The sequence below is a fragment of the Carcharhinus amblyrhynchos genome, chromosome 3 (assembly GCF_965287045.1).
Source record: "Carcharhinus amblyrhynchos chromosome 3, sCarAmb.v2.hapA, whole genome shotgun sequence".
Lineage (NCBI taxonomy): Eukaryota > Metazoa > Chordata > Chondrichthyes > Carcharhiniformes > Carcharhinidae > Carcharhinus > Carcharhinus amblyrhynchos.
In genome coordinates this window covers 104,989,981-105,134,159 of record NC_137326.1, presented here as the reverse complement: position 1 = coordinate 105,134,159, position 144,179 = coordinate 104,989,981, and the positions used below count along the sequence as shown (strand labels likewise).

General features: G+C 40.7%; 1 protein-coding gene across 4 annotated transcripts; it reads right to left on the bottom strand.

Annotated features, from left to right (window-relative positions):
- Positions 1 to 34,614: 34,614 nt before the first annotated feature.
- Positions 34,615 to 140,392, bottom strand: ephb3b (eph receptor B3b). Of its 4 annotated transcripts, none has more exons than XM_080185637.1 (16): positions 140,253 to 140,392; positions 111,395 to 111,459; positions 106,629 to 107,301; positions 65,726 to 65,881; positions 61,079 to 61,414; positions 55,485 to 55,609; positions 54,923 to 55,085; positions 53,821 to 53,929; positions 53,627 to 53,691; positions 52,308 to 52,442; positions 51,968 to 52,215; positions 50,912 to 51,127; positions 49,131 to 49,280; positions 44,579 to 44,772; positions 37,636 to 37,791; positions 34,615 to 36,688 (listed from the first exon to the last, which is right to left on the bottom strand). In XM_080185637.1, exons 1-16 carry the CDS (start codon positions 140,305 to 140,307, stop codon positions 36,580 to 36,582), a joined length of 2,955 nt encoding a protein of 984 aa, XP_080041763.1. In that variant the 5' UTR covers positions 140,308 to 140,392; the 3' UTR covers positions 34,615 to 36,579. The 4 variants fall into 4 exon arrangements, with proteins under 4 accessions (XP_080041763.1, XP_080041764.1, XP_080041765.1 ...); XM_080185638.1 differs by having other exon boundaries at positions 52,320 to 52,442; XM_080185639.1 differs by lacking the exon at positions 37,636 to 37,791.
- Between the last annotated feature and the right edge of the window lie 3,787 nt (positions 140,393 to 144,179).

Here is a 144,179-nt window from a genome sequence, read left to right as displayed (position 1 = left end):
CGTCTGCAGTTCGTCGGAAATGAACAGAACATAGGAATGTGTCTTTGTCACCACTTTTAATTTAAACCCTTTTTTCAGAGTGGATTAACATGTGGGAGGGGACCAGACAGCAGCTACATGTCAAATGTAGAGGTCTAAAAGCATAAGCAGTTCTAAAATAATACTCTGAGGATCCAATTCTTTGAGGATGCATGATTCACTAATGTCCTTTCAGGAAGGAAACCTGCCATCCTTACCTGGTCTGGCCAACATGTGACTCCAGGGCCACAGCAATATGGATGACCTTCAGCTGCCCTCGGGCAACTAGGGATGGGCAATAAATGCTGGCCAGCCACTGTGTTTACACCAGTCCAACGCCGGCATACCCACATCATCAGCCAATGATGCCCATGTCCCACAAAAAGTATTTAAAAAATGGTTTTGAATTTGAATTTTGTCAAATGTTTTCTTGGAAGATTTTTGAAAATGTAAAATACCATTTTTTTAATGTCTTGTATTGACGCTTCCAAGTAATGAGGAACACAAGGTTATTGCCTAACACAAAACTAGGGCTGGACCTGTGTTGCTGCCAATGGCTCAGTCCAACAGCAGATGACATGGACAATGATTTTGTCAGCAGTTTAAGTCAAACAAAGTAAAGGCTGACAGCTGCTCATCTACGAAGCAGCATACTGCAAAAATAACTGCAAATAGAAAGAGCGCTGTTAGGCAAGATTGTAGGATATTTATAATCATGCTTGAAGCCTATTCAGGAGAAACCAAAGCTGCGGCAAAGGTAGATCGTGAGGCCAGAAGGTAAATTCAGAAGATGGATCAGTGGTTTGCAGTCATCTGCAAGAATGAACAATTATGGGCAAGAGGGTTCTTCTAGTTCGATGCCACTTAGTGAGCTTGTCAATTCACAAGATGTGGGGACGCCAGTGTTGGACTGGCATGGGCACAGTAAGAAGTCTCACAACACTAGATTAAAGTCCAACAGGTTTATTTGGAATCACGAGCTTTCGGAGCACTGCTCCTTCATTAGGTGAGTATTTTGAATGGAGAAAGTGGACTCCACTCTGCAGAGCCCAGTTAATCATAGCACAGCAAGTGTGACCAGCATTCGTACTGATATTTTTTACAGTTGCTACACTCTCCACTCACCTAATGAAGGAGCAGTGCTCCAAAAGCTCATGATTCCAAATAAACCTGGTGCACTTTAACCTGGTGTTGTAAGATTTCTTACTGTACTCAATTCACAAGGGCACCCTTGAGGTCTAGTGAGCGAGGGTGCAGCAAGGATCTATCTGTGTGCGTTGTGATGCACAGATTACAAACCTTGATGACTATTTTGAATGGAGAAAGTGGAGTCCACAATGCAGAGAGCCCAGTTAATCATTGCACAGTAAGTGTGAACAGCATTCATGCTGACGTTTTTTACAGCTGCTGCAAGCAAGTGGGTGTGAATTTCTCAGCTTGTACTGGAACCTCTTAAACATGATGAGGATTTCTGCATGTGCCTGAACCTGACTGATTAAAAGGAATAACATTGACCTGAGGTCATGTTAAACATTTCAGATTTGCATAGATATTTTTAAAGTTAATGGCATTGTTCAGTACCATAAGCAGACTCTGTATTCTGTGTTCTGGAGTTAACTCACGTTGCACAATATTTATTTATTCGATAGTAAAATCTAGGGTGTTTGACAAAATATCTGCCTTGGCATAAGAACTAGAAACCGTATCCTCCCGCATGCCTTTCATCAATCGTCTAGGAGGTGGAACTGATACACACGAGTGAAATGAGGTCAATATAAAATACAGAAACTGGTTTATTTTTTAGAACTGAGCAAGATATAATTTCAGAAGTTTTTAAAAACTTCTTGGGGGCAAAATTCGATAGCTGCTAAAAAATGGGCACATGGTACACGAAGTACAATTAACCCACTCCCTTTTCCAATGCAGGCAACACGCAATCTTTCCAAGAGGTTAGCTCAAGTTCAAGCTAGCCTGCACTACTTAAAAGGAAAAGGTGTATTCTGACTGGAAAGGTGCTGCAAGTTATTGCGGCATGAGTTGACCTTGGAAAGAGACGGGAATGGTACAACATGATAGACAGCATGCTCTAAAGTTCTTTGAAGTATTATTTGGGTGTTTGGTGCAGAAGGCTAAGAGGTAGGTAAAAGGAGAGAGACCCACCAACCAAAGGGACCAGGAGGTCTACCAGGCATACATGGAGAAGACAGTGGGGAGCAATGAGTGTCACAAAATGTAGTCCCAAGGACTTAGATGCAGTGTTCCAAAAATTGCGAAGACCTTGCACTGGTGGTCAAGGTAAGTGAATTCACCTTCAAATGCCACATCTTGCAAACTGCTCTACTAGCCCTTTACACTGCTGAATCCATCAAACCCTCATTGCTTGCCCACCAACCACAAGTAATACTTCACATGCATAGTTTCACCTCACCCTCCTCGGGGAATGAAATGATGACTCATGACATGTGTGTGAACCTCAGAGTGTCTCTGAAGGGAGATACAATGCATCTTATAGCTCAACATTCAAGCAGATCATTGGCATCCTGAAGATGCGCTTCGATATTTCAAACACTGAGGTGGGGCTCTGCACTATTTTCCACAAAGGGTATCCCACATTATCATGGTCAATTGTCCTTCACAACCTAGCACTTCCAGGGGGCATCTTTTGCCAGTGGGAGACATGGAGGAGACTGAGAGCTCTGGGGATGATGAGAAGTAGGAAGGGCAGGGAGGTGAAGAGGGAGATGAGGGTTAGCTTCCACATGAGGAAGCCATTGAAAAAGAATGATGTGCAAAATTGATAGTCACAAGATTCCAGAGGGATTAAGGTGCAGGCACTGGGACATGGCCAGCCATATTCCTTCTGTCCCTCAGTACCATATCAGTGAACTGAAAGAATTTTACAACCAATAATATTAAGAACAAGTTCAACATTCGGACTTGCAACTTCAACTCTTATGATTCACCAGACTCTAATCTCTGGAAAGGTCAGTGGACATCCATGTATCCGTGCACTCTGGGAAATGAAAGTTGTCACAACAGCACAAACGCTCAGACAACTTGATGAGTATTGACACTTCAATGAGAAAGTTTCAGCAGATATTGCGATGCCCTCACCATGGCCTCAGAGCTAGTGTTTTGGCAGAGTCACAGTGAGGTTATGATGGAGCTGTATGAAACACTCAAGAGGTGTTCTGGTTGCCACACTATAGGAAGGATGTGATTGTACTAGAAAAGGTGCAAAGGAGTTTCACCAGGATGTTACCTGGGCTGGAGCATTTCAGCCATAAAGAAAGTCTAGTTAAGTTGGGGTTGTTTCCCTTAGAGCAGAGAAGGCTGATGGGAGGCCTAATCGAAGTGTACAAAATTATGAGGGCCAGGTAGGGTAGAAAGGAAGAAACTTTTCCCCTTAGTAGAAGGATAAATAACCAGGGCATGGATTTAAGGTGAGGGGCATTAGAGGGGACATGTGGAAAAACCTTTTCACCAGAGGATGGTAGAAATCTGGAACTCACTGCCTGAAAGCGTGATAGAGGCTGGAACCGTCACAACATTTAAAAAGCATTTAGATGAGCACTTGAAATGCCATAGCATACAAGGCTATGAGAAAAGTGCTGGGAAATTGGATTAGGATAGATAAAAGCAAATCACTACAGATGCTGAATCTAAAACAAAAACAGAAAATGCTGGAAAATCTCAGCAGGTCTGACAGCATCTGTGGAGAGAGAACAGAGATGATGTTTCAAGTCTGAATGACTCTGCATCAAAGGATGGATAGGCGCTTGATGGCCAGTGCAGATACGATTAGCTGATGGGCCTCTTTTTTTGTGCTGTAAAAACTCTATGGGCAGAATTTTCCTGTCCCGCCCCCATGGGAAACGTAGCAGCTAGAGGGTGGGGGAGGTGCCATACAAAGGTCCATTGATCTTGGGCAGGATTTTCCAGTATTGGGGCGCGTGCAGTTGAAAATCCTGTCCTGTGAGCCTATGATGGTAATTGGCACTACCAATGTAGACAGCCACCTCAGTCTGCAAAACAATTACAACTAAACCTCCAAGGCAATGAGTACACCTAACTCTATTCGGATCCCGGACCAGAACCCCAAGATACATTAGGACACCAGACTAGACCACATTAAATTTTCAGTTTTGACAGAAATGTGAGGAAAAGATATTTCCTTGATTCTACTGACAAAGTATGAAGCTTTATAATGAAACAAACGTTATTTAATAACACAGTTTAAATATAAACTCTAACAAAGGAAGCAACTTCAGTATTAACAGTTGAACAATATTTACAAATGTGAAGGAAACAAACTTTCATTTCTACCTTATCACTTTTTCAATTCTAAATGAGCAACATTTGCCTTACAGGCTTAAATGCCACTTTAAATGCAGTGAGCAATTATAAGTATACTTGCGCCTCAGAGTTCCAGAAGCCTGTAAAATTGTTATAACTTCAACCAGACTTTAGCTGCAAAAAAAACCTGCCTAATGCAAAAGCTTTTTCTCTTTGTGCATAAACCACATCATCACCTGACCCTGTCAATCACTATAATTTGAAAGCTTAGTGAACAAAAGTCCATTAACTCTGCTTAACACAATCACTTGCAAGGGTAAAATGAGTAATTATCCTGCTCTTCCCAAATTTGAGCTGCATTCCCGCCAAACATACCAACTGCTTATAGAATAAAAGTAATAAACAAAGAACAAAGAACAACACAGCACGGGAAACAGGCCCTTCGGTCCAACAAGCCCACGCTGCCATTTTAACATTATGAGTCCCCCCTCCATCCATGACCCTTGTCTATGCTTATGGCATTCCACATTGAGGGTAGACTAATTTACTCCCTAATTTAGGGACTCCAGCAGGGTTTAGAGTAACTCTCAACTTTCGGGGAACTAGTGGGAGACCCCACTGGACTTAAGGGGGGCAATCAGGGTCCCCAGTAGGTCAGGCAGTGCGGGCATGGTGCCCCTTGGGCATGGGCACCTTGGCAGTGCCAGCCTGTGCCCCCAGAACAGCCCAAGGGGTAAAGTGCCTCTGCCCAGGGTGCACCTTGGGACTGCCCACCAGGCATTGGATAATGCCAAAAGGACATTGTTGGGGACAGGTCTTGGAGTGGGGTCTAGGTGCCATCAGTGGGCGTGGGGGGTTCCCACTGCCACTCTTCTATATGGATCAATCAGAGGCCAACAATCGGGGTGAGCTGGATGGGGAGACTGCCTCCCATGAGGTGGTCGGCTGGGGTGCATGGGTCTGCCTTCCTTGGGGGTGGGGCGAGGTATCTGCCAGTAGTTGGGGGTCTGTCGGGGGGAATCGTCTCAGTTGGGGGGGGGAGGCTGAAGATTGGGGTACTCTTGAATGGGAGGGGTCAGGGCTGACCAGGGAATGGTTGTGGGGTCTGTGGGTATATCCTGGGCTGACCAGTGATTAAGCTGGCTAGCAAACTGCAGGCTGACTGTTCGGGGGCCACTACGCATGTGCAGAGACCCAGAATTGTCAGACTGGTGTGAATAGGCCCCGTCTCCCAAGCTTTTAATAATATTCACAATTGTGACCTCCACATTGTACAGAGTGTGGGGGATTCAAGTCTGAAATCTCACTGAAAAAACAATCATGATTTACACTGGATTTCCCACAAATTCAGCACTTTGAACTTTGTTGGGAGAATTGCCCCTTATATTGTTATCTCTGGGAAGCAGATGCACACCTGCAAGACATGCTTTCAGTGAATGTATGCCAATAGGCAGATGGATAAGTCAGTCAATTCAATAAGCATCCAAAATATCCATGATCATTAGATAATCATTGGAATCCAGAGTCTTAAATACCTTTACAGCAATATACTCCCAAATATAGCATTCAATCCAGTTAAACTTACTCGTTTGTTTGGACCATGAATCTGCGTGCCTGGAGATAGTATTAAAATCTTAGCTTAAAAAAAATCCTGTTATTTTTAAGAAATAATTATCTGACCTGAAGAAATATTACATATTGAATTAATAATGCATGCAGTATTTTCTCTCAAATTTGCTGAACATTTGAGTTTTGCCAGAATGTAGTGTCAGGGGAACAAAACTAGGTTTAAAAATGTGACTTGTTTCAACTTAGCTTTCAGTTTGTAAGTATTACAAAGGTTATTAGCCAACATCACAGAGCTACATAAAATCCAACAACTGCTTTTCAAAAACAACCAATTATACATAAAGAAGCCTAAAATTTCATAGTGGTTGTTGCTGTAATTTTACTGGGAGAACTGCAGAAGCTCTATGTAGATAATATCAAAGTCTTTTTTGGCCAATCTCAACAAAACACAGTAAAATCCAAAAACTAAACAAATCAGTAACAACTGAAGAAAATAAACGTCTTAGGAGAGAATATTGAAATAGAAAGTTATTGCTGGAGCATTATGTTAGAAGTTGATGGTCATCCCACATAATTCAAGCTGGGCGCTGGGGCAAGTGTTTCAGTGCTATCATTGGGAACAAAACCAATAAAACCTTGAACATTCTACTCAGATCCAGATGGAACAAGGTACCAGCAAAAAGTAGAAACTCTACCACCACCCAAGTGGAAGATGTCCCAATTGAATGATCAGAGAGTGGAGTCCATCCTTAAGTCAAAACTAGATCAGAGAGATTGGTCAAGACACCACAGAGACTAACGCTGTGAAATAAAAGATGTTTTGAGAGAGACGTAGGACTATTTACCAAGTTGTGATAGAGACTTGAGGGGAGATGTAGAGCACCTGGTACTGAATAACTGCTGAGGTAACCATGATGTAACATTACATAACTAAGAGACTGCAAAGTGATGGGAAGCAGAAGTATAACCTTGTGTAGAGCACTGAGATGTACATAGATCATTGAACAATTTGTTTTTCAAATAACAGCCTTTGGTAGTATTCTGAGGGTAGAGCCTGTCTCGACAAAATAGTTACAGAACAATAGGAGCCCATTTGCCCTTTATGTTTGTGCTGACACTCCAAGGAAGCAACTCACCTAATGCCACTCCCCTATGTTCTCCCCATAGCCCACACAATTTTTTTTTGGGTAACAATCCAATTCCAATCATCAAATTCCATATTGAATGGAATTTGACTGGATCTGTGACAGAATGCATTTCTGACCTCACCACTCACTGTGTGAAAAGACTTTTTATCATGTTGTCATTGTTTCTTTTGCCAATCACTTTAAATCTTTCGGCAAATGGGAAAAATCTTTCTGCATCAACCCTGTCCAGATCCTTCATGATTTTTACTAACTCGATCAAATTTCCTCTCAATCTTGAATTCTCCAAGTGAAACAGTCCCAACTTCTCCAACCTATCTACGTAATTGAAGCTCTTCACTACAACCATTCTCGTGAATCTTTTCTGCAATCTCTCTAATGCCTTTTCTTCTTTCCTGAAGTGTATTGCCCAGAACTGGATGCAATACTCCAGCTGAGGCTGAACCAGTGTTCTGTAAAAGATAAGCTTCCCTTCTTTTGTACTCTCCACCCCTATTAATAAAGCCTCAGGTACTGTATGCTTTATTAACTGAGCTCTCAACCTGACCTGTCAGCTGCACTGATTAATGTGCTTACACCACCAAAGTCCCTCTGCTCCTGCACCCCTATTAAAATTGTATTCTTTAGTTTACATTGTGTCTTTCTATCAAAATGAATCACTTAACACTTTTCAGCATTAAATATGATCTAATCTTTGTCCGTCCAGTTAATAAATCCATCTATCATTTTGAATCTCTACACAAACCTCCTCACAGTTCACAATATTTCAAAGGTTATATAATTTGCCAATTTTGAAACTGTACCCTGTACTCCAAAGTGTTCGTCATCAATATATATCAAGAAGAGTCGGAGTCCTAACACAGAGCTCCACTATAAATCTTCCTCAAGAGCAAGCAATCATCCAGCAACCACTCCTGTATTCTAGTCCCTTGGTGAATTTTATATTCATGTTGCTACTGTCTCTTTTATTCCACTAGATTTAGATTTGCTCACAAATCTATTGTGTGGCACTCGGACCCCCAACACTGTGAGTCCACAGTGCTAATCACTCTGCCACCATGCTGCCCAGATGTCTTTCTGGAAATCCCATATACACTACTCCAACATCATTACCCTCATCAACTCTCTCTGTTACCTCTTCAAGAAAACTCCAGTATGTTAGTTAAATCCAATTTACCCTCAACAAATCTGTGCTAGTTTTCCTTATCAAACCTGCCTTTCTCCAAGTGACTATAAATTTTTTCCTGAATTATCATTTCTAAAGGTTTCCCCATCACTAAAGTTAAACTGACCAGCTTGTGGTTGCTGGGCTTACCTTTACACCCTTTTTTTAACCTACAGTGTAATACTTGTGATTCTCCAGTCCTCTTGCACCACCCTCCAGTATAAGGAAGATTGAAAATTATGGCTCCACAATTTCCACTTCCACTGCCCTCAGTATCCTTGGATGCATTTGATCCAATCCTGCATGGTGCATGTCTCATTAACTTTAGATACAGGGAGTCTACCCAATATCTCCTTTTTATCAGTTTTAATCCTTGTCTGAATAACCTCCCCTTCCACCATGATCTGTGCAACCTTTCCTTCATTGGTAAAGACAGGTGTTGCTCCTGGCATGTTCTCCTACATTCTTCATTGAAGTAGACGATAGTTTGCGGTGGATTACAATTTTCTATTGGACCACAGATCTCATTAAGATGTTAAGATGACAAAGTGGTTGCACTGCTGCCTCAAAGCGCCAGGGACCAAGCTTCAACTCCAGCCTTAGGTGATGGTGTGGAGTTTGCACATTCTCCCTGTGTCAGCATGGGATTCCTCCAGGTGCTGCAGTTTCCTCCCACAGTCCAAAGATGTGCAGATTAGGTGGACTGGCCTTGCTAAATTGCCTCATAGTGTATAAAATTGTGTAGATTGGATGGATTAGTCATAGTAAATACATGGGGTTACTGGAAGAGGGCAGGGGATAGGATCTGGATAAGATCCCCTATCAGAGAGTTGGTGCGGAAGTGATGGGCCAAATGAACTCCTTCAGCACAATAGGGGTTCGATGGATTTTGCCTGTCTTCAGAGGTGTATTTGTAATTGTCCTCGTGGCTGCAAATTCTTCCCTGTCTGAACCTGTATCCTGACATCAAATTAACAGATTAGTCACCAATTAACTGTTTTATTGATCTATCGCCTCTCAACTTGAAGAATGCTGAAGTCCCTCTTCCACTTTGCTGCAGCACATACAATCAATAATAACACAAGCCCCTTATGCCTGCAGGTTAATAAGTTTAAAAGGCCCCCGTTCTGCGTTATTAAAGGGACCTATTTTATATTTCTCAGTACTCTATTCCTAAGCAAAAATGACAGAATAGATACCAAATGTCCTTCATGTAAATTTAGCATAACATAACCAGCAAAGAATCAGATTGTATTCGCACCCAAGTCACAAATTGTTTAGAAAAGTGCAAGAGATTAATGAAGAAAGGCATTGAAGGAAAAATTACTGTTCATTAGCATCATACCACAAGATGTGTCTTTGAAAAATTGTCTTGAAGCATATACCCCAATTTTCTATTCTGATTGCCCAATAAAGTCTGGTATTGTATTTCACACTCCATTTGCAGAAGCAAGTAACTCCAATGGCATTGTGTTCATCAGAACACGGCCTTCTATGTAAATCAGCATTTGAGAACAATCATGGTCTTAGAGTGCTCATTAATTGTTCAGAGAGAATATTGACTAAGTGCTTCTTTGTTACAAACTTTATCCAGAGCCCTCCAAGCTGGAAAGCATCCAGACTGGTCCTGCATTCCAATTATCAGCCTGATGAAAGATTCTGGCAGTAGTTCATCTCCCTAGGGAGTTTAATATTAAAAGTTATAGCACCATTGACAAAGTAATAGATTTTATGCTAGTTTTTAAATCACTTCTCCTGCACAATCATTTTAGTAAGGCAAGTAACTTCAAATCCATTCTCTTATAACTATATTGATATTAAATCAATGAGCCAACTAAAAAGTATTAGTTACACCACTGTTTAATTTGTACTTCAAGTTCACAGGCCATCAAACCCATTATTGAAGTTCGGGTACTACAATTGACTTTATGATAATTTTTCCAGGAAAGGCTTCAGGTGTGATTGCTTTGTTTGTTGCAGTAGTTTCTACTGTCTGAAAAGTTGTTATCCTGCAAAATGCACCCAATTGATGCAGTAGAATAAAGATTCTGTCCCAGTTGGTTTAATTTGGAAAATGAAGCTCCTGTTTATTTCAAGAACGGCCTGTTTGAAATGGAGTCTGAATAAAGCTAGATTCAAATGAGTTTTTAGTGGATGATGCTTTGTCGGAAGTACAATTCAGCTGTTTCCATTTTTCAATTACTTAAGCACACATATCATGTCAGCGATATGCAAAATTTCAAGCACACTAGGTATCGTCATGACAATGGTTTTGCACTGATAACTGGTTAAAACTGTTTTGTTCAGTTTATACGAGCTATTTATCAGAATGGCTAAGTTCTGTACTATAGGGATTTTATGAATGTTTCCATGAATATTTCTGTTTAATCTCTACCATGATTTTGCTAATTATTTTTAACCAAGGATAATTGAGTGCCAACCAATTTCTGACAGAAAATAAAGCTGTTTTGATTAAATTTTGAAACTGTTGAGGCTAAGGATACTATCAACAGTGTGTGTGTGTGCTAAAGCACTGCCCAGGCCATGTGTAATTTTGTGTAGAATCTGAACATTGTGATTTCCTGATTTTAAGGAAAGCACAGAACAGAAATAAAATTTGAAGCGGGAAGGTAAAATTAAAAATTGGTCTATGTCAGTGTCCCTATAGAATCCCTATAGAAGGCAGCTACTTAGCCCATCCATTCTGTACTCAGTCTCTGAAGGAATAACCACCGGTCAATAAATTGAAGACGAAAGGCCACAAATTCAGGGTGGGAAATGGAAACATAAGGAAGAGATTACAAGGGTTGTTTATGTAGTCACCAAAATGCAAAGTACTTGGCTATCACTGGTGATTGATCCTAACTTAGTTACAAATGTGGCATCAAAGGACTCCCACCGTGCCCCCCCCACCCACCTCCCAGTAAAACTGAAGTAAATAGGGTTCAGGGAAAGTAGACCAGCGACTGAGGACATTACTAGCACATAGGAAGAGAGCTATGGAGACAAATCAGCTAAGCCCAAGGACATCATTATCAGAATTGTTCAGGCAGGCGGCATCTTAGCCCCAACTATCTTCACTGCTGCGTCAGCAATCTTCAAACTTTATACTTGCATTGCATTTAGGGTCATAAATTTTCTGGCAGAATGCAAAATATACATCATTGAGCAAATTATTGATAAGCAAACAATGCTTGATTGCACGACTGATGACTCCTTCAATCACTCTTCTGGTGGTTGAGACTTGGTAAATAGGAAAGTAATTGATCAGGTTTTATTTGCCTTGCTTTTTGGTGGACATGGATTAGTAGGACGATTTTTCATATTGTTGTGTAAATGACAGTGTTCCAGTTATGCTGGAACAGCTTAAATAAAGACGCCCCCAAAATCCATACGACTTCAACCGCAGTATTGCTAGGGCTTGTAGCTTTTGCTGTATGTAGTGCACTCGGCCATTTCTTAATATCACATTGATTAAATCGAACTGAGATGAAGACCGCAACAGAAGGCCAAGAAGCATCATCCACTTGGCTACTCTGGCCAAAGATGGTTGTGAACTTTTCAGCCTTATCTTTGTGGTGACAGCATTCAAGGTGGGGATAGTCATGGAGCCTCCACCTGCATTGCTTTATTTATTTTTATTCATTCATTGGATATGGGCATCTTTGGCAAGACCAGCATTTATTGTGATTTCCATTTCTCCTTGAAAAGGTGGTGGTGAATTGCTGTCTTGAAACACTGCTGGTGCAGCAAGCAATCAAAAAGGTAAATGGTCTGTTGGACTTCCTTCATAGTGAGACGATTCGAGTACAGGAGCTGGGATGTTTTGTTACATGCAAAGAGGGCCTTATTGAGGCCACATCTGGAATATTGTGTGCAGTTTTGGTCTCCTTACCTGAGGGAGGATGTTCCTGTTCTAGAGGGAATGCAGAGAAGGTTTACCACACTGATTCCCTGAGATGGCAGGACTGACACATGAGGAGAAAGTGAGTTGGTTAGGATTGTACTCGCTGGAGTTCAGCAGAATGAGGGGAGATCTCATAGAAACCTATAAAATTCTAACAGGTGTAGATGCAAGAAAGATATTTCTGATGGTTGGGGTATCCAGAAACAGAGATCACAGTCTGAGGATACAGGGTAGACAATTTAGGATAGAGATGAGGAGAAATTTCTCTACCTAGAGAGTGGTCAGACTGTGGAATTCATTACCACAGAAAGTAGATGAGGCCAAATCATTGAATGTTTTCAAGAGACAGTTAAATATGGCACCTGCGGTGAAGGGAATCAAAGAATAAGGGGGGAAGGTGAGATCAGGCTATTGAGTTGGATGATCAGCCATGACCATGATGAATTATGGACCAGGCTCAAAGACTGAATGGCCTCCTCCTGCACTTATTTTCTATGTTTCTATGTTTCCAATCCATATGACATAGATACACCCACAGTACTGTTGAGGAAGGAGTTCCAGAATTTTGACCCAATGACAATGAAGGAACAGCAATATATTTTCAAGTCAGGGTGATGAGTAGCTTGGAGGGAACTTTCAGGTGGTGGTGTTCCCATGCACTGTTGTCTTGTTCTCCTAGATGGTCATGGGTTTGGGAGATGCTTTCTACGGAGGCCTTTTGCATTGCATTCGGTGTCGGGAAGGCCAGATGATGCACAATCTGTTCTTGCGTCAGGGCACCATATTGAAAAGACATCAACTTCACTGGCACGGTATTGAAGAAAGAAGATGGATCTCCTGAAAATGAAGCTTGATCCCCGGGAACATTAAAGACCTCCCCCTGTAAGTGCTTCCCCTGCTGCTGTGGTATTCTGGGGTCGAGAGTTCCTCATGGCGTCCATTCCAAGCTCCAAAGGTAGCCCCAGGCATTGTTCAGGTGAGTCACAGAGTTATAGCGTCATAGAGGTTTACAGCATGGAAACAGGCGCTTCAGCCAAACTTATATTTGCTGCCTTTTTGTTTAAAACCCTTAAGCTAATCCCTATTGCCTGCATTTGGCCCATATCCCTCTATACCCATCTTACCCATGTAACTGTCTAAAAGCTTTTTAAAAGACAAAATTGAATGTTTCTACTATTACTTCTGACAGCTTGTTCCAGACACACACCACCCTCTACGTGAAAAAATTGCCCCTCTGGAAATTTTTGTATCTCTCCCCTCTCACCTTAAACCTATGCCCTCTAGTTTTAGACTCCCCTAACTTTGGGAAAAGATATTGACTATCTAGCTGATCTGTGCCCCTCATTATTTTATAGACCTCTATAAAATCACCCCTCAGCCACCTACACTCCAGAGAAAATAGTTCCACTCTATCCAGCCTCTCCTTATAGCTCAAACGATCAAGTCCTGGTATCATCCTAGTAAATCTTTTCTGCACTCTTTCTAGTTTAATGATATCCTTTCTATAATAGGGTGACCAGAACTATACACAATATTCCAAGTGTGGCCTTACCAATGTCTTGTACAACTTCAATGAGACGTCCCAACTCCTGTATTCAATGAATCACAGACATCTGCATGTCACATTGTTCCAGACATGTTTTCCAGCTTGCTTTGTGGAGAATCGGGTATGGGTGAAAGATTCCAATTGGGTCTCCATCTGCATCCAAGTAGTGGGATTCAAATCAGTTTCACTCTGGCCTCCAGCAGGATTCCCAATCTGCCATGGCAGGCACCAGCAGAAGGTGCCCCAAATTTACGCCAGTTTTTGCACTGCCACCAAATGTTCCCTTTCACCACCAGGCAAGGCACGGGAGAATTCAGCCAATTGTCTCTATAGTGTATAAATATGAGTAGATTTATTTTGAAAAACCTAGGCTATGGTCTTCCAGATTAAAGTTAAAGTTTGAAAGAAACTATAGGCATATTTCTATTATTGACTTTGACATGAACTGATCTTACCTGCTCTAACTATGTTCTACATGAATGACCTTGAGTTGAATGGCTCACTTGTTGCATTTATTTGAGTAAAAGGTGAAAATAAATTAAGGAAAACAGTTATAAGTATCCCAGAGCCATGAAACAGATGTCAGAATAGAGTCTATGAGCTCTATATTGTAGTTATGAATCTAGTAATTTAAAAAAATTGTCTCTGCTTGGAATACTGAACAGTTATTTTGGAAATTAATTGCAATCCCATGATGTCCTAAGACTTGTCATCGTTGGTTTGCTGGATGAATTCAATTTAGTTACTCTCATTTTGGATATAAAGGGAGGAATTCTGAATGTGATAGCATCTGTTTATTCTAGAAACTAACACTGACTTCAGTCTCATGGGACTTTTTTAATGCCTTTTATGTTCGCATTAACAGTCAAAGACAGTGAAAAGCAAATGTAGCAGAAGGGGAAAACATTTTTCATTCTTAAGAAGTTTATAGGAAGTATTATAGTTTCTGAGATACATGGTGGGATTTTTTAGCTGTGCACACCCCAAGACTGGGAATTTCTGCCCAAGGTCAATGGACCTCTAAATCATAGAATCCCTACAGTGCAGAAGCGGGCCACTTGGCCCATCGAGTCTGCACCCACCACAATCCCACCCAGGCTCTATTCCTGTAACCCTGCGTACTTACCCTGCTAATCCCCACCACCCTACACTAAATTCAACATGGCCAATCAACCAAACTCACACATCTTTGGACTGTGGGAGGAAACCAGAACACCCAGAGGAAACTCATGCAGACACAGGGAGAAACTCCACACAGTGACCCAAGGTTGGGATTAAACCCAGGTATCTGGGGCTGTGATGCAGCAGTGCTAACCACTGGGCCACTGTGCTGCCCACAAATGGTCTGCCAGATTTTCTGTCCTGCCTACTATGATTTCCATGGTGGGCAGGATGGAAAATTCCACCCATTGAAAATGATTTTTACACCATTGGAACCAAAACCTTAAAGAAAAGGCTTAGAACACAAAAAGTTTCAAATAATTATGAATTAATTCATTTATTATTTCTGTTCAACAGTCTTTGTCACCCCTAAACATGCAACGGTAAGAATTTTATCTTCCTACCCCTTTTTCAAGTAAATCTCTAACTGAGTTACTTAACTTGGCTTTTGAGATCTTCCTCACTGAAACATGTATTTAAATAATGTATTGCATTTATTAACATTTCTTGTCCAAGGTCAGATTTATTACAAACAGAATTGAGTCTCTCTTTGCATAAACATACCCTTTATTCAAAATTAATTTAAACAACACTTGAATTTAACAGAAGCCAATTAACGATTTACACTTAGCTGGAATTAATGATTTTGCTACATTTTGAAGTGCTTAATTTATCTTCTGCATGGAAGGTGCTTCAAAAAATACAACATTACTTTGCAAATGTTTATCCTGCAAACTCTGTTCTTGGTTCTTGCTGGCTGTCACAACGAACCTTGTGAACTAAGTGTGGAATTTTTCCTTTTGGGACTAAGTCCCATGGCAGGGGCAGGAATGGGAAGAGTTTCCTGCCGATGAGGCCATCGGGTATTCGTATGAGTGCAGAAGGGCATGCCAGGAACAGCACTTATTGTGCATACCTATTGAGTCTCTAATCTATCACCTCTGAGTAATCTGATTTTAAATAATTGAAAATGAGTTTTTAATTGAAAATGCAGAGCAATTTACTCATTTCTTTGGTGTATACTTTGTCAGTTTCTCAGTAAATTAAATATATTTTAATATTTTAAAGTATTTTAAAAGGTGCCTATTAATGTCTTTGCACGAGAAACCTTATTTTGTGATCTCAGACTTTCGCATCCTTTTCCCAACGGAGAGAGGTAGAAGAGACTATATCAGAGGTGCGTGGGGTTCTGCATTACGCTGGCTGCTTTACCAAAGTAAAGGGAAGTGTATATGGAGTCAATAGATGGGAAGCTGGTTTGGGTGATGGACTGCGTTATGTTGACAACATAAAAACATAAGAGCTAGGAGCAGGAGTAGGTCATCTGGCCCCTTAGTCTGCCCTGCCATTTAATAAGATCATGGCTGATCTTTTCATGGACTCAGCTCCACTTACCCGCCCGTTCACCATAACCCTTGTCCTTTACTGTTCAAAAATTTATTTATCCTGCCTTAAAAACATTCAATGAGGTAGACTCAACTGCTTCACTGGGCAGGGAATTCCATAGATTCACAACCCTTTGTGTGAAGAAGTTCCTCCTCAACTCAGTCCTAAATTTGCTCCCCCTTATTTTGAGGCCATGCCCCCTAGTTCTAGTTCTACAACCTGTTATAGTTTCTTGCGGTCTTGATCAGAGCAGGAGCCGCACTAAGCTGTGAACATCTGGAAAGGATGGTTTCTATGGTGCATCTGTAAAAATTAATGAGAGCCATAGCAGATATGCCAAATTTCCTTAGCCTCCTGAGAAAGTAAAGGCGTTGGAGGGCTTCCAACGCAATATAGTTTTAAACTAGTGGAAAAGGTCATCAAAATTTAATTTGCACCAGAAGTAATTTGTGCTTGAATTCCTCAATCTTCTGTGTTGATTTAGCTCATTTTTACCAAATCCAGCACAACCAAATGGAAAACGTGCCCTAATGTTCTAGCAGGGCAATGAAGATAAAAACCATCTTCCACTACACCACAATATTGTATTATCAGAACTTAAAGCAAGTTACTACAACCTGCAAAAACATCAAGCACATCCGAGAAAATACTTTTGGAGAGGAAATTCAGTTCAAGGTTGTTTCCCCTCCGAGTCCGCCTTCAGAAATGTTTATTGGGCTCTCTCATGTTTTAACCTTTGTGCAATTCCCCTTGACAAGAATAACCACTGGTCTATTTTGCGTATGTCGAAATCTGAATTCTTGTCACAACATATCCTAGGTTTATGCTTATAATGCATATTGTAGCAACAAACTGACATTTATTCGACACAGTAGCTGTCAAGATCACCTGATAGAGGGGAGTGACACAGTTCCTGACACAGGAGAGCTGGAGATTTTGAATACAGATTTCTGCAGCTCTGAACACATTCTTCCTTGGGTGTATTTTTAACTTGTTGCTTGGATTTAAAATACCACTGCACATCAGCTGTCCATTACTGAAAGTCTCCAATTGCTGCATTGAAATTCTACCTTGTCAACATGGTCATATTTCCTTCTCTCTTTCAAATAATGGTACATTCTCTCAGCTAGACATATTAGCAAATGACAACACATCAAATTACTACATAGTTATTGTAGCTATGACAGTACAAGTTTATTGAGACAAGTCATTGAATCATTGAGGTTTACAGCATGGAAACAGGACCCTCAGCCAAACTTGTCCATGCCTCCCATTTTTTAGCCACCTAAGCTTGTCCCAATTCACTGCATTTGGCCCATATCCCTCTACACCCATCTTACCCATGTAACTGTTCAAACATTTTTTAAAAGACAGAATTGGACCCACCTCCACGACTACTTCTGCCAGCTTGTTCCAGACACTCACCACCCTCCATGTGAAGAAATTGCCCCTCTGGACCTTTTCGTATCTCTCCCCTCTCACCTTAAACCTATGCCCTCTAGTTTTAGACTCCCATACCTTTGGGAAAAGATATTGACTATCTAGTTGATCTATGCCCTTCATTATTTTATAAACCTCTATAAGATCACTCCTAAGCTTCCTATGCTCCAGAGAAAAATGTCCCAGTCTATCCAACCTCTCCTTATAACTCAAACCACCAAGCCCCGCAGCATTTTAGTAAATCTTTTTTGCATTCTTTCTAATTTAGTAATATCCTTTACAATAGGGTAACCAGAACTGGTCACAGCTCACAGAGATTCTGCCCTGGGTCCTAAATCTCAGGAAGACCCACCACTGGGTACTTAAGTGCCTGATGGATGCTTAATTTTAGTGGGCCTGGGACAGCAGAGCAGGTGAAAGCCCTAATTTAAAACAAGCACAAGGCAATAGATTTTCTTCTGAAGATGAGGTCTGTAACATTCTGCACCCTCTCCTTTCCTTCTGTACGAATAGTATGCTTTGTCTGTGTAGCACAAGAAACTATACTTTTCACTGTATCCCAATACATGTGACAATAATAAATCAAATCAAATCAGAACATCTTTAGATATAATTCAAGATTCTCTGACCTTCCTTCAATGTTTCTCTTAGCGGCGGAAAGCTCTGATCCTCTGGTCCAGTCACTGTCAATGGGAATTCTCACTGAAGCCATTCCATGCCGTTGGAAAACCTGTTCGAGGGAGTGAGCCATTGGCAAAACTAAAGAATCCAGAGAATTCCTGCCATAGGTTGCAGAAAGTTTTATTCTGCATGTGTCTTGTGCTTGAGTGCTCTTGATTGCCTCAGTGAAATTTTCCCCATTCCTTAGCACTGATCTGCCTAACCTTTGAGTTTGCAAAATTAATCAATGCAACTTTGTGAACAGAACAAGTAATTACCTGCTCAAGAATCTTCTGTATTGGATATTTTCTTCACCTCCCATAGTGTTGTAACCACCGTGAAACAGCTGTTTTTGTTTTATTTGTCTTCACCTCCTTTATTTTTGTGTCACCTACGATATTAAAAATAAATGAAAAGAGCATTACATCAGCAAAATAAAACCTTGGGAAAGCTTACACAATAACAATACACAGATTAGTAAGTGCTTTTGAATTGCATCTATTATTTTATATTAATTCCTAAAATCAGTGTTCTGCAATATTTCTGCTAAGCACTGTAATTGCATCACCATAATTGCACAATCATCCGCAGTCATTTGTTCTCTACAAATGTTCTTTTGCAGAAATTTTGAAGAAAAATGCTTTGGAATCCATAAACACATTGTAAAAGGAAGGAAAGTAATCTGACTTGTTGTCCCAAACTCAATGACCTAGAAATTTACAATCATTGTGAAAAGGTGAGTTTAATAGGAATTAAACCATGTTCAGACAATGTTAAGAATTTCCCTTGAAGGTTCTATCCGCACCCTTCATTGTCTGTTAAGTTTGTTAGTTTGAGAGCAAACCTTATTTCACTGTTCTTCCCAAAATGTACAACTTTGTGAGGGGTGTGTTTCAAATAGCAGCGTACCCGCCATAATAGCCCGGAGCTGCTGATGTGAGACATGTGTCATGTTCAGGTGTATACCTCATTTCCATAATGGTAAGGGTAAGCTGCAAGTGCTAATTGTGCTTGTAATTGGCAGTTCGCCAACTGGAGGGTGGGAAATAGTCCCAGCTCCCATGATTGAAAGAAAGCCTGCACATTTTAAAGGGGAGGTGGCTATGATCAATGATAAATGCCAGAGCTGCTATTACATGCAAAATGTTTGTGAGTAGTGCTCCAATTCAACTTGGCCCCCATCCCACTCGTTTTTTTCTGATAGTATCCTGAAGATTGGATGGAAGAGATGACCTGGATGAAGGAAGGAATTGTTTACCACAGATAAATATAGAGAGCCCCTGCCAGATGTTAGAATGATAATATTGGATTTGTCATAGTGTGACCAATGGTAACAAGCTTTAAGGGTCAGCTGACCCAGTAAATTATGTAACCAATGACAAAATGATGTTACAATCAGCTGACCAGCTGACTCAGTATAAATAAGAACCTGTTGGGAATTGTTGGGGAGTTGGGAATGGCTCAGGGTGAAGCCACAAGTGTTGGAGTAATGAAGTTTCTTTATTAAACCTTTATCTTTGATTTATCTGTTGGAGTAAGTTTTCTTTCATTTTATTGCCTATAACTGAAAAGTACCTTCTGCTGGATGAACACCAGAGAGCATTACAACAGTGGGCACAGGTATTAGGACATGGCATTGCCTGGAATCTGATGTTGTAGACACAGCAGCAACATGGGAAGAAATTTAATAACTTGACCAGAGCTCTTGAGCTAAGACTCCCATTCATAACTTTCTCATCATCTGTGCAGCCATGTCCCAATATCCTCCCTACCTGTACATACACAACTTGCCACTCTGGTTTCCTGTCCTCCAGTAACAGGAACAAACAAATATTCCTCCTTGTGCTTCCTCTAGTGCACTCAAATCTAATTGAATAGTGGAACAGGCTCCGGGGGGGGCCAAATGGACTAATCCTAAAATTTTTTAGCTTTGGCATCATTTCTGTGAGACCCATTTCCAAATCACTTATGCAAACAGAAGAGATTTCAACATAGATTGACGAGAAACACCAGTGCCCTAATTCATATTAAAATAAAATTTCAGTTCTTCTTTGGCTTTTCAATCTTCAGATTATTAATGCCTGTCCTACAGATGAGATATATCAAATCCTCTTGGATTGTTTCATGATTCCGTTATGCTTTCATTAACTCCACTAAATTATATTTCTTTGTTTGTGTGAATCATACTTCACATATCTCAACATGGCTACATTTTTTAAAAAATGTAGATGAAGTATGTCAAGCGGCAGGTGAAATGTGGCAGTTATGCCACAGTGAAAACAATTTGGCACAGATTTGGCTTTTTAAGAACCAGACTGACTTTTTTTTTCTGGCAGTATAACTATAAAATAACTCAAAGAGTGTTTCTCATTATAGATTTTTTTTGCATCAAATAAACATCAATTTATTAAAAAGTTCCTTCGTACGGACTTTGTACCTTAGGATATAAAAAAAAACTGGCCATTCTTCTTACTTTGGCATAACATTAGATTATTTCCAGAACAGTCATTTGGATTCCTTTTTTAATGCAGCTCTTTGTAAAGGAAAAGCAGACTTTGTAAATCTTAATGAACAACCTTGTTTTCACGCACTAAAACCCCACACAGATGGTATTCATAAGCCATTTCCTCTGGGTTTACCTGTAAATGTCGGCACTGGACTGCATCCCAGTGCTCCATTGGAGGCCAGCCCAGAAGAAAGCACAGTAAATTGTGAATAAACTGTCAATGTAATTTGTGATTAAATTTCAACAACACTGCATTCGAATCTGTGATCAAATGGAGTTGATCTCTGGAGACAGAGGGCTGAGATGAATCACAGCTTACCATATTCAGTATTTGTCTCTTTTAAAACATCATACTATAATCAAAGTATAAGGCACCTGGTGACTGTTAGTCTTTCATTTCACCCACTTTATTGTGCAAAATGTTATTTCAATGATAAGTTTAAGCTTGTCAGTTGTGTACCAGACAATAAAGCAAGCTCTACACTGATTGAATACTGAGAGTGTAGGCAGAGACATTTAATTAAAGTACAAGAATTGTTTATTGCTGAGGTACTCCAGACAAACTGAATTCACCAGCATTACACCAGTTTTAGTAAACACATAAAAACATTTTTAAGTTGCATTTCATGAACCAACATCTGCCACAATTTTTTGGATTAGTTCTCTGTTGTTTAGAGAACTTTAAATCATTTGTTAAGACCTAAACCGAATTGGAGGTTAATTATTAATATGTGTAATTATTTCGTCCTCAAAGAGTTTTGTTTCTTGCATTATTTGAATTTTGCTCTTTTGTTTGTTTCACATTCCTGCTGGTTGCGAATGGAATAATGCTGACTGCATTAACAGTCAACTCTTCTCTCTTCATTAACTCTTTGACATAAAATCCCAGGCTGGCAAAGGAATTTGCATCAACTCTCATCCCCCTGATAACAAAGGCATTGTACAACACAAATAATTCACTGAACATGAAGGACATATTGTTAAGTGTGGTAAGACAGTTTTCTGCAATATTAAAAGATCAGGATAAGGGTCTGAATGGTCAAGCATGGTAGGAATCATTGCTCCAGCTGCTTGCTTCCCTAGTTCAGATCATTCAAGACTTAACAGGGGCAATTATACACATTCTAACGTATCCTATGAACCTCTTGGCCTGCAAGACATACTCACAGATCTCCTGTTGGCTCCATCAATGCAGCCCACTCCAGTGGCAGAAGAAGAGGAAGTTTCTTGACTAAATCTAGCAATTTTGGCATGACAACAGAAGCAGGTCCTGTCAGAAACTTGGCATCACTGAGAAAGTGCCATCCAAATACTTGAGAGCTCTATTGATACTGTACCAACCACAAACCTCACAGCATCTTGACACTAAGGGAGAGCCATTAGAGCCACTAAAGTTGTCACAAAGTTGGTAGTGATCAACTCAGAGCAAGACTAATGAAAGATTATTTTCTGTTATGCACTCGGAGGGTATCTCCTTACTGGAAGATGCTGGCAATAATGTCCAACTCACTGTATACTGCTGGTGTCTGTCATGCTACCTCTCTTCTTGCCTTTACATACTCATCCTGTTTAAGAGATTAGTTATATCCAGCTTCTTGCTCCTCCTCCTCAACAGACAGAATGCCCAATCCCTTTGTCATGGACAAATTAAGATACAGCAGCAAAGAACTACAATTGTTCAAATCCTTGTTGAATTTTATTTGCAATCTCCCACCATCCCTCCTAACACCCACCCTCACCCCCGCCAACTGATGCACCCAAAAGCAATGGGAGAATATCAATAGCCTGTTCAACTATTATTTACACAGCTCTCGGGCATTTTACTGGGCTTGTTTTTGGTTTCTCTCCTCAGGCAGAGGAGTAGAGTCATTGGTCATACCAGGCAAGTGTCCTTGGCCTCAATTTCACCATCCTTTCACATTGCTTTGGCTAAACTGTGCAGGAATCCTGGACCCATGCAGAGTATAATCATGGCAAAGTTATGTGCATTGTGCATGGACATATATAGTTACGCACATTCAGCAAATGAAAATGACTAGTTGATAGCTATTTATAGCACTTTAAGAGAAGGCCGATGTGGCCATATGGGTGGCATCAATTGTATGTTGCATCTGGGGGAATTCAGCCACTTGAAAGAATTTGATTGCTCTCTCTCACTCTTTCCCATCCCCCACCCCACTGCTCTTTTGTTTAATCAATCCAATTAATGAAATGTGTACAGGAACAGTGCAACTGTACCTTAAGTGTGTTAAAACACTGCATTGTTGAATGACTGGCATCACTCATGTTACCAGAGATCACAAGGCAACAACAGGACTCAGAAATATTTAGTACTATTTCACCTTTATATGTAGTGAAAAGACAATGCTTCTGGTGGAAGTGACTGCAAGCTAGGCTCTAACTACTGCCACACTTGACACTGAAAAATACATCCTTCTTAGACTTGGCTAATAGAAATAATTCAGCTAACAGCTCAAACTGTGGACTGTAGATTATAGATACTCCAGATTCATCATCATCATTCCCCTGGCTTCCATCTCCTCCTCTTCTTCTTAGAGCATAAGAGCACTGGAATCCCAAAAGGGATTTCTTTTAAACAAAACTCTTTTAGAATTCAGCAAATGCAATTCCATACCTAATTCCGCTTATTGGTTACCAAAACTCTCATCCACACCTTTAACGCCTCTAGTCTTAATCATTCCAGTGTAGTTGTGGTGGGCCTCCCACATTCCACCCTGGAAAAATGTGAGGCTATCCAAAACGTTGCTCACAGCAAGCCCCAATCACCCGTTCATCACCCTTGTGTCCACTGACCTACATTGGCTCCCAGTCAAGAAATCCTTCATTTTAAAATTTGCATTCTTGGAATTCCTGTTTGAATTCCTCAACCAACCAGAATATCCAAACTCCGTCAGTTGTGGTCCTTTAAGAATTTTGATTTTAATTGCTCCAACATTGGTAGCCATGCTTTTAGCTACATAAGTCTTAAACTTTCTGATTTTCTATCTTAGTTTCCTCCTTTAAGTTATTGCTTAAAACCTACCTCTCTGACCAAACTATGGACCATCTGCCCAAACATGACCCATGTGGCTCAGTGACAAATTTTGCTTTATAATTCCCCTGGGGTGCACCTTGGGATGTCTTATTACATTAAGGTTGCCATATAAATACAAGTTATTTGTTGTTGTTTTGCATTGGGCTAGCATTGTGAAATATTAATTGTCCAGGTAACCAAAACAAACAATGAACAGTAAAATAAATTAAAGACAGTGGTTAGCACTGCTGCCTCACAGCACCAGGGACCCAGGTTCGATTTCTGGCTTGGATTACTGTCTGTGTGGAGTTCGCATGTTCCCCCTGTGTCAGTGTGGGATCCCCCTGGGCGTTCTGGTTTCCTCCCACAGTACAAAGATGCGTGGGTTAGGTGGATTGGCCATGCTAAATTGCCTCTTAGTGTCAGGGGGACTAGCTAGGGTAAATGCATGGGGTTCCAGGAATAGAGCCTGGGTGGGATTGTAGTCGGTGCAGACTCGATGGGCCAAATGGCCTCCTTCAGCACTGTAGGATTCTATGATTGTATGACATTCTTTTTTACCTGAAGCTCCTTTTACTTCAAGTTGAACTTGAATGTGATGTCAAACCAACTTTAAAAGTTTAATAGTTCAAGGTTTTGTTTTGTCCCTATTGAGCACAGTTTAATTATTTAGAAGAGGACTTGGAAATCAATGCTGTCAGTATCATTTTTTTAGATATAAGATTGGAGTGAAAATATGAGCCATCACAGTAGCTTGGCACATATGAAATTCAGGCCAAGCTATTCAACTGAATCAGATTCCATTGTGTGATTATCAACATATATTCAAGAATCATTGATCTTACGACCTCCATTTTATTTCTATATCATGTAATAATATTGTGGGCCATTTCAGATTTCTTAAATAGTGCTGAGTTGGTCAAGGTCATGGCATCTATTTTTGATTCAGTTCTGGTACCAGACAACATAAAGGTTGCATCAGATTATGAGTTGGGCCCTGGTATATTTAATTCCCTTATCAGCCTCACAATAAATTGGAAATTACTAATATTGAAAACCTTGATTACATGAGCATTGAGAATTCACTTAATACATTTCCTGAAAATTGTGGCATTTTCTTTCTGTACATGCTGAAAAATAACATGGTATTTATAAATGAGCATCGCCAGCATCTGCAGACAAAGGTGAGCACACCAGCTGGACAGATAATTCATGCACACGGTAATTTTCTTCCTAATGGAATGTGGGTAGCAGAACAATGGCATCACCAAGATATGTGAATGGTTAATTAACAGTGAGGTGAGATACTTCCTCAGAATCACCTCAGTTGCACTGTGTATCCACTTTCAATGGCACTACAAAAACAAAGACATGCCCAGGCTGATCAACATCGAGCAAAATTATACTCCCAAGACACCACTCATTGATCCTCAGGCATTATAGTACTGAGTGATAACCACCAAATTTTGGGGGCAATCCTCCCAAAAACATTCTAAGTGTCAAATTCGCATCAAAACTGGAGTAAATCCCACTGTTTATTTTTTCAGCATGATTTTCAGAAAGGTTCTCCCACGTTCTGTGCATCACAGAGTGCCCTAGCGTGATTCACACGAAAAATCAGGGGGCAGGACCTATGCCGGCAGCATAACACTGAACGGGCCACTGTGTATGCACCTATGTGTCAGTGCCGAGATCGGTCCATGCGCAATAGCCCACACTGTCAGCCTCCTGATTGCTGGCCAGCCTCACTGCCTGATCGCTGACCACCCCACAGCCCAATTGCTGGCCAGCCCTATGACCCTGCGTCACTGCTCCTCCCATGTAATACCCCAAAGCCCAGTCGCTGGCTCCCCCAGACATGTCTGGGCCTGGCTTGCAGCCCCCCAACCACCATGCCCAGCTTGATCTCTCTCTGCCCCAGCAGTCCTGATCTCCCAATCGCCACTCCCACTGGGCAGGACTGATGCCCAATGGGCAGTGCCAAGGTGCCCTTTAGGCATTGCTACCTTGCCCCTGGTGATGTGCCAGAGGGCCAGGCTGGCACTGCCAAGTTGGCAATGGCCAGGAGCATCCCCCTAACCCTCAAAAGGCCCCTTCATTCCAGTGGGGTCAGACTGCCAGCTCCCCCCAGCTGGGAGCTATTATGAGCCCCGCTGGAGTGACACACTCCTGGTGGGGTGGGGGTTGGAGAGAAGGATGGCAGAGGCTCTAGCGGGACCGGAAATTTCAGTCCCAGGCTCACTAATGGGATTCAAGTTGTACTCAAATAGGTATTTGAATAATTTATACAATTTATAATTTCTGGCATGGAGCTGACAATGCCGGAAATATGGTGCCTGGAGTCAGGAAGCCCACTAAATGGCCTCTGCTTGAGTCTCATGGCCCAGTGCGCTGGTTGGGAGGATTATTCTCGTTATCTTCCTAGGTCCACCACATGTAAAGTTGTGCCATCTATTGCTAGGGCATCTACAACTACCTTAAGTACAGTGCTGACAGCCATTGACAGTCCCAGTCACTTGCAGAATAATGGCTACTTTCTTACAGGCATCTTACAATGTTGGCCTTTGGAGATGTTGCCATGAGGTTGACAATTCTGGCATTCATCACATGGAGCCTCATCTCGCTCTAGTTCAGTTGTCACCCAGCAGAAGATTATGTTCGAAGATGTAACATCAGGCCTGCATAGAGAATTTCATTCCCTATAGCCTTGATTGTTTCTTAGTGCTCGTTATTTAACAAGAGTAAAAGATGTGCAAAGATGTGCAGATAGTCCAAAGATGTGTGGGTTAGGTTGATCGGCCATGCTAAGAAATTGCCCCTTAGTGCCCAAGGATGTGTAGGTTAGAGGGATTAGTGGGTATAATATGTAAGGGTATGAGGCTAGGGCCTGGGTAGGATTGTGTTCGGTGGAGGCTCAATGGGCCGAAGGGCCTCTTTCTGCACTGTAGGGTTCTATGATCTATGATCTAAGAGCAGCTGCAGCATAGAATTGCCTGTGGAGCCTTTCGAAAAGCTTTTCTATTTTTGTCCCTCTACCTTGCCACGTCCCTTTAATTTCCCACATCCCTTTAAATTACACTTGTGTCGGCTTTGCCACTTCCAACAGAAATGTGCTTGATGCACCCTCAGCAATCCAAATCTGTACCTGGTGCTATACTAATGAGATGAGCTCAAAGCAGCAGTACCCCTCCACTTGGGACCATCTCAAACCTTCTCCTAGCCACTCAGATTTCAATCAGGTCAGAAAATAGAGCTGAATCTATTATCAAGGCCAAGAGTGCTATCATTCCACATGATGTGAGTGTTATGACAGTAAAAATTCTTCATGACTTTCTGTCAACATTAAAGTAATGCCCATCAGAAAATCTAGGTTGGACTACCCAAGCTCATTTCAGCTGGGTTCTTTTCAATCTATTGAATATTGCTTGAATCAATATTACTTGAACAGCTCAAGGTTTTGCTGAGGTAGTAAGCTACAACAATTCCATCACAGGAGAGCTGCTTGGTAAGAGACCATTAGACTCCACATAAACAGTGTAAAGCCCAATTGTTAAACAGACTCCATTCTTACGAGAATGGAATCAGTCACTATGCCTGGAGAAATAAGCAGCCAGATTTAGTAACACAAGTCTGTATAAACACCACGCAATTGATTATTAAGAATAATCTTAAAAATGTGTACAGAAAATTGTCTTTCAAAATTCAACATTTTTCGTGACAGCAAATAAATTGGAGTAAGACAAGATTGAAAGGATGTTGAATGGGCGTAGCGCCCCAAAAATAGTTTTGCTTTGCAATTATGTTCAAGAATACTTTGGACAACCTGTCCAAGATTTATGAGGAGAAACAAGATGACAGCTTTACATTCTCTGCATAAGAAATTTCCTTCTATGACTGCGGCATAGTGGAACTAACCATTTATAGAGAATCGGAGGCACGTACAAACATCCAGCAGACATTACTGTAGTTCATCAAGGGATGATTATACGTATTTTACTCTTAACAGAGCCCAAAATAATATGCCCACTGACTATTGAGACTGACAGCATTCTGCACATGTTCCAGAAGCTGTTACAATGCTTTAATTATACCTTTCAGTTGTCAGTGTTTTGTTCTAAAGCTAGTGTGAAGGCTGATGTTTCTTGTTGACTTATTCATTGAGTTAAGAAGGTTCATTTTCACCAAACAAGTCATCTGAAACAAAAAGCGAGTTACTGAAAATATGGGTTGAGTTATCATTTTGCTGCTCAATTGCATGAAAACAACAGCTTCTTGAGTGTCTCAGCAATAGCACACATGGCTCACAAAGCCTATTTTATGGAAGTTATGATAAGAATAAATAATAGAGAGATTTTAAATGTTGCTTCAATATCTCTTGCTAGATTTATGGTGGAACAAAGCCTGCTGTGGAAACAAGATTAGATTTTATTCTATTTGACCTGGGTCCCCAAGAGGCTGCAAATCTGGGAGAGCTGCTTCACGCAATCCAAAATCAAAATACTGCAGATGCTAGAAACATGAAAGAAATAGAAAATGTTAGAAGTAAGGTCAAACAGTATCTGTGGAGAGAAACGGAGCTACCAGGTGGAATTAAATACTCTCATTCGAGGTCAGATTGGAGGTGGGAGTAGCATTAAATCATGCGGGAGGATGGTGCAATGACCTCAGTGAAGCCGAGGAGGTTAGCCTCTTGGAGCATGAGCTCCCTGATTGAGGTAATGTTTGCCTGCCCACAGTCTCACCTGTGTATAATATGAGGAGTGTCAGGTCTACTGAAACTCAGGATTCTGTCTTTGTACCTGAAGCACATTTTGGAGTGAAAAGTTTGTAAATAATGGGAATATGGTGGAGGGATACCAAGTTCTGAGGAGTTATTTCAGGTGGCAGCTTGAGACTTCGCAGACTTTCCATCTCCACCCTGAATAAATCTGGGTCAGGAAGGCTTGGGGAGGGCCTTCCTGTCCTGGCATCTTCTGCCCTAACACATTCTACCCTTCCCCTCAAGCATTCCCCCATCTGCTCCTCTGTGGCCCTACCCCTCCCCCCCAGCTCTGTGACTCCCCATTCTACCACTGTAGGGTGTGGCTTGGGTCCCTCAGCAATGCTGGGTCTCATGTGGACGTATTCCCAGAAACTACCACCATTCCCCCAGTGGTGCTGCCAAACAGTGCATCGCTGCCAGCTGCTCTTGGGGTAGCAGTTATGCCTCTGAGATTCTTTATCTTGAGAAGGCCAGTCGCTGCCCAGTTAAGTGACTGATTTGCCTTTAATTTGGTGGACCTTCCTGGAAGGGCTGGGATTTTAGTTGGCACGGTGAGATCCCCACCACCTCCATTAAACCTTGCTCAAAATTTCAGGTGAATGGCCCTTCAGCACAACATCAGAATTTGATAAAGGGTCAGGCACCTGAAATGTTAAAACTTTTTCTCTCAGCAGATGCTGCCTGATCAGGATTTCCAACATATTCTGGTCTTATTGCTTTATACAATGCTAGGCCTGTAAAGCAGTAGTAATGTAAAGCAAGTAGCTCTTGTATTGGGCCACTGGACTGTGATATGTTGGAAAGAAGTTAAATTGGTGTGCATGAATCATGCACCAGCTCATTATGGCCATTTCCAACCTTACAGATGACATCATAGTGCATAGGGTGGCACAGTCACACAATGGTTAGCACTGCTGTTTCACAGCACCAGGCACCATGGTTAAATTCTGGCCTCAGGTGACTGCCTGTATGGAGTTTGCATATTCTTCCCTGTGCCTATGTGGATTTGCTCCAGATGCTCCAGTTTCCTCCCGTACTCCAGATGGATTGGCCAGGCTAATTTGCCCCTTAGTGTCCAAAGATATATAGGTTGGGTAGATTAGCTATGATAAGTGTGTGGGCCCACAGGGATGGGGGAGGGAGAAGGCCTGGCTAGTATACTCTGTCAGAGAATTGGTGCAGACTTGATATGCCTAAAGGCCTCTTCTGCATTGCAGGGATTCTGTAATTCTCTGTGTGAAATTAAAGTGTATGGGATTGGGGGTAGTGTATTGATATGCATAGAAAACTGGTTGGCAGACAGAAAACAGAGTCTTTTTCCAAATGGCAGGCAGTGACTATTGGGGTACTACAGGGACCAATGCTGGAACCCCATATATTCAGTACATATATTAATGATTTAGATGCGGGAACTAAATGTAATAGGTGGGATTTTATGGCCTAGTTCCTCCCAAAACTATAAAATTCCATCCGAGGTCAACAGACATTTCCAGTGTCTGTCCCTCACCCACTCGAATTCCATGGCAGATGGGACAGTATAATTCCAGCCAATATCTCCAGACTTGCAGGTGACACAAAACTGGGTGGGAGGGTGAGCTGTAAGGAGGATACAGAGATCCTTCAGTGTGATTTGATCAGAGATGAAGAGAAATTTCTTCGTCCAGAGAGTGATAAGGCTATGGAATTTGTTACCACAGAAAGTAGTTGAGGCCAAAACTTTGTGTATTTTCAAGAAGCAGTTAGATATAACACTTGGGGCAAAGGGGATCAAAGGATATGGGGGAAGGTGAGATCAGGTTATTAAGTTGGATGATCAGCCATGATCATAATGAATAGTAGAGCAGGCTTGAAGGACCAAATGGCCTGCTCCTATTTTCTATGAGAGAGAAATTAGTTGAGACTAATAGCTGGTTAGGAACTGAGCAACTTGCCCAATCCCATGTTGCAACATCCATGTAGCACTCATGACTTATTTGATTAAAATTGACAAGCTGACATGCCACTCATTCTGTTCCATGGCAGCTTCTTGAATAATAGCACCAGAAAAACCAGACTTCACTGACACAGTTTCAATGCAGACTGGACCTTTCAATGGGGAGGTACACTGTGCCCGCAGTCAGCTGAATTGCAGTTGCTCTAAAAGTGTTGGTGAAGGAGGGGCAATTGGGTCTTGAGGCAAGTTTCCAGGCACAAACTGAGAGATTTGCCAGTGCTGGCCAAAACTAGAATTGTTGCAGCCAAGGCTGCATGCAAAGGCGAATGCAGATTAATGAGCTAACAAAGGTTCCTAAACTAAGACTTCAAACACATATCTCTCACTATGCTCTGCTTAGCTCTTCATTACCTGCAGCTAGTACTCAAAAACACTGCTTCTGATTATCTACCCGTGTCAACTACCTGCAGAGGATTATCAAGAGCCTTTCACCTCCCTTACCATAACCATTGTGGAATCACATCATAGAAGCACTGGAATAAAAAGTTAGCACAGAAGCCAGACACTAGAGGTTTGTACAAGAGTGATTTTTAGTTCTCTGGGTTTAATGTAAGGAATTATCAAATGAAAGACACTGAAATATGTTGGTGTGTGGAAATTCACTATGGGTTACTGATAAAGTAAGTGCACACAGTAAGGTGTACCATAATGCCCTCATGATGTATGTAACTCATCACTTGACCTCTCCTGTTGAAGGACCACAGCCTTTAATCTAGTACCTTATCTGAAAGTGGCTTCTGAACACCTTCATTATCCTCCTGTCTATGAATTTTTATTGTATTTCTTAGAAGTCCAAGAGCAAGGGACCGATCAATTTTGAAATTGTGAAACATGCAACACACCAGTGTTAATCCGCCAACATTCTCTGTGATATTCAATATTGACTCTCTTGCAGCACACAACTATTTTAGACATTGGTTGGGAGTTTCTGGCCCAACATTGATGGGCACTGCTGCAGGGGGATGGAAAAATTCTGGCGCAAGATCCCACTGCACTGAGATCAGCAGAACAGGCATGCCAGAGCTGACCACCACTGCACCTGGTCTCAAAATGGGAGATTTCCATCCGATGGCTTTCTAATTTTTCCTGTCCCACAATGCCCACTGATGTTGGAACTGAAAAATCCCACCCTTACTTTTAGGGTACCAACAATCTACTCATTGAGACGCTCTGGTTGGGACTTCCCAGCCACATATGCCTGAAATTCCCACCCAAGCTCAACGGATCTTTAAACAGTCCGCCAAATTTTCTGTCCCAGCTGTTACAGGTGGGATAGGAGATTTCTGTCCTCCGTAAATAGCCAAAGCTGCTTTGTTTACCTGTTCGGATGTGTTTGTGAGGATTTTTACAGAAGGTTAATCCAGTCCCTGAATCCAGTTTTTAAATGACCCTCCTGGAAAAGGTTGAGGCAGAAACATATCTACAAGTTTCCAAGGAAGAATGCAGTTTGGTGTGTGAATTTGGGGTGCACTCTTAGAGCACTTCCACATTTGCAGAGTGGAATATCTTTTTGTTCTTTAATGTGCTGGTCTTCCAATAAAGGCATTGGATTTTAAATGCTGAAGAAGGCATAACAGTCATTAAATTGAACTGATGATTTGGGGTAGGTTGTTAGAGGGTGGTGCAATATTCGAAGTAGGTATTGAGAAATCATCTTGAAGTAAAATGAACAACATTCTGGCTCATGTCCAAGATCCAAATGCATAAAATCTCTGTTCAATTATTGCTTAACTCAGCCGATGGCTCGCCTCTGAATCAGGGTTACTAAAGATCACAAGCACATAAATCTTGGCTCACCCCTGATGTGCAGTAGTGAGACCAAGTTGTTTGTTGGAGAACTGTTTCCTTCAGACGCAATGTTAAACCAAGGACCTGTTTCTTAAAAAGAAATTGCTCCAGTCGACCATGTCACACCAAGGCTTCTATGTCTTACACCTTCTTGTCAGTTGAATTGCCGATTGCTAACTAACCATTTAATGATCCATTTAAAATCCAGCTCTGTAACAAGGATTTAATAAAGATCAATTCTGGAGTGGAAAAAGAAACCAGCTTCCATAAAAGTGACATGAGCAATGAAGATGAAATATGTGCCGTGGTATTAAGCCATAAAAAATTTATGAACTACAGCTGCCTCTGAATTTCCTTGAGCATAAGAACATGAACTGTCTTCGCCTCACTCTACGTTTCCAGGGTCAGAACTCTTAAATGCAACATCAAACATTCCAGAGTATTATATTCAGTTTCCTGTCAGCAAAGTTGAAAAGAACCAAATGAAATACGTTTTCCCCTGAAGACGAAGACCAGAACTTACCTAAACATTTGACTATTTGGGGTAACTTCTGCCACGGCTTAAATGCAACCAGCTATTCCATCTTAAATCAGTCTCTCTCCATTAGCTGGAGTGAGGGGGTATGAATGAATTAAGAAAGTGTGTGCTGCTTACTAGTGAAAACGCCCCCTTTGGGAAATGAGTTCAAATGCACTGTTAGTTTGTTACTTTGGTTGGACTGAGTTTGAAAACTGCAGCACTAAATTAGTACCAGAAACTGTCGTATTGAAAAATAGCTCATGGGGATAAACTCACTTCACACTGAATGCAACAATAAAACCTCTTGGTGAAAAAAAAACTTAAAGCAATACAGATTGAAATTAAATCCAGCTATTCTATCAAAATGTCAGGATATTTGGCATCAACATTATAGCCTCCAAATATACAGGCTTATTTCAAACTGCTTAAGTAAAAGGAAATTATGAATGGAGGATGCCATCAAGCCCATTGTACACATGAGAATAATTTCTCCAAAATAAGAAGCAGAGGACTTAGCAAGGTAGGGGTAAGAAAGTAGTTTCACAATGCAAAGATCACAGGAAACTTGAATCTGACATCTTTACTTGTGATTAGTTTTCCCAATTGTAGGCTGAAGTTGCAAGGGTTCATAATTACGTTCGAGGGTTCCATTTCCCTGCAGGTAGTTAAACGTTGCCTATAGACTGACAGCATTAACACCTCCTGTTGACCAATCACTAGACGGGGCCTGGATCAGGGTTAGGTGGGACGCAGGGGGAGAAAATAAAGAAATGTACAAAATGGGCTAAGCTATTCTAAAAATACTGGAGGATGCTTCAGGGAAGTATGTAGCCATTTGTGATGAGTAATGCTTTACTTCAAAAGATTAGGGATTTCAATACTTTGCAACGTGCACTTAACAATTTGTGTACAATCAACTCATGAATGAGATTGAAGATTCATTATTAGTTTTCATCATGGCATTAAGACCTGGTGAAAGATATCCTCAAGTTCAGTGACCATGTGGAGATGCCGGTGTTGGACAGGGGTGGACAAGATGAGGGGTCACACAACACCAGGTTATAGTCCAACAAGTTTATTTGAAATCACAAGCTTTTGGAGCGCTGCTCCTTTGTCAGGTGAAGTGGCAGTGGCATTCAGTGACATCCTCAACTTGCTACATATATTTGTCAATCAGCTGCCAGTATTAAAATATTGGCTGGAACTTTCCGGCCATTCATACTGGTGGGTTTCTCTGGTCCTGTAAGCGCACATACCCTGCTGCCCACTCACCCTGCACACCCAAAGAAATGGGGTAACTCCAATGGGAATTCCCATTAACAGTAGTGAGGCCAGAGTATCCCACTGCCAGCAAATGGCATGAGGTCGCCCACCATCAAGAAAAACGCTGAGGGGAGGCCAGAGAATCTTGCCCTTCACTCAAATTCCTAATTCGTGTCGAATAGAATAGTTTGAAATTAAAATTTTAAAAATAAACTTTTTACTACTTCAAGCCACTACGGCTCCTTATTTTTATTTAGTTAAAAAGGGTTGCATTGCCAAGAAAGTTCTCTTCAAAAACAACCTCCACTCTGAACTAAGGATGTTTCCTACAGAGTGTTATAATTAATCCATACTATAAAACATTGCATTACCGATGCCAGCTTTAAACACTGGCAACGGCACTTAGTTTGATCCACAAAACAAAAGAAACAGGCACATAGAAATACCATAAACTTCTTAAATAATTTAATTGCAAAAGTTTTTTTAAAAATATTTCTACAAATGCAAGAATGCATCATTTTTCACCATTAAATACATCTCAATATTTTAAAAAGTTTGCAAAATACTATACAGGTATGTTTTCCAAAGTGACTGGAAGACAGCCATTAGGTCTTTCTACAAAAGATTAGCCCCTGTAAGGCTATTACAGAAGTACTAAATGGAAAGATTACTCGAGAGGAAATGGTGGGCCAGGTTATTAAAGCTTGCACCAAGTTCACAGCAACATAACCAAATGGATTACCTTGGTCACAGATGTCTTGCAGACACCGTGAACAACTACTGAATAACCTATTACACCAAATAAGTTTGGAATTATTTTTTACAACGTAGTGTTATCTTACAGAATGATTTGGGATTAAAGGTCTCCTTTGTGACTTCGGATTGCAGGACGTCAAAATTTAACTGTTGCATTCTGCACGTTGCTGCCTTGTCTATACACAATACAGGCATGTGCCATTTAGAGTGGCAAAATATACATGGTCTGTATTTATTCTTTAAAGCCCACACATTAACAAAGGAAAATATCTAATAGTATGTACAAATGTACAGTCTCCTCTGCCATATTTTCTTGGAATATTGACTATGGGGAGATTTGCAGATGAACTAAGAATGATGCACTGTAATGCAGCCTAAATTTAAAACGCTTATTGCCTTTTCCATATTTTGATCCACAATTACAGACTCTAAGCACTCAATTGTTTACAAAGGTTTTCTCTGTTCTTTAGAAAAAATAAAATTTCCTGTCTTTTGGCAATGACAACAAAATTTAACAGCACTTGATTAAACAGATGGCCATGAAGTTTCTTCAGTCATGTATAGTCACTCACTTTCCTTGACAGCTCGTACAGCTAAAGATGTTCTAAATCACTTTGGTGATTCAGTCTCTGCTTTTATTGTTCAGAAAGTTCCATTCAACTCTTCTCCCATAGATCCATAAATTTCAGATGGAAACCAAAGAAATCCTAATAATGGAGTCCAGAAGAAAGACTCTGCCCACCTGCATTACTGCAGTCAGAATCAGTTTGCTGTTCAGGCTCTTGTCATCCATCTATGCCCAGGTATTGTGCAATTGTAAGAGCTGTTTCATACTTGTCTTGGCACAGCATTTCCTTCACATGCCAGGGCACAGGTAGAGCCAATACATCCAGTAATCCATTTACGTGGAGTAATCTTAAATTATAAGAACACCTGGGGACTTCAAGTGAAATCTTATATGCATTATAGCTGGACATGTTTACTTTCACTTCCCTCTCAAGGTGTAATTATCTTGATGCCAGGATTCAATGCTCAAGTGCCACACAAGTTGTGAAGAAATGTTCATTTTGAACCAAAAGGTGCACGCACACCCTGAAGGCATTCTTGTTGAGCTATTCCAATCTGGTTTTATTGCAAGTTGAGAATTAGGGACAAACTCAAGAGTCGAGTTATAAGGTTGCCACGCTATATACAGAATTGTTCAACATTTTTGTTTTTTTTAATATATAGATGGTGCTCTGAAGGAATGCAACACACAAGCTGAATTTCTTAACTGTGATCCAATATTTCATGTGGTATCTCGACACATCAATTTTAAATAATACATCTTCAATATGAAGATTTAATATATACCGGCTTCTGGGCAGATCTTGCCTCTTGTGGCAACGCTTGATAGTCTTTGATATTGTCACAGATTTGGTGCAATAGGAGTACGATTCCATGAAGCAAACCAATTGCCCAGAAGATATAACTATTTTCAGACTGCATTCGTCTTTTGGAGCCCTTTCAGACATTTTTCAATTCATGCTACAATTATCGTTGAACTGAGGGTTGACTTGAAACAACAGTTCTAGGTGCTCCACACAGGAAAAACTGGAAGCCAGGCACTGCACGCAATTATTCTACTTGACTTCAATCTTAATCAGTTCCAGAGTCTCTTGCTGTCAGACCTGCACTGGAAGTGTCTGGTTCATCTGTAACCTCATGTCCTGAATGCTGCCGAGAATCTTCTTTTGGTGCCCAGCCAATGTGACTCCTATCCTCAGCAAGTCCCTGCAAAAGAATGTACATTTGTTACATTTTCTTTGGCAAGTTAGTTTGACTTTCTTCCAATTAAAAAAAAACATTTAATAATTCAATGCTGATGTCCTCAGAATTTTATTTTTGCTTCTAAAGCCATGTGAAGTACATTTCGAAGATTTATGAGGAATTTAAAGGCAATGTTTTACAAATATACTAATTGCTGACTTTGGTTTATGACATTTCATTTTGAGACTTCTCTTCATCTTCTAAGATTCCTCTATTTACACATTTGCAGTACTTATGTTGCAATAAAAAGAATATAACTATAAATATACACAATGTAGCCTTCAAGTGCATCCCAGCTAGCTGATTGATATATGTCTAAAGAACATTGGGAAAGTAAAAAGTTATTTTGGAAATAGGAAAAATCTTTTTCGACAGTTCTTAATCACAACTTCTCATTTATTACTACTGTAAATAATATTTCTGATCTATAGGTTCACTCTGCAGTCCCAATGATGAAAAAATGTCATTATTTGGTTCCAATGATGGAAAAATACTTCCAAGTATTTGGTGTACTAGAACTCAAGCATGAAGCCAGTTCCCCATCAAGTCACACACTATCCTAACTTGGAACTCCCTTCACTGTTACTACGTCAATAGCCTAGAACTCCCATCCTAATAGCACTATGGGTTTACCCGCACCAAATGACCTGTAGTCGTTCAAGAAGGTGGCTCATCATCACAGTCTCTAAGGCATTAGGGATGGGCATCAAATACTGGTACTGACAGCAATGCTCACAGCCCATGAGAAAAATATTAAAAAATAGCTTCTACCTGGTATTGTAGGGACAGATCTACATTGCGTAAAGCAAATTGTGGCTAAAATGGCTGCTCCGTTTGTGCATGTTTTTATCTCAGCCTTAGTTCAGAACAAATTTCATGAACAGGCTAGGGAAATGAGGGTAAATACTTACTCTGCTGTCATCTGAGCAACCAAGTCGAAAGAGGTGAACCCAGCATTAATAAAATTCTCCTTGTACCGACCCATTTTAATTGCATCTAGCCAGTCTCCCACTGTGGTGAATGTGGTGTAGTCAGGAACAGTACGGTCCAAAAGAGGCTGGGAAGGGCTGTGGGGAAGATAAGACAACATCAGTCCACTCCTTAAGCCCTGCTTACATCAGTATCCAGAGTGAGTCTGAAACAAGTCACTTCAGGTACTGAGGATGATAAGGATCACAGCTGCCCTGTTTACACTACTTCTCATAGTGGTTCAGTTCTAACCATTGATAATCGACTGAGCATGTCTATAACTGCTTTAAGATGTAACAAGGTGAAAGGGGTTTCATCAACTGTTGCTGATGTTTCCTGTTAACAATTGCATTGCCTAAACATCTATAAAGCTAATATTCCAATGTTTCTTCAAGCTTTTTCTTTCTGCCAAATCCTCACCCTGAAGCAGAATTCAAAATACAATTACAAGTTACTTGCTGTTGACTAAAAAGACTTGTTTACATATGTCTCTTGTTCCACTTGATCTATGTATTGAATTTTAATTGGATAAAGTATCAAAGAGGAACCAAATAATTCTTCAGCACCAATTACATGGTGAGATAAAACAATGGAAAACTGAAAATCTCAAAGACGTGAGACTGATGAAGACAGATGCAATGGAGGGAGAAACAAAGGATTTTATTTTTCTTTTTGTTTAGTGGTGTAAGTACTCAAATCCTGACCAGTTGGTAAATGAAATTTTCCAGCATCAAGTTTATGTTGCAACTTGCACAGGGGGAGAAGAATTTTTGTATTGCTTGACTCTGTGTACTCTGGCACAGTTTATTCTGAAGCTGTGTCTGTGCTACACTGGCAACATTATGCAATACAAAGAACACTGGTTGCCAATAGCTAGAAGTCTTTTGCAATACTTCTATGTCAAAGTTCTAATTGTTCAGTTTTACCTCAAGAAAATTTAGTTGTGTTCTTTATTAAGGCCTGGATTTTGCAGATGTAATGATAATGGCAACACTAAATTGTCACTACTCCTCTGAACCCATTGCAGAGAAGTTGGAGAATGTGGCACCCAGCCAAATATCCGTTCACTGCAGCGGGATGGGAAAATCCTGCCAGGGTGAACGGCTGTAACATTCCGGCCAGCAACTTCTGGAATTTGCATATGAACAGTTAAAAGCCGAAATCTAGGAGTTGCCGTCAATGATTCTACCCTTCTTCAGATGGCGCACTAGTAAAGTCCCCCAGGGTGCCACCAATTAGAATTCATTGAACTGATGTGAACTTCCACTATTAAGTCATTAGTCAGGCTTTAAAATGCTTGAAAACATTGCACCTATTTAATGAGGTGTAACGCATTTTTAATTACATAGTAGTTCAGAGTTACTATTCAACAGCCTCATTGGCCCTGAAAGAATATTTTTAGATTTGTTAAATGTCAAATGTCTCCATTATGAAAATATAATAACATTTTATTCATAAATATATATTTTAAAGTTTGTGATATTTTAGGTTCTCCTTTAATCCCATGTGTCAATCTTTTATTTTGTTATTCATAGGGGAATTAGTGATTATTACCTCCTGTTTCCCTGTCTGTGAAAATACTTTTTTTAAAACTCATTTGTGGAATGTGGGTATTGGTGGCTAGACTGGCATTTATTGCCCATCCGTGAATTATTCTTGATAAGGTGGCAGTGAGCCATCTTCCTGAACTGCTGCAGTCCATGTGACGAAAAGCTGCTTTCCCTTCTTGATATGTCCCTGCTGTTGGATACCTGAATATCACTGTGACTTTGGTGTCAGACTGAAACTGACTTCTTTTAAAATTTATTTATTAGCATCACAAACAGGCTTACATAAACACTGCAATGAAGTTACTGTGAAAATCCCCTAGTTGCCATACTCCAGCGCCTGTTCAGGTACACTGAGGGAGAATTTTAGCATGGCCTATGCACCTAACCAGCACATATCTTGGACTGTGGGAGGAAACCTGAACACTCAGAGGAAACACATGCAGACATGGGGAGAACATGCAGACTCTGCACGGATAGTGACCCAAGCTGGGAACTGAACCTGCATCCCTGGCACTTTGAGGCATCAGTGCTAACCACTATGCCTCCACACCACAGAGATTGCTAAAGCTTTGTGGACAGCCTTGTACAAGGTCAGCGGTGAGTGCCATTGCTCCACAGCTGACTGTGAAATCCAGCCCTAAGTATCTGATCATTTACGTAAGGAACCAAAATCAATGTATTATGTTTCCTTCATAACAAAACTATAAGACATTTGTTTCTTTGTATTAAACATGTCAAAATATATAAATTCAGTGATTATAAATATATGAAAAGCACAGTTGTAGCATGTATGCCTGCAGTACATAGTTTAGCTAGAGTATATGTATATCGTACATAGACAAATAACTGAAAACAGAAGAAGATAGTTCAGTAAAAGAACTCCAGTTATACAGAGCGCGAACAATTAGCGGTGAGGACATCAGGAAAGAATTTGAGGCACATTTTAGTTGAATACTATACAAAGGTTAGTTTGCTTTGGACATATAAAGTGTTTTATGAGTGACAATTGCCAAAACGTTTCTACCAAGGCATTCACAGAAACATTCAAAGATAATGTAAAACAGACCATACAGGAAATGGATGAGAATTTCTGAAGAAGTGGATCAAGCGTGCATGATTAGACGGCCCGAGTTAATGACCCATCCTGTCACATGGGCCAACATTGGAATTAATCTATTAACTGATGACGACACTGATGATACATATGTGATTAAAAGCACAAAACGTATGAGCCCCTTTGGACATTTGGGACTGTGAATCGCATCATTGACAGCTGAGCTTTTGAGCCAGATTAGAGGTATGGAATGAGTAAAGGTTGGAGTGGATATTCTGTTATTTAAATGAAATAATTTGAGGATCTGTTTGCCTTCACCTCCCTGCAAAGGCATATGGTACTTTCTCAAAGGCAAGTCTTGTCCTTAGTTGGAAGAACAAGTAAAAATGTCCTCTCGGGCACAAATCCTCTAAAGTTATTTTTTCAATGTTTTTCCCCTTAAACGTTTAAAATGAGGAAAATAATGTTTGATAGGCACTCAACTTCACATTCCTTACATATGCTAAAGCTGAAATGGCCATTCAAGGCATGTGTTTCATTTATTTTCACCTCCAGCAGTGCATAGATCAAAATTAGGATCATGCGAATCTAATCTGGTACATCTTTTTCACTTATACACAAGAGGTAGAAGGAAAAGAACAGATGTCTTCAATCTTTTATTCTTGAGTAAGCAAACATGTACGAGGCAGGACCTAAGAATCATCTTTTCCACCCCATCTACCAAATTTTGACTACTTTCCTAATAATAGCTGATTAAAATCCCATTGGCATTTGTAAGCCGCTAGTACATTACTGAGGTGATTATACACAGACAGTGAATTCTGCCAGACAATTCAATGGGTGGTGGATGGGGAGGCATCATAGCAAACCCACCACAATTCTCACTCATCATTCATGCATCGAGAGACACAAGCTTTTCAGTAAGCATTGTGATCAGCATTCTGAGTATGAGCTGCTACGTGTGCTTTCGTACCGAACATCAGTTAACTCAGCAGCCACGGGATTTAATGTGAAAACCTAGAAATAGATTGTGCACGAGGGATTTTGTTCACATCCACATTTCTCCAGTCTGAGTAATGAAGTTTTCAACGCTCCCAGTAAAACATCAAAAAATCCAAGCATCACAGCATTTCTCAGAAAAATGGTAGGGAGGGTGGGTCTTGGGAGTGGGGGAAAGTCAGGGATTGGAATATGTTGGGAATTGGAGTCTGAGTTGAGGTTGGGGTGGTGGAGGTGGGAGGAGGGAGAGAGGATGGACTTCGATCAGGGATCCAGACCAGTGTTTGAAGATTGGGGATCAAGGCCAGTATTGGAGGTGGGAACTGGGATCAAGGCCTGGGATCTGTAGGCCACCCATGCAAAAGTTTTGCAAGGAGGAGGGAACAGCAGCAATGTGGTGTGGTGGTAATGTGGAGCTGGCAGACACACCCATGCTCTTTGCCTGTTCCATTTTCATGAAAGTTACCTACCTCCTTTGTTACAGATGACTCCTAGAGCTTATGACCCTAAATGCAACTAACAATGGTCTGAAAACTCATGATACCAAATAAACCTGTTGGACTTCAACCTGGTGCTGTGAGACTCCTTACTGTGCCCACCCCAGACCAACATCAGCATCTCCACAACAATTGTATAGGCAGTGTCATGGTAAAGCAACTTGAGGGCATCTCAATAGGTGTTTGACACCTTCTTCGCATATGCAAGGGAGCTTTAAAAATTGGACTTGAAAACTTAAGAGAACTGGCTGTTAAGAACAGGCAGACAATGAAAGAAGAAATTTGCCAAGTAGCTGCTCCCAAAATGGGGAGAGTGGTTAAATGTACAAGTGTTGGTTAAGACTTTCTTCCTTTTAATTCTTACCCAGTCAGGTTGAGTGGTGCATTTGAGTGGAAACACGTACTCATTTCCTACACTAGGACTTCATTCATTCTGGGTAGTACCCCAAAAAGCAAGTGCTGCGTGAACCACTTTCTAGACCAGGATGATTTTTTTCTATATGATTCAGTATTACTTTGCATGGCTTATTTAGAAGGTGAGTTACCTGCCAAGCCCTAAGCTCACTTTGTTAATATTTAACTTCTGAAGAAGAGTTAGAATGAGACCTGAAAGGTTTCTCTCTCCACAGATACTGCCAGATCTGCTGAGTTTTTCCAAATGTTTTTGTTTCTACTTCCGTTCTCCAGCATCCATAATATTTTGCTTTCATTTAACTAAAGTGACTAATGTTGGTAGTTTATTTTTAATTTTGCTTCTAAGTACTGCATTTATAAACAAATGAATGAAAGAATGCAAAGTTGTATTCGTTACATAAGTGGACAGACAGGTTAACTGAATAAATTTAATGCAAAGTGATTCTTTTTGGTAGGAAAATGAAGAGACACAACTTCAATTTAAAGGATTCCAGGAAAAGAGAGGCCAGAGTGTCCATGCATGCAAATCTAAGGGGATGGAAGCTTAAGTTGAGAAGGATGTTGAACAGATGGACAGAAAATTTGACTTTATAGTTTGAGGCATAAAGTACGAAAGCATAACAATTATACTGGAGCTTCATTAAACACTGGTTAGATCCCAGTTGGAGTACTGCTATTCTACTTAAAGCAGAGAAGGTTAAAGAGGTGTGGTAATGGTCGAAATGGTAAATAGTTTTGATAAATAAAGAGAAGCTATCTCAAGGACAAAAAGCTGAAAAGGTGTAGGACAGATTTAAGGTGATTCACAAAAGAATCAGAAGTGACATAAGGAGAAAAATGATTTTGCGTGAGTTGTTATGAAACATAGGAACATAGAAACTAGAAGCAGGACTAGGTCATTAGGCCCTTCAAGCCTGCTCCACCAATCATTTTGATCATGGCTGATCATCAAATTCAATATCCTGATCCCACCTTCTCCCCCCATATCACTTAACCCCTTAAGCCCCAAGAGCTTTATTTTTTTCTTGAAATCAGACAATGTTAGGCCTTAACTACATCCTGTCTGAAATCTGCCAATAGAACGGGAAGTGTATTCAATTGTAACTTTTAAAGGGGAACTGAATAAATACTGGAAGGGTAAGATTTCCAGGACTATGGGAGTAAGTTAGATGATTCTTTCAAAGAGCTAGCTAAGGGTCAATGAGCCGAATAGCCTCCTTCTCAGTTTAATCATTTTAAGATGAAAAGAAGTGGATGATCATCGCTACATGGTGGCTAAAAAAATCACTCTTTTGTTGCGGACCACAAACACTGAAAAAAAAACTGAACTACAAGACAATTGTCCGTCTGATCAATTTTTACAGCAGTGTCAAGCAGACCAGAGGCCTGACTCATTAATTTTATCTGTCAGCTCATGTCAGTCTTGTCATTGATGTTAACCCTCATATCATCCATGACCCTCCTCATTCACTCTAATGTATGCACAGTGAAGGGATTTTAAAAATCCTTGCTGCCTCATGTCACTGAAATTAATTACTTCATACTCCTCAAAACTCCTTAATCATTCTGCCATGAAAGTTTAATTTAAGTTTTGACAAGTGATTCAGGTAGAATCAGGGATTTTCTTTGAGTTGAAGGCTCTATCTTTGTGACTAGAAGCAGGCTTCAGCTAATAATCCCCATACACTTGCATATATTTTTAATTAACTTGTCTGAAGCCACTGAAAACTTTTCAGAGCTCATTGTTTACTTCCATCATGCTGATAAGTATTTTTTTCTTAATTTTGTGCACCCGCTCATGTAACGAATACACCTTCATTTCTATTCTTCCTACATTCTTTAGCTAGGGTTCTTATCTATCTTATCAATTAAGGGTCACCTGACCTCGTGACCTTTAATTCAAAACAAAAAGGTCACTTCATTATTGTTTCCTGTCTATCACTCATCAATAAGGATCTAGATGCACAGACAGAAAGAAAAGATCCAAAGCATTTTGAAAATCCTCCATTTGCTGAAGAGACCATGTTTTTTTTTTGTGGTCCCACAGGTCACCTTACATGACAGGCTTTATACTAAAGACTATTAGATAACCAAGGTCATGACCTATACGCACTCCACGCTTGAGCAGCAGAGGCCAAGATCAAGATATTAAAATTGATCACTTAAAATGTCAGTATTTCTATTTGCGAATTAAATGTTCTTTCATTAAACGAAGGTCCTTTTTAAGGGCATCTTTTAACACGAATGAATAAAGGTGACATTATCTAACATAATGATTAAAGAGGTAGGGAGCTAGTCAAAATCACAGGCTATCAGTACATTTCCATGTGGTCTTGGGGACAAAGAAATTCCACCTTGTAATGAGACATACCCTGGATTCGCAATGGAGACCACCTTCAGGCTAGCTGCATTCCGAATTAGTTTGTCCAGTGTGTTTACAATCTGGGCAAATTTGGGCCGGTTGTTACGATCTTTCACCCAGCAGTCCAGCATCAATTGATGTAGGGCAGTTGGACAGTCCATTGGAGGGGGCAAGCGATAGTCCTGTTCCACAGCATTGATAACCTGCAAGGAAATCCAAAGGTTTATGAAAGAATGCAAATACAGCAAAGTCATTTTCCAGGGCTCTCCAGATTCTATAATAGTGTATTTGGAATCAAAAAAACAGCAAGAGTTACTGTATTATGTAAGGATGGTCGGAGATGGAAACCAGGGCCAGAATTTTATGCTGCCCCAGCGGCGGGTTTTTAGGTGTAGGTACAAAGTGAAATTGAAGTGTTGCGATTTCCCTAGGTTCCTGCCTGCCCCCACCACACTGCAATTTTAAAGGGTGGTCCTCCTTAAGGTCCACTTACCTGGGCCTCTGGTGCCCAGACTTAGGTTCTAATGTCCTCTTGAATTTGTTTATCTGTCTACTGCGGTGAAGTAGCTACAGGGTCCAGAGAGCTGTTGGCCAATCATTCCTCCTGAGTGAGGGCCAAAGGTCCCGCCTGTAGCCACTTAACATTCATCTGAACGTGCAATAGCTATGTGGAACTTGGAGTCAGTGGGATGTGTTCCCCGTTGACTCTTTGTATGGCAGGAAGTGAGGCCCCGCTATCCAAAAAATTCTGGCCCAGGGTATTACAATGATGTTGGTCTAGCCTCAATTTTGAAATACATAATCATAGCATGGCTGAACACCTGGGACAATCTGAACTGATCAAACTGAATCAGTAAGGATTTGTGAAACAATGTCACTTCTGACTAGGCTTGTTGAATTTTCTGAGGAGGTTACTAGCATCGTAGATAGGGAAATGCCAATGTATGCAGTCTGCATTGACCTTCAGAAAGCTTCTGTTAAGGTATTGCACAAGAAATGATTAACACGAACAACAGCATTGAAACAATGCTGCAGACGTTCTTCAGGGTAATACGCTAGGCCCAACCACTTTCAGCTGCTTAATTCTTCCCTCCATCATAAAGTGAAAAAAGGGATTGTTTGCTTATGATTGCATAATGTCATTTCCATTCGCAACTCCTCAGATAGTGAAGCCCTTGCCTGCATGCAGCAAGATGTGGTCCACATTTAGGCTTGGGCTGATTTTTTTTAATCATTCGTGGGACATGAGTATCACAGGCTGGCCAGCGTTTATTGCTCATCCCATGCAAGTTAAATTCACAATAATCATTTCCCACTAGAGAATCTAACAATTTTTCCTTGACATTCAACGGCTGAATCCCCAACAATCAACACACTGGGGGCTGCCATCGATCAGAACTGCGCCAACTATATCTTTAATGTGACTACAAATGTGAGTCAGAGGCTTAGTATTATGTGACATGTGACTAACTTCCTGTCTTCCCAAAACCTGTCCACCAGCTACATGACACAGCTCAGTACTGTGATAGAATATTCTCTGCTTACCTCAATTAGCACAGCTTTAACAACATTCATGAAGTTAAACACCATTCAGGCCAAACCAATCTGTGTGACTTGCACTCCAGCCACTTTCTTAAACATTCATTTCCAGCACCACTCGCACATAGTTACAGCAGCATGTACCATCTGCAAGATGCCCTTCACTAACTCACTCTTGGTAACACTTCCATAATCTGCAACCTCTACCACCTAGAAAGACAAGGGCAGCAGGTACATGGGAACCACTTGCAAATTCCCTTCCAAGTCACACACCATCCTGACTTACATCTATGGCACAGGGTCAAAATCCAAGAACCCCCTACCTAATAGCATTGTGGGTATACTTACACCATTTGCAGCAGTTCAAGAAGGTGCAAAGAAACTGAAGAATGGGTTATAAATGTTAACCTTCTCAGTAACATACACTCTCCATGCATGCCTTAAGAAATCTTGAGTAACCAATTGACATAGGATGGTAATTGGCTGGGAAGTGGGAGACCAAGATGTTTCTTTAGAAGGAACTCTTCAAAATGCAACTAATGAAAGTACAACAAAACTTACTCCCAACTTATAAATTAAAAAAAGGTTTAATAAGGAAACATCATTACTCCAAACCTGGAACCTCACCCTGGGCCACTTCAAGCACCCCACAATTCTACATAGTTCCTTATGTATAGTGAATCAGCTGGTCAGCTGACTATTACATCAAACTGTGATTGGTTCCATGTTTTACTAGGTCGGCTAACCCTTATATCTTGTTCCCATTGGTCACCTTACATCCAATCAAAGTTGTCACCAGTTACATCCTAACACAAGAGTTGGAAAAAGGATTAGTTCTCTGGATGACAGGATATGAGAAATGGAGTTCTCTAGGAAAGTATACCAGGACTTCAGCTTTTCATCATATCAGTAATGTTAGATGAAGGAATGAAGATTTTATGTCTCTAAGTTTGCAGATGATACTAATTTAGGAGGCATAGGTGGCTGCAGGATGACATGCTGAAGGGTATATGACATTTAGGAAGGACATCAAGTGAGAAAAGGTGGAGACGTGCTTCTGTTAATTAATGATAGTACTGGCGCACTATTGAGGGATAACCTAAGTTCAGGAAACCAGAATGTAGAGCCATAGAGGAGAAATGAAAAAGGCAAGAAGTCATTTGTGGGCGTGGTGCACAGGCCTCCTATCAGTAACCACATGGTAGCACAGTATATGAAGGATTAGATAATGGGAGTTTGTCAGAAAGGTATGGCAATAATCATGTCAGATTTTAATTTACATTCGGACTGGAATAATCAGATTGGAAAGGGAAGGAGTTCAGAGAATGTTTTCAGGATAGTTTCTTAGAATAGCACTTTCTAGACTCAACAAGAGAGCAGGTTATACCAAACCCGATATTGTGCAACAAGGTGGGAGTAATTAATGACTTCATAATGAAGGCTCTATTAAGTAGCAGCAATCATAACATGATTGAATTTTACATTGAATTTGAGAGAGAGAAGAGTGGGTCCAAGACTGGTATTTTGAACTTAAAAGGCAATTATGCAGGCATGAAAGCAGAGCTAGCTAAAGTGAACTGGCAAATTAACAGAAATTCAGTTGCATATATTTAAATGGAATATTTCTGAATAAATAGATACATTTCAATGAGAAAGGAAAATTCCAAAGGCGGACTATCATCTGTGATTAACTTTAAATTTTAAAGAGAGTATCAAACTTAAAGAAAAAGCATTTAATTGCACAAGAATGGTTGGCAGGTCAGAAGATTGGACAGAATATTAAAAAAAATCAGTGAATGACCAAAAGATTAATAGAGAGAGAAAAATAGTGCACAAGGGAAAGATGGTTAGAAATATAAAGACAGATACTAAGAGTTTCTGTAAGTATTTAAAAAAGATAATGAAATGAACATTGGTCCCATAGAAAGCAAGTCTGAGGAACTAATTAATCGGAAATGAGACAGCAGATGGATTGAGTAGATAGTCTGCATTGATCTTTATTATAGAGGCTACAAATAACATCCAAAAAATAGCTGTAAATCAGGAATTGGAAGGGAGAACTCATGAAAATTATAATCACCTGCTCCTAATTTTTGTTTTGTTTGCAACTTGTGTCAATAGAAAAAGGAAATAGCAAAGGGAAATAGGCAAGTTATGGAAAAAGCTGTGATGGACTCAGCCAGACTAAATGATGGAGCTCTATGTGAGGATGTGCGAGGGAATCCAGTTTGGCTCCAAGAAAGACAACTCAGAATATTGCCTTAATTAGGTGAGACTGGGAGCTATGGATAAACAAAGGAATTTAGGTGTCCATATACACAATTCATTGGAAGCTAAAAAATAGGTACAAAATGGAATGAAGAAAGTGAATGGAATCTTTTCTTTCACCTCAAGGTGTTGAAATACAGAATCGCGGAAGTAATACCTCAATTATATAGAGACTTGGTCAGAGCTCATCTGGAGTGCTGTGTTAAATATTAGGCACCAAACCTCATGAAAGATACACTGGCTTCTTTCAAGAGAGACAGACTTGGTGAGCTCCCAGACTGATCATATACAGATTTTTGAATCAAAATACACAACTTGATAAGATCCAAGATTTGGCAGATATTCTGACAGTCCAGTTTCTCCATCAAGGCTGCATTTGGTACAAGATCAAAAGCCTCACAAAAGCTGATAAAAGCAATGGAATTGGATTGCTCCTCAACTGCTTGATATTCAAAGCCTTGACCTGCCCACGTCATTCCCCATGAGAGCAAAACGCAGCCAGCCCCTTTTTAATTATTCTGTGGGATCAAAAGTATTCAATGAGCATGCCATGATTTCAAACCAAGAAACCTTCTTAAGAACTGTGGTTATTTGTGAGATGTCAGCCTGACGTTTTTCCTTATTGTGGGGAGTGGATTCTGCAGAGTGGAAGATGTTCATATTCCATTGGAAGTGAATAAAGTTATAACATTTTAACACCTCAAATGACTCCCTCGTGCAATATGTTTGCCTGTTTATCAGTTCAAACACTTACATCTTGGTTTGACATGTCCCAGTAGGGCCTCTCTCCATATGACATAACTTCCCACATTACAATTCCGTAGCTCCAGACATCACTGGCTGAGGTGAACTTGCGATAAGCTATTGCTTCAGGGGCTGTCCATCTGATTGGAATTTTTCCACCCTGGTAACAAGACAAAAGTTTTGCTCAATTTCCCTTCATTTTTAACACATTAATACCAAGCTGCATTCAATATAAAACAAATTGCTACTTTTTTTTCCAGGAACAAACCTGCTTTAGCAGAAAAGCTGTAAATCACCAACTTCTCCAACAGTTCACATCTTATACTCTGTTCCATGGTGAAGGTAGTAGTTTTATAAATTACAGAAAGGAGAGGAACAATTTTCAACTGGTGTTTCCCCATTTCTCACCTAACAAATGGAGACTGGCTGAGGAGAATCAAGTTTCTTGAATGTCCCTTTGTGGCCAAGGCCTACGTGATTCAATTTTAATAGCAGGAGGCTGTTCATCATCAAAGGTTTCTTTATTTAAAATTACTTGTTGTCGCAGCCAAAGGCCAAACTGAAGTAAGTTTTCCAATCCATCATTTTAAAAATGGTTTGTACGGACCCTGACCTGCCATTTTCACAAGTATATGGAGCACACACTGTTTTCACTCATTCCAATTGCGGCAGATTTTAAGTGGTCTAACCAAGTATCATTTAAGGGATTGCTGAAAGTGGCTCCAGAAACAGCATGGGGAACTCCTGAGGAGAATTTCTGTTGTATGTGGAGGAGCAAGAATGCTTCTTTTTGGTCCTATAATGCCACAGCACACTGCTGATGGCCCTTCCCTGTTCACCAACCCACATCAGCTTTCCCTCCCCGAGCAACGGCCTGCTGCATTCAGGGAAAACGAGTCTACATGTAGCCTACCCAGTGGCCTCGGATCCGAAATCCAATTCCATCCTCTCCTCAATCCTCAATCTTCCCTGACGCTCGATCACCCAGTTCTCTGATCAAAACAATAGTGAATTAAAAAGCCACTTCTCGGTTTTTATAGAAGTATTATGTCGAGAAACAATGACAGAAAGAGCGGCACGGCTGCACAGTGGTTAGCACTGCTGCCTCACAGTGCCAGGGACCCAGGTTCAATTCCGGCCTTGGGTGGCTGCCTGTGTGGAGTCTGCATGTTCTTCCCAGTCTATGTGGGTTTCCTCTGGATGATCTGGTTTCCTCCCACATGCCAAAAGTGTGTGGGTTAGGTTGATTGCCTAGGCTAAATTTCCCTTCAGTATCAGGGGATTAGCAGAGTAAATACATGGGGTTACAGTACATAGGGCTTGGGTGGGATTGTTGATGGTCCAGGTTCAATGGGCTGAATGGGCCTTCTACTGCCCTATGATTCAATGAAAATAGCTTTAACAATGAATTGGAGTGCTTTCAAACCGGGTGTTGGTAATTAAAAACATTATATTAATACAACACTTAAACTGATTGGCACATCGCACAATGAATAGTTTTATCATTTGTTTCTTTTATGATTCATTTTCAGGCACTTTAACATTTGCAATGTTTTCATGCTTGAATTATCTCATTTCATGGCCAGAGTTTTACCATCCCTCCTGCTAGGGGGTGTGGTGGTGGTGGTGGTAGTGATACGGGGCGGGGGGGAGTGGGGGGACCATGAAAAGATCTGTTGACCTTGGGCAGGATTTTACAGGTTTGGGATGAGCGAGGCTGTAAAATCCTGCCCTATGGGTTTCATGACTTGAGAAAGAATTTAACCAAATATAACCTATTGTTGCCCTTACCAGTGAACTTGTGTAGGTTGGATCAGTTGGATCATCCTCCAAAAACCTCGACAACCCAAAATCAGAAACTTTGCACACGAGGTTGCTGTTGACCAGGATGTTCCTGGCTGCCAGGTCTCTGTGTACATAGTTCATTTCTGACAAATATTTCATCCCAGCTGCAATTCCTCTTAACATGCCCACCAGCTGGATCACTGTAAACTGTCCATCATTCATCTGAGAAGCAAGCAAAATAACAACCAAGAAGGTCAGAAATTCAGTGAACAAAATGTATTAAGTATTCTGTTTCTGCAGAGGCAGCGGAAGAGGAGCTCAGGTTTCTCTGAAATTCCTGAGGCAACACTGATGAAAAAAAAAATGACATCCCTTCAATCAGGTGACTATAAAGGACACACCTGCACTATATCACACAAAGAAATCTGCCAAGTGTGCTTGTGTTTACTTACAGCCTCTCAATGATCATATTAACCCCTGTCACCAAAGCATTTCACTTTAGTTTAGGAAATCCATGCAATTCCATATAATTAAATGTTGCTGTGTCACACTTAATCTAGGTATAGAGAGGAGCCATGTACTAAAAGATTCATCATGCATAATAACACGAGGGGGGGGCACGGTGTACAGTGGTTAGCACTGCTGCCTCACAGTGCCAGGGACCCAGGTTCAATTCTGGCCTTGGGTGACTGCATGGAGTTTGCACATTCTCCCCATGTTTGCGTGGGTTTCCTCTGGGTGCTTCAGTTTCCTCCTACTTTCCAAAGATGTGTGGGTTAGGTTGATTTGTCATGCTAAATTGACCCTAGTGTTAGGGGGATTAGCAGGGTAAGTATGTTACGGGGCTAGGCCCTGGTGGTATTATTGTCGGTGCAGGCTCGAGGGGCCATATGACCTCCCTCGGCACTGTAGGGATTCTATGAACATGGGTAAAGTTCAACTTTGATGGGATACAAAGTAGCAGCAGTGGACTGAGCTTTTTTTCATGGATTTCAATGAGTGCAAAGAACCACTCAATAGAAAACACTATTATATGTAAGAGGCCTTTAGTTTTTCACATACCCTGAGGAAGGAATCCAGAGCTCCATTCTCCATAAACTCAGTAACAATCATGACAGGACGGCTTTTAGTGACGACTCCCTCCAAATGGATAATATTTGGATGATCAAATTGTCCCATAATACTGGCTTCACTGAGGAAATCCCTTCGCTGTCTTTCAGTATAGCCAGCCTTAAGTGTTTTTATTGCTACGAAAATTTCCCTTCGCCCTGGAAGTTTAAGGCGTCCTCGACATACTTCTCCAAATTCACCTGCACAAAAAATATTACAAATTAAATTTCAAATTTAGCACTATGTAAAACATTCAGTTTAGATATATTTTAGTATAAGAGATTGTCAATGCCTTTTAGTCTACCTGCTCCAATCACTTCTTCAATTTTTACACAGGATACATCAATTTCCTTGGCAAACTCTCTTACAGCTTCGTTTGGATCTTCATAAGTGAAAGGATCGATATATACCTTCATTCCTGGTGTGACTATTATTGCATAAGGTAAAAATGATAAATAGCATTAATGGAGAAATATGCATTACACTTTTTGGAATAATGGTTCACTATGGAAAATAGAAATTGGACAGTATGATGCCCATTTTACAAAAACAAAATGGGAGGAACTGAAGTTGGCTTTCAGCCATCCCGAACACTGTGTAAGGCCCTTTATAAATATTTTTGATGGAATGGAGAAAGTGCTTTGGGATGAGCAGAGCAGAAATTGGTCCTGCTCCAAGTCGGATTCTTCAGATTTCAACACGGCTAACAACAAATGTTTTTGCTACTTTTTTAGAAAGGTTTTTGTAAAATTGTTCTGCGGAGACAGGAGGAGGATAAATACTCTCCTTGGTTCCACACTACTGTGACCTCCTCCCCCCTCCCCCACGCCACCCACTCCTGCCTCATCCTATCCTATGCAACTCTATCCCACTCTGCGCTTATCATCACTTACAAGAGGCTGTTGCCATTGAATAGCCAAATTTCAAAAAACTGAAATGTTTGTTGCTTAGGGAGGCACAACAGATGCCACATGTGGGGCACTACAGTGGTTAGCACTGCTGCCTCACAACAGCAGGGACCCGGGTTAGATTCCTTGCTTGGGTCACTGCATGTGTGGAGTCTGCACAAACTCCCTGTGTCTGCATGGGTTTCTTCTGAGTACTCCAGTTTCCTTCCATTGTCCAAAAGATGTGCTGGTTAGGTTGACTGGCCATGCTAAATTCTCCCTCAGTATAGCTGGATGAGTATTTGGTATGCCATAACATTCAAGGCTATGGGCCAAGCGCTGGCAAATGGGATTAGATGGGTAGGTCAGGGCTTTTCATGCGTTGGTGCAGATTTGATGAGCCAAAGGATCTCTTCTGCACTGTAGTATTTTGTGATTCTGTACTCGGATATGCAACGGAGTGTGGCGGCTAGGGCATTTTCACAGTAACTTCATTGCAGTGTTAACGTAAGCCTACTTGCGACACTAATAAATAAACGTAGCGCTTAAAAAAAAGAATCACTAACCCTACTGAAATGAGCCTTGAAGCTCAATTTTGGGTCAGTTGTGAGCCCTCTGGTTGAGCCAACTATTGCCAACGCATTGGTTTTGGGCCTGAAAACATTTTGAGACAATTTTCTGCCTCAATGTGTTTATTATGGAAAAGTTTCATGAAAGAACTTACGGTGGCCAGTGCTATATTGCTGGAGTTTCTCGGTGTATTCTGACTCTGAGCTACTTCCACGTTTCCTTTGTACAGGATAAGAAAAAAATAATTTTATGTAAAAATTCAATTGTGTGTTTTGCTAAAAGCATTGACTATGAACAATGAGAATTCTTACAAAAGAGTTTTTTAAATAAGAGAAAATATTTAATTACCTGATGCACACAAATGCAATCACAAGCACAGCTACTATAAAAACCAGGCCTGCTGTGGCAGAACCTACAATGAGGGGCAATTGTTCCTGGATACTTTTCCCACTCTCATCTAAATGAAAAATGACAGGTTTTAATTAAGAACCCAACCAACAAAATAGTGTTTCACAAATAGAAATAAAGATCAAAGAAATGCAAAGCCTTTGACAACCTGTGAATTTTTTTTTATTTGCACCCACTAACTAAAATCTAATCCTGGTTTTAAATAATCATCTGCTTCCCATGGTTCTCTATAGTATCTGACTTCTCACAGATTTATCGATTACTTTCCTTAAATCATTCAACGGATGCTACTATTAAATCTCAACAAATGTCTAAAATCCATTGACTCTGTATATATGTTCTGCTGTCTCGGAAAAGCAGCTAGCATAATCAAGAACCCCATGCATCCTGGACATACTCTCTTCCATCTTCTTCCATCAAGAAAAAAGATACAAAGTCTGAGGACTTGTACCAACCAACCCAAGAACAGCTCCTTCCCTGCTGCCATCAGACTTTTGAATGGACCTACCTCATATTAAGTTGATCTTTCTCTACACCCTAGCTAATACTGTAACACAACATTCTGCACCTTCTCCTTTTACTTTCTATGAATGGCATGCTTTGTCTTTATAGCTTGCCAGAAACAATACTTTTCACTGTATCCCAATACACGTGACAATAATAAATCAAATCCAATAAAAGAAATCAAAAATTAAAAGAGATTTAGATTACATGCAATTTTTTACAATATTGATGATGCATTTGACTTGGTGTTAATAAATTATTAGCAACTAATTTAACATTACTAATGGGAGATTCTGGCCCCGCGCAGCAGGTTTTCTGATGGTGCAGCGCCCGCAATTGGCCGGCGGGCAGTATTTTCTGATCCCATCAAAGGCAATGACATTTTCCATGGCTCATCGACTGCACCATTGAGGAACCCACCAGTCGATGATGACCTGCCTCCGGGAAACCAGCCGGCGGCGGGACAGAAATCCTGGCCTCTATATCTAAATACATTTATTGAATACTGCCAGCCAAACTCAAAACAAAATAGACATACTTTCCATCAGTGTCTGGAGGTCTACGGATTCGCTGTACTTTCCATATCCCGCCACTGTCCTGGCGCGCACCTGAACTCCATAAAAAGCAGCTGGCTTCAACCCTTCGATACGAATAGTGTTTTTCTGGCTTGTAATGGTCGATGCTGTTGATTCATCTTGGTCCTGGATTAAAATAAATGTAAAGATATTGAGGTGAAAGTGTAACAGCACGGAGTTAATAATTATTGTACAATCCACAACTCAGCAACCACATGGCTCAAAGTTAAGTTAATGAAAAAGCTCATTTTCATGTGAAAAATATAGGAAACACTGTTTGGTGTATTCATGAGAATACGATGCTACAAATGACTGGAAATAAAATGTTCATGTTCTCTGAAATCCTGTTACTCTGAAAATAGATTCCCTCATGAACAGTTTGAAAAATTCTACAATATTTACCCCAGTAATCAACAGCATTAAGCACAGATAAACAACTGCAAACAGTTGGTGGGAGAATGCATCAGTGGGTCTAGATTTACTGTTGTCATGCCTGATTTTTTTCAGCATTTCACCAGACTGTACCTTTTCACGATATTTCAGTTCATAGTCCAGAATTATGCCATTGGGTTTTTCAGGTGCACGCCATGAGAGAGTCATGCTGTTTGAAGTGGCACTCAACAAATGCACCATAAGCACAGGAGAAGGAGCTGCAAAGAACACACAACATTGCTTTTTAGTTCCTGCCACCACAGAACCACAATATTGGTCTTTTGACCCATTGCATCTCTGATAGATCATTGCTACAGCAATCCAAAATGAAACGCATGTTCCTGTTCACCACCAACCCCCCACCAGATTATTGTACCTTACATTGCCAATTTTCCATTATAAAGATGAAATGTCACTGTCTCAATAACTCCTTATACAAAATATTCACAGATAAAACAACACTTTAAAAACATCTTGTGCCACTGTCCTCACTTCCATGGTGATAATTTTAGAGTCAGCCATAGATGTATACAGTACAGTAAAAGGCCCTTCAGCTCACTGTATCTGCATCAGTCAAAGATAAATCACCTACCTATTCTAATCCGATTTTCCAGCACTTAGGCCATAGCCCTGTATGCCTTAGCATCACAAGTGCACATCTAAAAATTATTTAAATGTTATGAGGGTATATATCTCTACCACCCTTCCAGGCAGTGGATTCTAGACTCCCCCTAAATGTTGAGTGAAAAAGTCTTTTCTCATATCCCCTCTAAACCTCCTACTCCTCACCTTAAATCTGTGACTCCTAGTCATTGATCGCTCCACCAAGGGAGAAAGCTTCTTCCTGCCTACTCTACACCCCTCATAATATTATACAACTCAATCATATCCCCTCAGTCTCCTCTGCTCCAAGGAAAACATCCCCAGTCTATCCAATTTCTCTTCATAATTTAAACTCTCCAGTCCAGGCAACATCCTGCAAAATCTCTTCTGCATCTTTTCCAGTGCTATCCCATCCCTCCTTTTAATTGGGTTCCAGAACTACACACAATATTCTTGCTGTGGCTTAACCAACATTTTATACAGTTGCAGCATGACCTCCCTGCTCTGAAACTCTATGCTTCGGCCTATAGCATATGCCTACTTAACCACTTCATCCATCTGCCCTGCCATCTTAAGGAACTGATGTATTTGCACAACAAGGTCCCGCTCATCCACGGGGTTCTATCATTTTAATTTGTTGTCTCACTGAATCCTTAGCTAGGAAGTAATTGTTTGCCATACACTTTGTCAAAATTGCTTAGAGGTCAGAGAGGTCAAAGGCATTTACAGCATGGAAACAGGTCCTTTGACCCAACTTGTCCATGCCACCCTTTCTTTTTTTAAAACCCCTAAGCTAATCCCAATTGCCTGCATTTGGCCCATATCTATCTATACCCATCATACCCATGTAACTAACTAAATGCTTTTTAAAAGACAAAATTGTACTCGCCTCTACAAATGTGTCTGGCAGCTTGTTCCAGACACCCATCACCCTCTGTGTGAAAAAAGTGCCCCTCTTTCGTATCTCTCCCCTCTCACCTTAACTCTATGCCCTCTAGTTTTAGACTCCCCTACCTTTGGGAAGACTTTTTGACCATACCAACGTCTTGTTCAACTTCAACAAGACGTCCCAACTTACAGCTGTTTACAGTTTTAAAAACCTCTACTAAATCTCTAAACATCTACCGCTGAGCCAAGCCTGATACCTAAAAAGAATAGGAACTTCTCCTGGTTTAAAGCCATACAGAATCAAAACTGTCTCATTTGTTCAACCATAAGGACAGATGTCTAAAAGCATTTCCTGAGCAGCTGCATACTTTCATGAGTGATGAATATGATGAAGTCTGTGGTGGGATATGTCGTGTCTTGTGAGCACAGTTATTCATCACATTTCATTGCACTCATGGCATATTCTATTTATAACACCCCTAATTCAACTACAACTTCAGAAAATAAATTCTCCTCCTTTACAAACCATACTATGTACAAGTTTTTCCACTAATTTCATTCTAAAGTCACTAGTTTAATAAAGATTAAACAAATTAACTTTCCTTTATTTGCAAAGGATAACTAAAAAATATTTTCAGACACGTTTTAATTATTTTTCATCCAAGATTATTATTTAAAGTAATTACTCAAGGTAATTAATTTTTAATCAATCTCATTCTTAAGATCATCTATTTCCATTTCTAGAACTATGCACGATTCAACCTCTGCCTCAGCTCATCTCCCACTCAATTCTTCATCCAATGTCTTTGTTATTGTGCGGAGGGTGTGGAGAGTCTGCAGAAGGATCTAGATAGGCTGGGCGAATGGGCCAGGAAATGGCAAATGGAATTTAATGTTGGCAAGTGTGAGGTGGTCCACTTTGGTAGGAAGAATGGTAGGAAGGACTATTACTTACGTGGCGAAAAACTGCAGCAGGCGACGGTGCAGAGGGACCTCGGGGTCCTTGTGCATGAGTCGCAAAAACCCAGCTTGCAGGTGCAGCAGGTGGTCAGGAAGGCGAATGGGATGCTGGCCTTCATAGCGAGGGGGATTGAATATAAAAGTAGGGAGGTCTTGCTGCAGCTGTATAGGGCATTGGTGAGGCCGCAGCTGGAGTACTGTGTGCAGTTTTGGGCGCCGCACCTGCGCAAGGATATTTTGGCCCTGGAGGGAGTGCAGAGGAGGTTTACTAGGCTGATACCGGAGTTGAGGGGGTTGAGCTATGAGGAGAGGCTGAATAAACTAGGCTTGTACTCGTTAGAGTTTAGAAGAATGAGGGGAGATCTCATTGAGACGTATAAGATGATGAATGGGATGGATAGGATAGAGGTGGAGAGACTCTTCCCGCTCAAAAAAGACAGTAGGACTAGGGGGCACAGCCTCAAGATAAAGGGGAGGCGGTTTAGAACGGAGTTGAGGAGGAACTTCTTCACTCAAAGGGTGGTGAATCTCTGGAATTCTCTGCCCGTTGAAGTGGTGGAGGCTGCCTCGCTAAATATTTTTAAGAAGCGGGTTGATGGGTTCTTGATAAGAGAGGGGATTAAGGGTTATGGGGAGAGGGCGGGAAAGTGGAACTGAGCCACAACAGATCAGCCATGATCTTACTGAATGGCGGGGCAGGCTCGAAGGGCTAGATGGCCTACTCCTGCTCCTATTTCTTATGTTATTTCCAGACTTGACTATTTCAATACCCTTCTGGTCAGCCTCCCACATTCCACCCTCCATAAACCTGAGGTTATCCAAATCTCAGTGGCCCATGTCCTAAGTTGCACCAATTTCTGTTCATCCATCACCCCCACGCTCACTGACCTGCACTGGCTCTTGGTTAATAAGCAATGTCTCCACTTAAAGATTCTCATCTTTGCTTTCAAATCCCTCTATTGTCTTGGCCCTCGTTATCAGCCTCACAACCCTCCGAGATATCCGTGGTTCTCCACTTCCAACTTCTTGAGCAATCACGATTTTAATTGCTCCACCGACGGCCACCATGTGTTCAGCTTGCCTTGGTCCTGAACCCTGTAATTTCTTCCCTAAACCTCTTTTTCCTCCTTAAAGACACTCCTTAAAAGCTACCTCCTCTCTGCCCAGGCATTTGGCCACCGGCCTACCATCTGCTTATGCGGTTTAGTGTTGAATTTTGTTTTATAATGCCCCTGTACAGTGCCTTGTGCTGCTTTACCATGTTAAAGATGTTATATAAATACAAGTTGTGTTTTTGGTGTTAAGAACACATATGCTTGCTTGCTTTCTAATTTATTGGTTTTGCTGTATGAAGATCGATACTGTGGCCGAAATGTTACGGCTGTTCACTCTGGCAGGATTTTCCCATTTCCCCTGCTGTGAACGGAGATTTGGCTGTGTGCCAAATTCTCCAACTTTGCTTCAGTGGGAGTGTGGTGCAAACGGCTGGTAAGATCGCACCCTGTATCTTTGCCTACTCAGGTTTCAAATGGATTGTGAGTGTACTGAACAAGTTCCATCGTCCTGCTGCAGTGTTTAAACCCAAACTATTTTGAAAGATTTCCCCATAGAGTGAAAGACTTCAGATTTCCTCCATTTACGGCTCCTGCTGCCCAACTCTTCTAATCCAGTCACGCAACAATAGAAACTAATACCGTCCATTAAACACCAATCAATGGACAAATTACATACATACTGCCTGGAGGTAAGATTCCCTTAACGGCCTGACCCAGAACACAGTCATCTGTCTCTCAGGGCCTAATTACAACTACGCCATCCAGCACCTGGACTGCCAGTGTGAATTCCTGTCTGACAAAGCCTGATGGCATCCCACCAGCTGCTTCAGGCTGTGACTTAGCAGGTCCCCTAACACCATTTCATTGTGCAAGACTTATAATATAGAAAGTGCCAGATGAATGAATATTCAGGCTCTAATCACTGGAAGATAAGCTACAGTACAAAAGGGGAGCTTAATGTGAAAGTCAGACAAGTCCTAACCTCAAGGATGGCCACCCTCAAATAAATCCTCTCTTCTCAAGGGTCGAGAGCTTTCAATAATTGGAATCAAGAGTTTAAGAAGCCTACAGGACTGTTGCCATTGCAACACACATCCTTTGTGTGGTAACAGACTCAACAAACAGAACATAATCTTTAAACAGATATAAAGTGAATATGTGTGTATGTGCCTGTAAAACACATATAAAAAAACTGACACAATGTATTGCAAACTTGCTGTGAATGTAAGTTTTTTTGCGCAACAAATCTGTGTCAAAACTGCATTTTTCAACATGCAGGTTTTCTTTGCAATGAGAAGATGCATTTGTTCAGGTGCACTTTACTTTTAACAACATTAAAATAAATATACTTGGTTTTCTTTACTACATGGGAGTAGGGGCAATAATGACGCTGATGGGACTAATTGTCCTGCTGTAACAAATTGTCATTTACACAAGGACAAAGTCCAAGCATGTTGGCTGCAACAACTGAATTTTAAACTTCCTGCACCAGTTTTAGGTAGCGTATAAAACTGTTTTCCAGCTGGTGTGACAGACCAACCTGGAACTGAGCAGAGCTAGGAGGGATCAACTCTGACACAGTTAATTGCTCACATTCATAATGCTAACCCCCAAAAGTTAAAGGAGACAAGAGAAAGGTTTAATCAGAGTTTACCAGCCCTGACTTGAGTCATGATGGAAAACAGGAACATTTTAAAAATTGACAGGAGAAAAAAATGGTCGAGGAAAAGCGTAGCACTTAAAAACCGGCACTCTGGCAGCTGGTACAGAATTCTGCACCTGCCCACCCAGCGCTCGCCCCCACTGGAGCCTAAATATTCACCTCGTGCTTTTCAAGTTAGTGCCAATTGTGTTTACTTTAATTGAGAATGAAAGGTCCAGATTTTGTGGTTGTAATGATGAAGAAACTGTTGGTGCTCAGCATCATTACCCTGTGAAACAGATGACAACTTCTGGCATCCCCACTTTGCCATCAGTGGTATCTTGCTCCTCCACGGGGTGCACTGCTGTAGCCTTCACTGATGCGATCAACACAGAAATCTGTGACATCTCTGTACCACATTGCTAAGTGTACAGCACACTGATTCACTGAATTCTATTCATTCGGGTACTGAAATGTGGCAATGTTTAGCTGTCACATGGATATTACAATCTTGAATGTTGAAACACTGTTCCACTTACCAGCCTGGTTTGTAGTAATGTTAACTGCTGCAAACTGAGGTGGATATGGATTCTTGCTGGAGACACCATTTACTGCTTGGATTTCGAATGTATATCGGGTGTGAGCCAAAAGATTACTGATAAACACCTGCCTTTCCGTCAGACCCAGCTGGCGTGGGACAAATTCTACATTGTCATCGCATCTGGAGCAGATTTTGCCTTCCACACTGCACTTCTTGCAGATGATATTATAGAGCAGGTCGTCGCGGCCACCGGTATCCCGTGGCTCACTCCATTCCAGGCTCAGGGAGGTCTTGTTCACATTTGAAATAACATTACGTGCAGCCGAAGGGACACCTTCGTAAAATTGAAATTGAAAATATAAGTTACGATGTGTGTTAAACATATATATATTCAACATGTATAAATGTTGAATACGCACTGTTTATAATACATAATATTCTGTGTTATTTTGTATGTCATATAATATTTTGGCCTGCAAACACTGAATTAAAATAAATAAAACCTGTTTGCATTCTATTTCACAGATGGCAATCTTTTCAATGAATTCATCTGTTAAAAAATCCAAATGTATAAGCAGACTAGCAAGAAGTAGACTGCAATATTTATTTGCTTGCTTTATTGTCAAGTAAGAATAGATTTGGAACTACTTTTTAAAATGAAATTTCATTCTGAGACCGCAGGAATATTATACAGGGCAAGTTGAAAGGGTAACACCAGCTTTGAAAACAGTCTGTGAAGGTCACTGGAAAGGCAAATTAGAGTTTGAAAAGGAAAAGTTATAAAATGCAATTAAAGCCTGTTCTCAGAGAAGGCATCTGGGGTTGGGTTCTGCTTTTACTGATAAGCTGGCCATGGAAGCATCTGAGACCCGAATTTTACAGAATGCAGAAGGCAACTTCAGCTACACTTTTAACAGCCAGACTGTTGCCTGCATTGTGCTGATAAAAGAAATGGAAGGCATCCGGAGATAGTGACAAACCTTTAAATGCAAGGTAGATGTTGTAAAGTGCTTTTTTTTCACCAAATGTGTTGAGTGGGGGGGGGAACTATTTGCAGAAAATCTTTTTAGGAAGGATAACATCTGGTTTGAAAGAGGATAAATACAATATTTCTTTCCCATTTATTCAGCCCTGAGGTCGCTATCAAGCAAGAATCCTATACACTGATCCTATCTGAAACTGCGATCCAAACCTACTGGTCTCCAGCTTTGTTCTGCAAACAATCCAAGCTCATTGCTCTCTTATTTGGTTTAAGGCACACTGAAACAATGAACACTTAAAGTGCACGATACAGAAAAAATATAACAAATCCAGAAAAAACAGCCATTTAGATTCTCTCACACTAAGATTTCAGAGACACATTGCAGGTTCTGTACAGAGCAAAGACTTTTCTGCAATGTGACTACTTCCTTTATAGTAAAATTTATTCTCACAATCACAGGATAAGATTAGGAAGATCATTCAACCCACATTAAGGCATCCATTCAGAAATATACTAATGTTTCCTCAGTTTAATATCCATCTTGTTTCTGAAATAATTAGGTTCTGCCACAGGTCTTATCACCTTTTCTGACAAACTTCTTACTGTGTTTACCCCAGTCTAACGGCGGCATCTCCACATCAAAACTTCTTAATAACAGGCCTTTCCTAATTTGAATTGCTGTCCTATTGTTATATTTTCACTATTTACTTAGATACTCTGGGTTAGCCTTGTTCATTCACTATGTAAGGTCACTGTGTCAGTGCTTCTTTCAATTTCTCAGCTTTTCATCATATTTCAGACCTCAGGCACAAGGGATCAGCCTTATGGTTCTAATGTGCACTGGTATAGTAAGTATCTGAATTAATGCTCCATTTGTCTCTTGGTGACCAGAACTGGATGTAGGGTGGGATTTTCCGGCCGCACTCACTCCAATACAGGAAAATCCCACCTGATGTCAATGAAGTTTTGCCTGGTCCTGTCCCACCTGCTACACTTCCCGTAGTGGACGGGACGGCAAGATTTTGCCTCTAATATTTAAGATGGGATGTAGCCAGAACCGCTGTTTAGTTTTATCGTGAATTTACTTCTCTGATGTATATTCAACTGATTAGGCTGTCTGCTTGAACATTATACTGGTTTTCTCGATCGCTGCTTTCTGCAAGTTAGCCACATTTATTAACAAATCAACTAAAACTCCAATTTATCTCTGAGTTTCACCATTAGCTATTTCCATAATATGCACATGTGCATGACCTCCTTTCGGCTGCATTTGCTTTACCTGCTATTGACCCATTTGTTACCCAGCTCCCACAGTTTAGAAGTGGCCTATTCTCATTGCGCTGATCCTCTCAGTTTGGTATCATACACTAATCTTGCTATTTTGTTTGGTATTCCTGAATCTAGCTCATTTTTATAAATTACAAGCAGAAGTGGCCCCAGTTACGTGTCCCCCACTTGAACATAACTCCTGTAATGAGCACAACTGTTTCCTAGCCTTCAGTTAGTTCCCCCTTCATTAGAAAGGATTACCCACAATACCCACAGTTTAATAGCCTTTCATGGGAACTTTAGCAACAGCCTTTTAGAAGTTAAAGTTCATATATAGGGCTTTCAATTGCCCCACCTCTGTTGTTTTCCCCTTATGATGAGGCTGTATGCTTAAAGTCTTGCTATATTGTTCCATTTTGTAAGACCTGCCTTAGGACTGCTGAAGGTGAAACAGCAATTTACAGCCGGGTATGGTTCCATGGGTGGCAGTGTTTTGACACTTTCTCTTAATAATATTTCATGATTTGAAGCTAAGGTAGTGGCAGATAATTTGATAGGATTTATTCACAAATGTTTTTGACAATTGTAGTACCTTGAGGTTGGGGTCCTCCTAGTACAACTCTTGTCACAATACAGCAGAGCATTGATTCACTGAAAGAATTCACTTTTTTCCAACATTCTTGTTGAGATACAAATGGTCACATCAAAGTCTGACCGTCCCCCCCATCGACAATTTAATCTAAATTAATGCAATTATTGAGTTCTGAGCTAAGTGCATTGAAAATAGTGTATGACAGGAAATATGAAGGCTACTTCAACAAGTGACAGCATTTACCTCAATAAATCATGTGAACTCTTGTTACGAAAGGTATCAAGTTTTAGTTTGATTATTTACCATTTTTTCTGCTCATGAAATTTTTGAGGAAATTTGAGATTATTGATTTTTACATGTCAAGTTCTTTTAAAAGTAAAAATACATATTTTGACAAGAATAGTCAGTCAAGCTAATAAAATCACCTTTCAGTACTAATATATCAAAGGCCCTCACAGCATGCCACACTGGCATTCTGAGATTTACTTACAAATCGATTATTTAAAAAAAATATATTTACATGTTTCAACAAAGGACAAGAATATTTGAGCCTAACGACCCAGTGGCAGCTTAAGCAGTGTAAAACATGCTCAGTGATCAGCTGAATTATTTCGCATCTGCACTAAGGCTACCAACATGGATGCAATACACATGTAACTACTTTGAATAGTGCTTAGGCTTAAAATTAATGTGCAGTAACTACACACAGACATGGTTGCTTACGATTTACAGACTAGCAGCATGGTCATTAATGTGTCAGAGGTGCCTTTACTATTCTAGATAATTAAACTGCAAATAACCCAAATGGCACTATAAAAATATATCTGTCTCAGGCATGTTCCCCCTAGTGCCATAAAAAGCAGAAACTAATGGGTTTAGGATCACAGGGAAAACAGAAAGAAGATTATAAAAGCCTTGGAAGTGGTTTAAAAACTGCTGTCTTTGTTCCTGTAAGTCATTGTCTGCTTTAAAGCCCTTCTCAAGACAAACTGTTATTTAGATCTGTAAAATAATCTATGTGAGTAAGATTATATCCTGGCCTAGGCAGCTTAGGTCCTGCAATTATTGTACCAATGCTGAGAAGACTACACTTGATTAGTGTTTAATATCTTTGGAGCTTGGTTGGATGCAATGACATTCTCTCAGATGTGTCTGAAAGTACCCACTGCTTTACCAGTCATGTTCATTTGGTTACGTTTTTGTTTATATGTACAAAGTTGAACAGTATGATAATCTGTTTTTAATTTTTCAACGAATGGAAAATAATGGCAGAATAAGTTGTCTGATCATTGTAGCTCTGAGTATTTTGACCTTTAACTTTGGGTGGATAATGAAAGGTGTTAGGGTGTACGTAAAGCTTTACCATGGTCTAAATCAGCAAGATTCATTATTATTACAGCATTTATGATTTTAAAATAGGAGAGAAGAATTCAGACATAATCATCATATTGAAATATAAATAAGTTCCACCGATTTATAGGTTAATGGTGAGGATATAACATAAAGTACGTTATTTCAAAGCATCATTAGACTTAGCAAAGATTTGGAAATTGGTTAATTTGCCAAGTTGCTAGTGTTGGCATTTTTAAGATACTAGGAGCAAAAATTGAGATATATGTGTTGTGTGAAAACATAGGAGATTAGGATACATATTTGTGTATCACAATAGTGTCCTGGAATCATAATCAATTCTGTAAGAATAGATCTTTATTAGAAAACAAATTTAGCTTAATAGGAATGGCATGTTATACTAAAAACATATATTTCTTGCTGACATAAACAGTTAAGGGCCAGTGACTAACTTGTGCATCCCATCTCAGGCTGGTCACTGTCTGCTCGATAGAATCCATTTTTGCAAGGACAGATAGTGGCTGCTTCAGAGTTGATCCTGCTGTTAGATGGGCAAAGGGAGCATGGTTCCTGTCCTTGTTTGGATTTGAATTTTCCGAGGCCACAAGCTGAAAGTCAAGAACAAACAGTAATTAGGAACATAATATTTTTTACCGTTAGATACATTTGGACCCCTAAACATTGCGAGCATGTCGTTAGAACAAAGAGCTCTCCTTACAGGGACAAAACCACATTTGGAAAGAACATCAGTAAATTTGCCTTGGGAAGGAAGTGATCTCACCGATGATAATCCCAAAAATGTTTGCGATTAAGTCTACAGAAAAGGCAGATCTAAGATTGCAGAAATAATATACACAAAGATGCAGATTGTTCAAATTGGACAGTGAACAAAGAACAAAGAGCAGTACAGCATAGGAATAAGCCCATCAGCCCATCCAAGCCTGTACCGTCGCATTGTCCTATCTAGACCAATTGTCTGTATCCCTCTATTCCTCATCTGTTCATGTGTCTGCCCAGATAAGTCTAAAATGTCGCTAATGTATTTGCCACAATTATCTCAGTTGGCAGTGCATTCCAAGACAGCACCACCCTGTATTAACATTCAAAGATAACAATGTTAATGCAGTGCACTGCTATTCCATTGTGAGATGCCACAAATACATTGGTTGCCTTTTTTTTGTTTCTTCCTCTCCCCCATGTTACTTCGGGTTGCCTAAATGGAGGCTGATCACCATCATAGCACCTATAATTGTTTGTATTTGGTAGGTGGTTTTGGATGTCTTTCCTGCCACCACCCCTCCCCATTTATCCAGCCTGGGGATCACCACTAATACATGCTGGTTTACTTGCACCAGTATCTGGGCCCTTTCATAGCCAACGAGTCCTGAATTGGGACTTGAATCTCTGGCCCAGGGGCAGGAGAGCTATCCAGGTACTTCACTTAGCTTATTTTTCCATATTTGCAAAGCATATAGAAGGTATCTCAGGATAGAACACCTTGGCTGGAATTTTACCGTTTCATCTGCCACGGGAATCAGATTGGGCAAGGGGCAGACCATGAAAAGGTCTGTTGACCTTGGGTGGGATTTTACAGTTTTGGATTGAGCAGGCCATAAAATCCCACCATTGATTTCTTGAATTCAAAAACAAAATGTTCAAAAGAATCTCTTCAACTCTGAATAGGTTAAAAGATTATATTGAAATACAAATTTCAGTTTGTACAGATTTCAAATATTATTTGATAATAGCAATCTGACATATTTTAATAGGCTAGATTTTGCCATAGCAGAACATGGAATAGTGCCTACCATTCATCAGGATTGCTCCTTTACTGTTCAGCACACATTTTATTCAAAAAGTTGCTGGAAGTAATAATGGAGGTAACAATGCAGTGAGGCAAACAGGGCACTGGGGACCTGAATGAACAGGGCAACGAATAGGGCATATCCTTAACCAATGAGGCTTAAAAATTTGGAAATAAGCCCTGAAGGAGGGAAGGATTAAAGGGAATAAATCCAAGGTCAAATTAGATATGGGAACAGAAAGTAAGGAGGAAAACATTGGCGTAAAAGTGACAGAAAGGAGACAGAAAGGAAAAGTAGACATTGGATTTTCCCTTCCTGCAGCTGAAATTCCCACCTAAGGTCAATGGGCGCTTGACTGTCTCTCTGAATTTTCCCACAAAGGGATGTGCCGAGAAAATCCCAGCCATCATTTTAAAATACGACATATTTTAAATGATTCAAAAAAATTCAAAACCTGAAGGAACGAGACTCTACACTTATAATAGTTACATTTTGGTGTCAGGAAGATTGAGTTGCAGTAAATAACACATATCATGTCAGTAAAAGGGTACTTACGCTGCTAATTACTGACTCTAAATACCTGTGGTGAGTTTAGTTTGTATCTGTTGCACAAATACAGTAATTTCATGATAGTCACTGCATGTCAATGGTGAGAAAATACCAGAGTCAGAAAATACCATTCTCCTAAAGCTGATAGCGAAGTGGTGCAATTTGAACTGCTTTAAATAAGATATTCACATTTAACCATGCATCTGTCCCTCACCTGAAGTTGCTGTATCGTTTGTAGATAAATAACAGCAAATGTCATTAACAACTCAAGTTATTTTGACAGCAAATTCTAGCCTGCTGTATTATTTTACTGCACTACTGCTTCAGCATTGAGGGCCAACCATGATATTGATGAACATCTGCTCACTGTTTTTACAATTTTGACACTTTTGCTTTCTGTATCAGATAAGAGAAAATTCACATTTACAAATTATATTTTTTATGGTTCTACTGACATAACTTAGAGCCACCTGATATAACTCCCTACCCTACGAATAACAGAAACGGGAATTTTGTCAAAGGTCTACTGCACAGAATGCAGTCATTGCCTATTAATTGTGGAGCAATTTCTCAAGGATGTAATAATATCAAGTATGAACATAAGAAATAGGCCACAAACCAGGTAGGCCATTCAGCTCCCCAAGCCTGCTCCACCATTCAATAAATCCATGGTTAATTTGTGTTAAATTGTGTTTAATTCCCATCTACCCCCATAATCTCTGATTCCATTCTGTAACAAGACTCCACCGACATCCATCTTAAAAATATTCTACGGCCCCACCTCCATCACCTTCTGAAGCAGAGGGTTGCTAAGACACACAGCCCTTCGAGAGAAAAGGATTATCCTTAAGTTTCAAGTTTAAGTTTCAGTTTATTAATACATGTTACATGTAGGCTTACATTAAGACTTCAGTGAAGTTACTGTGAAAATCTCCTAGCCACCACACTCCAGCGCCTGTTCAGAGAATTTAGCTTGGCCAATGCACCTAACCAGCTCCTGGTACAAAGCATCCAGATAACTTTTACCCTCCCTGATGTGTCGTACTATCTGCAGCTCAGCCTCCGGCTCAGTGACTCTGAATCAAAATCCTCGAGCTGCAAACATTTCCTGCAGACTTGCCTGTCCTGGATCACAATAAGAAGTATCACAACACCAGGTTAAAGTCCCACAGATTTATTTGGTAGCACAAGCCACAAGCTTTCAATCAGACAATCACCAGGCAGGAGTGTTCCCTTCCTGTTGGGGACCACTTCAGCAATCACGGGAATTCAGCCTATAATCTTCGGGTAAGCGTTCTCCAAGGTGGCCTTCACAGCACACAACAACGCAAAATCGCTGAGCAGAAACTGATTACAAGTTCCGCACACATGAGGATGGCCTCAACTGGGATCTTGGGTTCTTGTCACACTATCTTTAACCCCCACGACTTGCCTGGGCTTGCAAAATCTCACTAACTGTCTTGGCTGGAGACAATACACATCATTTTAACCTGTGCTTAACCCTCTCTCCGCTCACATTGTCTGTACCTTTAAGACTTGATAACCTGTAAAGACTCGCATTCCAACTATTATTTTGTAAATTGAGTTTGTGTCTTTATGTGCCCTGTTTATGAACAGAACTTCCACTCACCTGATGAAGGAGCAGCACTCTGAAAGCTTATGGCTTGTGCTACCAAATAAACCTGTTGGACTTTAACCTGGTCTTCTGAGACTTCTTACTGTGCTTACCCTAGTCCAATGCCACCACATCATGTCCTGGATCACACAGGATTCCAGAAATTCCAACATGCAGCAACCTTGACACTTCAGTTGTCCTGCCATCTTTAGTCTGTTTTCAGACACTATGAAGGCCAGTCTGATAACTTTTCCTCAAGATATCCTACGTACTCCAGATATCAAATACCAGCTATCCCACACATTGGAAAGTCACAGGAGGATTGCTGTAATGTTCAAGCACAGCTGAGGAACTAATTCTGTCCTTTTACAGCATGACTTAATGGATAGTCACAACGGCCAAGCTTCTTAAAGTTATCTGACAATGCGGTGAGTGGGGAGTTTAACGTGTCAATCGCCTTCATGTAAAATTTAGTCTAGTTTGTAATTAGCTTTAACTGCAAAGTACTGTGTAAGTAGACTAAATTTATTTCTTTCTTCCAGCCTGAGACAGGTAAACATACTCTGCTGAGAGAATTGAGTAGTTAATTAGCTAAATGGTTTGAGTCTGGTTTATATAGCCCCAGTTTAGTTTACTTTAAATTCAGGGTTTTTAGTGTAGCTAAAGCACATGAATGCAGCTGAAGAACTGAGTGCATACCTCAGAGTTTGGTGAGTGAGGGAGTTCGGTGAGGGATGATGGATGGGGGAGTTCTGGGATGGTGGTGGGAAGAAGGTGATCATTTCCTTTTGCTTTTCTACCTTTTTCACCCTGTGCTACAGGGATATCAGCTAGCTGTTTCTGGTAAATGGTTAAGGTCCAGTCCTAAGGCTTAAAATAGCACACCAAGTGGTGGTAAAGTTAATAAAATATATAAAAAGGCAACTAGATAAGTGAATAATATACTTAGGTAATTAATTAAAACACACTAAGGATGGCAGAACAGCTGAAGTGTCAAGGCTGCAGCATGTTGGAGTTTCTGGAAGTCTGTGTGATCCAGGTCAGGCAGGTCTGCAGGAAATGTTTGCAGCTCGAGGGTTTTGGTTCAGAGACACTGAGCTGGAGGCTAAGCTGCAGACAGTGCGATACATCAGTGGGGGTAAAAGTTACCTGGATGCTTTGTACAGGAGCTGATCACACCCTTTAGGACAGCGTCTTCTGATTTGGTCAGTGGTACAGGAAGTCACTTGGGGGGAGCAAAGAGGCGTGTAGTATAGTAAGGGGCAGTACAGTGCAGGGGATTGACATTTTTCTCGATAGAAAAGTGTGAGTGTATAAACAGCCGTGCTGCCTGCCCGGTGCCGGGGTTTGGAATAAAAAGGCAAAACTTAAAGCTCTGTATCTGAACGCATGTTGGACTTGAAATAACGTAAAAAGTCTGACAACGCCAGGTTTCAGTCCAACTGATTTATTTGATAGTAAATTCACTAGCTTTCAGGTTAGCCGCTTCGTCGGGTGAATGGTCTCCATTCGCCTGACGAAGGGGCTAACCCGAGAGCTAGTGAATTTACTATCAAATAAATCGGTTGGACTGAAACCTGGTGTTGTCAGACTTTTTACTGTTTTAACCCCAGTCCAACGCCAGCATATCCACATCAGGATTTGAAATAAAACAGATTAACTGATAATGCAAGTAGAGATTAATAAGTATGATTTAATAGCCATTATAGAGACATGGCTGCAGGATAGCATAGATTGGGACATAAATATTGAAGCGCTTGTGACTTCTAGGAAAGACAGAAAGTTAGAAAAAGTGGAGGGCTAGTTCTATTAATTAAATACAACATTAACACAATAGACAGGAATAACTCAAGTTCAAGACACCATGATACAGAAGTGATTTGAGTAGAGATAAGAAATGATAAAGGCAAGAAGTTAGGAGAGTGGTGTACAGATTCCCTGACAATAATCTTATAGTAGGACAAGGTAGCAAATAAGAAATAATTGGGGCTTGTCTGGAAGGTATAATGATTATCATGGTGAATTTTAAATTACCCTGGAAAAAATCAGATAGGCAAAGGTAGTGTAGATGACAAATTCATTAATTGTTTTGGGGGTAATTTTTTAGATTAGCATATCTGGAAGCAACCAGAGAAGGAGCTATACTAGTTCTAATATTGTATAATGAAATAGGATTAATTAATGATCTCACAGTGAAAAGTGGGTCTAAAACTAGTATTTTAAACTTAAGCAAGGCAATCGCGAAGGCAAGAAAACAGAGCTAGCTGAAGCGAACTGGCAATTTAAGTTAAGGGCAGGTCAATGGAGATGCAGTGGCAGACGTTTAAGGAGATATTTCAGAATATACATACCAGATACATTCCAATGAAAAATAAAAATTCCAGTGGGAGGGCCCACCATCTGTAGTTAACTAAAAAGAGTTAACGATAGTATCAAACTTAAAAAAAATTATACAGTTGTCAAAGATGGGTGGCAGGTGAGAAGATTGGACAGGAAATGAAAAAACAGTAAAGGATAGAGTCAGAGTGGTTTACAGCATGGAAACAGGCCCTTTGGCCCAACTCCATGCCGCCCTTTTTTTAAAACCCCTAAGCTAATCCTAGTTGCTAATTTGGTCCATATCCCTCTATACCTATCTTACCCATGTAACTGTCTAAACGCTTTTGTACCCACCTCTACTACTACCTCTGGCAGCTTGTTCCAGACACTCACTACCTTCTGTGTGAAAAAATTGCCCTTCTGGACACCTTTGTATCTCTCCCCTCTCCTTAAACCTATGCCCTCTAGTTTAGGACTCCCCTACCTTGAATGACTAGAAGATTAATAAGCAGCGAAAAAGTAGAGTACAAGAGAATGCTAGCTAGAAATAGAAAGATAGATAGTAAGGGTTTCTATAGATATTTAAAAAATAAGAGTTAACAATGTGGTGAGGACTATAGAAAGTGAGTCTGGGGAGTTAATAATGGAAAATAAGGAGATGGCAGATAAATGGGCATGTTACATCGGTCTTCATTATAGAGAATACAAGTAACATCCCAGGAATAGCTGTAAATTAGGAATTGGAAAGAAGAGAGAACTCAAGAAAACTATACTCAATAGGGAAGTGGTACATGGCCAATTGTTGACCCTTTGGGTTCACACATCCCCGTGGGTCCTGATGGATCTTATCCTAGGGTTTTAAAATAAGTGGTCAATGAGATAGTTGATGCATTGGTTTTAAATTTCCAAAATTCCTTATATTTGGGGAAAGTTCCATAAAGATTGGAAAATAGCAAATGTAGCTCTTTTATTCGAAAAGGGAGGGAGACAAAAAGCAGAATCCTATAGGACAGTTAGCTTATATCAGTAATAGAGAAAATGTTGGAAGCTGCTATTAAATTCAAGTTAATCAGGCAGAGTCAACATGGTTTTGTGAAAGGAAAATCATGTTTAACCAATTATCAGTCTTTTTTTGAAAAAGTAACAGGTGCTGTGGATAAAGGATAACCAGTAGATGTGCTGTACTTAGCTTTCCAGAAGGCATTTTATAAAGTGACTTATCAAAAGTTCTTGCAAACAATAAAGCTCATGGTTTAAGAGTAACATAATGGCATGGATTGACTAGCTTTAAGGGAATAAACAGATGAGCAAAATAGGTTTTTTGGTTGGCAGTATGAGATGAATGGTGTGCAAACAGGGATCAGTGCTGGAGCCTCAACACTTTCCAATTTATCCAAATGATTTGGATGAAGGGATAAACGGTATGGTTGCTAAATTTGTTAATGACACAAATATAGTTAAGAAAGTTAGTTCTGAAGAGGACATAAGGAGGTTATAATGGGATATGGATAGATTTGGTGAGTGGACAAAGATCTGGCAAATGGAGTACGATGTGGGAAAATATAAACTTGCTAGTTCTAGCAGGATGAATAAAAAAGAAATATAAAATAGTGAGAGAATGCAGAGCTTTGTGATGTAGAAGGATCTGAGTGCCCTAGTGCATGAATCATAAAAAGATTAGTCTGCAGGTGCAGCAAGTAACTAGCAAAGCTAATAAAATGTGATTGCTTATTGCAAGGAGAATTGAGTACAAGGGTAGGGAAATTATGTGTTAGTTATACAGGACATTGGTGAAATCATATCTGAAATATTGTGTCACCTTAGTCAAGGAAAGATGCAATTAAACTGGATGCAGTCCAGAGAATGTTTACCTGATTAAGATCTGAAACGGGTGGGTTTTCTTATGAGGAAAGGTTGGACAGACTCGGCTTGAATCCGCTGGAGTTTAGAAGCGTATGAGGCAACGTGATTGAAATATATAAGATCCTAAGGGGTCTTGATAGGGTGGATGAACAAAAGATGTTTCCTTTTGTGGGAGAATCAGGAACAGGGAGCCAGTGTTTAACCCTTTAAGACAGAGATGAGGAAAACACTTTTTTCTCAGAGGATTATGAGACTTTGGAATTCTCTTTGTCAAAAGATGGCTGAATCAGAGTTTTTGAATATCTTTAAGGCTGAAGCAGATAGATTCTTGATAAGCAAGGCAGTGAAATATTTTCAGCGGTGGGCAGGAAAGTGAAGTTGAGATTAAATCAGCCATGACCTTATTGAATAGCGGCATAGGCTCAAGGGACCCAGTGGCCTACTCCTGCTCTTAATTTATATGTTTTTTTTTAATTGTGTCACAAGTAGTCTTACATTAACACTGCAATGAAGTTACTGTGAAAATTCCCTAGTTGCCACACTTCTGCGCCTGCTTGGGTATGCCAGGGGAGAATTTAGCATGACCAACGCATCTTCCAGACTGTGGGAGGAAACCGGAACACCTGGAGGAAGCCCACACAGACACGGGGGGAACATGCAAACTCTGCACAGACAGTGACCCAAACTAGGAATTGAACCCAGTACCCTGGCAGTGCTAACTACTGTGCCACCATGCTGCCCCAAGTATTTTTATTCCAAAATGTGCTTGCAACAGGCAAGACTTCTGACTGCCAGTGCGCTCTGAGAAAATTATCTTCATGTTTTACATTTTAAAAATGAAAACTTTCGTCTCAGGGCACAAGTTCCATTCATAGCTCTAAGAGGTCAACTGATATTTTTGCAGATTAAAGTAAGTGAAGTAATGCAGGAAGGCTTTTAAAAGTCTGATCCCTTACCTGACTCCAGCTGCTCCTCCACTCTGCCTTCCCTTCCTCCCGGGCCCGCTTAACTACCAATGTGTCTCCCATATTTCAAAATCTGGTTGTGCTCCTCACCTCGCTCTGACTCTGACAGAAGTCCTCAGAGGTAGGTGAGCTTCCAGTGTAATTAGAAACAACTGAAGCAAAGTCACACTTTAAATCAAAATCAGAACTATTTTCCACCTCAACTGAAAGCCTTCGGAGAGGTGGGCCAACTTTTCATGGCCCCACACTCAACACAGAGTCAATCTGACGGCTGAGAGGAAATTGTAAAATTGTGCCTATGTGCCCAGAACGTCGCAGCTTCAATTTGTGGTGAAGGAATCTGAAAACTACTGCCAAAAACATGTTACATTACAGGCTGTGATCATTACTTGTATAGACCCCGCTCTACATTCCTTTGGCAATTTAAAAAGAAGTTACTGGCCTACTATTCCCTTAGCACTAAGCTCACCTTATAAAACAAGCACATGACTAATCCTCTGCTCTGGCCCACTGAAGTTGGATTATTGCAACAAAAAATGAATGGAAACTTTAAATAATCTGATACTTTCTTGCTGTGTTTAGTCTTGGTTGCTTCAAAGTGTGCCTTTTTTTTGTAGTACCTTCTGACACTAATGTTGCTTGCTGCTGCAACTCATCTAACAGCAAACAATGGGTTGAAGGTACTGTCCGGAACTTTCCGGCCATTCATATCAGTGGGATCTTTAGATCCCTCCAACAGCACACCCCCACTGTGGATTTCACAGCAACGAGAGATGCACTTAACAGGAAATTCCCGCTGACAACAAGACCAGAAAATCTGTCCATCTAACTCTCGATGTGGAGATGCCAGTGTTGGACTGGGGTAAACATAGTAAGAAATCTCACAATACCAGGTTACCTGGCATAATAAGGACCGAATACAGATCTGCCAGGTTGCTAAAGATACAAAGTCACGCTCCGCCCTGCTCCACATTAAAGAAAGAAAACAAAAACTTGCCCATTATTTTTCAGCCTAAGTGAGCCCTTTAAGTTCCTTTATTTAAGCCACAGTAGATCCAGAACCCTTTAGCAGAGCATACACAGTTTCTTTTCTAATGTAGCACTGGTGTTCTAAGACAGGTATTAGGTCCTGATTAGCATATTCACAGAGTCTATCACCTTATGTAGGTGGGTGGCCAGGGCACTCAAAAGTTTCCAGGTGCCAACTGCAATTGGTACGCTCCGGGAGGTGTAGGACATGGAAGAACTGCACTGGGCACCAGGTGCCCACAATTATTTTTCAGCCAGAAATCTGGCATAATAAGGACCAATTCCTTCCCCCTTTAATTTCAGGCTCTTTATTCACTTCAGGCTGGATTTTCCATGCCTCCACTGTGCGTGTTTTCAGTGGAGGGGGCACAGCCCACCACCTTCTCACCCACCCCTGAACTCGCCCCTGTAACACGGTAAGTGGGTGAGCACTGCTGGGCCTGGATCTGCCTGCAAAACCAAAACCTTAGGCAGCTCCTGAGGGTGGGACTTCCTCCACAGTGAGAGGCTAAAGTCCCACATTTTAGCCCACACACATTGTGTTATGCTGCAGGACAGATTGGCATGCAGTGAGTCGGCATTCTGCCAACTTTCTTCCTCGGGGGGCAAGCTGCCCAAACACCACCCCACCGCCCCCCGCAACACCTGAAATATGCAGCTGGCTTTTCCACTCTCAATTCTTTCTTCAGCCCTGTCAAAGGATGACCAACATTTTAAAAACATTCTGAATATTTCCAAAGGCTGAAACAACAGCTTTTTATTATCTTCAACCATTTACCTTTAAGTGGGTACAACCCTTTATATTTAAGATATGAATTTGGTTACCTGCTGGTATAACATCAAAGCTCTGTTGGGAATTGTTCAAATGACCTAAAATTAAGTGCAGCATTCCCAGTGTATTATAGGCGAGCTAGTCAGCCCTAATTGGGCTTCCCGAATTTGGTGATAATATGTGGTGATCTTCACTGTTTTAGTTAGGCAGTGAAATTTTAATGAGTGCTCTTCTGTGATATGAGACTTTCTCCAACTGTTATCACAGCAGTGAAAATAGAATGTATCTTCAAAGAGCTTCTTGGCAAGCAGAATCTGACAGGAAACTCATTCCTTTCTAATCTGACCAATGTCAACACGGATCTCTTGCAGCAGACTAGTCCCAGAACACTCCAAGATGGTGAAAGGAAGTCAATGTCAAAGTGATTTAACCAGCCTCTTCGGTGCTGCGACACAAAAAAAAATACCTGTGCTGTGCTATCTACTAAGCTCACAATATCTGCGGGGAAAACATCATTTTTCAATAAGTATTTTGACAGCACAAAGAAAGAAATCCACATTCACTGTTTTGGAACAGCTTGCTTACTTTCTCCACTGAAATCTGGGTAATGATTAATTGTAAGTGTATTCCATGAAATCTCGAGCTGAATACAACAGATTGAGATTGTATGTTTCATAAATGATGGGAATTTTATTTAAGCTGATATGTGGGGTGGTGGGGGATAGAATTCCTCTGTACAGCACGTGGAATTATTTATTATTTAATTGAACGCAGAACAGAAGAAATTTCCCCACAGGGATGGAAGCTATGGTTTTGAGGACAGACTTGAAACACTGGAATCATTTCCACCAGATACAGAAAGATGAGAGAAGAATCAATAGAAGAGTTTAAAAAATGTTTTGATTAGTGACAGATTATTCCCCTCAGTTTACAACCAGTGGTAGGGGTTACTTACTGAGGAGAGAGAACAGGAGAAATTTCTTCACACAGAAAGTCATGAAGAATGGAATGGAACGCTTACTAAGAGGGAGCAATTGAAGTATGAAAGAAATGATGTACAAATCACTGACGAAAGGAGCACACACAGCACTGAAACATGTAAGAAAGCAACATATTCATGGCGTGATAGATGTACTTTCTCAGGGCTGTCACATTGAGGCTAATTATGAATCCGCAAGCTATGAAGTAACACGAACACTACAACTGCCCGGAGTGAATTTGACTTCATCCCAGAATGTAAGGATCACTCTGGAGAACTACCCTGTGATGTTCCCAACATATAGTCCACGTTCCATACAGAAAGCGATTATAATTTGGACATTAGTAGCTGGTAAAAAGCTTGTTGGTTATCCTTTAAGCAGAAGTGGTATTTTAAAGGCAAGAGGTGATGACTGGTTGGGGAGGGGTGGGGGGGGGGGGGGCGGGGGGGTGCATGGTGGACAGGGGGAGGGGTTCAGGGAAAAGGCTAGGCCTTTGGGTTTGCATGCTCTACTGATGGTTCTGTACATGCTAAAATGGACAAGGACAGCAATCCTCTCTCATCCAAGGCATTCGTCTCCAAATGTTTTATGGATTTATGGATCTGACACTCTGGCTTTTAAGGGAGAGCTGTATGCTTCAATCGCCATGGCAACCTGGCAATATGAAAGACCAGCTCTTCATGTTGACCCTTCTCAGATTTGGGCCATCACTCAATAGCGTTCTAACCTCTGAGCAACAAGGTTTCAGTTCAAATCCTTGAGTGTTGACCACCAAAGTTCAGACCGATAGCGCTGAGGAAGTGCTGCCTTTTGCGACAAATGTTAATTTAAAATGTTGTCTGAGCTGCTCTCTCAGATAAATGTAAAAGATCCCATGGTACCATTTTGAAGTGCAAGAATGGACGATACAGAAGCCCAACATGCATGGATACAGAATTTTCTGATCTTCAAATATGTCCTGGCTTTGTTAAATTCATCCATCCTATATTCAATTTGCCTGTTTTGTGCTACATGTTCAAAAGACAATGTTTTGATCCATTGACTCCCTTTCATGGAGAGGATTTCATCACTCAGCATTTGGAAAGTAGTGGTGTAATCTGACAAAGTCAGCATGGATTTACAAAAGGGAAATCATGCTTGACAAATCAATTGGAATTTTTTGAGGATATAACTAGTAAAATTGACTGAAGAGAACCAGTGGATGTGGTTTATTTAGACTTTCAGAAGGCTTTCAACAAGGTTTCACATAACGAACTACTATGTAAAGTTAAAGCACATGGGATTGCAGGTAATGTCTTGAGATGGATAGAAAGCTGGTCATCAGATAGGAAAATAAAGAGTTGGCATAAATGTGTCTTTTTCTGATTGGCAGTCAGTGACTAATGGAGTTCTGTAGGGATCTGTGCTTGGATCTCCTCTGTTCACATTGGTAGCAATAATTGGAAGACATATTATTACTTGAATGGGTATAAATTGATAGAAGTGAATAGTCAGCAAGACCCTGGTGTTCTCATGCACCAGTCACTGAAAGTAAGTGCGCAGGTACAGCGGACAGTAAAGTAGGCAAATGATATGTTGGCCTTCATAGTGAGAGGATTTGAGTATAGGGATAAGGATGTTTTGCTGCAATTGTATAAGGTATTGATGAGGCCACACCTGGAGTGTTATGTACAGTTTTGCTGTCCTTATCTGAGGAAGAATATCCTTGCTATAGCGGAAGTACAGCAAAGGTTTACCAGGCTGATTACTGGGATGTCATATGATGACAGATTAAGTCGATAAGTATTATATTCACTTGAGTTTAGAAGAGTGAGAGGGGATCTCATAGAAACTTATAAAATTCTGACAGGGTAGATTCAGAAGGAATGTACCCAGTGGCGGGGCAGTCCAAAACCAGGGGTCAAATGTTTAAAGGTAAAGATTTAGAACTGAGGTGATGAGAAATTTTTTCATTCAGAGGGTGGTGAATGTGTGGAATTCACTATCACAGAAAGTAATTGAGGCCAAAACATTGTCTGATTTCTTGGGGCTAAAGGGATCAAGGGATTTGGGGGAAAGGGGGAAATCAGGATATTAAATTCAAAGATCACCTATGATGAAAATGAATGGTGGAGCAGGTTCAAAGGGACAAATGGCCTACTACTGCTCCTAGTTTCTATGTTTCAATGAAAACATATCTTTTCAGTGCTCAGTAATGACTCGTGAATGACTGAAATGGGAGGTACTTGGATCTCACAGGAATCTGCTTGGTATTGAGGTAATTACTTTTGCTGAGATACTTAGCTCAGGTTAGGACCCATACCACTAATAGTTCAGGCTGTAAAATGAGTATACATGGTAAGTAATTAAAATTGTAAAGTTCCAGGCTTGCTTTGCAGCAGCAGTAACTCTGTCGCAGATTTGAAAGGTACCACTTTGTCACATTACATGGCTGGAATTTTAGCAGCCTTTGGTAATGGGCCGGGAGACGGGAAGACTGGCAGAATAGCACGGGGAGGTATCGGAGAGGGTGGGGCGGATGGGTGAAGATGCCTGATGTCTTCTCACTACCATTTTGCCAACAGCAGGAAAGTTGGAAGATTGGTCACATGCTGGGCGTCTAATGGAGCCACTTAAGTGATTCATTAGGGCCACTTTTCAGCTCTGGCCGCACGCTCTTTCTTCATCGCTGGGGAGGAACTCACCACCATACGGAGAGACCACACACTGAGGCCTGGCAGTCTCCCCGCAGGTTCTGGGGTGGCAGCCCTTTGTTTTGGACTCCAATAGCCAACAAAGGGGTCCCTTTTATAGCAATGGCTGTCAACAAGGCGACGTGCTGCTGTGCCACCTGTGCATTGCAAACCTCCCTGACTGAGAAATGCGTGGTGCTGCTGTGGCTGCCAAGTTGCTGGCATCAAAATTGGGCACAAAATTCAGCCACTGTGCTATCATTGCAAAGACATTGAACTATTATTTAGTATGAACAGTTTAACTTTGGCATCCTACTGCCTGTGAAAACTGAAAACAGCACTGACATCGTCTGTCACTTTTTCCTGGAAATGCAACACTGTTATCATCCAGAAATGGTGCCCTGAATGTCACGAAAGGACAGCTCACTTCCATGCATTTTATTCAAAAGCACCTTCATTTCACTATCTGTAACTTTGGGGATTCTGTTCCTGCAGCTCTTCATGAATTGTACAGAAATTGTGAACATGAAGTTTTCATCTCCCAAAAACCATTTCCTTTAAATGGTCGTTCTGGGTAATCCCTGTGTGAGTAAAAGTTCACAATGAATATTCAATGAGGACACAAACCTCGCTGTTAAGGACAGGAACAGGAATTCACACTGTACTGGGTGAATGTTCTATCACATACAGTTCAGTAACGTGGATGCACACATCAGAACATCCGTCATAAAAGGCAGAAAACTAATTGAAGCATCCGAGTTAAATTATTCTGCTTGTGAAAGATTTAAGAAGATTGTGTGGCAATGACAAGTGAGGGCAATACAACGTCAGAACAACGTTTGTTAGAGAGTTGAGAAATGGACAACAAAATATTTCGGGTATGTTCAACAAATAGCCACAGATAAATTGCCAATATGTGCAATAAACACTCCCAGATACATTGTTAACATGTGCATTCGCTGCCAATGGTACGAGAATATGAAGTCTCACAACACCAGGTTAAAGTCTAACAAGTTTATTTGATAGTAAACCCACAAGCTATCGGGGTTTGCCCCTTTGGCAGGTGAATGGAGAGTTCTGGTCACAAACACAGCATATAAAGGCACACACACACACACACACACACACAGTTTACAGAATACTGATTAGAATGCGAGTCTTTACAGCTAATCAATTCTTAAAGGTGCCGACAATGTGAGAGGAGATAGCATTAAGCATAGGTTAAAGAGATGTGTATTGTCTCCAGACAGGATAGTAAGTGAGATGTTGCAAGCCCAGACAAGTTGTGGTGGTTACAGATAGTGTGACATAAACCCAAGATCCCGGTTGAGGCCATCCTCATGTGTGCGGAACTTGGCTATCAGTTTCTGCTCAGCAACTCTGTGCTGTCGTGTGTCGTGAAGGCCGCCTTGGAGAACGTTTACCCGAAGATCAGAGGCCGAATGCCCATTACTACTGAAGTGCTCACCAACAGGAAGGGAACAGTCTTGCCTGGTGATTGTCGAGCACTTCAGCAGTCACAAGCATTCGGCTTCTGACTTTCGGGTAAACATTCTCCAAGGCGGCCTTCACAACACACGACAGCACAGAATTGCAGAGCAGAAACTGATAGCCAAGTTCCACACACATGAGGATGACCTCAACCGGGATCTTGGGTTCATGTCACACTAAGTGTTACCCCCATGACTTGCCTGGGCTTGCAACATCTCACTCACTGTCCTGTCTGGAGTCAATACACATCTCTTTAACCAATGCTTAATATTATCTCCACTCACATTATCTGCACCTTTAAGAATTGATTAGCTGTAAAGACTCGCATTCTAATCAGTATTCTGTAAACTGTATGTGCCTTTATATGCTCTGTGACCAGAATTCTCCACTCACCTGACGGCAAACTCCAAAAGCCTGTGGGTTTACTATCCAAAAAAACTGGTTGGACTTTAACCTTGTGTTGTGAGACTTTTTATTGTGTTTACCCCAGTCCAACGCCGACATCTCCACATCAATGGTACTAGAAGACAGCAAGTAATGTAGAGGGAACAAGAATGAATAACAGATAAGTGAGGCTGTGGACACTACAGTGGCATTATGTGATCTCTACGATAACATTCGTGGATGAGAAATGAAAATTGTGAAAGGGAATTTGCTTGCTTTATCTCAGGAGACTCAAATGATGTTCAAACTGTAAGAGTAAAACTCTTTGTGTTGAGATACTTTCGCTGGAATTCTACTGTCCCACCCACCACAGGAATCAGAGTGGGTGAGAGGTGAACAAGGGGAAGATCCATTGACCTCGGGAGGGATTTTCTGGTCTCAGGTTGAGTGAGGCAGTAAAATCCCGCCCTATGACCAAGTTTAGGACCTGCACTGCTTGAAATGGTGGTGGAAGCAGGTTCAGCAGTAACATTCAATTAGGAGCAATGGGGAAAGAGCAGGGGTGTGGTATTAATAGGACATCTCTACCAGAGTGCTGGCACAGGCATGATGGGCTGAATGGCCTCCTTCTACACTGCATCACTCTTTTGATTCTATGACCGATGCTGCAACTGAGTCTGTTCAACTGCTCCATCGAAGACCTGGTGGCTACAAGTACTGTCCAGTAAAACCATTTACAACAGAATGTCTTACGTATTTATTTCAGGCCTGTGCCTAGTCAATTGATCTCAGCAGGGGTAGCACTCATAGTGTTACACTTGGGTTGCTGCCCTGTTTAACCAGAGTTGCTACACCTGATTATTATCCAGTGACTCCTGAGGCAAAGTGCAAACTTGTGGATGCTGGCTAGGAATCAGATTAAAATGATCTGTCAAGACCTCCATGGTTGAACAACCTGCAGGTGTTGTGTGTTGGTATATAAAGCACGATGCACGAGCTGACTCCTCAAAAAGTATCACCTTCAGGGAAGGAGATGAGAAAATTGTGAAAGACAAGTTTTGGAAAAATGTAACTTCACTTCTCTGTCACTTTAAATTCTTCCAAACAACTTTGCAGCAATGAAAATCTCTTCTTTGCTATAGAAGTTTTCCTTAAGTCTGCAGAATAACTGTAAGCTATTACTTCATGCAATTCAGCAAGCGTGTCTGAATTAATGTTCCTGTGAAGTGTTATTTGCATTCTTTTATGTGATCACCTTCAGGCTCGCCAGTGGCATTGTATAATGTAGTTACTTGAACATTGCTCAAAGCCCTTTCCATACATTCTTCCAAAAATGAGTACTTGAAAGACCACAGCGGAAGTCTTTTGTGCATTGAAAATAACAATCTCGGTATTCTTAAGTTCAGAAATATCAGGTTGCTGTGGACTTGCTGCCTGAGTAATTTTTCATTTTGGGATGGGACAGTTAATATCAGAAAAAAACAAATAGATGTTCCTCGTCTAACCTGTCCTGCTCTGTGGTTTAATAAGGACATGTAGATGTATTAATGAATAGCAGATGTCTTCAAAATATGCCCAAAGCAATACATTCGAATAATAGTGTAATTAAAATATCCCAACCATTCTCTTGGTTATTTTAGTACAATAAAGGTAATAAAATAGTCTAATGAATATATGTATACCATGTTGAGGAGAAAGTGCCTCAGGCAACGTATCTTGTTAGAGTGAATTTGTAGCTTCTATCTTTAAGTTGCACGAACAAAAAACAGAAGGCTGCACACAATATCAGCACTTTCAAATCAGCAGGAAATTAATTCATCAGCAAACCTGAAATGAAGCTCTCAAGTCAGCAACATGTTGTCAAACCTTTAGATTAAACCACAACTGGTGAAGGTCCATTATGTACGCGATTGTTTGCTGCCAAAGGGCTCCATTTCCCATTTTATACATACACTGACTAAATATCCACCCCACCCCGCCCCCCCAATCTTTGACTGCCAAACTGACAAGAATTTTAAATTACTAATTCCTTCAATAATTGTTCAGGAAGTAAAACTTCCTCATATGCTGCACGCGTACATTTTGATGTGTGTTCAAATGTTTCCATTCGCAAAATGGAAAATAATCAAAATAAAAATATGTAGCATTACAAGCAAATTTAGTAGCCTGACCTTTTACAGAATTTAAGTCATCATTTGGTTCATTGGTTTTCAAGCTGCGACGTCTGGACCTGAGAGATTCTTTCTATGAGGAGGTTCCTGGTTCCCAGAAATCATCAGATTTGAGAACTCCTCTTCATTTGACTTACCAACATCTTGCCCAGTACTTACAGCGAGATAACAGTTAAAGAGCCCATTGAGCTTGAGACAAGGAGATCTCAGTGACCTTAATGACGGGGCCTCTAACATCTTGGAGATGTATCTCACACCAAAAAAGAGACTTGAAGACCAATAGCTTGGGGTTAACAAGTAAAACTTTTGCCTTTTACTCTATGTTCACTATCACAAACACGTTATACAATGGTAAGAACTTTCCAGCCATTCATGCGAGCGGGATCTTCCAGTCCAGCCAATGGTGCATCCCCACCACAGATTTCCTGGCAGCAAGGAGTACATTCAATGGAAAATCCTGTTGACAACGGTGGGATCAGTGTGTACCACCTCCAGCCAATAGTGTGTTACCTGCACTGCCGCAAAATGCACAGTGGGGTTGCGTGGAAAATCCTGCCCAACTATGTATTGATACAAAAAGCCAAAATAATGCAGGCGCTGGAAATATGAAAACAGAAGTTGTTGGAAATACTCAATATATAAAGCAGCACCTGTGGAGAGAGAAGAAGTGATAACATTTTAATTGTGACGAGAGGTCATTGATCTGAAAAGTTGAACTGAATTTTCCTGACCCTCTGAAGAAGGTTTTGGAAGCAGATGCCAGGCAGCTACTGGGAAACCCAGTCAGGATGCTCCTCAACACATTCCTCCCCTTCCCTGCAACTTTCCCTGGGTAGGTCACCAGGTGGATTGGCAGATAGCTCAATGGAGGGGAGCAGCCATTAGCTCCTATTAAGACCCAAACAAGGTCTATTATCCTAGTTTTTCATCATTGGAGAGGCTCCAACACTGAGTCCGAAACGCAGCAACTGCCTGTGTGGCAACTCAAATGTCACTGGAATTCCTCTCAAGCATCGAAAGACAGCAACACAAAGCAATTATGGCTGCAGCCACAACCAGTGCTGGAAAGGGGCACCCTCCTCCACAGTGAAAGCCCCTAAAACCTCTGGGCCTTCCTTCATTTTCAAACATGTTCAGGAAACATGTGAAAGGAGTTCCATTTTGAGGCACCCTTGCACTCATCTCAGTCCCTCAGCAGTACCCACCTCTCTGAGTGGGACTGACAACAATTCAGTGCTGTGGAGCCTCTCACTGGGCCTCCCACATTGTGGTCCCACACTCTGTCCATAGTTGATAGCTCACCTCAGATGCTTCAGGGCACATGCAGGCTCGGGACAAAACTATGGTCTTGGCATTGGGTTCCTGATGCCCATGGGGAAAAATCAACCCATTAACTGTTTCCACCCCCACAGATGCTGCCAGGCCAATTGAGCATTTGCGGCGCTTACTGTTTTCATATAATCTGTGCTGATTGTTCTGGCCACTTAAGACAATAATAGGTGGCACAGTGGCACAGTGGTTCGCAGAGCTGCTTGACAGTTCTAGGGACCTGGGTTTGAGTCTCGGCTCGGGTCACTGTCTGTGTGGAGTTTGCACATTCTCCTTGTGTTTGCGTGGGTTTCCTCCGGGTGATCTGATTTCCTCCCACAGTCCAAAGATGTGCAGGTTAGGTTGGTTGGCCATGATAAAACAATTGCCCCTCGTGTCCTGAAATGCGTAGGTTAGAGGGATTAGTGGGTAAAATATGTGGGGATAGGGCCTGGGTGGGATTGTGATCGGTGCAGACTCGATGGGTCGAATGGCCTCTTTCTGCACTGTGGGGTTCTATGTTCTATGAATAACAAATACTTTCTTTAGCTAGAACCATAATTCTAAAGTAAGGATAAAGATGTTGGGGTTAATTTAAACCTAACAATTCCAATTGAATGCTGAGAGAAATTGATTAGCCATTGTTCTTATGTCCACCTGATTTTGCTTTCCAATGGTTTTAATGGTGTAGGAAATAGGTAGAATAGAAAACTAGATCGGATAGAAAATGGACAAGATGGAAAATTGGGTAAGATAGAAAATTGGGTGGAATAAGAAATGGGCAGGCTAGAAATTTGCATAGGATAGGAATTGGACAGGATGGGAAATGGGCAGGATGGGAATTAGGTGGGATGGGAAATGGGCAGAATGGAAAATTGGGCGGGGTGGGAAACGGGTGGTCGATCAGATCCCATCAGCTTTTCAATCGGCAAGCTAGACTAAAATTACTCCCAGTTGTATCTGTAAAAGATTTCTGAGAAGCAGGAACTCTCAACCTAATAAAGACTAGTTTAATTTAAGGCCTGGCATAGGTGGAGTTGAACTTTACAACTCCAAGGCCTGTGGGATTAATAAAGTGTACTGAGAATAAAACAAGAAGAAAGTAATGGGAAGGGATTGCTGTAATTTTCTATATTTTTTTAGCCCTTGGTTCTTTCTTGGACTGAATCCCAGTTTGAATTAGGCTTTATTTGAAAAGAAGCAGAGTATATTTCTGCCCTTTTATACCAGTATGTGATTTTTTTATTGCAGAATGAAGGGACACTTTATCCTATTGCTTCACCAATTCTGCATTGGCTATTCAGAATGAACTCTTTGACCGAAGCCTTTGTTTAACTTCTCACATTATTCAGTAAGTGAGCCCCAGGCCTTGAAATGTTTTAACCTTAGTTACAGGCACATGAGTGATACTGTACTCCTATAACGTATAAATTCCAGCCATTACAACATCTTGCCAACTACAGTATTTTTCCGATGTTAAAGAAGTCAGTAAATTGTAAGTAGTGCTGCAGCTACTTAAGGCTAAAGTAAGAATCCATTTGAAAGTGGTTCATGCATTCAATGAATGAAAGCAACTAGATTCAAAACAACACAAGTATTGCTGGAACATATTAGTAATAACTGTAAATCAGAACATTTAATACAATTTCCAGAGCCGGAAAATTCTTCAGGGAGTTTCACCAGACTCACGCCACATCTCCAGCAGGAGACCAACAGCATCCGTTTGAAAATGTCTGTACCCAGTTGTACCTGGTCTGTTAGTTCTTATATTTTGAGGTCTGCTCTATAAGGTGTCTTTACAAGGCAATTGTTGATGGGGGGAGAATGTGGAAGATGATGGGGGATGAGAGAGAGTTTGCTGTGTGGGCTGCTGGGCCTAGGACCTTCTATACTGGACGTTTCCATTTTCCAGGTTCATTTGGGTGGCATGGTGGCAGGTAGTTAGCACTGCTGCCTCATAGCGGCAGGAACCTGGGTTCAATTCCAGCCTTGGGTGACTGTGTGGAGTTTGCACATTGTCCCCATGCCTGTGTGGATTTTCTGCAGGTGCTCCGCTTTCCTATCACAGTCCAAAGATGTACAGGTTAGGTGGATTGGTTATGCTAAATTGCTCTTAGTTGTAATCCCAAGATGTGCAGGTTAGATGGATCAGCCATAAGAAATGCGTGGAGGTTACAAGCACGCCAAGGTCCCTTTGTTCAACGGAACTTCCTAGTGTCCTATCATTCATTGAGTACTTCCTTGTCAAATTACTCCTTCCAAACTGTATCACCTCACAGTTTTCAGGATTAAATTCCATCTGCCACATCTGCCATTTGACCATTCAGTCTATATTTTCTTGTAGCCTAAGATACTCAACCTCACTGTTAACCACCCGGCCAATCTTTGTGTCATATGCAAACTTACTAATCCTACCCCCCACATAGTCATCAATGTCATTTATATAAATAACGAATAATAGGGGCCAACACAGATCTCTGTGGTACGCCACTGTCTTGCAGTCACTAAAGCAGCCTTCTGTCATCACCCTCTGTCTCCTACAACTGCGCCAATTTTGAATCCACTTTATCAAATTACCCTGTATCCCATCTGAATTTACCTTCTTTACAAGTCTCCCATGTGGGACCTTGTCAAAAGCTTTGCTGAAATCCATATAAACGACATCGGCTGCACTACCCCCGTCTACTCAACTGGTCACCTCCTCAAAAAATTCAATCAAATTTGTTAGGCATGACCTCCCTCTGACAAAGCCATGCTGACTATCTTGATCAAGCTTTGCCTCTCCAAGTGGAGACAGATGCTCTCCTCTAAATATTTCTCCAATAGTTTCTCTACCACTGACGTGAAATTCACTGGTCTGTAGTTTCTGGTTTATCACTGCAATCCTTCTTAAATAGCAGAACTAGATTAGGTGTTTTCCAGTCATCTGGCACCTCCTCCGTAAGAAGTCTCACAACACCAGGTTAAAGTCCAACAGGTTTATTTGGCAGCACAAGCTTTCGCTCCTTCATCAGGTGAGTGAGGACTTGTGAACTCCACATCATGACCTCGTCCGTGGACAGACAGGAATTGAAAATTTGTGTCCTCCTTTGTCTCCCACAGCAGCCTAGGACACAATTCATCTGGATCTGGATACTTATCCATTTTTAAGGCTACCAACACCTCCAATACCTTGTCCTTCCTTCTGTCAATTTGCTCAAGAACGTCACAGTTTCTCTCCCTGAATTCCATACCATCGTCCTCAAGATACATTACTATCCATCTTTACAGAAATCCTTGACTGCTCTGAAGAAACTTCAAGTTGCGCATTAAAGACCCTCTGCTCCTGCCTAAGTATTCTCCTTCCCTTCAGAGTTGCAAGATTCTCGACAACATATCTATTTTTGTATCAATTTACTTCGGCATATCCATAGTTTTGATTAAACTACAAAATGGGTTTATATTATGAGGACAGGTTTCAGTGCAGGAACTATTAATACAATTAGTCAGGTCAATGAACCTTTTACCATGAAGTGATTAATCGCTAAAGATAAAAAAACTCAAGTAGATTAAAATCTATATGGTTGGAGGTTACAACAACCCAGGACTTCCAAATCAAGGTTGTTATTAGTTGATTTCAACTTGAATTTGATTATTTGCCATAAAAACTGCAGGTAATAAAGTTAATTGTTAAATAAGATTATATTAATATATTAATATTCCCTATATTAATATTCCATCTCTAAAAACATTGTAATCTGTTCCATTATTTAGGCATTTTTTGAGAAACACAAATCAAGCTTATCATTTGAAAGTTGCAAAAGATTAGTTTGAAAAATAATCTTTTCATTAGGCAGCCGCTAACTCAGATTTTATCATTAATTGGAGGAATGAACAGTAATGATACATTGAGAGAATCCTTTGACTGAATTATTTTTGCCCAGAGGTATATCTCAGGTGTTCCATTTTCAAAAATGACATTGTTTTCAAGATTCACCTGTAAAATTACCTTTGATTGACATCACTTCCTGTGACATAGCGTCACTTCTAATCTGTACAATGGAGCTTTTCTCCTCTCATATTTCATCGCTTTACTCAATCCTCCGATTTCAATTGTCGAATTATTACTGCGACTTTCAGGTTAAATGGTCCATTTTCATGGACAAGGCCATTCTGTGCACTCTTCCATCTCTAAGAACTTAAGCCAAGAAATTCCTCCACAACCCACTTCTCGTTAAAGTTCGAGAAGACATTGAGTAAGGCTGGAAGAACACTCCTTCAGTCACCATTTTATTTCCAACTACACTGTAGCTTTAATCGTTTTTATTTCCTTTGGGAAGAACAAAGCCTAAAAATTGGTAATCATTCCCTGGGCAGGAATGAGATAATCCATGATTAATATTCTACCAGTCTTTGTGATGAAGTGGAGATTTATGACATTTCTCCAGCAGCATTTAAAAATACTTTCAACTTAATATGACCCTGAAAGAATTTAATGTTTGTCAAACTGAATCACAGGTAAATTAACATATTAATCAAGCCAGATGAATCTAAGCACTATATAACGAGACAAGATTTTGACTGAAATTGGTAGTCGTGCATACTTAAATGCTAAGCGATCTCATTTATCTGGATAGCAATTTGACTGTTCGCCCCCGATGATCTCTAAATAGAGATTCAAATTCAGTTAGTGCTATGACCGGAGCCACAAACAGATGGTACATGTTGGAAAAATGAATTTCCAACACATTTGACTAAGGTCAACTTGTCTCATTGAAAGCAGTCTCACTGACGTTTCACTTCAAAACAAAACATAAATAAAGTTTTTCTTTAGAAATTCACATTAAATCTGTGCCCAGTTACTGTAAAAATCCACACAAGATTGAAAAAAGCACTTCGTTCATTTTGTTATTAGAATAGCAGCAAACACTAGTTAGCTAAAATCTTTGTCTCTGCCCTTTTGGAAGGCAGGCGGATTCGTATTTTTAATCAATTTATATTTTATTGTGTCCATCCAATGCATTGCTTTATCTGATTATTTTGTGACTGATTATGTGTCCAGATCTATGATGGCTGAGGGAAATATTTGTCCAGCTTATGCAAATATAGCTACTGCTAAAAATGTGGTCATCACTTCCAAGCTCTATCTTAGGTGAATGGTTTCTTATAACTGATTTCCACCAATAAATAAATCCAAAAGTGAACTATAACAGCAATTAAAACTGCCAGCATTGTATACCGTAGAGCAGTGTACCATAGAGCAGTTGTTTTTCGAACTTTTTTCCCGGCAACAGACTTTTACCACATGGCCAAATGGCTACCCCTTGTTAACAACGCTACGTTCCCTTGTTACTTGCCTCTGGCTCTCTCTTTCACATCACAAAACCATCTATAATCTACAATCAGCTTACTAGAAGCAGAAAGAAAATTGGGGCAAAGTACACATACAGGGCATACTAAACTGTTTATTCTTGTCTCATGTGGTCATATTCCATACCACAGTGAGAATTTACCCAGAGAGAAAATGGTCAGGCAATCCTTGGAAATCATTCTTTGTTTATGATGCATTTTTCAACATTCCGTGACTAATCCACAAATCAAGACTCCCCCATTTTGAAAATCACTGCCGCAGATAGAGATGGAAACATGCTGGTTGTGGACTTTCCCCAAATGGATAAAAGGCAGAATTTTGCAGCACAATTATTTCTCTCTTTCATTAGAACAAATTCCTCTTCCTCCAAGCAATAGAGGGAGCAAAGTCAGGAGCTGGAGAATCAGAAGCCAACCAACAAACCATCTGTTGGCTTTTCCAATCCAGAATTCCCAGGCAACAAGTTTTCAATTTTGCCACAAAGACGGTTGTTTCAATCCAAATCAAAGGGAAGATATTAAATACCAGCTTTTGACATACAAATCCACCTGCTGGAATAGACTGGATATTGTGACCTATCTCTCTACCAGAATTCCTGATACATGCTCCCAATAGGTGAAGATCAGTGGTTGGAGCATGATTTGGTAAAATCCACCATGAAATATTGTATTTGATCTAACTATTTCACTGAAACAACTCATTGAGCATGTGTGCACGCATACATTACCTTACTTGCTGCGCTTCAACATTAATACAACTGAAGCCGCCTTGTTAAGTCAGTGCCTATGAGCCTCTAGTTTAAAATCTATTACCTCCTGTGGATTTCTCACACAGGGTGAGCCCAATAGCACATAATCTCAGCATCCTGTTGAACTATATCTGAGCTTTTAACACCCACCTCTTCCATCACTCGACATTTCTCCACTTATGCATACTTATCAACCAACTATACTGCTCAAATCCTCATCCATTATTACAAGTTCTCTGATTTTCTCTCATGTGGTCTTTTCCTCTCCATGTTCAAACTTATGTGGAACTAATCCTCCTCCCTCACAACTTCCCTCACTCGTTTGGCCTTCATGTTCCCAGCAGATTAATTCCAAGATTCTGGGTTCTAGTTTTAATTTCCCGTCATGGCCTTTCACCATCCAAATTAGGAAACTGCCTTTGGCCATTTGTTTGCGTCCTCATTGCTTTGAAACTCCACATTACTGCATGTTCCCTGCTTTCTCCCAGAACCATTTTATCTTGCTACTTCTCCCTCTGTTTTTCAAAGGCACCAAAGAAACAACCCTTCAGCTGTGCCTTCACACTCACCTCTTTATTCCCTGTTCAGCCTCTGACACTCTTTTATTGTGTTGTGAGATGTTCTCCTACATGAGAAGTGTTTAAGTGTAAACAGTTTAACCGTAATCCTTAGTGAAACATTGAAGTGCTGCACATTCATTAGTTTGAACCTGCATAACATTACTTCTTATTTTCCTCAATTAAAATTGAATGAATAAAGCACTATTCAAGTTTCCTCTCAAAACTTCCTGCACCTAATAGACCAGAATGTCTTTATTTCTTTCATTCCTTACACTTTCCTATTCATCTGCCTTGTTGGAGTTAATGCTGTATCATTTGTTAGCTTTAGCTTGGCTCCTAATTTGTCAGGAACTAATTCTTCTGTTACCCCTTGCAACGCTGACACCTGCAAGAATTCTCTCGTAACAGATGACTGCAATTAGTCACAAGTTACTGTTGATGTGGAAAGAATTCTTCTGCCTGAAGTAGTTTGTGTGAGAAATAGCCATCTGTGCCATGTCCTCACCACAGGACACTATAGTCACAGAATAATTGTCTTGGCCAAAGTTCGAGGGCGTTCAGCTGCATGTTACCTTGTTGGTACTAGATGTCATCAAGGACACAAAACCAATAGGTCACCAAAAACTTCTGTAAAGCCAATTCCCATGCCTGCAAGAGCAGAATTTACATGAAGACATTTTCATTGTTAGAAATTATTTGGAGCTAATGATGTATGTTATCTCAGTGTGAGTTTTTCTGAGTAACCTGTTGCCATTAGCACTAGGTTGACTAGTTGCCGAGATACTTAATGTCTATTTTGTGCATACAATTTGAACACACCTTTCTAAACTTCAGAAACCTTGCACAGCGAGTGTGATTTTGGCATTGAGTATAGAAAGCACTTGTAGTCTATATCCCATAAAGCTTGCAGCTTCAAATTAAAGGAAACGAATCAAAGTAGGTTAGAGTAATCTGTGAGTCTGTGATATGTGATTTTTGTTAAGGCAGCCCTGAGAAAAAGAAGTGATATGTAATGGTAAAAGCAACACACAAGAGTATTTAAGACCCTGCTAATGCCTGACATTGTTGATGCGTTGAAGTAGGAGATGCACTTAAAGAAGACAGGCACAAGGATGGCTGGTGAATGGAGAGCTGGTGCACGGAGGGTTGGTGTAATGAGGGCTGGTGTATAGGGGCTTGGTGGATGGAGGGTTGGTATTGGAGGACCGGTGTATGGAGGACTGATGTATGAGGACTGGTGAGTGGAGGGCCAGTATATGGAAGACTGGTGTACAGAGGCTTGGTGGATGGACGGCTGATGTTGGAGGGCCAATGTATGGAAAACTGATGTACAGAGGACTGGTGAATGGAGGGCTGGTGTATGGAGTACTGGTGTACAGGGGCTTGCTGTATGGAGGTCTGGTGTTGGAGGGCCGGTGTAAGGAGGACTGATTACCGAGGACTGGTGAATGGAGGCTGGTGTATGGAGGGCTAATTGGGAGAAACATCCAGATGTCGGACCAAATAAGATCAATGGACAATCTTGCAGAAAATCCCTGAACTTGAGACACTAGGAGAGACCACCAACCCTGATGAGTCAGTCCCACATCCAGTGAGAATTATTGGGCTTCCAGTCACCATTCTGAGACATCGAGATGTGGACGATCAGCTCACACAGTTTGAAGAACTCATGGACGCAAAGGACAACTCTGACACCCGAACTCTGGGCACTGAGCTGGTGGAAAATATCACTGAGTTATTAATGGGCAGGGGAAAATCTCCAAAAGAAGTTAAAGGGCCTCCCTGAGGTCAGCAAAGCAAAAATAAGACAGAAAAGTACAATTGTAACATAGGTACAAAGAGATACCAGGCAAAGCAGAAAGCACTATGTTGAGTGACTCAGTTGCTCTACAACCAATAGGCCCCAAACAAAATCCTAACCCACATTTCTGGTTGCTGCCTATTTGTTATGAATGCAAGGATCAAACACCAGACTGGAACAGCCGCACCTGTATGTTGCTGAGTGACATCATGCCAGAGATCAAGGCTTGTGGCCAAGCATGGCTCCTTGTAGAAGTCTGGTATAATTTTCAGGAAAGATCAGAAAGTTGCAGTAGTTGATGTCACAGTCTGGTACAAAGACGACAACAAGGCAATTGAGATAGCGTGGGATAAAAAAAGTGGAAGTATGTACACCTTGGATCTGAGATTAAAGAAGGAAGCTCAAATCCCGACGTATATTGGCTTTGTATTGGGTGCAAGAAGAAAATGGCTCAAGATAAACAACCAATTTCAATTTCTCAACGTTCAGAGATAGAAGTCATTCACCCAGCAAATTTCCAAACTCAAAACATCCCGGACGCTCCAAATGCTGCAAATCTTCAGTGACAGTAAGTTGGATTACATTTCTATAGCCCATCTCCCTGCTGGTGGTGACAAGCCAACCCTCGGTTCCAGAGTGTGGCATTGCGAACGATGATGTGGGTATGCCGGCGTTGGACTGGCGTAAACACAGTAAAAAGTCTGACAACACCAGGTTTTAGTCCAACCTATTTATTTGATAATATTCTCACAAGCTTTCGAGGGGACAGCCTCTTTGTCAGGTGAATGGAGAGTTCTGGCCTCAGACAGAGCATATAAAGCACAGACAGTTTAGAGATTAATCTCTAAACTGTCTGTGCTTTATATGCTCTGTCTGAGGCCAGAACTCTCCATTCACCTGACGAAGAGGCTGTCCCCTCGAAAGCTTGTGAGAATATTATCAAATAAATAGGTTGGACTAAAACCTGGTGTTGTCAGACTTTTTATTGCGAACGATGACAGAGTGTGGTGGGCACCAACACAGGGTGCAAAAATCATGATGGAAAAACAAAATAGTAACATATAAACACAAAATGGAAAAAAATGTAACCAGTAGAAAACCCCAGAAGTGAATGGTGATGGATAACTCATGTAATGCAGGACTATTGAATAAATGGTGCATGGTTAATTACACACTGACGGGATGTTGCAGCAACACTATCAAATGATGAATTCTTTGCAATAGTCCTCACACAACAAACTGGAATGGTACTCGAAACAACATGCTTGGTAACTTGAAAGAGTCGGCCCCAAAACAGTATGACACCAATGACCCCAGTCAACCCCTGTCTCAATATAACCCCAGTAAAGACCCCCGTTTGTGGTAAAGCTAGAAGTTTCAAAAATGTGGACAAGCCACGTAAAGGCTCAGGTAAGGCACTCACATTGTTTTCAAATAAGCCTTTGTAACAATACCCTGTCCCAAACAGGTAAACAGTCACTGATAACAGGGCACAATATGTATTAAGCTTTCATTGTTTTTATCCTTGAGAAACCTTATGGTTCATTCATTGTACCTCATGCATATCCACAACACACCAGGACACACAGTTAAGATGTAAATTACAATTAAAATCTCCTTCATTATTACAGCATCTCAAGCGTACATTCCTGCTTGCAGCAAAATTTCATGCAGAAAATTGCCTATGAGTGAAATTGAAAAGGATGCAAACAATTAAAGAGTATGACAACTTGCTGTCAGAATAGTGAAACACAAATCCTTACAGCCTTAGGAGGACTTCAATAAACATCTCAAACCATGACTTTTCTTTGGCTCAAGGGGAAAAAGGCTAAAAAGTGACAGGTAAGAATGAAGTAAAAGGAAACCAAGATACCGGCACAAATCTACAAAGAGGTGTCAGCAGCCCAACCCCCGTACTGTTTGATGGCTGCTGAAGTGAAGACGATGTTGCCTGAGGTAGTTACGTAATAAGGAAGACCTGTTTCGAGTGACCTTTTATGCCACTTTCTGCCCACAGCTGTATAATTCAATGGGTGGTATTTTATGACCTCACTTGTCCTGAAACAATAAATTCCCACCCAAGGTCAACGGGCCTTTCCATTGTCCGCCCCTCGTCTGCTCCGATTCCCATGGCGGGCGAGCTGGTAAAATTCTGGACAATATATCTCGAGAGAGAGAGCGAACCCAGTGCTTCAGTGGGGCTATCATTCTATGTTGCATGGTAGCTGTAAGTATTCTTACGTCTCTACTAAGCCAGAACCTCTGAATAAAGCTCCATATAATCCTTATTAGGTTAGCATAAAGAAGCATGTAGCTGTTGGTGGTGGCATCTTGGTGGAAGTAGCTAAACAGGCTCTGTCGGCTGTTGTGTATTCAGATATGTCTTTCATGGAGTATCATTTTAATAGTTGATATCCTCTGAATAGAATGTTTCTGTTACAGACATGTGAAAATCTGCCTAGTTGCATGAGCAAGATGGATGAGGAAAGATGAAGGAGAACCATCTTCCCCATATAACTAGTCAGGTTTCACATGTCTGTACCACTGGCCTGGTATATCATTACTTGGGAACCGTAGGCTCTTTGTGGGCATGAGGGTGAACATATAACATCTGAGATGCTCTCTGACCTTCATCAAGAGTTCAGAGATGCATGGAGTTCCCAAGGGGACACCCAATGTAGCACACAAGTAACCGCAGAATGACTAGAAGGTTGACACACATCAAATGCCAGATTCTAAGACGAATACAGAGTGGCAAAAGAAGAACAAAAAGATCAACTAAAAAGGTTTAGAAATTACCTCAAGATTTAAGAAATAATTTTCTTGTGAGGCATCACGAACCTAACTTTCATATTCAGCACAGCAGCTATTCTAAATGATTAGGACCATGAATGAGCATCCATCCTGCATAACTTCACTGGAAACTTCCTCATAGGATGCTCCCTATTATGTAAATATTTTAACTTGGCTCAAGCCCAACAAACATATGCAGCACACAAAATGCACTTAACCAACCAGCACAACAGATTTCCATCTAATTTACTTATCAGGTTTTCCCAATCTACATTGCGGCATGGCAGCAAAGTGGTTAGCACTGCTGCTTCTCAGCTCCAGAGACCTGGATTTGATTCGCAGCTTGGGTCACTGTTTGTGTGGAGTTTGCACGTTCTCCCTGTGTCTGCGTGGGTTCCCTCCGGATGCTCCGGTTTCCTCCCACAGTCCAAAGATGTGCATTGGCCATGCTAAAGGTTGCTCCTTAAGAGTCCCGGGATGCGTAGGTTAGAAGGATTAGCGGGGTAAATATGTGTGGTTATGGGGAGAGGGCCTAGATGGGATTGTTGTCAGTTCAGGCTCAATGGGCCAAATGGCCTTCTCTGCACCGTAGAGTTTCTATGATTCAGTGGACTTGATCAGAAATTCTCAGCCTGCATATATAACATTGAGCCCCTACGTGTTCATAAACTGGTTTAGAATGAGTCTAGGATTATTTCACTATATTTCTTCAGCAAAGGTACAGATTTCAAGCAAGAGAACTATGGCCAAATTTTCCCCTCCTGCCAGCCCGCTACGGAAATTGTAGCAGTGGAAAACAGACCATATAAAGGTCCATTGACTGCGATCGTGATTTTCTGGTCTAGGGGCAAGTGCGGTCAGAAAATCCCACCCCTCTATCTCCTCTGCCTTCAGCCTGCAATTTCAGGCTCAGAGCATTGTTTGACTGCATTTCCCAGGCATAGGTCTGCCTCAAAAGGTTCATATGCCTGGAAAGCAAGGGAGCAAAGCCAACTAGTACAGGCCTGCAGTCTGCAGCGGCTGCAATGTCAGTCAGTCCATACGTCGCAGTCCGCTGAACTCTGGCTAAAAAAAATGCCATGCAACACCTGGAAAACAAGGCTATTCATCTATATTTACAGATTAAATGTTGCTTCTCAAACCCTCCAACTTGAAGGGGACTGGGTGCAAAGACTAAGGCCCATTTCCTGTCACTGCACTTTAATAGAATATTTGGCATGTAAACGGGAGGCACTGTGTTGTCATTTTCCCAGTAATGTCAATGCAGTGTTAATGTAAGCCTACTTGCGACACGAATAAATAAACTTTAAACTTTTCCCCCTGTGTCTCTAACCTGGTGTTGTGAGACTTCTTACTCTGCATAGGATTCCCATGCTTGCTGTAAGTGTCCCCAGTTCCCTTGGGGGAACTACCAGGATTTACATAGCTAAAATAAGCATGGTAATGCTAATAGAGAGACAAAGTGAAAATTCAGTTTGGAATATACATGCTGCCTTTGGAGTCCACAATGAAAACACTAAACGCCCAATAAACAAGTTAAAAACCTTTGCTTCCAGCATGGAGCTCTGTTACCTGGGATTGCAGCCTGTGAAATGATAATGTCCACAAGGGCCACTACAATGAGAGATTTTTCTTATTGAGCAATTTAAATATGCATATCCGACTGACAATCAACTCAATTCTCCCCTCACAGTATCTACAGTGCAGAAGGAAGCCATTTGGCCCATCCAGCATGAAATAACAAGGTTATATCCCTGCAACCCATTATATTTGCCCTCCTCATCCCCTGACACGAAAGAGCAATTTAGCACAGCCATCAACTTAACCCGCATATCTTTGGACTGTGGGAGGAAACCGGAGCACCCAGAGGAAACCCACATAGACACGGGGAGAACATGCAAATTCCACACATAGTCACCTGAGGCCGGAATTGAACCACATCCCTGGCGCTGTGAGGCAGCAGTGCTAACCACTGTGCCATGCCTCACCACTGTCCACCTCCCCATTCTTCCCTTGACAATCAACTTCTTTCACTCATCCTGCTAAGAAGAAATGCGGGTCGCTACCCTTCATCCACACTCCCTTTTCCTTTCTCCTCTAAAGTCAAACTGTGGCTTCTACCTTGCCTGGATCTAATGTTGGCCTCTTCCCGCCTCCCCCTCACTGCAATCTCCCGGCAAACCCTCAAAACTTCCCTTAGCCATTGACTTTTTGCAGCTCCCTTCAGTGGGGGAAAGAAAATCAACCTATTTCTCCCACCACATTAAAATTAAAACTTTCCCTCTGCTCCTTTCTAACCCCTGCACTACTGAAGAGAAAACCAGTGCTCTACCACCTAATCCCCACCCTGCATGAAAGCAAAAGTTGGCTCCAAGCTAGGACAACGCCCCCACCCCCATATGGTGAAAATTAACATTGCTTCACAGCACACTGCTTCATTGAGAAGAAAATCAGCATTTGGCCGAGGGCCACCTATTCTTTCCCTGCGCCCTTTTGTGAGCTTCCTGGTCTATCGCAACTATCTTCCTCCTTCTCCTTTCCTCCTCACCCTCCTGCACTTCTGTGAAGGATGACCCATTGCCCCCATCTTCACTTTGAAGAAAATAATGCAGTGCGACCCACCCTTACTGCCCCAACTCTTTCTTCCACCGACTTTGTTTCCCTCTCTCCCAGTTCCTACCTCCCTCCCATCTGCCTGCCTCACCTCACTCTGCATCTACTTACGATCATAGAATCATAGAATCCCAACAGGGGAAAAGGAGGCCATGCAGTCCATTGAGTCTGCACCGACTCTCTGAAAGAGTATCTTACCAGGTCCACCCCTCTGCTCCATCCGCATAATCCCCACATTTATCCAGCTAATCCCCCTAACTTGTAGATCCTTAGACATTAAGGGACAATTTAGCATGGCCAATCCACCTAAACTGCACATCTTTGGACTTTCCATGTCCACTCCTCCACATGCTCTCCCAACTTCTACTCTCCTTCTATGCCTGAATGCAGTTATTCAGCCCACCTTCAAGCTTTGCTTGTCACCAGTGCTAAAACTAATCTCGACTAATCTAATGTTACTGTTCAGACAATACAGCTGGCTTCATCTGTCGCCGAGTCACATTGTGCATAATGTCTGGATTCAATAATTATATGACTGCAGTATTCTGTTTCCAATGCACACATCTTAAGTGTTTGCAGAGAGCAAGCAGCAGGAATTAATTTTTTTTTGCAGTTGGTAAACAATTTCATCAGCCTCTGTGGGTGATCAATGCTACATTCAGTCAAGCGACAGCTGCAGTCAATATTTTAGCAATGAGGATTCAGACATAAAGTTATCTATCAAGACACCATGGGGTATAAATCTGCTTTTGTAAAGAGAATGCTAGTTATGTGTGATCAGGGTAGTGGGAGGTCCAACGCACCCACAGGACAGTAAAATCAATCTTCAGCTACAACAGGCGCATATGGGACATTTCTTCTGATGCAATTAAGTATATTCCACCAGTGGGAGAGGATAATGTATGACTGAGGCCAGATGTTGACACCATAAGGGTCTATAGTATTCACCTAACAAAATATAAGGTGATTTTATACTCCCAGCAGTATTTATCACAGGCAATTCCTTCAAGATAAAAAGGTCAAATTTGCATAAAAAGTAAATTAATATTTTAAATAAAATAGGAGGGCAGTAGTGGGCAACCTTACATGGAAAGAATCATTTATAGCACAGGCACCGTGCTGCATATAAAGTAACTGCCTCCGACTATATACATTACCTGGCCTTTTGTTGTACACACTATTAAAAGAGAATGAACAATGAATATTAATAAACATCAATTAATTCTCTAGTCTGGGCTCAGGTGAAAGAACTCAATCTTTTAGCTTTACTCAAATCCTACAAATTGTAAAATGAGCTTCCAACCATTAAATTACCGTCAGCAACTAGCAATTTCCATTATTTATTTACCCTGTGTACATTGGTTTGGAAAAACAAAAGTGGTATCAAGGTAATGCCATTCAGAGAGAAGACATTTCACATGACTTTCAACAGCCAGCTTTTTTGTAATGGTAGTGATGATAGCAAACTGTCAGCATGAAACCTTCATTACTCCTCTGAAATTTATAGCAGTCTATAGTCCACACATGCACACTTAACCGTGGAAATCCAGAAAATACTATCCGTGATTCTACATTTCTCAAATGAACAGGGCTGTGGAAATTCCTCCAGAGTTCCTCATGAGAACTTTCCATTTTACATTAATATACCACAGCAACAACTTTTGAAAAAAGCGTTTCTTAACACTGAACTAAGTTAATAATTATTGCTGAAAAACCTCTCTGGCCCTGAAAAAAAGAATTTTATATTTGTGAGATGCCAAAAATACTTATTTTAAGCTTAGTTATGAAATTTTAGCTTTTACTTTAATCCCAAAAGCATTCCCCAAGCATTTACTTCATTCTTGTGAACAAATGAGTAGCACGGTGGCACAGTGGTTAGCACTATTGCCTTACAGCACCAGGGACCTAGGTTCAATTCCCAGCTTGGGTCACTGTTTGAGAAGAGTCTGCATGGTCTCCCTGTGTCTGTGTGGGTTTCCTCCGGGTGTTCCAGTTTCCTCCCACAGTCTGAAAGATATGCTTGGCCATGTTAAATTTCCCTTAGTGTATCCAAACAGGTGCCGGAGTGTAGTGACTAGGGGGTGTTCACAGTAACTTCATTGCAGTGTTAATGTAAGCCTACTTGTGACACCAATAAATCAACGTTAAAAGTGAAGAACATCATTGCATTTTACTTCTTGGTTTGCTGTCAATCAGAATACTTTGATGTGATTGGCCGCTTCCCGTGCTTGGCGACTTGGTTACCTTGAGATCCACTTGACTTGGTACCTGATTCAAATTCTTGTAGGGAAAGGGGAAGTTAACACTATAGAGGTGGCTGGTTCTTTGTGAGCAGCTTTCTTCAAGATCAGCAGCCAATACCATCATTTAGCCAATGATCACAAAATTCGGCCTTCTATCGTTGAGGCTTTAGCATTAATCGGACACGATGATGCTCACATCATCAGACAAAATTCTGTTTTGTGTTTTCACAATTGTACTTCTTCATTTTAGCTGAGGGTGAAATGTTCCACGCATCTCAACTTGGGTTACTGTTTGTGTGAAGTTTGCACATTCTCCCTGTATCTGTGTGGGTTTCCTCCGGGTGCTCCAGTTTCCTCCCACTATCCAAAGATGTGAGGGTTAGGAGGATTGGCCATGCTAAATTGACTCTTAGTGTCCCAGGATGTGATAGCTTAGAGGGATTAGTGGGGTAATTAAGCAGGGATAGGGCCTTGGTGGGATTGGTGTCGGTGCAGACTTGATGGGGTGAATGGCCTCCTTCTGCACCATAGATATACTACTCTATTCTATTCTTCTTATTAAATGCAAATTATGTCACGCAACAGTGAAAAAACTATGCTAAGAAAGCACGTGATCTATATAATCTGTTTGAACAGGGATTTATTTCAGCAAAATAGCTGAAAATTATGTATTCAAATGAAGACAATAGACTCACCAGTGCCCTTTGTTTGGAAAAAGGAGTTAAACAACAAAAAAATCCAGTGATGCTGCACAACATGCAGATTCCCATGTGCTAAACAATTCTAAAGAAGTGGTTTGACAGGCGAAGCCGGATAAAAAGGATTTCCAGTTATTTCTCTTTGGCTAGAACTGTCCCACCCTAGAATTATTACAGATTTTCTCAAAGCAACACAAAAGCTCTATAGAATGAGACCGAAACTTCTGGCTGCCTTGCAAAAGTTGCCTTTATATTTAATATACACCACCAGGTCATTTTTCTCTTCAAATAGCACACCTGTCTCTCTTTCTATTGTTTCACCACACTATAGATACAGCCAGAGGACTTTGATCTTTTTCCATATTGTGGTAGATTTTCCTTTTCACTGCCTTGGTGGTGGTCTGGTGGGCCGCCACCTAGAAGATGAAGGCAAAGCTCCACCCCAGTGCGTGTCAAAGTCAACATGCTCGGTCATAGCCCATGTAAATAGATGGTGACATGAAAGAAAGTTTAAAATGTCTGATTGACTGATCATTGCTTGCTACTGCTTACATGTACTGAAAATTCTAACACAGTCATTCTTGCAGAGATAATCTGTGAAATTAGATTAAGTTGTGTAAATCACATCAGGGCCAGCAAAACAGTCTGCCTCATCATTTGCATTTGATGTGCGCACTAAAATCATGAAAGTGAGTATCAATCTTCACTCAAAGAAATCTTTGTCTTTTGCTTGCAGTATAGACGTATGCCAGAAATAAACTTGTGAACATTTCACTTATTAAAAAATGCATTTGTTTTGTTCATCCTAATTAAATAACCTGAAAGTGCTGCTGAGATATCCTGTAACTCTTAACATTGTCATCAGGGTTTTCTCTGAGTCAAGCAAAATGGCCACCAGGATTGCAGGGGTTTCTGATTTTCAAGAGTGCCTTTGATGAGTGCGGGCTAATTCAGGTCAAAAGCACGGGCCCTGCACTCCCAACCTGGCCGACTCCACTGAATGTCTGAGTCCTTTGCAACTTTCATGAAGTCGGGCCATGTTTTCAGTGGGTCATGAGCACCTCTCAGGTGGATGATAGGCTGCATGAGGGGAACTTTTAAAAGGTAGGTTCAAAATGTCCTCCTCATGCCCCAACCCCATTGCTGTGGATCTGGAGTCACATGTAGGCCAGACCAGATAAAGATGGCAGATTTCCTTCCCGAAAGGACAGCAACGCCATTGACTCTTAAATGCCCTCAGGGATGGCAATAAATGCTGGCCCGACCAGCAATGCCCAGTTCCTATGAATACTAAAAAAATCTTAAGGACCTCCAGCTTCAATGCACACAAGTTACTTAAGCCAGAGTAACTGGCTATATAAGACACATTTGGAACACGGGTGCACAACTTTGGACATCTTACTTTAAAAAGCTAATGAAGCATTTTGGGTTAGTCAAGAATATGTTTTGGGGTTTTACTCAATTGGCTTTTGAGAATCAAAGGAAACCTAATACAGATTTATCTTCTTAGATATTTACTTTGGTTTTATTGACTTCCTCAGGAGACTAAATGGACTGGGTTAAGTTCAAGTCAGAACGAACTTCACAGGTCATAGAGTCTGTGGAAGAAATAGACCTGGTTGGCTCAATAGTCTCTTTTGATCTATGGTGTATTTTTCATATGGATCAGAACTTGTTAGAAAATCTAATTTCCCTACCAAAAACCATAACATGTATTTTTACTTCCTGGTAATTATCCGTTTATTTTGTGGTGGCAGATATTCTGAAAGAAAAGTATGGCCGAAGCTTCTCAGACTGGGGAATCTGCATCTATCAAATACATACACATAACAAATCTCATTCATCACTTACAGAGTCCTTTTCGAAACAAGAGCATTCTCAATTTCCAGCATAATTTAGGTTCCAAAGGACTGCACAGCCAGTTAATAACCTGCCTACTGAAGTCTATACCAATTTTCTGACAGATTTTCCTGTCCATTTTATCAATAGATTCTATTCAAACAATCGGTGCAAAAGCTGCGGCCAGCTTTGAGAGAGGAACATGAGAGAACCTGGAATGGGAAAGCCTCACAGTGCCAGAGACCTGGATTCAATTTCGGTCTTCATAGAATTTGCATGTTCTCCCCATGTCTGCGTGGATTTCCTCCAGGTGCTCTGGTTCCCTCCCACAGTCCAAAGCTGTGTAGGTTAGATTGAATAGCCATGCTAAATTGCCTCTTAGTGTCAGGCAGAGTAGGGTAAATACATGGGGTTACGGGGATAGGACCTGGGTGGGATTGTTGTTGGTGCAGGCTCAATGGGCCGAATTGTCTCGTTCCGCACTATAAGGATTCCTCTATGAATGTTCTGCCCTATCATGGACTATCCTGACATATCTTCTAAAAGGTTTCTGCAAAACCTTTTACTGTCACACTCAGAAATAAATTAATCAGCACTTGAAAATAATGATTTAATCATTCCTACTACATAATTCATTCAGTTGCAGTTGCGTTCCTGAGCATCACGTTCCTATGGTGCCAATTGTTCAGGTAAGAACAAGTTTTATGAACCAATGTTTTTCAATACTTTTAGACCTAAACAAAGCCATATCAATGACTTAGCCCCATGATTCACCAATTGTGCAGGAGAGGGAATTAAGAAAGATTAGGATAACTAATGAGAAATAAAGATGCAACTAGCTGAAAAAAAGAAAATTTAAAATTAATGTAAACATTTGTTGCATCCACTGCATATTGACAAAGTCCACTCAAGTGAGGCCATAATTAACAGATGGGCTAAGGTTCTCCGGCTATCTGCTGGCGTTGCCAATGATAATGGAGAATTTGGCATTCAGCCTAACCTCCCTTCACTGCAGCCAGACAGGAGAATCCTGGCTGCGAGTGAGGTTGGAGAATCTGGCCCATAAGTTTGGCTTCATTTGGATCTGACATGGGGGCAACACTGTGGCACAGTGGGTAGCACTGCTGCTTCACAAAGCCAGGGATCAAGGTTCAATTCCAAGCTCAGATGTCTGTCTGTGCGGAGTTTGCACATTCGCCGCTTGTCTGTGTGAGCTTCCTCTGGGTGCTCCAGTTTCCTCCCACAATCCAAAGATGTGTGGGTTAGGTTGATTGGCCCTGCTAAATTGACATTTACTGTCAGGGGATTAGAATGGTAATGGCTTGGGTGGGATTGTTGGTGGTGCAGGCTCGATGCACCCAATGGCGTCCTTCTTCACTGTAGGGATTCAAAGAGTCTCTGCAGTCTAAACCATTATCACCTGCTTCTGAACCAAAACGTACACAGCATAAAAAATCAGAGCACAACTTTGCAGCCTGGCCAAGCTTTTACTTATTCCAGTTGTGAAACTCTGGGAGAAACAATCTTGTGGAGGAGACTGGGGTCTCAGTTACCAGCAGCAAGCCGGAAAGATATCATATCCCCTGCCACAATTTTGCCACTCAGGCACTTGACAGGCCAATGGTGAGCTTTTCCCTGGACTCAAGAATCTAAGGAGTAGATGTCCCACCCACCTAGAGCTGCTGGCCAATCTGAGGCCAGCAGTTTTTCTGTACTCAGCAGCACCAGATGGTGGCTGCTTCCGGTAATACACCCAACGAAAGTTTCAGATCAAGAAGGGCTCCAGGAACAGATGAGTGAATGCAGGGAGGGAGGTCTCAGGAAGGGGGTCACAGGAGAGGGAGAAATGCAGCTGGTGTTTCTCAGTGGGCGATCCCTTTCTAACTGGCCTCTCGATCAGGCACTGAATGCCTTTGAATAAGGGTCCTGGGAGCCCTCAAAGAAAAATGCCATGTTTTGCTTGTCCTGCCCCCCGCATGATGAGCCTCCTGCTTGCCACAGCATTAATACCAGCAACAGCAGGGTGGAACCCTTAACTGTGCATTAGTTCCCAGCTCAAAGGCTTCAGTTGGTAATGGGATGGTCAGGTTGTCCAAATGCCTACAAGTCCTGAACTTCATTGAGATGAAGGTGAAGTGGCAGGGTCCCCACCCTGCCCCATCCAATTAAATGCCCCCACCATCAAATTCATCAAAAGGGAAGGCACAGGATTCTGTATCAAGATTTGATATATCTAGTTTCCATCAAATTATTAAATTGTGTGATTTTCTAATGATTATGTTGAGTTTTGAAAGGAAACATTCCATAAAAATAGACCTAAGAATGTAAGAACATAAGAAATAAGAGCAGGAGTGGGCCATCTAGCCCTTCGAGCCTGCCCCGCCATTCAATAAGATCATGGCTGATCTGAAGTGGATCAGTTCCACTTTCCCGCTCTCTCCCCATAACCCTTAATTCCCTTGTCTGTCAAAAACCTATCTACCCATGACTTAAGTATATTCAGCGAGGTAGCCTCCACCACTTCAACGGACAGAGAATTCCAGAGATTCACCACCCTTTGAGTGAAGAAGTTCCTCCTCAACTCCGATCTAAACTGCCTCCCCCTTATCTTGAGGCTGTGCCCTCTAGTCCTGCTATCCTTTCTAAGTGGGAAGAATCTCTCCACCTCTACCCCATACATCCCTTTCATTAGGTGAGTGCCAAGTTCTCATGAGATAGGCAATCTCTAAAGCAGTGAAATGAAAAGAGACAAAAAAAAGTATCAGAATCACTTGATAATTTTCCTACCTTGGCAAGCTGTCTCCTTTTCAGCAGGTTCATATCCAGGAGCACAGGTACAAGCTCCAACAGGTACCATCCACTCCCCGTCCCCATTACAATATAGCTTCAGCGGCACAGATAGTTCAATAGCATTACTCAGACAGGTACCAGGAGCAATGACAAGTGATGTAGGTTCTGCTCCAGTAACCGTTTCTGGAAAAACGGCAAAATTTGCGATCACAGATGGGCATTTCTTGTAGAACACTCGCAGGGAAATGAGTGACATGCACGACCCCAGATCCTGAAACGCTAAATAGAATCCATTCTTGGCCAATGGACCAAAGCTTCTGATCTTTGTGTTGACTCGCCCAGTCTCCAGTTTGGAAAAACTCTCATCAGGTGCAATGGTGTCCACTTTCACATAAGGGTTCTCCATCCAGAATGGTGTTGACGCTGTTGCTGAGTCTGTGTCAGATTCGTAGTAAAATAAATTAAAAGTTTCCTTACAAGAACCTGGGATATTTGGTATGCTGTTGCAGTCCCGCACAGTGAATTTCATCTCCACATATACTCTCTGAACATCTTTACGTGCTATGTAAGTAGTTCGAAGCCAATTATTCTGGTTTGCTTCCATCACATTACAGACCTGGTATGTGCGAATAGGATTTATTGCATCATCGTATCCACTTACTTCTTCCCACTGAACAAAGGAAACAAATAATATTTGTTGTAAAAAAAACTGTCATTTTACAATTGAATATGTTTCTGGTATCATCTATATATCAACTAGAAAGTCAGTAAATTGGGAGTCAAATGTCTAGTACTGTAACACTGATAGTTGGCATTCTGATCAGTAGCATTCTATATCATTTAAAATAATCCTTTTGTTGTTACTCAATCCCTACAACATTGCTGACAGCATTCCTGTGTATATTATGATAATTTGTGATACAAGTTTTAGTGCCATTCTGTTGTTCCTATGTATATTATGACAACATGTGATACATGTTTTAATGCCATTCTGCAGTTCCTATGTATATTATGATAATTTGTGATACATGTTTTAGTACCATTCTGCTGTAACAAAATATTATCAAGCATGCAACACAATTACCAGCCGACGGCACTGTTCCAGTGAAGCACAAACCAAGTTTGAGGAACAGCACCTCATTGTTCAACCATTTTAGACCGTAGACCAGGATTTTCAGGCATTGCCGTGGCAGGCTCCCCCGTGGTGCATGTGGCAAACCATCCAAATCTCCATTGATGTCAATGGGACTGGGCGATCCCGTTGGTGGGAGGGACCAGAAATTACCACCCAATGGGGAGAATTTTGCTATTTTTTGGTAAAGTGTGAACCCAGTTAGGAAAAGCAGTGTTTAGCCCACTGGCTGCACTGCCAGCTTTTGCCGACACATATTGAAACACATTGCCAAAAGCAAAACCAGGAGGCGGATCCCGCGAGGTCACACTGGTGGAATAGATCCATCCAGAGCCCGCATCGCCAGTAACAGTGGCTCTAAGAATGCCTCAGTGTAAAAAAATAAAAGTAGAAATAAGCAGGCAGCCACCCCATCACCACAGAACACGCTCCTCCTCCCCCTCCCCTTACAACCACCATGTATCCCCCCATACTATGTAACTTCAGGCAGCTCCTCCACAGAATCCCACACCTTGACTTTTGCTAAGGGCAGTGCCTGGGGAAGTGCCAGGTACTGCCCAGATATGAATGTTTTGGGACTCCCTCCCCCACCACCCACCCCCTCCCCCCCGCCGATTCTCCACCTCTGCCTCCATTCCTGGCTTCCGAAATCCCCCCGTCATTGCCTATGCCTCATTTTGTTTGCAGTCAGAGCACACATGCCCTAGGCACATCCTTTTATTCACTGTTTTCTTGCACCATCTCCTTTCCCTTTGGCCCTTTAAGACTAACCTTTCTGTCTTCCAATCTCTCCTGTCTTCCACCCTATCACAGGTCTTCTCTTTGTCATTGTCCCACCCACCCCTCACCTGAAACCTATATCATCTTTAACTTTTTCCAGTTCTGATGAAAGGTCATGGACCCAAAGTGATGTATAACCTATTGATTATTTCCAGAATTTTTTGTTTTAATTTCAGATTTCCCACATCCGCAGTACTCTGCTTTTCAATTAGCACCCAACATATTTAACTTACCTCTAATCAGCTTTTGTAACATTTTGAATAGACAAGTTTCTGTGAATAGAGGTGTTATGTGTACATGACAACTCACGGTGCAATATTGTGTGATCTTTACTGATTGACTTCCGAGAACACAGACTGACATTTGAGGCTGCTGGTTCAGGCAAACTAAAATAACTGCAAAGATTTGTTTTCTAAGATGTGATTATAGATGTCCAGGCTGCTAGATTTACTAAGTAGTTAATAGCTGTTAAAGGTCAGAGGTCCCATCAAGTCTAGTCATGTCAATATAATAACCAAAGCTGCTTTTTCCTTTTAAGTAGCTGGACCCTCTCAGGACTCTGAACTTAAGCTTGCTGAAGGTGAAGGTATTTTTCAAAGGTGAGATTGCATTATTGCTTGACCTACTGAACATCACTGCAGCTTACAATATGCATAACTACTGTTTAGGGACAAATTGCAAGTTAATTTAGTTCTTTCTAATCAGTGAAACAACTTCAAAAAATCTAATTAGATTTGTTTTCTGCTTTATGAGCTAATTTAAATTAAACAATTGTCGTTGTAGTCACACAGTGCAGCTAATTATGTTTTTCTCAAAAGAAAATGACCTTGGAGTTGAGATACATTGTAATACTGATTCCAATCTATGCTTTGGATCAGAGAACTGAAGAGGAAGAGAAGACAGCATGCAATGCTACTAAAATATTTGTGACTGGATGAGGTGCAATCAACAGGCTAAACCGCCTCTTCTTGTTCTACTTCATACATCCTTATGTTTATCTTTCAGAGCTATTGCAAATGCATCTTAAGAAGTAACTTTCGTGGTTGCAGTAATTACTTAATGCTGCAAGCTTCGAAAAGCTTGGCAACCACAATCTGTTTCATAGGCATGTTTGTATACATATATGAATTGAGGAGTTGCCCGACTAATTTACGAACACAGATTAGGCAAAGATAAACACAATTGAGGAAGGCGCCTTGATGCATTTATTTTATCCAAACACCGTCTTTCTGGGACTTTCATATGAAACAGTGTTTGTTTTTAAACATTTCAAAAATATTTATTGGAAGCAAAAATAAAGTGAAACTCAGACTTGCTTAAGACAAGACTGTTTTGTTTTGTTCCATGGAAATATTACCCGTGTACATTGGGCACACAAAAGTCATGCGATGGATAAGGTGGGAAAATATATACGTTGCACATGTGTTTCCAATGCAGAAATGAAATCTATAATATTTGTCAGGCTGAATGATGAAAGGGCAGAGAAAGATTAATGATAATTTCATTCATTGCCCTTTTTTTTCTATTCAGAAGTTTCACACCTATTCAAATATTCCTCCTCATATTGCTACTGACAGAGATAAAATGCTCTGTGTGGTACTCATCACCAGTTTATTTCACTTGTAGTTTAGTGCAGTCTTAATTAAAATATAATGCTGAATGAGGCAGAATTTCTATTGTGGCTAATTAGTTATACGTGTACCAGGATTTGGCTGTATTTAGTATTCTTTCTAATTAATTCCCATTCTTGCAAACAATCCTTTCAATGAATTACTATAACTCTTGTCTTTTACTATTTTTATTGACATATGCTGGAATATTTGATTTATTACTTGACACTGAATAGTTAAGCCAAGTTGTTTTATGTCCTCATATGATTCCAAGTCACTTTGTAATTGTCCACTATTATTCAAATATTGGGGATCTTGGACTGAATTCTTACTCTGAAGCTGTGCAAACAATGGCACTTGCAAGATTTGGTGGATAATTGAAAAAAAGAACAAATTTTTCATAATGTACATATTAACAATTATATATAGATAAAGGGGACATTTTCCTGGACTTGTGCCCAGCTGCACTGTATTGTATGGGCTGAATATCAGGAATTCAGCCAGGTTGAAACTTAGGCCTGTAAGGTAATTTATTCAATTTTCATCCTCAAATTAATTGAAATTGTAGAAAATTGAGCAGGCTTGGTTACAGCACTACATTCCCACTCGCCCAATACACCTGGGCCCAGATCCATGAAAATCTCTGCTCACAACTCTTCCTGTTCCGCTGACTCAAATATAATATTTCAATTGAGGAACGATGTTTTCAAGGCAACTGACGCCTTTTTTTTTATTTTGCATTGCCTCATGTTGAAATATTCCAAACTGTTTCACACAATTAATTACTTCACTAGTGCAAGGGGCATTATATAGAGAGAAGCAGCAACCATTCTCCATTTGCAATGTCCCACAAACAACGAGATGAAAGTGCAAATAGTCTGTTTTTAACAATATTAATTTTCCAGGATGTGATTCTTAATCTTATTTATGCAGTGTTAAAGTGTCTTTAACAATTTTAAGGGACAGATCCTCAGCTGAACAGAAAGGGCAATAGTTCCATCAATGCCCAGTACCTCTAGCACTGCAATATTAGATCACCAACTTGAAATGTTAACTTGGTTCCGCCGTCCATAAACATTGCCTGATCTGCTGAGTATTTCCAGCATTTTCTCTTTTGATTTCCCTCATCACCGTACCAGAATGTCAGCCTAAGTAATTACTTCAAAGTACTTAAGTTCTGAGAAGTTGTTTTATTGTTTTCATTGTGTCAGTCAATGATCTATTGTGTAAATTGTCCTTACCCCTGAATCTGGGTGTGCAGTCCATCCCAACTCAGCAGTTGCCCATCTCGAATCCATAAGAGTCTCTGTGGACCAAAATGGAGGCATTATCAATGTAGGATCTAACAATGAAGAAAACTGTGGTGAAATACTAAGATGAGTCACAGTAACCCATGTATTCCCAAAGCCCAAAGAATAAATCAGAGCCAACTTTCCCCTGCAGTTATAACCCGAATTTCCCATCCACGCATGGAGAAATGAACTGTGCAAAGGGTATGTTTATGTCTTTTGAATCAAATGTTTTGCGCTTTATCTACAGAATTTTTGATTTATGCAAAATACAACCTGAGGGTCTCAGCACATAAATCAGCACTTTAAAAGACAAAGGTTAAGGAAACCAGGGGCACAAATTGCTTGGGAGGGAGGACAGGGTCAAAAGCACAGAAGGGTTTTAAAATGAATCAGGATAATTCACATTAAAGATGCCCTACAGCAGAAAGCGACTGTTACAAATCAGTGAAACAGGAACGATTTCTGTAGCCATCTATGATGAAGGCCAGCTGCTCTGCAACTTGACTATTATAAAGAGCTATTTTTGAATTAAATCTGTGTAGATAAATAGATTTCTCAAAATATACTTCAAGCATAAACAGCTCGTTTTGATCCATACAGAAGACATGGCAGATGGAAAGATGACACGTGAGAAGGTCAGAGGTAAAGGCAAGTTTATCAAGCTGTAAAGGTATGGGGCTAGCATTTGGATCTTCCACTCTCACCCACAGTGGGAATTGTCGCAGGAGGGAACGGACAATTTAACGGACCATTAAAAGGTCCGTTGACCTCGGGTGGGAATTTCTGGTCCCTGGCAAGCGGGACCAGAAAGTTCAGCCCATGATAACTAATGATCCATTGGAGCTTGTTTTAAGGTTATTGGTATTTACTCCACACATGCAAAAATGAACCTAACTTAGAAATTAAAGAAACAAAATCATCAAAATTTGCTGATGGTATCTATTTGAAATAATGGGAAACTATGACTGGGACTATGAAAGATCAAAGGGACCAGTATAGGCATCAGGATGGGCAGATACTGACAGAGACAATCTAATTCAGTGAAAAAAATTAGAAGAAATAGGAGTGTCCTGTTAATTGTAAGATTTTTGAAAGGGTAATGAAGCCTTGGTCCACAGATGCACTGGGTGCAGATTTGTGCCCATATCTGCCACGAGTGCAGATGGCAATGCCAGCAGAAAATCTCACGGGAATCAGAAAATGGGATTCCCTCTGGCGAGATCTCAATTTCTGATTTTCCCACCCCTTGCTGGTGTTATAACAAGGTTCGGCCCTTTTGTTCAACACAGAAGACTGCTTTCCCACCACGTCATCCTCCTACATTTCGTATTCTTGACATGACAGTTTGCCAACTGCTTTTTAAAAATATTAAGTAGTCAAGAGGAACCCACCAAAGATGCACAACTATGTCTAGCTCCTGGAAGGGAGAGGCACATGCCTCCCCAGTGCCCTGGCACTGCCCCCTGGTATTTTTCTAAGCTCAGATCAGGGCACTGACCCAATCTCTGTGAAGCTGGCCTTGCCAGCTCTATTTGGCCCTGACCCACCACCACCATGGCATGGGCAATGCTTCCAGATTTTTTTGTGCACAAAGTGCCAGATTATCTGGAAGAGAACTCGACTGTGCAGCTGGAGAGCTGCATGCTGGTTTTCTTGCCTCAGCCAACACTCTGTGCGCAGAGTGGAAAATGCTGCCCATGGGTTATTATAGGAGGCAACATAAATAGAAATGAAACCAAATGTCACCACTGCCCCAGAGGCTCCTCTCCCCTTTGAGAGAGACAGCTGACAGAGTCACCACACCCCAGGTGAGGGGCAAGGTTGAGAAAGTGGGATCTCCATGATAACCTCAACTGATACAGGAATTGAACCTGCGTTGTTGGCATCCCTCACTAACCAGCTGTCCAGCCAACTGAGCTAACTGACCCCCTTAACACAAGTGGATAAGGCCATCAAAAGCATGTTAAATTGTTCCTATTGTATCAACAGGCACATAAAAAACAAAGTAATAAGTAAAAGCAAATAAGATTAAGCCTCATTTACATTTCAATTTAATACTTGTCAGCTGGCAGTTGCAGGAAGCACACAAAAGCAACGAGAAAGTAAAATGTACCTTCATTAAGGTGTTATCAGGCATTAAAGATTAGTTATGAAGGAAAATTTGATAAGTTTGAGTGTTTAAGTGGAACTAAATGGATTAAAGGTCTTCAAAGTATTGAAAGTTAAGTTTATATTGATCAATGAAACATTGATAAGAGAACAGAATTTTAAGACAGAAAATATGACTTTATTACAAAAAAAGAAGTGAAGTTAGAAAAAAATTCTTCATATAGATGATGGTTGGAATATGGGATTCATTGCTATAAACCTTTGCTGAAGTGATGTTCACAATTTTTTATAAAGGTAATGACATTGTTGTTTTTAAGGAAGGAATTTGTGTTTACATAGCAACGTTTACATCCTCAGGGGACCCAAAAGTATTTCACAACCTATGGATTAGTGATGAAGGACACAGATGATAAGTCAACATACGTGGCAGCCAAATCACACACATAACCGACAAACTGGCCAATTTATCTGCTTTTTCATGATGTTGGTTAAGGGAGTAATATTGGCAGCACATCAGGAAAATTTGTGCTCTTATTTAAATTGCATCGTGAGATATTTTGCAGTTGCGCTACAAGTCACAGAATCCTAGACATTTATAGCTGAGATAAGGCCATTCTGCCAGCATCCAAAAGGCAGCCTTTCCAACAATGAAATGTTGGGGTCTCGGTTATATGCTCATATCTATAGTGCATCTTGAACTGTTTACTTACTTCGAATCAGAGATAGATAGGTTCTTGATCAGTAAGGGGATCAAAGATTACTGGGAAAAGGCAAGAAATTGGGGCTGAGAAACATCAGCCAAGATCAAATGGTGGAGCAGACGTGATGGGCTGAATGACCTAATTCTGCTCTTATATCTTATGGTCTACTGTCTTGCAGGTAACAGTACTACCAATTGAATGAAGCTGCAAAAAGAAAATTAAAGAGTATAAAACTGAATAGGTTATGCATTGGATCAGGTGGCCAAAGGGGGAAAAACACCAGAGCAGGTTCAAATGGCCTTATTCTATCCTGCAATATTAAGACAGAGATAGATAGGTTCTTGATTAATAAGGGGATCAGGGGTTGTAGGGAAAAGTAAGGAGAATGGGGATGAGAAAAGTATCAGCCTTGATTGAATGGTGGAGCAGACTCGATGGGCCGAGTGGTCTAATTCTGCTCCTATGTCTTATGATTTAAACATTGTGTGATCCAAGATTATATAATGTTCTATAGAAAATTATGTAGGCACACTGATTTTAAAACATTCTTTTTTAATAAAAAGTGAATTATTTCCTGCTTTACATCACTGACAAACCTTAGTTCATGCTGGAATTAAACATTTTTCTGATGTTATTTTATCTGACAGTGAAAAGCACATCATTACTGGTCAACTCCTGGCTTTAGGATCACAGGTAATTGTGCTAATAGGCGATTGAGCAATAGCTGAATACCAATGAATAGGGAGGACAAACATTCAAATATTAACAAATGCACTTGTCTAATTAATGTGGATTGTAACTCACGAAAAGCCTTTGCCTAATTTGTTTGTTGCCTAAACAAATCAATTAGTGCCATAATTAGATGTAAATCGACAGGAGCTCTTGGTCAGTGGGATCAAGAGACATGCCAATGTAAGCAAATTTGAGTACATCAGGCTGCTGCTGCTTGTTTGCTCAGCATTTGCTCAAACAATACAGATAATATAAAAAAATGGATGACAGAAGATAAATGATTCTGGTTTGTTCCAGTGAATTTAAAGTAGATAAATAATATTGCCATTAAAGTCAGCTTTAACATGCACAGCATCTGCATTTTTTCACAGCTATAAACATTAAGCTGCCTTTGTGGGTGATGTACTGTGTTGTTTAATATGAGGCATAATGTTACAGACAAAAGAAAACCCTACAGGGTTTTTTGATGTCCTAAAATTGGCTCTTGATATTGGTCTCCCTTGGTTTAAATCTTTTACATAAATGAACAAGAATAAATCAAGCTAATAAACACCAGTGCTCTTAAAGTATGCAACAATTAACTGCGAGATTGAAAGTTTGCCTGTCTGGACTATTTCCTTTCAAATACTTAAAGAAAAAAATCAAATTCCTAATGATGAATACTAAAAAGCAGAAATAAGCTGGACTACAGAACATGCTTTAACTCACAGCATTATTGAAATAAAATGGAAACATTCATCATGTTAAAACATTCAAGCATAGAAATGACTGATCAATACTTATAGCTTTTTTGGTTTTAACATGACAGTGATCTATGTCATTGCTACAGCATGATCTGTGATTTAAAATGTATTATGAAGCAGACCCATTCCATTTTTTTTACAAATCACAAGGTCAAGGTATCAGTACAAATAATCACAGTTGCAAAATCATTTGGTCGCTATCCACTTTTAGTTACTTATATCAAATTGATCTATAGAATTTGAAGCTGCGTGCCTGACAATTTTTTTCCTCAGAACCAATAACCCTCACCCTCAAGAGAAGTAGCTGTTGCACAAATCACAATCCAAAACCATTTACTTCTTGAAATATTGAACTGGAAAGTTAGCCGAATGGAATTTAAAGTAATCTTTTTTTTATTTCTACGCTGCAATAGACCAGCATGTCAATCACAAAGTCATTTCACCCTATATTGGGAGATCAGAACAAGTAACAATAAGTTTAAAAACTGAATATAGGTTGCAGATACTGGGTGTCTCTCCAGCTTTCTTTGTCTCAAGTGGAAAGGAGAGTTAAAAAGAGAAAGGGGATCATGATTTCTGGCAAAAAAAATGTTGATCTTTAATAATATCCATGCCAACCAAAAATATTGATATGTTGACTTTAGCTAATAGCATATTTGGTTAATCTTTAGAAATAAGTTCAGCCTCAACTAGAAATTGTATGGCTTTGGAATGAATTTCGAAACTTAAACAAAGGCCATAACTAACAAAAACATCTGCATGTTTGGATTTTACTGTATCACATGGAAAAACTAATCAAAGAACAAAGAACAATGCAGCATAAGAACAGATCCTTCGGCCCACCAAGCCGAGGCTGAAACATGGTTTCTATCATTCTGTTCGCCTCCTGTTTACGTATCTATCAAAATACACTTTGAACATTGCTAACATGCCTTCTTCCACCAGCTGAACTTGCAGTGTGTTCCAGGCACCCACTACTCTGTGTGAAAAACTTTCCCCCCATGTCTCCCCTAAACTTGCCATCTCTCACCTTAAACATGTGTTCTCTTGTTCTCAACCCTTCCACCCTGGGAAAAAGCCTCTGACTATCCATCCCATCACTGCTTCTCACAATTTTGCAAACTAGTTTTCTAGACTAATCATAGAATCCGACAGTGCAGAAGGAGGCCATTCGGCCCATCGAGTCTGCACTGACCACAATCGTATCCAGGCCCTATCCACACAACCCCATTCATTTACCCAAGCTGGTCCCCTGACAGTAAGGGATAATTTAACATGGCCATTCCATCTAACCTGCACATCTTTGGACTGTGGGAGGAAACCAGAGCACCCGGAGAAGAGCAACTGGGAGAATATGCAAACTTCTCACGGATAGTCATTAGAGGCCAGAGTTGAACCCAGCACCCAATGTGCTGCAAGGCAGCAACGCTAACCACTGTGCCACCATGCCAGAATCAGAATGGTGATCTTGCTGATGGCATTCATTACTGAAGAGGATGACTATTTTGGGGAATGGTTAAGAAGGGAAGAAAACAGAATTGGAGAGGTGGTTGTAGATTCCCATTGACGTCAGAAAGCTGTAATTGTAATGCACAAAATCATACTCTGCTTTTAATTGTTGTTTTACAATTCAACTCAGCAGATCTACAATGTTTTTGTGAAGCGATATAGCAATGCCCCTGGCTGTCTTCTCATTTCTTACTCCTGAGATGTAAATTCAATTTGTTGTTATATTGATATCGACACCACTCACTCAAAAGAGATTGTGAAAATGGGTTCATTTATTTAGTGTAAGCACGTGGGAACATTTATACAAAGGTAGGCAGTTTGAAGCAGCAGATCTGTGTGTCTGTGCTCTGTTCAAAAGCAAAATTGAAACTAAGACTGAATCACATGACACTTCCTTTCTAGTGATGTCATGCTGCTATCCCTTCAGCGCAAAGTACAGTACCCCCCTTTCTTTGTAAGCACATTGCCCCTCTCATAGACAAATAACTATTTACAATACATGTTCATGTTTAGTTACCATTACGTAAGTGGAGAGAACGAATAAATTAATGAGTCTCTAAAGTGTAGAGGTAATCTGCTGATGCACTGAGATCTTGCAACAGTTTTCTGTAGATTTTTTAAAAAATTACTCTCAGTGATCTGTGGGATTATCATTCTTCGATATTGATCCTGGATGCATTTGGTTTCTTGTCCAAAATGCATTCAGACTGTATGCCAGTTAAAGAGCTGGAATGAATCTGGTTTGTCTGTTTCATGACTCAACATTGCACCTTTGTGTGTAATGACGTTATAGCAATGTGGTTCTGAACAAATCATTGTCACCACAGTTGGTACCCTCATATTTTCTGTGGGATCTTGGCTGCAGACTTGTTGTCCCAATTGTAGCTTTGGCAATTCTGTACCCATATTTTTACTCTTGGCTAACTTCATTTGCAGATTGAAATGTTGTTCTCTAGTTTCTGGAGAGAGTAGAATGTTTAAGTGTACGTAAACTGTTTCACACTGGTCTGCCAAACATGAGCTCTGCTGGTAATGGAATGGTGCCACTTAAAGGTACTGCTCTCAGATTTAACATTGCAATGTGTCGATCTTGCTTATTCTATATACATTTGAGAATTAGGAATTTCACCATGTGTATCGTTCTTTCAACTCAGCCATTAGATCTAGGATAACAAAAAGAAGACGTGGTGTGATCGATATTCCACTTCTGACACACATCTTGAAATGGCTTCCCAATAAAACACAAACCATTATCCGTAATTGTCACTCTAGATGTATTAAATAATCTGAAACTAGCACTTAGAGTGTGCAACAGTTGTGTTTGATGTATTCTGTATTTTTTGAATAATGGAATACTTGACAAAGCAGTTAATGATTAAGTCAGTACCATAGACATAAAAGATTCCAGATGCGATTTTCGACCAATGATGGGAGAAACTTTATATGGAATCAATGGTGCTTTGTGCTGATTTGCCATATGCTCTTGACATGCCTCACACTTTTTTATTCTTACTTCAATGTCATCATTCATTCCCGGCCAATAGAATGTCAGTCCTGCTAGTCATCCTGTCCAATCTATTCCCATATGTGAGTGATGAAGTTTTTGAAGACTATCAGGTTACAACGATTCTGGAATGATGATCTGGATGCCTTTAAAAAATACTCCCTCGGAGATACAACTCATCCCAGTAAGACCAGAACAGTTTCACATGTTCATGAATGTTATTATTCATTGAATGTAAAAAAAATTCAAGATTGAGATAAGCAGATTTTTAATCAGTAAGGGGATGAAGGCAGGATAGTGGATTTGAGGATTATCATATCAGTTCAAACATTTTGTCACTGAATGGCAGAGGGGCTGAATGGCCTACATCTATTCCTATTTTATGGTCCTCTGTAGCCCTTAATTCCCAATTGCAAGGCAATGTTTTATGGCTTGCTTACCTGGTTCAGGCATGCCTGAATTAAGAAACCATTGCTCTGAACGCTGTATAAACATTGATTTTAGATTGTGGGTCACCTGTATCCCAACTCAAATTAGGAAATTTTGATGACATTTTGACAATATTCTTTTGTTCTCCCTTATTCTATTGTACCTGGGATGAATGTTGCTGTAGCTGCTTTCGTGTGCTTTTTTGAAGCTACACGAGTTATAATCACAACCTTGGCCAGAATTGTCCGACACTTCTGTGGTTGGTATTCTCTAGTCCGGCTGCACTGAATGGAGTTTTGGCTGAGCGCCAACATCTTTATTCTTGCTGGCAACAGTGGCAGAGCAAACAAGATCAGAGAATCCTGACCCTTACTTGGCCAGATTTTAATAATGGTTGTTTCGGGGAGGTGGGGTGGGGGGGCATTGTTTGACTCTTCCTGGCTTACTATTGATCTGCCCCACACCTTGGTTATTCACCTTTCTTGATGAAGCTAACCCTGTGTTAGTCCTCTCGATACACTATCGCATTCACTAAACTGACAGGCTACGCACTGCAATCTGACCATGATGGATCCATCTGCTTACCAGCTCTTTATCGGAGCACTATCCTGGCACCGTGTCTTCAAAGCTTTTTTGTGCAATCATCACGCTGCAATTTCAACATTCTCCGACTCTGCTGCAGTCTTCATCTTATTCCCTACAGATTTATGTAAAACCCAAGTGTGCCATTTTATGTTGAGGGTCACCCCACGCCATGTAGCATGATCCAAGGCTGTTCACCATTCATTCCTGTTCTTAATATTGTTGCAAGACTATTTCACCATCACTGAGCACCATGCCATGTTGTTGTGACCATATAAACATCAGTCACACATAAGGGATTGTGTAAGCATGTTGCAGGTTCATTTATTTAGACTAGACAGATAGGAACAGTAATGCAAAGGTAGAAAGCTAAACGAGTTTAATAGCAATGGTATGTGTTCTGCTCAAAAGCAAAAGTGAAATTAAAACTGGATCCCATGGCACACTTCCCTTCTAATGATGTGCTGATATTCCTTAAAGGCGCACTACAATAATAGGTATTGTGGGCAATGTTTAAGAGAGGGGGGGATGGGGAAACAGAATTGGACAAGTGGTCATAGATTCTCATTGCTCATTGCTGCCAGAAATCTGTGATCCACAAAGTTACATTCTGCTTTAATTGGTGTTTTACAATTCAGCACATCTATGTTTTTTGAATTGTTATGGCTATGCCTCTGACTGTCTCCTCACTTGTTACTTTCTTTTTTCACAGATGTAGATTAAATAGTTTTGTCGCCCTTTTTGCTTTCACATCCTCCTTCAGTTATCTTTCAATTTATTTCAATTCAGAAATGTTTAAACAGATTGTTTGTGTGCTCCAAAGCTTCTCTGCAATATCTGTTCCCCTAATCTGCTCTGCATAATTTTCAAATTTATCTTTGACTTTATCTTGCTACTCTGCATACCTCACACAACACATGGAGGCATGTGCAGAGCATGTTTTGTTATAAAGTGCACAGTAGCCCATTCAAGAGGTAGGCTTGCGAGAATTTCTTTTAAAATGGTAAGATTTTAGTCAGAACCACTTTAGTGAATACTCTGGGTCAAACATGATGCAGACATTCCTACACTGTTGCTGTGACACAACTGGGCTTTGGCTAATGTACCGAAAACTGTGAAAGACTTGAAAAAAAAAACGGAGCTATGCACGTCCTGCAAGGAGCTGTCTTGCGGTTTTCATCTTATTCCCTACAGATTTATGTAAAACCCAAGTGTGCCATTTTATGCAAATGGTTTGTGACAAGGTTCAGTTCCTGTACTGGAAGTCATTTATCTTCATCAGAGGTGATGAAATGATCCCTGACTCTTGATTATACTTACCATGTGTCTGCAAAGGCATGAGAAGGTTGAAAATTCAAGCAAAAATATAATGAGACTTGTGTAAAAGATAGCTCACAACTATGTGCTCTAATTTATGAAGGGCTTGACAAATATTCTCCACAGAATAGTTGCTGATAGAATTAAAGCAGATTTTTTAACTCACATGTCATGCATAAGTTTGGGTGAAATTTTACACCTCAAACCTAATGGGGTTATAATTTGAAGGCCCATAAGTCGTGCTCAGCTATTTATGATGTAGATAAGTTGTATTAATTATATTGTTTAGCATCACTTTATAAGAACAGATAGAATTAGAGTAGAGACATCCAGACCTTTCATAAACCCCAGCAACATCTTCCAGATGTTAACAGATTGAATTAGTATGATCACTTATAAAATGCACCACATCTTCATAGATTTACTTTGCAACTAAAGTTATGTAAATTCCTTTGTCATACAGTAATTGAGTAGCCTTCTCTGATTAAATCTAACAAGACATGCAGCAAAAGAATTACCCCCGATATTGTTTAGCAAGTGACAGGCTAAGGATCATAACCGAGCAGTGCATTCAGACTGTAATGACTAAGACACTGATACACACTTGAGGCTGGGGTTGTACCACTAAAGTACAAAAAAATACAGAAACTGAATGGCCAAAAATGAATGAGATATTGACAGACATGTCCTCTATCTGAACAGAGTACTCATAGGTTAACTAGGCAAAGATATTGATTTCCAAGTGGCAGAGGAATACCTGGAAACTCACAGCAAGGTCAATCAGCATCTGTGGAAAGAACCACTGATATTTTAGGTCATACCCTTCATCAAAGCTCTAATGGATATGAACCAGAAGTGTAGATAGTCTGATTTTCTCACAGATGCCGACCATCCTATTATATGTTACGATCTTCTGTTTTCTGGTTTCAGATTTCCAGTATTTTCATTTTTACTTAACGAGTGCTTTATTTCTTAAATTTTCTGATGAGGTGGGATGGGGGAATGGGGGGGGAGGTGAGGAAAGTGTTGGTGTTTGGGTCCCCAGATGTTCCAGAAAGACTGGAAATCTACCACATTGGAAATTGAACTTGAATCCAATCTCTCCGTCTCTCTGTGTCCAGCCAGCTGTGACAACAAGCTAATTCGAATCCACAGGGGTAAATTTTCATCCGCCGTATGCCTAGCAGCCTGTCATCTGCTGAGGATATACTTCGAGAACTGGGGCACACACTTATCCCATTATTTCTTAGACTCTTTAGTCCTAGAAATGCCAATATTAACACGCCACACTTCACAAGCCCATAAGACATTCTTCACCCTGCCACTTTAACAGAGGCACTGACCTATTTAAAACCTGGTAGATGGATGCCTGCAGGTGAATGCTTATATTAAATTAACAGAGGCAGGCCATGCATTTGTCTGCTAATAATGCAAATTACTAATTCTGGGTATACTGCTCCTAGTTGTTATAACAGTCTTAAAGCTAGTCTTTGAAATGCACAGTGATAGGAAGAACTCTTTTGAGGGTCGAGGTAAAGAATGAAGCAGCTCTTGTTTCCATGCAGATAAGAATACCGGGCCCAAACATTCATGGGTCGAGGGAACGCATCCTAGAGTAAAAGGTCGAATATGCCCTTCTGCCACTGGCCTCCCAGAACGAAAAGTAACTTCAGACCAGATCTGGCTTGAACTGGCAGAAACTGGCGTCAGCTGGATTACACTGATGACTCTGAGTCACACAGTTGGTGCCTCTTAACTTGTAATTCTACTGGACTCATCAAAAATCCAGCAGGGTCTCCCAGCTGGCAAGTTGGGGCACCAATATTTTGCAGCCGACTTCAGCTGGAACCAGTTCAGCTGTTGCTAATTTTACAAATACCAGTAAAAACCCTCTCTCATCCCTCTGTCCCCACCAGCTCGTTCCCCCACCTGTATTTCTCTCACAGTCTCCAGCCTCCCTATCCTGCACCTCTAACTTTTATTTTGTACTGTCTCTTCATATGATTAGGCAAGTTCTCTTCATGAAAATCCATTTGAGGAGCATGTTCATTGTCTCGTTTTTAAAATGCTCTTTTTGTGCAGAAGCAAAATTGCAAGAGTTGTATAAGCGACAATTTCAATGGAGTTTGCAAGTGTTGAAAGGTAAACCTGATTTTAATTGGCTCATGACAATAAATGCAGTATTTATGTGATCTAATACACTGGCAAGATTCCATATCACAACAACAACAAAAAACAGATTATTTCATGATTTTAATCATGGAATTTGTTTTATTTTATTATTACTCATTAGGATTGGACTTTACCATGAACCCACCAGTTGTATTGCAATTTCTCTAGCCAACTAGATATACCAACTTCCCACTCCCAACCACTCCCCCGACTGCAGCAACACCTCCCCCCCCAAAATGCAACATGTCCTCCTCGAGCTCTCCACCAAAATGCAGCATCTCAACCCTCAAGCTCTCCACTGACAATATCACCTTTCACGCACACCAGTCTCACCGTTCCCCTACAATGACAGATAGCAAGGCTTTCAAGGGGCAGCATGGAGCAGCAGATTACAGAGAAAGATCAGGAATGTCCTAATATCCCAGTGACCAGAGAGAACCGGATCAGGAGATGGTCCCTTGACTGGCAGGTGCTCATGGCACTAAGCTCTTATTTCGGGTGGCCAGTGATTATCTACAATTTCAAGTATCACTTTCTAGTATCACTTAAGTGATCACTAATATTACTTAAATGAGAGGGGATTAAGGGTTATGGGGAGAGGGCGGGAATGTGGAACTGAGCCACGACACATCAGCCATGATCTTATTGAATGGCGGGGCAGGCTCGAAGGGCCAGATGGCCTACTCCTGCTCCTATTTCTTATGTTCTTATGTCCATTGAAAAATGTTGAAGGTGCCCAAAGTGTAAGAGGGCACATTCATGTGGTTAAGAAATCCTCTTTTCCTATTTGTATACTGTGTGTGCATGTGTGTATGTGTGAGGGAATTAGGGTGACAGCTCACCAACTGGCTTAAATCCCAAGATGGAGTTCACTGCTGCCAACTAGTATGCTGCAGTGCCATATCCACTTTCTGATCTATGCAACAAGAGGCTCTTTGCCCATGAGCCCAGACAGAAAATCCAGCGTGTTTGCCGGGTGTTGATATATTTTACATTCACGCTGTTACAATCCAGCCAGAGTTATGCAGCAGTGCATGAGAAGTGTTGCAAGTAGCCAGTCCCATACTGAGTAACATTAATGAAACATTGTTACTGCATGGTTCAGTGCACGGGAGCTGGTCTACTTTGAACCTTTCTCCACATAAAGTCATGTGATTGCATTTTGGTCTTATTATTTTGAAAATAAAGGCTTCTGCGAGACATTTTCTCTCTTTTCAATATATTTCATTTCTACAATTCTATAAATGTGAGTTTAAATTTAAAATATCGGTTATGGTAACAGTACGTTGAATGCATGTTGAATTAACTGGCTGTTTTGGAAAAATGATTCAATAAAAATGTTTTTGGCAATGTTCTTTCCCCTTTAGAATTATTCCAAAATATTTTGTAGGGCATTTTAACTTGAATATATTGGATGTTTCAAGTATTCAGTCCAAAAATGTGCAGGTTAGATGGATTGGCCATGCTAAGTTGTCCCTTAATGTCCCAAGATGTGTAGGTTAGGGTGATTAGTGGGGTAAGTATGTGGAATTATAGGGATAGGGCAGGGGGTTTGGGACTGAGTAAGGTGCTCTGTTGGAGTGCTGGTGTAAACTCAATGGGCTGTGTGGCCTCCTTCTGCACTGTAAGGATTCTATGATTGTTATTGTGTATGTTTTTTGATACAGAACAGATGTACATATATAACCGATATGTCGTACAGGACATGTATTTTTCATTACTGGAGGTAGAGTAACATTGCAAATTAAGATATTTCAGGCAGAATCAGGTCACACAAGCCACGATTGATGCTCTAGTGGTGCACTGCTATGTCTGAGGTGTGGTGTTTTGAATGAGAAGTTAAACCAAGGTCTTATCTGTCTTCTTGGATGGACAGGAGAGATCTCACATCATTATTTTGAAGAAAACCAGTTGAGTTATCCCCTGTGTTCTGGCCAATATTCATCCCTCAATCAACATTACAAAAACTGGCTTATCTGACCATCATCGCTTTGCTGTTCTTGGGAGTTTGCTGAGTGAATATAGGCTGCAGTTTTTCTTACACTGCAACAGTGACAACACTTCAGAAAGTACTCAATTGGCTGTAAACCACTTTGAAATGCCCAGTAGTCATGAAAAACTGCGTATAAATGAAGTCTTTATTTTAACAAATGATGGCAGGTAGTAGTGATTTTAATCATTGCGAAAAGGATCTTAAAGCCAAAGAAGTCAAAAGCATTTGCTTCAACATCCCTAATGTCTCAATGGTTCACTGCTTCCTGTGGTATTTAGCCAGGAAGGTACCAAGTTTGATTTCCAACATGTTCCAAGTTAGCTGATCTCAGTTGGAAAGACAGTTAACATGATCAGAATGGTCTCAGCATCCTTAGAATAATTAGAAGGAAAACAGGCAGGTTTTCTTCCCATTAATTACTAACATGTAACACTGTTGGCAAATGTGCATATTAATAAGATTTGTGGGAAGGGTCATGTTCACTAGTGTCTTTTAAAGTTTAATTATTCATGTATCAAGTAGGCTTACATGAACACTACATTGAAGTTACCGTGAAAATCCCCAAGTCGTCACACTCTGACTCCTATTCAGATACACTGAGGGAGAATTTAGCGTGGCCAATGCACCTAACCAGCATGTCTTTCAGACTGTGGAGGAAACTGGAGCACCCGGAGAAACCCAAACAGACATGGGGAGAATGTGCAAACTCCACACAGACAGTGACCCATGCCGGGAATCGAACCTGGGTTCCTGGCGCTATGAGACAGCAGTGCTAACCACTGTCCACGGTACCAGCCCTGGGTCTTCTACCATGGGTCTGGGTCTTCCACCATGTGAAGAAAATTGGTAAGAGAATTGAAGAGAGGAAAATAAACATTTTGCTTTCAAATCATTTTGGTGTGCTAAGTGGAGATTAACTTTACCCCTGGACCCTATATTTGTATTATTATTTCTACCCTTTGATATTTGATCAGCGAACACGCCAGCACATTGGCACAATGCACTTACTGAACATGATCTCTGCCACTCAAACTTTAAGCTAGGTGAATGCAAGATCATAATCTTTGCCAAGCTCACTGTCGGCACGCAGTGTGTGACTGCCTCGTATATACTAGTAAAGGAAGATTCTGCAGCTACACTTCTTGACATTAGTTTGGGACAGGCTTAGTTTGTAAATTAGCCTGAAAAATATTGAGCATGGGCCAGACTAATCCATATATCAAACAATAGGTTTCAGATCAGGTTTAGTGTTAACTTATATTGCTGCATATTTATAAAACCTCATAATATGCAGTATTCATAATATGACAAATTTATTAAATTACTTTCATGGAAACATAGAAACTAGAAGCAGGCGTGGATCATTCAGCCCTTTAAGTCTGCTCCGCCATTCATTTTGATCATGGCTTATCATCAGATTCAATATCCTGATCCCTCCTTCCTCCTCCATATCCCTTGATCCCTTTGGCCCCGAGAGCTATATCTAATTTCTTCTTGAAATCAGACAATGTTTTGGCCTCAACTACCCTCTGCGTGAAGAAATTTCTCCTCAGCTCATTTCTAAAAGGTTTACTCCTTATCCTCAAACTATGACCCCTAGCTCTGGACTGCCCCATCACTGGGAACATTCTTTCTGAATCTACCCTGTCTACCCACGATCACAGGCTCTACGAATACATTGTGATTTTTATTTTCAGAAGGGTTCACAGTCAGTGCTTCTGCTTGTTGATTTTCTTCAATTAAAATTCTATCATTACGCTGGTTAGTTTAAAGTGTTTTTCATAACTATAGGTTTGATAAAGCCATTAAAGCTAGTACCAATTTCAAATCTAGTTGAACTCATGATCATGCCCTCAGATTTACACTTGAATTACATTCCCCTGGTGTGTTAAAATATTCTAAAAGCATCGGAGGAGCATTCGGTTTAAAAGTATTGAGGATGGGCATTGAGGGAATGTACACAGCATTCTGTGTGTGGCCTCTACTACTCTAACATTTTGCTTGTATCGTAACAGAATACAATAAGGCATGAACTTCTATGAAGGCAACAGAGAACTATGGGCCGGGAAAAAAAATTGCACATTGACTTCTGAGAATGGACTCAGGCATGCACTGGCCTGGAACAAAAGCATCTGACAGGGGTTAACAATGGTGGCATCGTCCACCTCCTAAAGAAAGTTGATAGTTAATTGCACAAGACAGAATTATTTTTTTTTACACACAGCAGCCCCTTGCTTCAGTTGCTGCATGCAGAGTGCAGTCAGTTATACAAAACTATTCTTGAGGAACAATTACACGGAGGGGAAAAAAAACTGTGAAAATGGTAATTTCACCAGCTAATGAGCTACAGGCTGCCCTGCTTGTCTCTCGCCTGCCAATCTGCAGTGAGCCTTGACTCAAATGAAAGAAAATGCCGCAGAGTTCAGGAGAACTTGAGCAACATCTCAGCAGGCAGTAATTCATCTGAGAAGAAAGAAAATCACAGTATAGTCAAGCCATGCAGTAGGTCTTAGCATGTTAAAAGTAGCAGACTCCTAGATCCCTTTTGGGTTTTTCCTGGAGTTTGATTAAAAACTGGATATTTCCTAAAGTTGATTTTAAAAAACCTCCCTTCACTAAGATATGCTTTTCTCTAATACAATCAGCTATTTATCAGAACCTGTACCATAATTATATGTATATATGAAACCACTGTGTTGGAACATGAACTTTGTCAAGCTTCAGTATATGTGGGGCATACCTGAATTCAAAACAAATTGGCTCTGTTTGCGCACACAAGGAGTTTAATTATCTGGCACTAATTTATTCAAACTAGTTTCACTTGGTTTAAAATATTAGTGTCTTCAGTGCCATAAATTTTAAATAATGCAGTATATGGGTGGTCCATTGCTTCACAACACCAGATTTATCCCTGGGATCCAGTTGTGAATCCAACTCTAGCTGATGATATGTGTCTCCTTCTGATGGCAATTATAGAAAGAAATCTGGATTATCTTAACCAAATTCACCATGTGTTCACTGTCTCACTGAGAAAAACTCTAGGGATGGCTGGCATTGAAAGTGGAAAATTCACACTGCTGAGATTGGTGTTATATACTGTTGCAAAAAGCACTCAGGAAAAGTTGCTAAAATAAATTATTTGCTCTGCCTGATCGAAGGCAAATTAATGCTGATATCAATTACTAAGAATGGAAAAAAGTGTACCTTTCACCACTCCTAGTCAGCAGCCTGCATAGATCAATAGGTGAATGTTGAAATTAGAAGGGATGGGCAACTTTTGGTAATGTTTTACCTTACTGTAATTTAATTGAGTGAGCATTATCAGTTATTTTGCTCATAAAATATACAATCAGATGTCTTTTCTACCCATGATTTACTAATAACCCAAATAATATACTTTCATTTTCCTAATGAGTTCTTATTTCCGAGGCTACATCCTGCCACAGCCATGCACCCCATAAGCCATTCATTCATAAATCTTAAGCACTCCCGGTCAATGCACATAGGGCTAAACTGTTCTCCTATGGCCACTGCAGAAGTGTGAATAATTAAACAGACAATGAACAATTTACAGACCATGGCTTTCTTCTTTTCCAATTTATTCATTTTGGAATGAAATAAATCTACTGTAGATTTATTACCATGGTATGGTCTGTCTGGATTTTTTCACATAGACATTACAATTGCGGTTGCCAATGGTACAATGTGAATTCTTGCTAAATGACATACTGTGATTAATTAACATTTAAAACCGAGTGCAAGTCCAACACAGCTCTTTTCTGAAATTATTTATTTGATTATATTGTAATATCAAGTTGGGAAATAGATAAAATAAATCTAAGTATCAGAAGCCTCATTCCGGCTCCTGCTGGTGCAAAATGGTTAGAAAGTAACATTCAACTAAGTGCTTCTAATTCTTGTCAGCAAATCAAAATGTTTGCATTTAAAATAAACAGACTGAAGTGGATTTACAGTAAACCAGCGAAACTAACATATACTTATTCCGCAAGATCATAAAAACAACTGCAGTAATTGAATCTACACCCTGGAACCTAGTCAGAAAGTTAAAGAATGTTGCAAAGGGATGAGTCGCCTTAATTTGGTTAGGTATGGGTGATGGTCTAGGTGCAGTAACAAAGAAACTACTGTCTAAGTTTGGCATTGGTTTTCTGAAATGCACAATCACTAACCAGTTCTTGATCACAAAGGTAGCCCTAGGCAAAAAAAGCCTGTGAAACCTTGACTCATACTTTACCCTGTTTAATTAATACATACACCTTATCTTCTACTTTGCATGGTCTTTTTCTGCAGCCAAAGTTATAAGCAACTAATTAATATTCACTATGCTATATAAAAACAATAGTTCAAACTGTTATTAAAAACAATAAGAGTTACATTTGCTTTGAGTGCTGAAAGCATTCTTGTTTTATCAGTGTAACAATTGCTTAGACTATTTTCCATTTTTTGGCCCAAGGGCCAGAGTACAGCTGTTTGCTGTTACCTAGACATTTTACAAGAGTTTTGTAATTTTCTTCTATTATCTTTATAGGCTGTTCTTATCTTCTGACTCATCCATAAAAAAATTATAGGCCTGTGGTTTAACAGGCGTCTACTACAACTGTTACAATTGGTTTACCTCTGAACGCACAGATATTTAACTTCTCGGTAAAGCCCAGATGGTACCTGTTCATTAAAGGAGATTTGCTATTTAGTAATCTGTCCTGTGAGGAAATTTAGCCAGCACATTATAATCAGCAGTGGTAAAACTGTATCACTGAATGGACAAAAAATGTAAAGGATAGTTGGTATTGTGGAAGTGGCATTGCAAAATTCTAGCATTGAAGTAAATAATGCATCCGTGGTAACAGTGCTCCCAACGGATAACATGGTTCTGCAACAGTGTTTTTGTTACACTTGCTTAAGTTCTTTCCAATGGAAACAAAATACTAGATTCCTCAACACAATTCCACAATAAACATATCATCATGCAACAAAATAAAGTTGTCACCAATAACCATTTTAGCTACTATTTGCATCTAAAATTATTATCCTAATTGGAACGTTCTTTTTAAATCTCATTATCAAACCTGCTATCAATATTAAACTGAACTTACTAAACCCTACCTTCAGCACTGTGGGCAGTTTTGGTCGCCGCACTTGCGGAAGGATATATTGGCCTTGGAGGGAGTGCAGAGAAGGTTCTCCGGCTGATACCGGAGATGAGGGGGTTGGACTATGAAGAGAGACTAAATAGACTGGGTCTGTACTTGTTGGAGTTTAGAAGGATGAGGGGGGATCTTATAGAGACATATAAGATAATGAAGAGGATGGATAGGGTAGAGGTAGAGAGAAAGGATAGCAGGACTAGAGGACACAGCCTCAAGATAACTGGGGGGGCGCGTTGGGGTGCAGTTTAGATCAGAGTTGAGGAGGAACTTCTTCACTCAAAGGGTGGTGAATCTCTGGAATTCTCTGCCCGTTAAAGTGGTGGAGGCTACCTCACTAAATATATTTAAGTCACGGGTAGATAGGTTTCTGGTAGACAAGGGAATTAAGGGTTATGGGGAGAGAGCGGGAAAGTGGAACTGATCCACTTCAGATCAGCCATGAACTTATTGAATGGCGGGGCAGGCTCGAAGGGCTAGATGGCCTACTCCTGCTCCTATTTCTTATGTTCTTATATTTTCTTTTACTTATGTAAGGAAAAATCTTGTAATTAACACATAATCCATTAGCCCAATGAGTATTGGATAAACTGTAGTCTACATAAAATGATATTCATCTCACAACGCAACCAGTGGTTACTTCAGAATAAATGAGTACAAACTTTTCAAGAAGACTTTTTCTGATATCTTATTTGTTATGTACTATCAAAGTTGTTTTGCAATGGGGTATTCTCAATTGCACACAAAAACTAATAAATATTATTCTTTTCCTTCTGAACATAATAAGAAAGTAAACAGAAATATTGTGTCAGTGTTCTATTTGAACAAAGTAACTAGTTTTAACTCAATGAACTAACTATTATAAAACTTGTGTACGCATTTGGAATTTCAGTGATTAGAATCTTTCTCTTGTTCACCATTTTTCTATCAGTGACAAATTCTAAAAGACTTGAAGAAACAAGAATGGACACACGGGCCAGAGCTTTTCGGCTGTTCTCACCCCGCTGCCACTGCCAGAGAGAACGGAGAATCTGGCGCTCAGCCAAATCTCCCCTGACCACGCAGCAAGACTGAATAATCCCAGCTGTGGGCAAGATTGGAGAATCCAGCCCGTGATCGGATATAGATGGGATGAGAATATTGCGCACAGGCCTCCAGACTCAGTGTGTGTCCCAAAGAGGGATAGACCCCTCTGAATCAGTCTGAGGAGAAGCTTGTTTTTTCTTTGACCCAAGTAATTCAGCACTAAAAGATTCATAAATCATGACTCTCTGCAACCTCAAGAAAATTCAACCCTTTTGTATGTACTGAAACAAGGCCTCGCAAGCAATGTTAATGCAGCAGCTTTCTGATGATTAGGTTTTGAATATTTATTTAGCAGAAACAGGAATTTTCACACACAGCATCAGCTAATAGGATCCTCAATGCTGGTTACTTTTCTGAAAATGAAGAAAGATTAGAAGCTCTAAAAGTTATGTTTCTACTCTTTGGAAATACTGAACATTTTGGACAGGAGTTAAAGGACCACCACAGATTATGTTGCAAAATAAAGCCCCTAAGCATTCTGAACAACATTATCCAAAAAACCTGTTGTAACTCTTCAAAGTTTCCATAAACAAGATAATGCCATTGTAACTGTGATTCTGGAATATTCTATGGTTGGTTAGACTGACATTTTTGTGAGTACTCAAAAAAGCCAGAATTCTAAACCCACAAATCATGAGGCACCAGTCGCTAAATTTAAAATAGACTTCTTGAACAGGTGCAGTTTCTCTGACAAGTCACTGGCTGTGCTGCCATTTTGTCTACTGCTCTATGTTCATATTGAGGTCAACTGTACGCAACAGTGGAAATATTTTTAATGCTTCATTTTTTAATTCTTAGTTTCCTGCCTCAGTTGATGCTCTGAAAACTGCAGCTTTCAATTATTTAACAACTGCAGCCACTGGGAATCAGTTACCCATAAACTTAGCATTTTCAAGTTCTGCTAATATCACTTTCAAAATGGTGAATATAATCCTTCTGGAGATTTCAGCTGGTAAATATTGTGACGCTGCCATACGTCACCTCGACTAAAATCAAATATTTAATAGCAATAATATTTTATTTTAGTTTCATTTTGATACCATACTTTTGGTATAAACAGAATGCAGAGCATTAATTAATCGCATAATGTATCCCATTCATAGCTTATACAACCTACAGACGCACAGAACCAATTTGTACAAGTAATACTTGTAAATTATTTGTTCTCTTTTAACCTCGACCAGATTTTGTAATCAGCGGTTTGCCACAGAGCATCCTCCCTCTCCCAGATAAAACCGCCCACAGTATAGATTTTTATATAAATACACTAAACACACTTATACACACAAGAAAGATTACAATACATGTATCTTAAGGCCCCAAAGGGGCTCCTTAGAGTGAAGCAGCCCCAGAGTGACACCTAACGTCCCAGCAAAGCACACCACTGCCCTCTTCAACCTCTGACCCCCACCAGCATACACATATAGAAGCTGCCTGAATGTTCTACTGTCCAGCAAGTCTGGTAATTCAGAAACCAAACATATATTTGAGTATCAAACTCTTCTTTTCTCATCGGCAGTTTTGTGACTTTAGCCATTTTTGTCTCCAAATTCAACAAACTTTCACACACATGCATAAGATAAACGCATCGTGCATATGACAAATACACATACACACATACTCACACACACACATATATATAAATATACATCCACACATATACGTATATAGACACACATACACATTTACACACAACACATACCTTTGCTCAATGCAATCCATTACAAGAGATATTTCATATCAAAAGTTTGTTCTCAGCACTAAGTATAGGTGCAATAAATAAAGTATAACAAAAAATGACTTTTTAATTTGAAGCTAAACCTCGCTTGTGATGATACTGTATGATTTGTTCTTGAGTGCAATAATTTGTAGTAATTGGGAATTATTGGGGGTTTTCGACTCACAGCAATTATTCGTTAATCTTATGCATTCATTTTTCAGATTGGGAGATGGTGAATGTTAGCAAGATTTTACAGGATTTGGCTGCCTGCATTACCACTGCACAAGTCTCAACAAAGAACCAGCACAGCAGCGTTATGTGATTTCCTGGAGTACAGGCAGGTAGAGACAAAGGAGAAAGGATACACGATACAATGAAAGTGTTCTAAAAAAAAAGAAACCTTTATTCTCATCTCGAGGGTAGATGCAATACACAAAATTAAACCATCATAAAACAAAGTTCATGCTGGATGTGACAAATTGAACCTGGTTATACCTGACTATAAATTACATTTGGTGTGTTATAATTTTGCAAATTTTCCATTAATTCTTATTTTGACAATCAACCTAAAATTATTTATACAATTAAAAATAAACTGGCTTATTGAACATGCCCATTGATTTACACCAATATTAATTACTTTGTTCTTTCAATTTCTTTATTTAATTTTTCATGCATTTTCTGTGTGATTATAGAAAACTATTTTGATATTAACTTATTTTAGTGTTTATACTTTCACCATCAGATGCTGTATTCCAGCTCAATAACCCCTCTTCTCAGATCTCATTGTATATGTCCCTTGTTGTTCTTTCTCTTTCATTAATTCCCTTCTCGCATCTTTACTATTTTTAATCAAATTATCACAATGTTGTTGTATTCATTCTCCCCACATTAACTTCAAGTTCTCACTGACTGAAGATGTTCATCAAAAAAAAAGCAGCAGACATTGACTGTAAAACATCTGGCCAGCTGCACACACCATCGATCACTAATTGCTGCCCTGCAAAGGGAGGAATCAAAAGCTCCATTAGTGATGTGGAGTGCCTCCCCATCCTCAGTGAAGCACACTCATGCTCATTGTTGTCTGGGAGGGCCCTTGACAGAGGGAGTCATTGACTTTTTTCACAGGCTTTCCTGCAGAGTGGGTTGTGTGAAGTGCTATCAAGGCACTGGTTGTGCATGTGTATAGTTGACAGTTAAACGTGATCCTTTTCCTACTCCAAAAAATAGAAATCACAGCCAGTTTTGGGAAATTGTGGTTTTCTCACACTTTTTCTCATGTAAATGGCAACGCAGCTCACCACATGTTCCATTCTGACATTGATATATTTATGATTCATTATGTTCACTATGCACTCACAAAAAACAGACCATCTCTATTTATTTAAAACATCAACTTGAGCAGAAGCTATTTGAAAAAAGTCAAACATACTGAATTGTTTCTTTTGACCTAAAATATTAGGTCAAAAGAAACTATTATTTAGATCCATTGACTTTCAGCATAAAGCAGCCTATATATGTATATATGCCTATTGTCAGTACCACGTTTTTAAGAAACGAAGGTGCACGGATTAGCGTTAAAAGCAAGATTGCAAGACATTTTCTCATAGCAAGTCAAAGATGGCATACAAGGTTCAGATTAAAACTTTGTTTCTTAGCGTGGTGGTACTTTCCAGTTAGATTGTATGTTGTGATTTCTGAACTTTGATTCATGTAATATATATGTGTCCTTAACATTCATTGCAGTCTTAATCCAATTCAGCTTAGAATATTATAGCAGCTAGAGGAAGGGCCACCAATGGTCATATTGGTGGCCCTTCCTCTAGCTGCTTTAATATTCCTGAAATATGTTAGGGAAAACCTAACATATTTCAGGATTTCATGCTGTATGTTAAAGGCAGCATTTGCATCTTGATTACATTTGAGGGCCAACGTTAAATACGTTTTAAAAATGTCTTGTTACTATTCAGAACTACTTAAAGTTTTAGTTAATGGCTGTACTGTTGGTGAGGCCATTGTTAAGTGCTGCATAGTCTAAAATCACGCCCCCCCCCACCCCATCTAAGTCCGATATCCAACCCATCTCTATAATTAATTTGACTGTTAGCATTTAAATCTGGTAAAATAACGTTCTCGAATATATACTAGTCTTGCAACTACTACCTTACACTACTACCTCAATCATCAATGCAGGGCCTGCAAATTCCACATAATGGTGCAGCAAATTTCTTTGAAAGGGACAGAAATTGGTTCAGGAAATATGGCACAAAAATGAAAAAAAATTAATAAAATATGAACAAGACGTCCCCGTGATGTTAAAACAACTTGTGGTAGAAACTAATGTGACCTTTCTTTTCCAACAGCCTCCTGCACTGCCAGGACTCATCATACATTTCAAACCTAATCCAATTTGCCTGTCGTTTTCCCAATAAGGCTCTGTGGGTATTGCGCCAATGCTATTTCTGCTTTCCCATCAGCAAGTTCACGACCTCTCTCTGCCCTCTTGATGACAGTTCATGCCTCGGGATTAAAAACTGCAAGCTCTCGGTGCATTAAATCTGCAATTCATCATTCTAGTGCAAAGGGACAGTGTATATGCACTGATTCCACCCCCATTGAAGCTTCATTGGCTTCCAACACATTGGCCTTAATATATATTCAAAGTTAACCTGGCTCAACAGGAAAGAAAACAAGGCCACCAAAGTAGATTAAAATCGAAGACCTATGTGATCATTCAACCTTAATTTATTTTTGTAATTATTAAGTAATGTTGTCTCCTGTCCTGGCCAGAAGCTGAAAGTTCTTGAAGCCAACTAGAAATGCAATATCAATTCTGTGAGAGCCTTAGCCAGCTGAAGTTGCTTTGATCTGTGTTAAGTCTGTATACAGCACCCGGGTATGTCATGATCTATCCACATATATAACCACCAAACCCTGAGATGTGTGCTCCAATCCACTTGCGTGGCAATCCACAGTGCTGCGATTACAGACAACTCATTTTCAATAGCTCGAGGTGCCCCGAGGATTTTTATTTTAGTCACACGAAAATGTATCCGGTTGCAAGCGAGCTGCCATTTACTTTGTGTCGCTGCATAATAAAAATATTATCAAATGACTGGATTAGAGATGAGCCGTTTATAAATAACCGGAAGTTCGCCTTGCATTATACTGCCAAATGCTGTAAACTGAATCCCCAGCCCGTTGGTTAGAATGAGGCGAGAACCACACCTCAGGAAAGAAAACCCGTGAAACACCAATCTTCTTGCCGTTGTTTACTTAATGTGCTGTCATGGTATCTGGGGGATTTGCTTCCTTCTAAAACAAATCCACTGAAAGGAACTAAATCCGCCAGCCCTTGTGCTGAAAACGCCACAACAAGCAGGCACGCAACGCTGAAACCAGAGTCTAAACCGGACTGCCACATGAGCAGCTTTTAAAACCAACAGCCTGTATTCCACAGACCGGCTTCCTTGATGGAAATGCAAAGGGGAAAGAGAGGGAAGGAAGGGGGAGGAAAAGCCCAGAATAATCTGCGAAATTCACTTCAGACCAAAAAAGATCCCAGGAGCATAGTGAAATTCACACCGCCCAGCCTCCTTCCCTGTCTGTCTGCCTTGGAAGAGGGAAATGCTGCAGAGCCCATTAGCAGCTAACTGTGCGGCCGGGACATCGAAGATGCAGACAAGAGAAAGCACGGAACTCAGTGGCACAATCCCCAATAACACAGTCTCCAGTGATAGTCTCCAATCCAGCCCCCAATACAATCGCCAATGACACTGTCCCCAATAGAGTCTGCAGTTACATAGTCCCCAGTGTCACAGTCCCCAATGGCAGAGTCACGAATGACACAGTCCCCAATAACAAAGTCCCCAATACAGTCCCCAGACGAATCCCTAATAAATCCCCAATATCACTGTCCCCAATGACGCAGTCCCCAGTTCAATCCGCAATGACATAGTCCCCAATTGAGTCGCCAGTGACACAGTCCCCAATGTCACAGTTCCCAATACAATCCCCAATCACACAGTCCCCAGCAGCGTTCCCAATGACACAGTCCCCAGTGTCACAGGCCCCATGTCCCAATGACAATCCCCAACACCCCAATGACACAGTTCCCCCAATGCGCGGGCCAACACAGGCAGGAGACCCGTCTCTTTCGAGCAAGTGGCCCAACCAATTTCCTAGTCCGTCCCCATTTACAAACCCCTTTATCGAGCACTTCATGTCTGCTGTTGGCAAATCTTAGAAATCGGTACCTGAAATTTCACCACTTTAATCAAGATTGCCGGTCCAGAGCTAAATATCAGAGCAGAGAATGCAATTGAGGGGTAGAAAATTATGTTTTACACTGTGTACATTGTAGAGGGTTAATTTATAATTCCAGAAATAAAAGCATCATTCATATGAATTTGAGCATAAGGCTCATTGATCAATTATTAAAAATAGTCCCACTTTAGGATTATTTCCATAAAAGGTCATCTTTCGAGTAAACTGCAGCGCAAACAAGAAATGTGACGTTTTGAGTTTTATAAAATGAAATCCTGAAAAGTCTTGGGCAATGTATTTGCTGATTTTGCTGTTGAATGGGATGTTAAATTATCAAAATTCCTGTGATTAATGTCAGCGCTTTTGAGTTTGCATAATGCATCTTTTAACATGGATACCAAATTATTTACTTCATGGTTATGCTGAGGTCAGAGGATCTCATGCACTTGAATTCTTTAGTATTGTATTAAATGTGCAGAGATTGGATCACGGGATAACCTTTGCTTTAAATATCATTTTCCCCAAATATGCACTGGAGGCATAATATGCACTAGCTATCTCCATAGCAGAAGTTGACAACGCAAAGGTTTTTTTAAATGTTTGACTCAGCTTTTTATGAATATTTAAATTATATACTGAGGTTAAAACACTCAAACTGTGCATACTTTCTGTGAATCCCGTAGCAATTTAGCACTGATGATGTCTAATTACAGGATTCCGCCCTGGAAAACCGGCTGTTGTTTGATGAAGTTTTAAGGGAAAGATTAAACAATGAAATAAAACACCCCGCCGATTTGCGGGAGCAGCGATAAGTAATAGGGCTGACTGAGGTCGAATTTGATGCGGGGTTTTATCACGAGAAGATTTAGTCTGAAGTAAAGCAATGCTCTCAAATGACCGATATTTGTTACCGTCACTGGGAAACAAATAAGCCCCGTGTTGGCTCACAGCTCGTTTTCACCCGGTAATTCAATTGCTCCTCTCTGCTGTATTGGCAAGGCGGCGAATTTAGCACGAAAAAATAACATTGCTCTAACTGGAGCGATTGTGTTCATGGAGAGAATGTTAATTGTTGCCCTGTTAACCAAGGGCCCAAGCCCTACTGTGACTACCCTGACAGTTTTAACAGAATATGAAATATAGAACAGAACAGCTTCTAGTTGTAACGGGCAGCCACTGAACATAGCTGTTTGATGTGGTGGGGGTGTGGAAGGTAATTACAATCTATGCTCACCATACGTAAATCTACAGCCGGGATAGCTATCTATCTTTGCCGCGGTAAAATGTCATTAATGTCCCTGTGAAGTCCCATGTCCATTGACTGACTAACTTTTATACTCTGCCCGCTTGAAAGCTTGAGACCAGTTGAGGGGTTTTGGAAAACAATGTGGACGCCAGCATCTAAACTGATTTGGGGGGGACAACAAATAGTTAAAAAGACCTTATTTTCATTTTGGCGTCCGCAGTCGAATTGTAAAGTGGCCGAACACTGAGCACAAGCTGCAATGTTGTCCTGGGAGTTGCAATGACTGGAACTGCCCGAGAATTTCCCTCCTATCCCGGGTTGTAAGAGGCAACAGCAGCTCCCACATACGGGTTCAGCAGCTCTCGAATTCCAGTCCATACACATCCCCGTCAACCTGGTTTCTCCCCAACCCCGGCCAATCGAGACCAGACTTGTTACTGATGAATATTTATTCCTCGGGCTACCAGACTTTGATTGACATCGGTTGTGGCCAAGATGCACAATTGGTTAGATACCCTCAAAGTCTTGGCATGCTTCGGGTTTCTAAACCCGTCCCGTGGAAATGTGAAAAGGGGACGTGAATGCTTGCAAATAAATCCCATACAAAACTTCATCTCAACTCCCACCCTCCCCCCACCCTCAAAATCATCAGTCCTTAAGAAGTTTCCCTCGTTGCTTTATTTACTTCCAAACTCGGTAATTACACCCCTCCCAAAAAAAGAGAAAATTCCCGCACTTCCGAAATTAAAGATCCGGACTCCTTTAATTTCTCACTCACTCCTTCGGTTTAAAGTTGCAGCGGACGGAACATTGATGCAGTGCAGGGTACACAGCACAGCGGATCGTGAACATGTTGTGCTGGCTGGTCCCTGTTACTGATTAGTGGCCCCGACATGGAAGAGAGAACTCCGGGAGGTTGAGCTTTTGCCTGCCCAGGTATAAGGGGCAGCTTTGGCGAGCGGGGCCGATTGCAAACTTGGTTCACAAGAGCGTCCCACCTCGCCGCCCCCCCCCCCCACCTCCTCCCAACCCACCAATTACCCAACCACAATCAGTGCAGAATCAAATCTTAGAATCGCAGTACCCCCACAGCCTCTCCCTCCACGCAGTATCGGCAGTAGAGCTGCCGAAAATAAAAAGAAATCGCTCTGTATATTTGAAGAGCATTTCTTCCCGAGTGTAAACTGCACACGGGGGCAACTATCTAAAACGTTAACTGTGCGCACCCTTTCTTGTATTAACACGCAAAATCATGCCAGAAAATGTGAAGTAATGAACTCGGAGACATAAGTTTATGCAGCAACCGTTTCCATACACACTCTAGATCCGGAATGGGCTGTGTTGGAATGTGAATACATTGGGAAAACAGAGAAACATATCTCGATCGCTCTGTTTTCCTATCAAGTGGACTCAGAGAGACTTGTAATGTAGTTGCCGCGATCTTGTTGCCTTCTCCGTTTCCCCCCCGTTTGACTCCAAATGGAAATTGCTGGATTTTAAAGAGTAGTGAGACCTCTGAAAGGCTGCCCCTACCTTCAACAGCCATGGCCAGCGGGCAGAAGAAATAGAAAAACACCGAGATATCCATAATGTTAACGGTGGCCACCTTCCCCTCTCCTCCTCGCCTCGTCTTAGTCCAGTGCTGAGCTCACACTGCTCTCCCGATCGTTCTGGCACTTGGTCAGGAATCAGTAGTGAATGAGTGCGGCTTGCTGGGAAAGCCACTCACACACTGTCAATCAGGGGAGACCAGTCCGCCCACAGCCTCTGCGATTCATTGCTGCAGCCTGCTGGATTGTGTGCGCTGAGCGCCTCCTAACGTCCCGCAGCAGCCTGAGCCACACAGCAAACTGAACCCAAAGCGGACAAATGGACACACCAGGCTCTCTCTAACAATAAAACACCGTTGAGCACGGATATATTGATTTATTGCTCAAATTACTGAAGGTCGTGCAGATATTACTAATCTCTTGACTACAACGCAGTGTATAAAAGGTATTGACAAATAGGTCATTACACAGGGATACAAGTGATTGTTCATCGATCGTCCAGTCTGCTTGTCATAGTGGCAGCTCACCAAATTCGGAAACATAGTGATTGCTTCGCCAGATTGCCAGAGTGCTTCTCTAAAGTGTTTTCAAGTACCTTTTATAGATATAAAAATTACATAGTCCGAGATATTTTAAGAAAAAACAGTATTTTTCTTATATATACTGTATATAACGCTGACAATAATCAGACCTCAAGGCTGAAGGTTGTGATTACTGCAAAACACAAAAAGTGCTGTTTTAACAAGGAACGCACATCTGTTCAGGTGTAAAACAGACCTGTCGCTCCTTGACGCTCGATTTAATTATAGTCTTTAATAGATGAAAACAGCACAACAGAAAATAGTGCAGGAACTAAACATTAACGTTCTGTTACTGTTCAATGCGCTTTCCTTGCCACAATACTTTGAGCCTTTCATTCAGAGAGACAGCATTTTGTTTATGAATGACTTTGCAAGTACTAAACACATATGCGACACAATTTTGACGGTAAGTTCACGCTTCCTCTTGGAGGGGGTGGAGGGGTCATCATCGCATTGAAACAATGGTTGAGTGGGAAACTCCTAAGAGCTATGTGATAAAATCTTAATCATTAGGAGGAACAATCACATCACACCTATGACCGTTTGAAATAGTTAAAACGAATTCACTGGGATAATGAATGAAACATTCTACGTCCAGCGGGAGACTGTGATTTACTTTGTATGTTGTGGCTCCACAAAAGATGGATAACATGTTGATTCACCCTGAAAGTTCCCGCCTGTGTAGGACGAACTCCACTATACTTGGCTTGGCCTCTTTAAAGACTTCTCTCTGTGTTAGGCCAATGCAAGTGGTGTTGCTTGTGTGTGACTGTGTGTATGTGTGTGTGCGGATTGTAGTGTGCACCGAGGCATGCGAACTTCACAGGCATTTGGTGACAATTTGGGCATCATCGATAGTTTTACAAATCACCCTGTAAAATACAAACAGCCTGAGCCTGGACACATCCTGTGGCTGAAAAATAAGCACCTTCATCCCAGCATTACTGATCGTCACAGCAATTACAAGGAAACATAATTAGCTGTGAGCGTCCAAAACCCTAAATTCGCCCAGGCAAGAAGTCTGACGAGGGAGTCAGACCCGTGTTATTTCGTGTTAACAATGGGGACAGTTCAGAATTTGAATCCTTGAAGTATGAGTCTGGGCTGAGGTTTGGCAGGGGGAAACACAGCATAATTTAAAACAAATGTGGGAGCTTGTCAGCAAAATACTTCACTGGAAAACATATTTTATTGTACAATTAACAAATGGGAGTTATAGAAATAATAGAGATAAATTTGGCTTTTAAAGGTACATGCTTAATGGGCACACATTTAAGTGCAATCGGCTGAATAAACAATTTATCGCAATTTTAAATTTGCCTTCAATGTATTAAGTGCAGTGATTCCACAAGTGTGGTCAAGTCCGCCCCTATTAACCAGCAGCAAGTTTACTTAGAAGCATATTTTTCTCATTCTAATCCAACCCACCTAAACAGTCTATGCCATGCAGTTTGCACGCTACATTGTAGCAATACTGTTTATTCCCACTTTAATGTATCACGGACGTCCTTTCAAATCTTTAATTTAAATATATAAAAGTATATTTAAAAATATATTATAATACCGAATGACCAAGCCCTCACGCTACTTTAGCTGTTTGTTTTTCTTCCCCCCCCCCCCTCAATTTACAGTATCATTGCATAGGTATGCTCATTGAAACAGATGTCCAAAAAAGACCCTGTCTTCATCTTAATCGCTAATATGCATTTTTACAGTTCAAAGCTGAAGCAATTCTCCATTCGAGTTAAAATACTCTTTCTGTGTTTAATCTCCACATAGACTTCCTCTTTATTAGTTTGTAGCAAAATGTCTTTAGCAAGCGTTTTCTTGCGACTTTTCTAACGTTTGATAATGGGGGGGGGGGGTGGTCTTTATTTTTCTGTTCATCCACTTTGTCCCATTTACTGTTTCATCAGAAGCGACACACGGCGGAGACTGTCCCCTGAAGTAAATAGAACCTTTAACAATGTGATGCCACCTCTGGGGAACATATACTTGTAAGGCCTGCATTTTTAGACTTTCATTTCAACCGTTGAAATGTCCTCTCATACTCTCGTGGAGACGGTAGTTTCTTTCACGAATTAAAACAGAAAAGTGGTAACTGTTCTGTTAAAGAAAAATATTTCACGGGTTCATTCAGGAAAAGGGAAAGCTCAGAGCAGCTCACGAGTGCTTTCCCACCTAAACTTCCCTGAAATCCCAGCATTGACTTTTTCTTCAGAAACATGTCGTCCACATATACATCCAAAATATGGCCTACTGTTATTGGCACTGTAAATTATACATGGCTATCTGATCAAATTTTATTTTACATGAACACATCATACTAAATGTTCATTTTTAGGATATGTCACAATGGATGGTGCTGTTTTCTAATTCATGGGCGAGCATGTGTACATAAGCTACAATGTGACGTTCTACTTTTTGCAATGGGCAATATTAGTATTTGCACTTAAAGATCATTCTTTTCACTAATATTTCCAGTAACAACATGAATTATTGGGGGGCCAAATCACTGCTTCCAGTCATGAATCAGTGACTGCGGTTTCTCCTGATTCTCGGAATGAATCAGACAGGTGAATGAGCAACAACTGGAAACGGCTCTGACTCACCTGAAAGCTGTATTCTTCCACAAAGCAAAATGCTCGTCAGATATCTCCTGACGTAAGCACTTGGTCCCCGTACAATCTCTATCAGGTTTACAAACCATTTTAAGGCATAAACGTATCAACTGATAATTTGACACTTTCCTATTCAAATATATAGTGAAAGCCAGGCGTTAAAGATAAGGTTGAGTGCTTAAACACTGTTTTCATTCTAAAGGTTAAAGCGAGGTTTGACTTTAATAGCTTCCCCTTTGCTGGTGCAGCTACTGCAGTGCGCCTACAGTACTGGCGGGTTTATGAAGTACAAACAACAGTGATCAGAAATTCCGAGGGTAACTCTGGTACCGTTCCGTCCCCCCCTTTTTGTTCCCCGCTCTACCCTGTGAGTGCCTGTCTGTCACTGGAACCCGACATCGAAGCTACACTCCAGCCAACACCTCCCCAACACTCGGAGCTGCCACAACTCATGCTCACTGTGCCACTTGCATAGCAGGAAAATGAGGAGCAGCACATTGTGACCAAGGACACTTATATTAACACCCAAAACAGGCAACTTCGACACTCCGCCGTGTCATGTTCGTGTGTAAAGTTGTACACCAATAACGCCTGCCGATTAAAGATGATTACATTTGGATATTCAATTAAAAGAAAACATCTTTCTACAAAAAACAAGTGAGCAGATAACTTATTATCAGTCACTTTACCGAGCTGAAGGTCAGATAG

Excerpts from the sequence above, each read along its gene's own strand:
- ephb3b (XM_080185637.1), bottom strand. The coding sequence starts at position 140,307 with ATGGATATCTCGGTGTTTTTCTATTTCTTCTGCCCGCTGGCCATGGCT. Across the intron at positions 55,086-55,484 it reads AACTGAAATATCGTGAAAAG|GACCAAGATGAATCAACAGC; the intron begins GTACAGTCTGGT and ends ATTTTAATCCAG. Across the intron at positions 53,930-54,922 it reads CCTCCAGACACTGATGGAAA|ATGAGAGTGGGAAAAGTATC; the intron begins GTATGTCTATTT and ends TTTTTCATTTAG.